The sequence below is a fragment of the Nerophis ophidion genome, linkage group LG08 (assembly GCF_033978795.1).
Source record: "Nerophis ophidion isolate RoL-2023_Sa linkage group LG08, RoL_Noph_v1.0, whole genome shotgun sequence".
Taxonomy (NCBI): Eukaryota; Metazoa; Chordata; class Actinopteri; order Syngnathiformes; family Syngnathidae; genus Nerophis; species Nerophis ophidion.
The window spans coordinates 44,410,562-44,527,460 of NC_084618.1; the positions used below are offsets into that span (position 1 = coordinate 44,410,562).

Consider the following 116,899-nt stretch of genomic DNA (forward strand, 5'->3'; position numbering starts at 1 on the left):
TAAAAAAGGTTGCAGACAGGAAGTTGGGTAGGCGCAAAGAAAAGTTGGTTTTGCTGAGCATTGAGCTGACGCTCCTTGTGTTACGTATATCAATGTAAAGCAGGGGTCTCAAACTCACTTCACCTGGGGGCCACTGGATGCAGAGTCTGGGTGAGGCTTGGCCGCGAGAAAATATTTCCTAAAAAAAATTCAGCATACCCCTCAGCATGGAATATATTTGTATTCAGCCGATGCAGGAAGAAACATTTTATTTTCGCAAAGTTATAGTAACACGGTAGTAGGCGGATAATAGCAGGCAAAGTACAATCTCAAGTTAACCTTTGGCAGAACAACTTTTTGATGGACTTCATCTTCAAGCCTGCCTTATCAATAACACATCTTTACATTGGTGAGCAATTTGTCATGATGCACGTTTTGGATCATGGCATATTCTGGTTTTGGTTCTGTTGATCACATTCTGTCTAGTATTTGTCTTCCTCAGTTCTTTGTGGCACTTCCTGGTTTTGTTTCCGTTGTCATAGTTACCCATTTAGTGTCACCTGTCTCTGCTTTGATCACGCGCACCTGCCCTTGATTATTTATCTCCCTATATATGCCCGCCTCTGTTTGACATTCAGTCTTGGACTCTTGCTTGCTACACGCAACAGCTGACGCCTCTCTTCCAACATTTTGTTAAATTTGTTTTTGTATACTTGTTAGCTTCTATGCTATTTTGTTTGTTTATGTCCCTAGCTTCCACGCTAGCGCCCTTTGTTCTTTCTAGCTCCCAAGCTAGTTCTGTTGGTTTTTGGTTAGTGCCTTTGTGCAAGTGTTTTTGTTCTTAGTTTGTTTTATTATATAAATAAATTCTTATCCCTAACCTCACGCTGTGATCCATCTCCAGCTGCACCCACGAGAGAACAACTCGTCACCACAATGCCACCGAGACATCACAGAAGAGTCCAAGCAAGTAAACGTTCTCTCGCAGCCGAAATAGAGGTATTTGATGAGTTCACGGGGCAGATAGCCCAAGCAATGGAGGCGGGGACTTTTCGGCACACGCCAGAGTGGATCTGGGAGCTCGGACGTCTCCAGGCTTCCCCCGACGCCTCTCGACTCAATGTTGTCCCGCCTCGCCCGGCTCGCACGCGTCTGCAAGGGCGGATGCCAAGAGGAAAGGCTTCGCCTAGTGACAGAGACGCGCTAACCCCGCCGTCACTACCTCATGGACACAGCCAGTTCCAACCCGTCCAGGACTCATCCTACACATATGGTAATCCTTTTTTTTGTCCCTCCTTTTACTCCTCCGGCGTGCCTTTCAGTAACGGGTACTACAGCCGTGACATCACTCCTCCGATGTCTCCTGAGGGGAGTGAAGATGAGGATTTTTTTTTTAAAGGATTCACTCCCGCTGTCGTCCACAAGGGACTGTAATTGTGCTATCAGACACTTTCAGGACATTTTTTTGCAGTTTCAAACAGACTCTCAGTTTTCTAAAATCCCGCCCCCTGTGACTATTGCTCCCACCCTGGTTACCTCTTTCTGTTCCTCCTCCCACCCACCCCTAGAGGTAGTTTTAGACCGTGGAGAGCGTGTCTGCCATCCGCTTTTGGAAGGGGGGCTCATGCTGGTAGCTGTGCTACCTCCGTAGCACAGCGGCGTTCAGCCAAGCTTCTTCCTTCAAAAAGACCTCCTCCACCGGTCTTTCGTCCCGCCAGACCGCAACCTCCTGTACGTCCTCCTCCACCGGTATTCCTGTTAGCTCCTCCTAGGCCGCCTTCACCGGAACCACGGCTGGCTGTAGTCAGCCCTGGCCCTAGTCCATGCCCAAGCCCTAGTATGACTGTTAGTCCTAGTCCTTGCCCAAGCCCTAGTATGACTGGTAGTCCTAGTCCTATCCCCGGTCCTAGCCCAAGTTCTAGCCCTGGTCCTAGTCTTAGTCATAGTTTTAGTTTTAGTCATAGTCTTGTTCTTAGTCTTTGTCCTAGTCATAGTCTTGTTCATAGTCTTAATCCTTGTCCTAGTCCTAGCCATAGTTCGAGTCCTGGTCCCTGTCCCAGTCATAGTCATAGTCCCAGTCCCAGTCTTAGTCATAGACTTAGTCCTAGTCACAGTCGTAGTCCTCGTCATAGTTCGAGTCCATGTCATACTTCTAGTTGAGGTCTGGATTCCATTCCAGCACCTGACTTCATGCTGGATCCCACTCCAGCACAGGACTTCATGCTGGATCCCACTCCAGCACAGGACGTCATGCTGGATCCCACTCCAGCACAGGACTTCATGCTGGATCCCACTCCAGCACGGGACTTCATGCTGGATCCCACTCCAGCACAGGACGTCATGCTGGATCCCACTCCAGCACGGGACTTCATGCTGGATCCCACTCCAGCACCTGCTCTTCAGCTGAGACCAGTGCCGGCTCCTCGGCTGAGACCAGTGCCGGCTCCTCGCCTGACTCGTCTGCTGCCGCGTCCACGCCTGTCTCCACGACAACGACGACTCCTGTCTCCACGACGACGACGACTCCTGTCTCCACGACGACGACGCCTGTCTCCACGAAGACGACTCCTGTCTCCACGACACCTGATTCGGCTGCAGCAACCGCCCCGTCTTCGCCTGCTGTTTTTGGGCCTGCTTTGGCAGCAGTCCCTGCACCCTCGTCTGCAGCTTCCAAGCCTGCCATGACGGCGCTGAAGCGCCCTCCTCCACGTCGGCCACGGGTGTGGCCTCTACGAGGGCGCCCCCCAAGACTTTCACGGCAGCGGCGTTCCATCCGCCGCCGCCACAGGGCTTGTCCTCGGTGGATTCGGGGACATGCAACCTGGCGACCCTCCACCGTGTCCTCCCTCCGCCCTCCCTTCATGTTTGGACTTTTTTGTGTGGAGGGGTTCATGTTAAAAATTTGGGACATCTGGTATCTGTCCCTAGAGGGGGGGCTTATGTCATGATCCACGTCTTGGCTCATGGCATATTCTGGTTTTGGTTCTGTTTATCACATTATGTCTAGTATTTGTCTTCCTCAGTTCTTTGTGGCACTTCCTGGTTTTGTTTCCGTTGTCATAGTCATATTTAGTGTCACATGTCTCTGCTTTGATCACGCGCACCTGCCCTTGATTATTTATCTCCCTATATATGCCCGCCTCTGTTTGACCTTCAGTCTTGGACTCTTGTTTGCTACACGCAACAGCTGACGCCTGTCTTCCAACATTGTGGTAAATCTGTTTTTGTATACTTGTTAGCTTCTATGCTATTTTGTTTGTTTGTGTCCATAGCTTCCACGCTACCGCCCTTTGTTCTTTCTAGCTCCCAAGCTAGTTCTGTTGGTTTTTGGTTAGTGCCTTTGTGCAAGTGTTTTTGTTCTTAGTTTGTTTTATTATATAAATACATTCTTATCCCTACCCTCACGCTGTGTTCCATCTCCTGCTGCACCCACGAGAGAACAACTCGTCACCACAATGCCACCAAGACGTCACACAATTGATGTCTAACGACATCAGTTGGGATTAACATCGGACATGCGGCGCAGACCTTGAGAGGGCTAACTGATACCGCTATAAACTATAAACTATTAGCAACTTTTTGATTGATTAATTGATTGATACTTGTATTAGTAGATTGCACAGTTCAGTACATCTTCCGTACAATTGACCACTGAATGGTAACACCCGAATAAGTTTTTCAACTTGTTTAAGTCAGGGTCCACGTTAATCAATTCATGGTACTGTCCAGTCAAAGTGGAGATTAACTATTTTGATACACTTAACCTTTGATATTATTAGCACAGCTTTGACGTGATTGATGTGGAAAGACAAACACGCTAAACTAACATGGAATGCTAACACAATGGTCTTAGCTAAGACTGTCAAGTTGACCAATATTGTGCAGAACAATTTCTGTCTATGGTTTCCACACTTAATGCCCTATCTGCTGTAACTTAGAGGAATTAACCAGGATGTGATAAAGAATTTCGACGTCATGGCTGAGTTGTAGTGGCTGGGTGATGACCATAGAAATCCCCTGGGCTACCGGTAAGTACACTTTGAACTCAAGGCTAAACTCAGCACAAACTCAAGGCTACTATATTGTGTGGAAAAGTGTAAAGGTGACTATAAAGTTGTTACACTCCATCCTTTCAAACAGTCCATTAGATGTTTTTTGGTTCCAGCCAACTTCCGGGTGCTGCGGTTCTGTTTATGTGATTTTGCTACACATTTGTTATAAGAACACCAAAAACATTTTACATAATTTCAAAATTATATCAACTTTTTTAGGAATACTTTCTAAAATAAATTCTTACACAAAACGTCTTATTGTTCAAATGCTCACATGATTTTAAGGTTGTGTGTTACATGTCATGGTTTTGAAGAAATCTTACACAAATCATCATTTTGACAAAAACAAAACAAAAAACTGGTAATGGAAAAATAATCTCATATCCTGGGTATTCAAATATAAAAAAACACTGTAAAAACTTTTCTCTACAGCCATCATAATTCAATGGGGTGGGTAGAACATTTTTATAGGAACCATGGGGATAGCAATCACTCTGGATGTGTGAGATTGCCTTAAGCGACATGCTATTTGTCAGGTTAGCCAAGTTCCAGGTGCATTTGCTGGTGGGTCTACGAGCGTCTGATAAAGCCATAATCCAAGATATTTTACTGTTCAGTTCAGTTTGGTTCATTTATTTTTAACATTCATCAAAAAAAGGGAGTATGGATAAAAATAAAACAATCACATAATGTTAAAGTAAATTATGAATGAAAAGGAGGCGAAATAAGGTAAAAATGTATATCTGCTCCCTATTTTCACAAATAACACAACAATTGACTTTCAATGTTGGCAACAACAAATCCATATTTTCATTTAACGAAAATTAAACCAATAATAAAGAAATACTTTTACTCAGTCACATCTTTTCATCATCCTGATTTTTGCATTTATTTTGAATACAGAAAGTTGTATTCCACTGTCACGTTTGCTCATTTAGCTAACACCTCTGATTAAAACACTTATTTCCATTGTGACCGTTCTAAAAGTAGATTTATTAAAGATCTGTTCACCTTGATGGCAAAACTAGGGGTGTCAATTTTTCAATGAATCGCAATTCTTATTTGTAACAATTCTTAATTGATAAAACAAAAATTTAAAAAGTATTTTTCATTGTTATTCTATCTGTCCCGTCCAGCCACTCAGGCAAATCATATTGTTGATATAGATCATGGGTGTCAAACTCTGGCCCGCGGGCCAAATTTGGCCCTCCGTGTAATTTCATTTGGCCCTTGAGGCAATATCAGATTAACATTAGAGCTGGCCCGCCGCTGTAACACGGCATTCACCACTAATACTCATACTCGTCAACCCTCCCGATTTTCCCTGGAGATTCCCGAAGTTCAGTGCCCCTTCTGAATTTCTCCCGATTTCCACCCGGACAATAATATTAGGGGCGGGCCATAAAAGCACTGCCTTTGGCGTTCTCTACATGTCGCCACGTCCGCTTTCCCTCCATACAAACAGAGTGCCGGCCCACTCACATAATATATGCGGCTCATACACACACACAAGTGTATGCAAGGCATACTTGGTCAACAGCCATACAGGTCTCACTGAGGATGGCCGTATAAACAACTTTAACACTGTTACAAATATACGCCACACTGTGAACCCACAGCAAACAAGAATGACAAACACATTTCGGGAGAACATCCGCACCGTAACACAACATAAACACATCATAAACTCAATATAAACACAACCAAACAAATACCCAGAACCCCTTGCATCACTAACTCTTCCGGGACGCTACGATATACACCCCCGCTACCACCAAACCCCGCCCCAACTCAAACTCGCCGCCGAAAAGAGGCATTCAATTTGTATTTTTATTCTATTTGATATGCCATTGATATTTTTCAATTATTATTATTTAAAACTCGATTTTGCATGTCACTATAAAGTTATATAAGCCTTGCTTGGTCAATATTCAATGCTAAACTTGTTCGGGTCCCTATTAAAGGATTAATTTGTTCAACCTCGGCCCACGGCTTCGTTCAGTTTTAAATTTTGGCCCACTCTGTATTTGAGTTTGACATCCCTGATGTAGATGATCATATGTACTGTCTAAATATACTTTAGAAAGGGGAAATGTTGAATACTTCTCTTGTTTCCTTATTTGTATTTGACTTTATTTTACTAAACAAAACTAGTTTTATTTTAAGTAATACAGAAATTATTTGGAGCTGTTGATGTATTTTATGGAGGAATGTAGTTAATCATAGAGCTGGCACCCAATGTTATTAAAAAAGTATGGACATTGAATCAACATTCGTTTTGAACCGAGAATCGATTCTGAATCAAATCGTTTCCCACATGAATCGTGTGTTGCCCAAAGTTTCAAAGTCGTAGGTAAAACAGCAAAATATTGCTGTAGAAGTCCCAAGTCCAGAGTACTGAGAAGCGGGGACTGTGGCGTCATCATTTAATCAAAGTAGCGTAATTGTTGTCCAAACAGAGACGTTCCAAAACCATTTTTTAATATTTCCACTCAAAGAGGAATTTTTTAAGAGTATAGCTTTCCAAATGCTTGGGCGGATTTGCCGATAATGTTGTTTTTTATCTGGGTGCTTTTTTAATTTGTGTTTACTTTCGCAAGTCTATACTGTTTTGCCCACTCCCCGCTCATCCCCTGGGGTGTCTTCAGGCTGAGAAAATTGCCATAACCAATGAGGTAAAGGCCGGCAATCCTTTTACACAGTTCCCAAGCATGTTAGCTGAGTCAACAACAACAGCTGGAGTTTATCCTATTACCCTCAATCACGACAGTTATAAACATGTCTAAACCAGCTCTTAGGTTGGAAAGGTGTGCTGAGACTGAGGTTAACACACTCTGAGAAATGGATGGGGAAAAAAAAGACAGCGTGAATTACATACGTACACATATTTAACTCCCTTCAAAATCCTAGAACAACATGTGATCACGACCAACTGAACGTCTCCAGGGTATTAAAAGCTAACATGACCATGGAGCTGTCAGTGCCCCTTTGTTTTTTCAGCTTCTCCGTCCTTAGTCATGGAATAAAGAGGTTTTTGTCTTATTAAAATAACTATCGCAGGAGAACAATAATCAAAAAGCTAATCCTTCTTGTTTGTTGAGGATGTTTCACCTTTAGCCCAAAAGGTTCCTTAAGTTCTAAAAGTGTCAGAACCAAATAAGCCTTTTGGATCAAAAGTGAAATGGCTTCCATTTACAAATATCAAGTCCAGTTTCCTTGATTAAACATCTGCAAATTATCATAAACTGGATGACTGAGTATCTACATGGACTTGAAAAACCGTTTTATCATGATGGAGAGCACGTCATTTTTTACTGACAACATCAAGTGTCGCTCGGTGGAGATAGCACATCCCAAATTTGAATTGGTAAAAATGAAATACAAGACTTCAGCGAGACGATGCGACACACATGCTCACACATGCAGAGAAATGGCCTTACACACAGAGACACATGGTACTATAAATAGGTATTTGGTACTGAAGGGTCAAGTGGAGTCCAGCCCCGCAGATATCAGCCCTGTACCCAGGGATCAGTCTGTAGCCTATGACAGCCTGCGGGTCTGTTCTCGATCTGTCAACCACTTCTAACGCTGTACCCAGACCAGATTGCATAGTATTGGAATTTCTGCAGGGATTTGAAAAATCTCAAAATTGACCTGTTTTCAGCGTCGAGAGAAAATCAGTATGTTTATGCCATTGAGAAAAGGAGAGCTTTTTTCGTGTTGTAGGGAGAACAGGATGTGGTCGTACGGTACAACAACACGGCTCCATTCTACCCTCATTGCGAGAAAGAATGTGTTGGCTGACAGTCCATTTCAGCAACACAACATGGCGAAATATTTGTACTGTTTGGTCTTTGTGCTGGCAAAACAGTGGGTGAGTGGTTTGCAGTCACAGCGAGAAGTTCTTTGGTTTGGGCTTTTACGTGTGGAGTTGACATAATCTTGTGTAAGAGTCATGTTTTATAAAATGAAAAGGTTTCTATTACGTAATGTGTACAATATGGATTTGTCTGCAGAATGCAAAAATTGTGTTGCCAACAATGCCTGACAAATGTGTTTTCACGACATACATGTCATTTGTGGGGTGTCACAAACATTTTTAAAATGATCACAAGCCGAATCGACACTCACATATAAAGTGTTTTTTAAACGACATTTGTGTTTATTTTACTTACACAATTGCTGCTATTGTACACTGCAAATTATGTGGCACTTGCCAAAATTAAAAATTGTCCATCCGTTTTTTACCACTTGTCCCTTTCGGGGTCGCGGGGGGTGCCCATCTCAGCTGCATTTGGGCGTAAGGCGGGGTACACACTGGAAAAGTCGCCATCTTATCACAGGGCCTACACAGATAGACAGACAACATTCACACTCACATTCACACACTAGGGAAAATTTAGAGTTGCCAATCAACTTATCCACAGGTGCATGTCTTTGGAGGTGGGAGGAAGCCGCAGTACCCGGAGGGAACCCACACAGTCACGGGGAGAACATCAAAACTCCACACAGAAAGATCCCGATCCCGGGATTGAAATTAGGACCTTCGTATCGGTGAGGCACATGATGTAACCCCTATCCCACCGTGCTGCCCAATTCAAAATTGTATTTCTAGAAATTTCTAGAGTTTTAGGAGCTGTTTACTTTTTGACTTTATGTCATATATTTTTTGTTTTTAGTGTATTTTTTCCTAAAACCTAGTCTTTTCGTCTCATATTTTGTCAGCTCTTTTCTGCAGTGAACTTAAAGGCCTACTGAAACCCACTACTACCGACCACGCAGTCTGATAGTTTATATATCAATGATGAAATATTAACATTGCAACACATGCCAATACGGCCGGTTTAGTTTAGTCAATTACAATTTTAAATTTCCAGCGGAATTTCTTTTTAAAAATGTCGCGGAATGATGACGCGTGCGCGTGACGTCCCGGGTTTTGGGGACATATTAGCGCAGCACCATTTGCGGCTAAAAGTCAGCTCTTTTCATTGCGCAATTACACAGTATTCTGGACATCTGTGTTGCTGAATCTTTTGCAATTTGTTCAATTAATAATGGAGAAGTCAAAGTAGAAAGATGGAGGTGGGAAGCTTCAGCCTTTAGCCACACAAACACACGATGATTGCTTGTTTAAAATTCCCGGAGGTGAAGTTTTACTATGGATCAGAACGGTCAAACGAACATGGTTCCCGACCACTTGTCAACCGGCAGGTTTCGGTGAGAAAATTGTGGTAAAAAGTCACCTCTTACCGGAGATCAGCTGAGCTTGCGTCGTCCATGCAGCTGCCGTCGACTTCCCTCAGAGACTAGCGTCAAGACACCCGTGGACACACCCCTCCGACTATCAGGTACTATTTAATCTCACTAAAACGCTAGCAACACAATAGAAAGATAAGGGATTTCCCAGAATTATCCTAGTAAATGTGTTTAAAAACATCTGAATCCGTCCCAATGCAATCGCCTTTTTTTTTTTACTTTATTATTATTATTGATTTTTTTTCTAGTCCTTCGCTATCAATATCATCCACAAATCTTTCATCCTCGCTCAAATTAATGGGGAAATTGTCGTTTTCTCAGTCCGACAAGCTCTTGCTGCTGGAGGCTCCCATTAAAAACAATGTGAGGACGAGAGGAGCCCTCACCCTTGTGACATCATCGTCTGCGTCTTCCGGTAAAGGCAAGACTTTTTTATTAGCGACCAAAAGTTGTGAACTTTATCGTGGATGTTCTCTACTAAATCCTTTCAGCAAAAATATGGCAATATCGCGAAATGACCAAGTATGACACATAGAATGGACCTGCTATCCCCGTTTAAATAAGAAAATCTCATTTCAGTAGGCCTTTAAGGAGCCACATAACTTTGTCATTAGCAGAACGAGCATCACATGCTACTCGTCCCTTCATCCCCCAGCCAGTCCTGTCCAGAGTGAGTTGGTGTCATTGCTCTGGTTTTACCTAATGACAGCTTTGCCGTCAACATGAAAGAATGATCGGTTTGAAAAAAAATCTCTTTTATTTTGACGTATCATATCTTCGATTTACTGTGGAGTGAGCACGCGTGCCGTGTTTTTGACTTGATGGATTTGTTAGAGTCTTTTCTATTCATTTTTATCAAGAAGGACCTCTGTAAACCTAAGAATTGCCACTGGAAATATCTTAACAGCACAACCAGACAATGCCAAGTCTATAATAAAGAAAAATATAATTTTAAAAGTTTCATTTCTCTTCTGTTGAGTTTCTTGGCTTTGTCATTGAGAAGGGCTGAACCCAAGAAGGTGAAGGTTGTAGTGGAGTGGCCCCAACCCTCTACCCATACCAAGTTACGTCGTTTTCTGGGCTTCGCTGGAATCTACAAACGATTTATCAAAGACTTCAGTAGGGTGGCCGCACCACTTCATGCACTCACTTCCACCAATGTACCTTTTCGGTGGAACCAGGAAGCAGGTATGGCATTCTGGTGCCTGAAGAAGAGCTTCATCTCTGCACCCATCCTGGTGTACCCTGATCAAGACTGCCCGTTCATAGGTAGATGCTTCTGAATCGGGAGTTGGCGCTGTGCTTTCGCAACGCTCCAAGCAGGACAACAAGATCCACCCCTGTGCATTTTTCTCGAGACGCTTATCTCCTGTGGAGCGCAATTATGATGCTGGTAATCGGGAGTTACTTGCTGTTTACGAGACTTTGAAGGAGTGGAGACATTGGTTGGAGGGTGCTAAATATCAATTTCAGGTTCTTACTGATCACCGTAATCTTCTCCATGTCCGAGCCGCTAAGAGGCTTTATGATCAACAGGCCCGTTGGTCCCAGTTTTTTGGTCGCTTCAACTATGTTCTCTCTTTTAGACCTGGATCTTGTAACACCAAGGCTGATGCGCTCTCTCGCCATTTCTCGGAAGAAACCATTGACAAGACACCAAAAGAAGAAACCATCCTTCCTCCTTCCAGGATTATCGGCATGGTCACTTGGAAAGTGGAGGGTCTTGTACAATACGCTTTGAGAAAGAAACCAGGGCCGCGTAGCCGACCTCCCAACAGACTTTTTGTCCATCGGGATCTACGTCCTCAAGTTTCAGAGTGGGGACATTCCAGTGTGTTCTCCTGTCATCCAGGATTTCAATGCACACTTTCTTTCATCCGCCGGCGATTCTGGTGGCCATCCATGGCCAAGGATACCCGTGAGTTTATCCCCGCATGCAATACTGGACGGAATAAAACGTCCCATATTGTAAAACAACATGGCATCCCAGTGGACATTGTATTGGGGCCACGGTCAGTCTTATTTTTGGCTATCATCCGCAGAACAATGGTCAGGCTGAGAGAGCTAACCAGAGTGTAGAAACCATGTTACGCTGCATTTCCGCACGACAACCATCATCATGGAGCAAGTTTCTGCCATGGGTGGAATTTGCCTATAACTCCATGAAGAGTTCAGCTACGGGATTATCACCATTTGAGTGCTCCATTGGTTACCAACCCCCTATGTTTAACCAACAGGAGATTGAAGCATCAGTGTCATCCTCTCGCAAACACATTAAGAAGTGCCATCAGGTATGGAAGACAGCCTGTGCCTCTACTTAAATCGTCGGAATGAATTTGCAACCGGAGACGCATTCCAGCCCCCGTTTACTCTCCTGGCCAGCAAGTACTACTTCGTACCAAGGACGTTCACCTTAAGGTACCATCCCGTAAACTCGCACTCCGTTTTGTAGGACCCTTCACCATTGAGACCATCATCAATCCTGTTGCAGTCAAATTATCTTTTCCACCGTCTGTTAAACGACACCCCGTAGTCCACGTTTCTCAGATTAAACCAGTTGCTAGTTCCCCACTTTTCACCCCCAACCCCATCCCTCCTCCTCATAGAAATTTTGGACAATGGGTATACTGTATGGACAGTCAAAGAGATCTTCGGGGTCCGTCGACAGGGGAGGGGTTTAGTTTATTTGGTAGACTGGGAGGGTTTTGGACTCAAGGATAGGTCTTGGGTTCCTGCTTCCCACCTTGCTGACCCCGAACTTCTAAAGGAGTTTTATCAGGCCAACCCTGGAGCCCTTTGGCGCTCGTCGGGGGCCTCGCATAAGGGGGGCTGGGTGGTACTGTTGTGACACACACACACTCCGTGCTTCCGTCTGCTGCGGGAGTGCGCAGAAGCTCAGCTGGGAACACCAGACACGCCCCCGTGCTCATCAGGCAGACCGCGCCCACTCCCCGCCACCGCCGGTGCAATCAACATCTGACACACCTGGCATTGATGAAGGACGGCAGTATAAAGACGGTCGACGCTGACTCATCGACGTCAGAACGTAAATCTACTATTCCGCTCGTGTCACCACTGCTGTTTCCCTCCTGTACCTGGTTTGCCTTCAACGATCCTTGACCCTGCTTTTGGACTTTAAGACTCTCTCTCCTGCCTTTGACCTCCGCTTGGACCCTGGACTTCCCCTGGCTTCTGCCCCCTCGGATTTGGACGCTGAACATCCAACACACACCTCAACAAACCTCACGGTATTCACATATGGTAATTCCACACATAGTCGTTCATGCAGACACATAGTAGCATACACACTACACGTAATCATCAAGTATTCAATAAACCAGTTGAACTTGGCATCCCATTGCTGTGCCGTCTCCTTCCCCAGTAAAACATAACCAAAAAAAATATATATATATATATATATATATATATATATATATACATATATATATATATATATATATATATATATACTTTTATTATTTTATTTAAATATATATAATTTTAATATTTTATTGTATTCATTTATTGTTTTTGTTTTTGTATTTTATCAATTAAGAATTGTTACAAATGGTAATCGCGACTCACTTGTAAATTTTTTTTTTTTTTTTATGCCCCAAGTAGTGGCAATACTGGGGAATAGTTTGTTTTTATTGACAGCAAAATCCAAAGAAAATAACCAGACCAGGAAAGAAGTACAAAAATAAGAATATATTTCCTGGGCAATAACAGGAAGGTTGACATATCTGCTTAAAATGAACAAAATACTGTTATGTAATCATAAATATACCTGTTACTAAATTCTATACATATTTACAGCATGTATATAATACGTTGTTGGATGTATTTTGATGTTTTTTGAAGAGGTTTATATCGCCGAAATGTGTAAATCCTGATTACCTGTATTGTTTTGTATATGGATTGTGGAGAATGGGCAAAATCCAAAAAGTGCAGTTCCCCTTTAAGGTTTCTGCCCGGACATTCAGCCAATTATGACATACCCTTTTTTTAAATCCGTCAAGTTAGCTTTAATTAGTTTATTTTCATAATTCATCAACCCTAATGGTGGAAATGATGAATTTCTAAATCTGATGCAAAGCTGGAAGAACATTTAGGTGTTTTGGAGTGAAGCTGCAATCCAGCCCACACTGCTGTGGCCCCCGGCCAGCCCCTGCCGACTCCATAGGCGTCAATTGCAAAATTCCAAACAACAAAAAACTTGACCCAGCATCTCCACACTCTGTGTTCTTTATATAATGGCAGACATACTATCTCCTTCACAGAGGTATTGCAGTGTTTGTGGATTCCATTTGGAACTGGCGGCAGACATACGCCGCTCTGGGCCACGGTTCCAGGCAAGTGAAGGTGACCGAGCCACAGCGGAGATAAAGACATCAGAAAGATTTAAGATGGGGGATGTTAGGGGAGGCTCCTGGCTAAGGCACGATTGGTTTGCTATCACTTTTTGGTTTGGCGTCCATGAAAGGTGTTTTGTGTTTGAAAGCCCAGGTCAGAGGACGAGGAACAACGTAGAACTTGGTGCGCTCAAATCCATCCCTTCCCATCATAGAATAAAAATATTGCTGTTCATGTCATTAGCCTCTTTTTTTTAACTATTCAATTTGTCTGCTTTCATAATTCCTACATTTTTCATTTTAAAAAAGCAGAGCCCAGATTGTGGGAAAGCCCCCCTCTATTTTCTGATAAGACTGATTGAGTGCTGAGAAATGACTCGACTTTGCTGCAGACAAATGCAACTTCCATCACTCAACTTCACATGGCTTTAAAAAGCAAAATATAGAACCGAATGACAAATGACGGTTTACAAAAATACGACTTCAAGTTTAATTTAACTGTAAATCAAACACACAGAGAAATTAATGTGCGGACTGTTCCCGGGGATTCATGTACGGAGTTGCGTGGATATCTTACTAAAAATGAACGTACGATCAAATCCAGAAAATTGTTTACGCGATTAAAAATGTAGATGTATGTAAGTGTTTGCATGCACAAATCCAAGCACATTGCAATCAACTTAAAAGACATATGCCACGCCCCCTTACAAATATGCAAATCATAGTCATGGGCTGGAGCTTGCCACGGTCTGACCAATCACAAGTCAGCAGGAGTTGCTTCTTTCTCGTGTTTGCATTGTGCAATTGTCAGCCGTCATCGCTGTGTCTCGGAGAACTGAACACGCGGGAATACAAAAAGAAATGGTCGTGTCAGAAAAAAGGTGAAGAAGATGTGCGTGGCCGAAACAGAATTTTTGTGTATACTCGGTTCGCAACTCTCTGATTGCGTCTTGTTTCAGTCACAGTTCTTCCGTGGGGGTGACACCAGACTTGTAATTCTCTTCCAAAACACTGGGAGGCAGTGTCTCCAGAAGGAGCAACTGCAGCTGTCATTGACAATAAACTGTGTAGAAGTGGCATGTGGGTAAAGTGGGTAAAGCGGCCATGCCACAAACCTGAGGGTTGAAACCATCCAAATCGCTGCTGGTGTGTCCTTGGGCAGGACACTTTACCCTTGCCCCAAGTGAGGGGACGTAGGCGCAAACTGGCAGCCACGCTCCCGTCAGTCTACCCCATGGCAGCTGTGGCTACAAAAGTAGCTTACCACCACCAGCTGTGAATGAATGATGGGTTCTCACTTCTCTGTGAAGCACTTTTGAGTATCTAAAAAAACACTATATGAATCTAATTCATTGTTAGTATTATTATTTACTTCCTATGAAGAGTGACAATGGACGACAACCACAACATCCACATATTTGTCTGCACTGGAACTAATCATCACTTTGCTTTTCAAGGACGTTATGTTCATAAACCAGACAAAAACACCTTTATGAAGATAGACGGTGCAACTTCTGAACAAGTTGTGGTAGAGGACGCTATGATTATTTGCAATGCAATTCGGCCGTTCAGGACATGGGACAAGAGAGAGCTATCATCCATCCATCCATTTTCTACTGCTTTTCCCTTTCGGGGTTTGCGGGGGTAGCTGGAGCCTGTCTCACCTGCATTTGGGCGGAAGGCAGTGTACACCCTGGGCAAGTAGCCACCTAATCATAGGGCCAACACAGAAAGACAGACAACATTCACACTCACATTCACACACTAGGGCCAATTTAGTGTTGCCAATCAACCTATCCCCAGGTGTATGTTTTTGGAGGTGGGAGGAAGCCGGAGTACCCGGGGGGAACCCATGCAGTCGCAGGGAGAACATGCAAACTCCACACAGAAAGATCCCAAGCCCAGGATGGAACCCAAGGCCTTCGTATTGTGAGGCACACGTACTATCATGTAATTGTAAATACATTTATTAAATATCAATCAATGTTTATTTATAATATCTAGCATAATATTTTGAAAGTCCAGTCCATAGTGGATCTAACATAATAGTGAGAGTCCAGTCCATAGTGGAGCCAGCAGGACACCATCCCGAGCGGATACCTATTGTAAATAAACAACATGCTGGTGTTAATCTGTATGTTCCTGAAAGATTATTGGCGGAGAATGATAAGTGTTTTGTGAGTAAAAGATGTGTGCATTACGGAAGAATTGGCAAGAAAAGTTGAAAAGAGCGTCGTACTTTGTGACTTATTCCGGACGCAACAACAACACAATAAGCTGAAAAACGACACATTCAGTAATTATTTTGTAAACCGCACCGTGGTATTAAGTACACAATATCAGTTTTCATCAGAAATATTTAATCTCTGTTTTATTTAATCTAATGATTTGTTCAATTTAAGCAGTCTGCTCGCCTGTGTTTAGGGATCCTCCTTGGCAAAAACTGACCAATTACAGCGCTGCGTTCTACGTCGCCAGCAACGCAAACCTAGGGTTTTGGAGATGCACGCTAGTCTTGCGGGAGGCTACGCGGGGCCGGGGGGATGGAGGAGGTGGCTGGTGGGTTGTGCGACGAGAGTAAATTACGGGGTTAACTCTGACATTTCACAAAATAATGTAATGTTTTCTTACAATTACGTGGATGTATAGCATGTGTTTGTTGATCCAAGTGTTGCGTAGTAGTTTCCACAGCCACATATCTGCCACCACGTTTCCCCCTGTACTGCGGTCCTGTGCTGTTACCAGAAATAGTATTTGCATGTGAAAATTAGTACAACGTTAAATCAATTGCCTGTATCAATTTAGCAGGTAAAAACCATGTCTGGAATGATTGTTAAAAATTTTTCCAAAACGCCGCTTGGTAGAGTTATCCAAAATTACATCGAAAATGGCCAAATACATACATTTTGGCATTGTTTAGCACTAGTATTCAACATTGCAAACACAAAATACTTCAAAGGTCCTATTAAAGCGAATATCGTAAGAATAGTGGAATTATAAGACTTGTCTAGGGTGTACGCCGCCTTCTGCCCGAATGCACCTGGGATAGGCTCCGGCGCCCCTGCGACCACAGGACGGACAAGTGGTACAAAATAGATGGATGTATAGAGTGAAATGATACAATTTGAAACACTATTAAAGCAGTGGAATTGTAAAGGACTTCAACATTAGCTTTAATAACAAAACAAACGTTTGTAAATGAGCTAGCTTTGTACTGTATAAACACATTTTGTTACAAAGTTACATCAATTATTTTGCATTGGGGTAATCGGAGTCACCCGAATCTTATAAAGTTTTATGTATCGTTGTAGCAACCATCTTTTTAAACGGGGTGCAGCACTAACCTACCGGAGTCATGCCTGGAAGTTTTGCCCAACATCCGGTATCTTACTCCCCAGCATTAGCTATTGTTGAGTTGAGTTGGGCTTCACGGTGGAAGAGGGGTTAGTGCGTCTGCCTCACAATACGAAGGTCCTGCAGTCCTGGGTACAAATCCAGGCTCGGGATCTTTCTGTGTGGAGTTTGCATGTTCTCCCCGTGAATGCGTGGGTTCCCTCCGGGTACTCCGGCTTCCTCCCACCTCCAAAGACATGCACCTGGGGATAGGTTGATTGGCAACACTAAATTAGCCGTAGTGTGTGAATGTGAGTGTGAATGTTGTCTGTCTATCTGTGTTGGCCTTGCGATGAGGGGGCGACTTGTCCAGGGTGTACCCCGCCTTCCGCCCGACTGTAGCTGAGCTAGGCGCTAGCGGCCCCCGCGACCCCAAAAGGGAATAAGCGGTGGGAAATGGATGGATGGATGGATGAGTTGAGTTGAGTTTGAGTTTGAGTTTATTTGGATAATGCATGCATACAACATGATACATTACAATTTCCAGTTCCTCTATTCAACATGTTTGAAAAGGAGTAGGATGAAGCAGAGTTTATTCAATCCTACCCTTTTTCCTTTACATAGCAGTTGCTAACACTTTTGTTCACTTCCTGTTCTCAATTTATTCAATATACCCCATAAGTAATAATACAATTAAATACATAAATAATATTTGGGGAAGTAAGTTACATGTCATATGGTGAGATGAGTGAGATTATCTTGAAAATGAATGGATGGATGAGGTAAATTCAGAATGTTTATCATGGTTCTTCTTCTTTGTACTTTCTAAACATTTTAAGTTTCAAGAGTTTCTTGAAGTGGATCATATTAGTACATTGTCTGATTTATTTGCTTAATCCATTCCATAATTTAATTCCACATACTGATATACTGAAGGTCTTAAGTATTGGACGTGCATACACATTTTTTAAATTAACTTTTTCTCTAAAAGTATATTTCTCCTCTTTTGTTGAGAAGAATTGTTGTATATTTTTTGGAAGCAAATTACAGTTTGCTTTGTACATACTTTTAGCTGTTTACAAATTCCTTATGTCATGGAATTTCAGTACTTTTGATTCAATAAAAAATATGTTCTCTACATCCAACTGTGGAGTGGGGGGCCGTGACCTGCGGACCTGCAGCGAAGCGGAGTGTGGCCAGTACCGGTTTTGAGATCCGCGACAGGTGCGTAGATGGCCCACCTGGGCCTGGTTATCTAATCACCTGTCACTCTGTTAAAAGGCAGCAGCCGGTAGAGCTGGAGCAAAAGCGATAGAGACAGACACAAAAATACAATTGCTGGAAAGCAACCCACTGAACTATTTGAAAAAAATAAAACAGTGTTTGGTGGTCCGAAGAACCCACTTGAGGGCAACCTCCACACCAACATTATGTATCATTCTAACTGATCTTTTTTGTAACACCGTTAATGGAGGAAGTGTACTTTTGTAGTTATTTCCCCATATTTCTACACAATAACTCTGATATGGTAACACTAGCGAGCAGTAGAGAATAAAAACTGTAATACTCGGCAGTCCCTTCTGAAAGCATTCAGAAAGGTGTGACAAAAAATAAATAAAAAGAACAAAGAAGCCATAGGCCGTCCGGTTTCCCTATTGTAGCTTATTACAGCCAAGTGACATTCCATGCAACTCAAGTGCATTAGAAAGAACATTTCTTCCTGAGACATTCCTGGCAGTGGGACCATTAGATGCCAGCTCCGACCAATGATATTTTTACTGATATTTAACTGGCAGCCTCTTTCAACGTAGACAAACACTCCACCATTTTAACATTTATTGCAAGTGATTGGAACAATGTGAACTCCAACAATCTAAAGTATGTATTTGGAATTCCTATGTTCAATCTGGACGTCATTTTAATGATATTATACGCAGTTTGGACATTTCGGCAAGTCACATCTGTGCTATCTAAAACACAAGAAATCACAGAAAACACAAAAAGTCATGATTTGATGGAGATGTCTGCGTAGTTGGCCAATAAACACGTGTTGACGGGGAATATGGAGTGTGTTTTTTCACATGCAAAAAGGCATGCATCAAACAAGTAGCAGCGCTACGAACGCCCGCTGCACACTTACATAATTGTATATGATATCCGTCTAATTGATTTATGAGAATCCTCAGTTCTATCACACACTTGCAGGCACACACGCATTGGTCCAGACAATTCAGATGAGACTTGTCACGTCTGTTGACATAGGGCCCAATTAAAGGGGAGGATTAAGCCAGGGCTGAGTGACCTCTTCAGGAATCCCCCCAAGACGTTGTGTGTATGCTGTCAAACTCACTGCACTTTAAGCACTTTCACCTGCTAATTAAGGTGCCCATGGGCGGCTGCCTTATGCGTTTGCATATGCGCTCATGCATGTGCATTATGTTTGTCTGAGTGTGTCTGTTTGTGTTTTCATTTACAGCCTATTTAAAGCACGGGTGTGCAAATTATGCCCCGTGGGCCCCAATGACTTCCAAAATTTAGCCGGGCGGCCGGGCCACAATAGATTGCGTGTTTGTGTGAACTAAATTACATTTCACAGGTATACTGTACATACTAATATTTTGGTAAATTATTTCGATACTTTTCGGTACTTTCGGGACCACAAAGAATTGCATAATTGGCCTCATTTTGACAAAAATGTTAAAGTTCTGTTAAGGGGGGAGGGGATCGCAGCTTACTGTGGGGTTCGTACCCCCGGGATGCAGACGGCCCACTCTGGACAAAGCGTGCAGGTAAGAACATGATTTAATCTTCAAAAACACGTACCAAAAACCGAAAAACAAGCAGAAGGGAAAATGTGCCGATTGAACGAGAAGCTAAGGTACAAACTAGCACAGGGAGCATAAATTAGGAGCCAAGAAATATCAACGTAGCTGTGGAGGGGAGCGTGGCCTGCGGACCTGCAGCGAGGCGGTGTGTGCCAGGACCGACTGCAAGATCAACGACAGGTGTGTAGATAGCCCACCTGGGCCTGCTTATCTAATCACCTGTCGCTCAGCAGCCCGGGAGGAGAGAGGTGGTGGAGGTGGAGATGGAGCGAGAGCGAGAGACAGAGACAGCCATACAAAGACAATTGTTGAAAAGCACTGGAGAGACAAAAATATTGCAAAATAAAACAGTGTTCTAAACCCTGAAACGGAACTGTCATGTCAGTGCTTGGTGGTCCGAAGAACCCGGAAGGGAGAAACCTCCACAGTAACCTGTTGCGTACAGCAAACAATGAGGCCAGGACGAGTGTGGCGAGAGCGGTGAATAAATAGCTCTCTGATTAGTGGTAAACAACAGGTGAGCGTGCCGACCACTAACCAGAGGCAGGTGAACCCAATGAATCCCCATGGAAACTAAAACAAACCCAGAGGTGCACAAACAGGAAGTAAGGGGGTCCAAAACTAACAGAAAATAACAAAAAATGATCCAGGCCACGGATCATGACAGGTACGTTAAATATGTTTCTTATTGCAATTTTGTCCTTGAATAAAATAGTGAACATACAAGACAACTTGTCTTTTAGTAGTAAGTAAGTAAGCAAACAAAGACTCCTAATTTAGTCTGCTGACATATGCAGTAACATATTGTGTCATTTATCTTTCTATTATTTTGTCAAAATTATTAAAGACAAGTGGTGAAAATGATTTATTAATCTACTTGTTCATGTACTGTTAATATCTGCTTACTTTCTCTTTTAACAGGTTCTATCTACACTTCTGTTAAAATGTAATAATCACTTATTATTCTGTTGTTTGATACTTTACATTAGTTTTGGATGATACCACAAATGTAGGTGTCAATCTAATACCAAGTTGGTACATGATCATACGTTGGTCATATTCAAAGTCCTCATGTGTCCAGGGACATATTTCCTGAGTTTATAAACATAATATACATTTTAAAAAACGAAAAGAGATGTTATGATGCCAAAAAATATCGACGTAATCATAGTGGCATCGACTAGATACGCTATTGTCCATGGTATCATTACAGTGGATGTTAGGTGTTTGTTAACATTTTGACGCCGGTGAGCTACGGTGAGTAGTGAAGCATGTTTAGCTAGTCTTCGTCCTGCAGGGATAATACTTCTACGAAACGTACTTTATTTGTCGCCATGTAGACCAGGATTAGTGATTTAGAACAGTGGTTCTCAACATTTTTTCAGTGATGTACACCCTGTGAACATTTTTTTAATTCAAGTACATCCTAATCAGAGCAAAGTTTTTATGGTTGGAAAAAAAGAGATAAAGAAGTAAAATAGAGCACTGTCATCAGTTTCTGATGTATTAAATTGTATAACAGTGCAAAATATTGCTAATCTAAAGTGGTCTTTCTTGAACTATTTGGAATTAAAGATATAAAAATAACTAAAACGTGTTGAAAAATAAACAAGTGATTCAATTATAAATAAAGATTTCTAAACATAAAAGTGATCATCAACTTAAAGTGCCCTCTTTGGGGATTGTAATAGAGATCCATCTGGATTCATGAACTTAGTTCTAAACATTTCTTCACAAAAAACATCAATATTTATGGAACATGTCCTCAAAAAATCTAGCTGGCAACACTGAATATTGCATTGTTGCATTTCTTTTCACAGTTTATGAACTTACATTCATATTTTGTTGAAGTATTATTCAATAAATATATTCATAAAGGATTTTTGAATTGTTGCTATTTTTAGAATCATTTAAAAAAATCTCACGTACCCCTTGAAATACCTTCAAGTACCCCCAGGGGTACGCGTACCATCATTTGAGAACCTCTGATTTAGAAGACCGGGGATGGACTTTAGCCACTAGCTAGCTAGCCAGGTCTTAAATCACTTCTTCCTGAGAGCGTTTCAGTGTTATAACTTAATCTTCATCGTCAGTTTTAAGCCAAAATGCGTCCGTTCTCCCTCTTTTGTCTACCACTGTGTCTGTCAGTGAGTACTCCATTATTATTCACAGCTGTACATGCTTGTCTGCTCGTAAACCAGCAATGACACAACGTGACAACGACTTTTAGTGTTTGCGTACACATAACCGTCAATTATTATGACTGTACAAAATAAATATTTACGTGTGTGCGGCGGAAGAATTTGTGATATTACATAGAGTAAGACAGTCGCTACAAGATTTTTTTTTTTTAAGTTAACTTTTTACCTTTAATTTTAATTATGTCTCCCAGGCACGAGGTAGACATTTTTGGTGGCAGAGTGTAAAAGACTAGGAATAATTAAAAAAAGTTCCAACAGGATGGAGAGACGAGTAGTGGGAATCCTTTGAAGAGATGCAGTGGTTGAACCACAATATTGTGTGCGACGTAGTTTTATCCCAGTATCAATTAGTAGGGGAGGCAAATATGACACATGTTTTTAATTTGCATAATCAGCTGGGTGTTGTTGATAAATGGCTTTCACTTTGCATAGTAGTAGTAGTAGTAGTAGTCATTTTATTTTAGACCCAGGGGGATCCATATCACAAACAAATAAACCATACAACAATAAAACGTAAATAAAAGAAAAACAAGCAGAAATAAACTAAACAAAAAACTTGAATAAAAAAACAAACAAACAAAAAACACTCCACAATATTCAATGTCCAGCATACAGGCTTACTCGCCAGGTAGATTAATAGTAGAGTTTTAGCTTGCACTTACAGATGCAGCGACAAACTGTAGTTACTGTTAGTGTTTTTTCTGAAGTGTTCCTGAGCCCATGTGGTGATATCCTTTACACACAATGTCGCTTTTTGATGCAGTACCGCCTGAGAGATCGAAGGTCCGTGATATCATCGCTTATGTGCAGTGATTTCTCCAGATTCACTGAACCCTTTGATGATATTACGGACTGTAGATGCTTAAATCCCTAAATTCCTTGCAATAACTCGTTGAGAAATATTGTTTTTAAACTGTTCGACAATTTTCTCACGCAATTGTTCACAAAGTGGTGACCCTCACCCCATTCTTGTTTGTGAATGACTCTGCATTTCATGGAAGTTAGTTGTATACCCAATCATGGCACCCACCTTTTCCCAATTAGCCTGTTCACCTTTAGGATGTTCCAAATAGGTGTTTGATGAGCATTCCTCAATTTACTCAGTCTTTTTTGCCACTTTTGCCAGCTTTTTTATTTTATTTTTTTTAGTACAGGTACCAAAATTGATATCATACTTTTCGATACTTTTCAAAATAAAGGTGATGAAAAATAATTTCATTTTAACAGAAAATCTTGTGATTAATAATATGTTTTTCTTATCGCACTCAAAGAACAATTGTACAACATTTGAATTACAATTAATAGGTATTAAACACACTCTTGTTGTACTCAAAGAACAATTTACAATTGTACATATTACACAGAGCCTGTCATAATCTAGGATTATGTTACAATAGAATAAAAAGCTTTATTGATATTGTATTAATTTCATAATTTATGGTTGCCACTCTTGGTCTGTGCTTTACAAAAAATACAATCATTGTATTAATTTCATAATTTATGGTTGCCACTCTTGGTCTGTGCTTTACAAAAAATACAATCATTAGTAAATACTAAAACAATGCGGCTGAAACTACACATAGGAGACATGTAGCAGGTAAAACACACATTGTTAAAGATAACACACAAATTGTAAGAATTGTAACAAAATTCAGTCATTTCACTTGCATTAATTTACGCCATGTGGGCAGTTTTTGCCAACCAGCTGTATACACATCTCTGAATCTGTGTATGTACAGCAGGAGAGCTGTTAACTACATGCCAGCCTTCAAACTCCATGCAGATCTGCATGTTTGTTATTTAAATATTTTACTTAAGTTTGAAGCAAAAGTGGCAATACTGTATTGTGCTTGTCGGGCGGCCCTTCCATGTTTATAGGGTCACTTTGTGGTTAGTTTTCAAGCCGAAATACTTCCATATTGTTCTTCGCGCACCCTCTTTATCAACCAGTAAAATTGCCATTTTTTGCCGTTCTTCCTCTCCACACTCCTTGTGTTTGTATGCGCTCTGTGGGTGCGTGGTGACACACTCAACATGCGACTCGGCTCAGCAAGGTCACTGCCGCACGGCAGAATGTGGATGAAAAAAAAGTACCGGTATTTTTCAAAAACAGTATAGTACCTTTTTTAATTCATTAGTTTCGGTGTCCAACCCTATAGTGCCACATTTCACTAATGTAATTGTGGCTATCCACAGGAAAGAAAAGTTCACTGTAAAGAATAAACCTACTATTGTACGCGCTACCTTAGTGCTGCAGTCAGAGGTGATTCACCAACCCCATAAAATACTTTATGCAGTGAATTAAGTTTTTCCAAGTCCTGTTTCGACAAAAAAACGTATCTTTAAACACAAAACACATCTCACGTTTCCAAAACTTCATTCACCACAAGGTGATGTGATTTGTCCCTATCAGAATGCCCATTGCGTATTGTAGGACACACTAAATTCATGTACCATATTTTTCGGACTTTAATTCGCAGTTTTTTTAATAGTTTGGCCGGGGGTGCGACTTACTGTATACTCAGGAGCGACTTATGTGTGAAATTATTAACACATTTCCGTAAAATATCAAATAATATTATTTAGCTCATTCACGTAAGAGACTAGACGTACAAGATTTAATGGGATTTAGCGATTAGGAGTGACAGATTGTTTGGTAAACTTGTAGCATTTTCTATATGTTATAGTTATTTGAATGACTTTTACCATAATATGTTACGTTAACATACCAGGCACCTTCTCAGTTGGTTATTTATGCGTCATATAACGTACACTTATTCAGCCTGTTGTTCACTATTCTTTATTTATTTTAAATTGCCTTTCAAATGTCTATTCTTGGTGTTGGGTTTTATCAAATAAATTCCCCCCAAAAATGCAACTTATACTCCAGTGCGACTTATATATGTTTTTTTCCTTCTTTATTATGCATTTTTGGCAGGTGCGACTTATACTCCGGAGCGACTTATACACTGAAAAATACGGTATATATTTTTGTATATATTGTTTTTCAAATCACCATGTATACTGTGTGTATGAACATAATGTATCCATTTTTTTAACATATTTTTTATTGAATGTATCAAATGGGATGAATACAATGGAAACAAGCTTTTTGGCTTTGTGTGCCACCCATTTGCCTTTTTAAAGCATTACATGGATTCAATTCTTTAAGATGTCAATAAACTTCTCAATCAAAATTAATGTTCATTATTTGGGGGTTTGTCTCATGCTGGCGCACAGCTGATCCCCCGTAGCGCCAAGTGTAATCACAGGTGTCACAGTGTCATTGCAGTGTATTGGATTAGCGGGCCTAAAAATAGTGTCAAACGTACTGTAGGTCCCCGCTGGCCAAAGTTGTGGATCACACTTTGTAACTGTGGAGAGACGCAGCCGACGGGCCGACAGCGGGCTGAGAGGAGCGGTCCTGACCAATATGGAGGCCAGGAGGCACGGCAGCGGCAATCCGAGTCAGGTGCGTACAACACACACCTGCTCACAATCTCTTCATCTGCGGCTGCAGCATAAAAAGAGCGAGGGAAGACCGATCGTGGCAGAAGACGGAGGAGGAACTGGAGCACACGACGATGACAAAAGCGACGAGACCGACCCGAGAAAAGATGAGCCCCCAGCGTAAGACGCAGCACCCGGCCACCGAAAGGCGTGTCAAGACGAGCAGCCAAGAAGGTCGAGCTAGAAAGTGGCGCTACCGACTGGGACACGACGCAGTTTATTGAAATAATAAATGAGTGTCAACCTTGCTACGAGGTGTCTTGGATCCATGGTCCTTGCAACCCACATGAGGACGGCAGGAAGTCCGTCACAGTAACCCTGTCTGATTTAAAATGAGGTATATCTGTTCCAATCTGGATTGATTTTCTGACATTTCACTCGCTTCTTAAGTTTCTCCGACAGACAGGAAGATATACAGTAGGGCAGGTGTCGCGATCAACCATTCGATCTTTGGAATTCTACCTGTCGATCGCTAAATTATTAGCAAATAAATATATTAATATGACATCAGTGCGTGAAACCTCCACTCGGGAAATGACCAGCAGACAGCAGCAAAAAGGCACACATTTTAACCTCTGAACATGCTCGTACACCTGCGCGTCTCTCTCTTCAGCTTCACATCCCGCGGCTCTCGACACCGCAACCCCACTCCCCCGAGTACAGTCGCCCACCACACCCACTTGGCTTGCAAACGTGCAATGCATGATGCGCTCAAAAATCATCGAGCTGCAACAATGCAATAAAGCTGATTGTTGCAACGCAGCAGACATCTTCTAGCATCCAACATGAAACAAGTCTTCCTTGAACCAAGACCATCATTGCTCGCCTACAATGCCGAATGCTAAAGCCCACGAACATTGCTCCAAAGTACAGATTTTGTGTTGATTTATTTTGAATACAAAACTAAACATTGAAATGTGCAAAGGCAGTAATATATGATGAAACAATGAGACAGCTAACCAACTTTCCCGTTTATCCTCTTTTTATAACAGAGGAAAAACCCGCCAGGTGAACAGCTGATTTTACTAATTCCGGCGCTGAATTTTGTCAGCTGGTACACTACAATAAAAGCGATGGTTTAGTCAGTCACCAAGCAGTTGAGAGGCAGGACTATCTTATCACCAGTATGATGCAAATGCTCCACTCTGTATTTAACAAGTCACCCCTTCCTACTCCCCCTACATACCAGCCAGACATTTGTCAGAGCAGAACTAAGCCGCTCTCCTTCGAAACATCCGTCAACAAGGGGACGTCTGCTCATGCCAAGGCCTTCTGGGTAACTGTTTATTCTGATGTCTCATTTAAGACTGCAATGTGATGCTTGAGAACGCAAAACTGGAGACAGAGAAACACTAAAATCATGAGACAAAAAGTTTTGTAAGTGATCATTTTCCACCACGATTTACTGTATTTCATACAAAATTGTCACTTTGTATGTTACGATAAGCTAAGCCACACTAAGACCCCAAAGCAATCATTAAAAAAGAGAACGTTTAATAACAAAAGGAGCACTCGAGGAGTAGAAAAAAATTACGAAAAGTGCACTCAGAAATAGGGGATGTATAGCTCGGTTGGTAGAGTGGCCGTGCCAGCAACTTGAGGGTTGCAGGTTCGATTCCCGCTTGTGCCATCCTAGTCACTGCCGTTGTGTCCTTGGGCAAGACACTTTACCCACCTGCTCCCAGTGCCACCCACACTGGTTTAAATGTAACTTAGATATTGGGTGTCACTATGTAAAGCGCTTTGAGTCACTTGAGAAAAGCGCTATATAAATATAATTCACTTCACTTCACTTCACTATACCGAGTACTGGTTCCTATTTACAAAGTTTGTAGGTCGGTCCATGAGGACCACGAAGATTCTGGACTAATAATACAACTATCAGTATTTTTTGTTCCAGCTGACCGACGTAATTATGACTCTCTGTCCCATTCAATTCAGCTGCCACTGCTACACATTAAAATCAACTTTGAATCGTGACAAATGGGGAAGCAACACCACACAAAAGTTTGCAACACAATATTTCCTCCTCAAAGTCACGCAGGCTGTGTCAGTTTGAAGTGAACGCACTTTAATCACGACGAGTCACGACCACGTTTTATCGATCCACTCATGAAAAATGTGGGTAATATAATAGGCCACACACACACACATACATCGGTAGCGCAACACTCAATATGGCTTCTGGCCCGTCACTTAAATATGTTTGTGTGCAACAGAAACACAAATAATTCCTAAGGTTACAAAATGCAGACCCACAAAACATGCTAATTGACGGTAGTGATGTATATGATATATTTGATATGATGTATCATGTAAAAGGTATGTGCTCTGCATATGCATGCCAAATGTAAATATTATTTCCAGTGAGTGTAACTGAAATGAATAGTTAAGTTAAATTAAGTTAAGTTAAAGTTAATTTGAAGTACCAGTGATTGTCACACACACACTAGGTGTGGTGAGATTTGTCCTCTGCATTTGACCCATTCTCTTGTTCACCAGACGCAACCAATAAGCAGCATGAGACACAACTTAAACTCTGATTTCACTCCGTAGTCATTTTATAGTCAATATCTAGATTGTGTGAAAACAGAGAGAAACAGACTTGCTGGTGGTTTTGGGTTTTGGCAGTGTACAACAGAGGTAAAAATAATGGCAGGAGTCAACTTTAACAGATCTACTTTCTCTTCAAAACTAGAAAGATGCTCGTTCACATGCTCCAATGCCCTCAAACCTTACTCTCTTCCAAGTAAAATCATTACCAGTAAGTTGAAAGTGGGGAAAAATAAACATTAATCTGAAAAACGCAAAATTGAACATTGAAAACATGTGACACTTTTTTTTTAAAAACGGTAACACTTTAGTATGGGGAATATATTCTAAGTAACACACTTCATTTAGAGTTATTTGGACACTAGGGGAACATATAAGGGTTAGGGTTAGGATCAGGGTTACTAATAAGCAATAATTCCGAGGTTATTGGTGGGCTGGTATAGCTCGGTTGGTAGAGTGGCCGTGCCAGCAACTTGCGGGTTCCAGGTTCGATCCCCGCTTCCGCCATCCTAGTCACTGCCGTTGTGTCCTTGGGCAAGACACTTTACCCACCTGCTCCCAGTGCCACCCACACTGGTTTGAATGTAACTTAGATACTGGGTTTCACTATGTAAAAGTGCTTTGAGTCCCTAGAGAAAAGTGCTATATAAATATAATTCACATAATTCAGTGTTGAGGGAAGACTCTTAGTTAATGGATAACTGGTTGTATAATAAGGCCATGCAGAATAAGGGATTAACAAATACTTAATAATAACTAATTAAGAGCCAATGTGTTACTAATTTGCCTGTTAATATGTTAGTAATAATATGTTAATAAGCAACTAATTAATGGTGAATGTTGTCTGTCTATCTGTGTTGGCCCTGTGATGAGGTGGCGACATGTCTAGATTGTAGCTGAGATAGGCACCAGTGACTCCAAAGGGAATAAGCGGTAGGAAATGGATGGATGGGTGGATGGATGTTCCCCATACTAAAGTGTTACACAAAAAAAACTAAGTATCAAAATTTTTCATTGAAAAACATTTAATGATGTGGAAAAAAAAATCCTGCGATGAGGTGATGACTTGTCCAGGGTGTACCCCACCTTCCGCCCGATTGTAGCTGAGATAGGCACCGGCGCCCCCCGCGACCCCAAAGGGGATAAGCGGTAGGAAATGGATGGATGAAAAAAAATGTGCGAATATTGTTGTTCTAATGTCTGCATTTTGTCTTTCTGCAGGGGCCCATCCATCCATCTATTTCTTAACGCTTGTCCCTCTCGGAGTAGCAGGGGGTTAAAACCTATCCCAGCTGCACTCGGGCGGAAGGCGGGCTACACCCTGAACAAGTCGCCACCTCATGGCAGGGTTGCATGAACCAGTGCATGTAACATGTCATTTAATGAACGGCAGAGGGCTTCAAGTGAAATTCCTCACCCTTACTGCTCTGTCAATGATAAGAAAATAAAAAATGTGTCTTATTGTTAGCGCTGGGCTGGTATTTTCACATACAAGGGTCAAATTCCGGTCAGGTTTGTGCCTGGAACATGTGCAGCTTTATGTTTTCTTTAGGTAAAATGTTGTTTTTTGCACAAAAAGCACAACTTCTTGAAAACATTTTTCCCATGAATTTGTTTTAGTACAAAACATTCATGCAACTAAATTCAAGTTTGAGTTTTTTTGAAAAAAAAAGGTCTGCTCAAAACTGCTTAGGGCCCCAATTTAGCCTGGGGCGGCCTTGCTGTACAGACAACGGGGGATGAAATACTTATTTTCCCCACTGTATACACGTCTAAAGCACTTGGAAGAATTCCGGTTCATCAACAGTGTCAACGAAAGTTTCCCGAGTCCCAGAGTTTGTCTATCTGACTCTCCACCACAATCACGCAGCAGGGCTGATAGGCAGATATATTTACACCGGTATCAAGGGAGGAAGAAGTCATCAGCCAAATCCCGTCCAGCCTTCGGGCTCCTACAGGCGGGACTATAGCGCAACCCCCTTGGCTGCAAGGCCCCTCCCCAAGCAGGGCATATCTGTGTGTGCTCCCCCTGACTCAGACCTCAGAGCTCTCAGCTTAGATGGGACCAAAGCCTCAGCCTGACTCACACACTTCCAAATCGACGGCACTACTCAGACCGACGTGCTCAAGTAAACACTGGCGGCTGTGGCCGACACAAGAGAGACTCTGTCTAGTGTGTCTTTTTCTTTAACGTTCTTCAAGAGCAGTCCTTGAGGTAGGCCCCAACTCATCCAAGCCAAGAGGGGCCCAGGTGTGCTCTACCTTGCAACTTTTGAACCCTGGAACTCTACTGTAGAGCAGTATGACTCTTCTAGGCTCTGAACACTCAATACTGATACGAAGCAAGTTCCGATCAGGTAAGAAAGGTTCCATGTTGATTTACCCCCGCATCTTGGTTGTGCCAAAGTCCAGCTTGGACTGGCAACCAGATTGGTCGTCCGTCAACAATTAGGTATAATTAGGGTGTCCAAAATGCACCCCACAGCTATTTTTTTTTTTTTTATTGGCCCTTGGCATATCCTGAAAATGCAATTCCAAAAGTTGGTATAGCAAAGGCGCAAAATAAATTAGATTTCTCAACATGGCTGATATGCCCTTTGACACTCAATGACTTGTGTTGACACTCAAGGGATGCTACATAGCTCCATTAGACCAGTGGTTCTCAAATCGGGTTACGCATACCCCTGAGGGTACTTGAAGGTATGCCAAAGGGTACGTGAGATTTTTTTTAAATATTCTAAAAATAGCAGCAATTCAAATATCCTTTATAAATATATTTATTGAAGAATAGCAACAATTAAAACAATCCTTTATAAATATACTTATTGAATATTACAAAATATGAATGTAAGTTTATAAACTGTGAAAAGAAATGCAACAACGCAACATTCAGTGTTGATGGTTAGATTTTTTGAGGACATGTTCCATAAATATTGATGTTAAAGATTTCTTTTATTGTAAAGAAATGTTTAGAATTAAGTTGATGAATCCAGATGGATCTCTATTACAATCCCCAAAGGGGGCACTTTAAGTTGATGATTACTTAAATGTGTAGAAATCTTTATTTATAATTTAATCTTTTGTTTATTTTTCAACACGTTTTTAGAAATTTTTATATCTTTTTTTTCAAATAGTTCAAGAAAGATGACTACAAATGAGCAATATTTTGCACTGTTATACAATTTAATAAATCAGAAACTGATGACATAGTGCTGTATTTTACTTCTTTATCTCTTTTTTCCAACCAGAAATGCTTTGCTCTGATTATGGGGTACTTGAATTAAAAAAATGTTCACAGGGGGTACATCACTGAAAAAAGGTTGAGAACCACTGCATTAGACCTAAACAGCATGCAGGGTTGCCAGGCAGGAGACAAATCAAAACCCTCCAAGAATTCACTGATTTGTTCTACGGTGTTGTTTTGTTGCTGCTGAGGGAAATGGGCAATATTGACACTTTGGGTTGAGGCATGCTGATAAGAGAGCTCAGACGTGGTTGTTAGGTGGAAGGTTATCTCGCTAAGGTCGATTTGGAAGCTAATGGGGCTTGTACTTGTCTGTGTACCTGGTCTTATCAAAAGCACTGGTTTGAATCCCCCTTTCACACACAGCAGTGACGGATGCCAAACCTTACCAGGCCTGCTTTTTTGGTATACATCAGTGGTGTCCAAAGTGCGGCCCGGGGTCCATTTGCAGCCGTAAAAAGTATAGTAGAACAAGAAAACTGAAAAACGTTATGCAAGAAAGAGCGGAAAGGTGTATTATGGGGAGAATAATAACAATAATATTTTTAATTTGATCTACACATGCACCTTGATCACATCTCAGCATATCCAAACAAGTTGCTTTTAGTTTAGTTTTTGTACTTAGCAAACCACGGAACTCCATCTAACTGGCTCCAATTTGAATGAACACATCAATCATCTGCATATCCTTAAAAGTATCTTTCATCGTTGTGCAATTATATTCTCTTATCCAAGGAAGAAACCGCAGTGATCACATTGCGTCCTGTCTGTCACACACACAGACAAACACACACACACGCATACTACGTAGCCCTTCTGAGCGTGTGTGTTTGAACAATGACTTCATTGCGCATGTGTGTGTGTGTGTGTGTGTGTGTGTGTGTGTGTGTGTGTGTGTGTGTGTGTGTGTGTGTGTGTGTGTGTCGTCTGACCAACACTGCCACCTCCCTGAGGAAAGTGTAACTGATGCTAGCAGAGACAGGAGCTCGAAAGCGGCGATTGTGTGTTTTGTCAAGTCGCTTTGCAAACTCGCCTCTCCAAATTGTCGCGGGTGGTGCGCGCAGAGTGCATCAGCGCTTCTCACTCACCGAGTCCTCCGGGCTGTAATGGCAGAGCAGGAGTGGCAGACGAAATGGGGCTTTTCCTTTTGAGTTGTTTAGAGTAGATTGTCAGGGTGGGAAATGACCCCGGTGCTCTAGGGAACGCGGGAGGGTTCAAGTGAAAAAGACTTGCTCTGGCTATGATTTAGGTCATGTCTACAACAACACGGATGTTTTCAAAAATGCACAGTTTCACACTTCAAAACACTGAAAAAAAAAAATCTCTCCCCACATAAACACACATTCACCGGCTGGCATGTTCATTTAGTCCAATCAGCAGAAAAAAAGGATAAAAATAAGAAGCTGTATAACACCTTTGTTAATACAGCTGGGCAGCACGGTGGAACAGGGGGTTAGTAAAAAGGTGCCTCAAAATGCAAAGGTCGTGGGTTCGATCCTGGGCTCGGGATCTTTCTGTGTGGAGTTTGCATGTTCTCCCCGTGACTGCGTGGGTTCCCTCCGGGTACTCCGGCTTCCTCCCACCCCTGGATCTTTCTTTGTTAACAGATAATTATGGAATAAATAAGCAAAGATATATAACAATGTACTAAAATGATCCAGTTTAAGAAAATGTTCAAACTCAAAGTGTTTACAGAGAACAAAGAGGAAGAATCTTGATCTTTCTTGAACCTTATTAAAAATGAGAAAATGTTATCCATCTCTTAAAAGATGAATAAGGACATTGATGACTTTTCTGTTTTGTTTGATCAGCCGTTTTACTGCACCGTTTGGAAACAATTGTGGAGTTCGCATGTTCTCCCCGTGACTGCGTGGGTTCCCTCCGGGTACTCCTTTCACCTCCAATGACATGCACCTGGGGATAGGTTGATTGGCAACACTAAATTGGCCCTAGTGTGTGAATGTGAGTGTGAATGTTGTCTGTCTATCTGTGTTGGCCCTGCGATGAGGTGGGGACTTGTCCAGGGTGTACACCGCCTACCGCCGAATGCAGCTGAGATAGGCTCCAGCACCCCTTGCAACGCTAAAAGGGACAAGCGGTAGAAAATGGATGGATAGATATAGTACATGCACAATAACATGTACATTATCTGTAAAATTTGCGCACATTTACACAAAGCCCAGGGAACATGAATGTTGTGCATCATTAAGTGAATCAACACTGATGTTCTGTCACATCTTTCTTGTGGCACAAGGAGCTCAGTTTAACACATCCTTACAGAAACGCAGAAGCCAGAGATTTCCTAAGCCAAAATTCTATTTTATGCGGACAGGAAGGCCAAAAGGCAAAGAAAAATATGTATTGTTTTTAAATATCGTTTTTTGTGTAGACATGAATCTTAGAACTGTGCGCTGGAGATGTTGTAGGCTACAGTGTAGCCACTAGAACACTTGTGGGTTTTTAAAGAGAGGAGGGGGGTAAGTGTGCTTTTTTTTTTTTAGAAATAGGAGTGTTTCTAGTTTAGTTTTAATTAGTTTATTTACAAAATGTAAAACTAATCAATATTTTGTAAACTGGGGCTATACCTAAAAGTTATCGACAGCTTATAAAAGGGCCAAAAGTCAAAAGAAATGCTACAAAATAGAATATGATGATGTATCAAGTAAGAAAACATGCATTTAATAAATATATAAATCAATAATCCTTGCCTAATAAAGTACCCCAAAATCTTGTAAGCAACCAAATATGAACTCATTGATAGAGTATAATACATCAGACACTATAGTATAATGATATCAATACATCCGACACCAGAGTAATTAATGACATCAATACATTAGACTTTTTTATTAGAAATAGCAACATATGAGGAGTTTTGCGTGCATGTGCAAGTACGAGCCGGTCTGCCCCACAAGAAAAGGTTAGAGGAAAAGAAGGAACTTATTTACTACAATTTCAGACTACAAAGTAGTAAAAATGGCAGACTCTGGACAATATATGGAGATATTGTTTGACGTAACTTAGGCAAAACACACCATAGAGTCTCAAATTCCAAATGGCTCGTTTGGAGACAGTTTAGAAGAAGGCAACATCATTTTCTAAATTTCTGCGCCACATTTCCATGGTTTGATTTCGCATTTTCAGGACTTATGGGGATCCTAAATACACAGAAACAAGTAGCAAGTATTCAGCGACCAAGTGACAAAAACAGACATTGTCACATTTTCAAACGCTATCTGTCGTTCTTCTAAATCAGGGATTTTCAAACGGTGGTACGTGTACCACTATTGGTACGCCAAAGAATCATTGGATAAAAGTAGTGTGTTTTATATTTTTATATATTTAAACAAAGTGGTACTATTCAAATGTTTTTTATGTCACAGTGGCCCAACTTTTAACATAAACTTTTTAAATAAAACATTTGCTTTGTTTTTAATGAATACTTAGACATATTATACTGTATTTTGATGTTGGTCATTATTGTTGTACTTACAGCCAAGTTTCTTCTGAGGTGGTACTTGGTGAAAAAAGTTTCTTAGGTTACACTAAACACTTTGTTCCTTGCCCCTTGTGAATACTTTTGGCTCTGTGATATTTCCATGGGAGGGTTAATGCTTTGAAATCACTTTACGAGTCTGTTATCGAGTTAAAATAATAGATTATGCTGAATACACGTTTTGTGGAAAGTGTGTTGATGAGGACATGGTCTTATTCTGAAAGATCACGCGCTGGGGTTGTTTTAATCCGTCACAGATGTTGAAGATGTTTTATCGCCATAAAGGTCAACTTAGTTGAAATCGTATTCATGTTCTAATGAAATAGGACTCATCTTCAGACTGAATTTATGAGTCAAATACTGTGCATAAGTGAAGCAAAGCTACTTGTAAATTTAACTGCTTATGACGGCTGCCGTCCAACGCCATCTGGTTGTTCAGCTTTACTTTTTTTTTTTTATTATTGTAATTGCTAATATTTCATTCAAAACCATGAACAATTTGTTATTTTACAACCCATTTGAACAGCCCTAGGAAGTGTTGCTGCATGGTTGAATTTAAAAGAAAAGATAAAGATCTCACTTAAGTGCTCCCCGCAGACTGGCAAATGTTTTATGTGTGTGTGTGTGTGTTTGTGTGTGTGTGTGCGTGCGTGCGTGCGTGCCTGCGTGTGTGTGTGTGCTGACTGGTCCACACATTGATTTCATTAACTACTTACAAAGCTGACTGGTATTAAGGAACAGTGTGTGACGGAGGTGTCAGAAAAAAACAATTAAATTGATCTTACAGGTGTTTGTGTCTACCAAACCCCACTTTAGAATTCACGATCACTTGCGGTCATGTTCTTTACCTCAGTTACTAGGCAGATTTGATCCTACCCTTGAGAAAAATTATAAAACTGCCAAAATACATTTAAAAAAAATGTTCAGTGTTAACGGCTTTGGGGAAGGGGTGTGACTTTCATGGACACAAATCGCCAAACACTAGTGCAACACTCCTTCACGACAGGTTTCAAGGTATACACATGCAATGTGTGTTTGTGTGTTGAGGAAGTTTGGGCTAATGAACACCGAGAAAAACATACACAGACAACACTTGTGCAGCATAGGCAGCAGCTTTATCCTCATTGATCTTCCAGTTACTTATCACAAACATAATACCAAAGACTCTAAAATAATCCACACAGTCAAAATTCAGTCATTGTATTACCGTCTTTGCGGGTTACGGTATTTAAGCCACACCTACCAAATATTAGAAGAAAATAAATGTTTTTCATATATTAGCCAGACCAGACTTTAAGCTGCAACTATTTACCGGTACAAAAAACTTTGTAAATGTTTGTTTACATACCTTAATTATTTCCAAACCAGGTAGTAAAACATAAATCTTAATGCAACTACTAGCTGCAGAAGTTAGCTCTCCAATCAGCTAAATAGACTCAATAACTTCATAGTTAAGTTTTGGTGAATTTACAAAACTGAAACAATCCAAAAAGAATAACATTGTAAATTAATAATACTAACACAGCAATTGTAAGCATGTAAGCATATTCTCTAATACTAACGATGCTAGCTTGATTACATTACGATAGCATGTACAAATATGCATGAAAACACCCTTTCAGGCATCACACATGGGACCGTTTATTAAGTATGAATTGTTTTAGTTGTTTTGTAAAACCTTCAAGCGATGCTTTGTGTGATGAATGAAGAACCCTTTTGAGCTGAAACGAATAGTAGACGAAACAGGACGTATACTTCCGGCTTAAGGCACAAAACCGGAAGTACATTTTCAACCCTTAGCACCTGCAGTGAACAAACTCGTCCAAAAAACAACAAACCTTTTCAGTGTCTGGCGGTGTTATAGGGAAACTATTTGTTGAATACAAAACATCATGGCTGTTAGCCAAGAAAAATCCAAAAAAAACTCAGTTTTTATTTTTAAAATGTATATAATATTCTATGTAATATATATATTTAGGTTCCTGTAGAAGTGTGTTGGTTGTGTTTACACTGGATTTCATAGTCCAGGTAGTTTATTCAAATCAGGCTGACATATGGAGGTATGTACTTTAGTATATTTCAATGCTGATACCATGTAAATAAGAAGACAATAATAGGTTACAGTTATTTTATTAAAATGTAAGAAAATGAAATACAAAGCATTAATACACAAAACAATATGATTCAAAAGATCAAGCGTACCGAATTGTTAAAAAAAAGTCAGGTTTTTGTCTGCATTGTCCAACAGTAAGAAAGTCGGCCTCTCCGGAAATGATGAATTTATGAAATCAAGCGGGTCTTTGTGGTCCAAATAACAATTTGTAAATAATAAATGCCAGAGTTTATCTGTAAATAACAATATATAAATAATAAATGTCAGTGTTTATCTGAAAATTACAATATGTAAATAATAAATGTCAGTGTGTATCTGTAAATAACAATACATAAATAGTAAATACCAGTGTCTATCTGTGAATAACAGTATATGAATAATACATGTCAGTGTTTATATGTAAATAACAATAAATAATTAATAATTGTCAGTGTTAATCTGTAAATAACAATATATAAATAATAACTCTCAGTGTTTATCTGTAAATAACAATACATCAATGATATTTGTCATAGTTTATCCTATGCTGACGACACGAACACATCGGCTTTAGCGTTAGCTTGTTAGCATTAGCATTTTGTTCACTGGGATTGAGGCTAAAAACTACACAAACGGAGTGTCATTGACTACTTTTACAACATGTAATAAAGTAAATAGGTAATATTTGATATTATTTACCTTTGTTCCACTTGTGTGCTGCCTCCTTTATTCCACATTTATCCAACAAAGTCAGATTAGTAAACAGTGGAGGTCTCAGTTTCGAGTCCTCCACAAATACGTTTAAAAGAGTCAGTCCACTTCTCGTAGTTTAGCGTAACAAAATTAAGTTTGTAAAAACTAATAAACAACAATAAACTGCATATAGTTTAAAGACGACAGCTGAGTAAAAACATTCCAATATACTTTCACTGATCAGTGTTCTTCACCCCAAAGATGCCCCACAAAAGTAGCTGTTAGTTGAAATAGAAATAAACAAGAAATAATAATAAAACATTCCAATTGCCGTCCTGTGTTTGAAAGAGAAGTTTTAAGAACGCCCCCAACTGTGTTCAACCAATCAGCGTTCAACAGCACAGCCTGCTCCCGAAAAGGTTCCGGGTAGCTTGGAAAAGTCCCACCGAGGTTGGAGGAACTTCGAACTGTTCCCAAAGGACCAAAAGTACCAAGGTAGTTTTTGGTGGAAACACAGGGCAACTTTATTTACCTGGTAAGAGGGATCGTTCATGTAAAAGTTCCTGCAGTGGAAAAGGGCCTATTGACAGTCACAGGTGAATGTACCTCATGCCAATGTCCTATAGCAGTACTTGTCTGCTCATTCCTTGACTCTGCAAGAAACTATTTCAGTCTTTAACAAATATGGCAAAGATTGGAAAAAGATGTGCAAGATAATTACCTGATGGAAATGCATTTTAGGCAACGGAATTAGTGCAAAATAAAGAGTGAGGCATTATTTAGGATACGTGTTGGTGAGAAGTTATACAATTGTGCTCGTACATCTCTCCTGAGCACATTCCTGTCTGTGCTTGAGGGGAAGTTCGGGGAATTGATGTAACAAATGCAACCTGGTCTCATTAGCAATTGGAGATCAAGCTGCAACTGAGGTATTATTCTTAGCCTTCTTTCGTTCTTGCACGCTGAATTTGGAGTGTTTTTGTAAATCACAGTATCACCTCAGCGCCATGTGTAGCAATCAACGCTTCGCTAGAGCCAACCGGGCGAGGCGACAAGTTATTTACCTCATAAATCTGACATCTTGTAAATATGGTGTTGCATTTGTATATCCTTTATTGTCAGGAAAGCCACACATGTCTTTTAGAGAAGACGCGGCGGCATATGTGGTGGGATGACGCCATCTGGCCAGGGTCCGCTCTCGAAAACAATAAGGACTTTGGGGCAGCTGGTGTTCTTCTAACTAAGAATTATGAACTTGGAGAGGAAGAGTTAAAATCATGAAGGGCTTTCAGACTGAAAACACCTGTTTTTTCTTTTTTCCGGGACTAAATGTGTGGCTTTTGGTGAAAGCAGGACAAATACCGATGGGAGTTATTTCCGTCGACATGTTTTTGGTCATCTTACATTCCACAACCGCATCCTCTCTGTGATGATGCCCCGCTCTATCCCCCGTCCCCCCCAACCCCTTACAGTAAGCCAAAGCAGATGTCAAATGAAGGCAGGCGCCTCGTGTTACATAACGGAGGTGTTTTACCACGAGGGCCCGGTGATGAACCACCCGAGTGTGAACGGACTTTAAACCTGGAAAGGACAAAAGGCTTGAATGGGGTCAAAGCTCATAAAGAGAGAAACATTTCATCGGCTAGGGTTACCAGGTCAATGTCGGCCATATGAAGCAGACAATCAGTTCGTGTCCCCGCACTAAATTAGTCTGATTTCTCAAATAGTTTGGCTCTAACTCATATGGAAACACCTTAATCCGATGGGGTTCAGTTTTTGAAAAGTCGGACTCAATCGATCCATCAATCAAAGTTTACTTATATAGCCCTAAATCACGAATGTCTGAAAGGGCTGCACAAGCCACAACGACATCCTCGGCTCAGATGCCACATCAGGGCAAGAAAAAAATTCAATCCAATGGGATAACAATGAGAAAGACTGGACGGGACAGTATCAGTCGGGGAACAAACGGTCTTTTCTTATTTTAAACTCCTTCCACAGAACCTTATGAATGACCTCCGAGACGTTCAAAAGTTGTGTTCAGATGATTCTCCGCCCATAAATTCCCACAAAAAAACTCTTGACCGCCGTTCTTTCTTTGCTTTGGACCTGCTTCAGCTCGGAGACATTCTTAGACTTAGACATAGACTTACACTTAGAAAAAACGTAATTGATCCACAAGGGAAATTGTTCCACACAGTAGCTCAGTTACAAAGGATGGAAAGGATAATGCAGGTATTAAGTAGAATAAAAATGTACATTAGTAACAGTAAAAAATATAACATGTGTGTAATTTTACATATTATATATATTGTATATAATATATACTTAAATATTATATTATTATATTAGATTATATTTGTATATAATATACGCCGCCTTCCGCCCAAATGCAGCTGAGATAGGTTCCAGCACCCCTGCGACTCCGAACGGGACAAGCGGTAGGAAATGGATGGATGGATATCAATTAGGGACGTAATATTTGTCAAATGTACCAATATTACACCGGACATCAGGTACAACAAGAACTAAGCTGTTTACTTGTATGGAGCCGCAAGTGCCGAGTGTGATGTCATAGGTCAACCAGAAAAACAAAACATTTATCCACGCTAAAAGGAAATAAATGCCCCCCAGTGTAGGGGAGGCACACAGTTTATGACCAATAGTCGCATTTGAGAAAGTGCATGGACACTTGGACTTAACATGTAGGTGTGAAAATTTTTAAAAATAGCAATTTGAGAAATCAGACTAATTTAGTGCATGGAAATATAGTGAGTGATGACCAATATGATTAGATTATTTTTTTGGGTCAAAAACAGAATACGAATGCAGGCGAACCTCAGACGTAAGCAGACCAACAGACATGGGGGAGTCTTGATGTTTATGACCTTACACTCCCACCTTGACTCTGCATGTCTGAATACACACACACATTGAGTGCGTGTACACACCCTGAGGACCACACACACACACACACACAAACACACATACACACAGATCTGTTTAAAGCCAGGAGCAGTGTTTATCACTGCTGACATCCTGCTCGCAGAAATATTTGTGACCAAACGGCTTTGCGATTTTTTTCTCCGATTTTGCGCAAGCATGTATATCATGCGTACTTGTGTTTACATTCCACCTCAATGAAAAAAGTGATATTCAATTCAGTTCATCAAAATTGATGCTTTGTGCTTTCAACTGTTCTGTGCTTCCTGATGTTTCTTATTTGCTGCCGTCCCTTTCTGTCCTTTGTACTACTCTTATTTTGGCTTTCTTCTTCCTCATCTTCGCTGTCTGTCTGCCTGACTCTGTCCCCCTCCTCCTCCCCCACCTATAGTGCTACAGTTAAGACTTCAGCAGAGGAGGACACGAGAGCAGCTGGCAGACCAAGGCATCATGCCTCGTGAGTAACAACCTCCAACAAGGAGCTGCAGCAACACACACTTTTGCTCCTTGCACTGTAGTCTTTTCAGATAAATGTGTTAAAAATTATGTTGTGAAATTATTGAGGATTCAGCAAACAGGAGATTTTATTTTTCAAGTACCCCTTAATAATCATTATATCACTAGAATCCCATGTATCCTAAACTCTTCCAGGCTACATTATAGACCCTCGCTAAACACCAAACCACGGGTAGTGAGGGTGTATAATGTAGCCCGGAAGAGTTAGGGATGCAAGGGAATCTGGGTATTTGTTCTGTTGTGTTTATGTTGTGTTACAGTGCAGAAGGTCTCCCGAAATGTGTTTGTCATTCTTGTTTGGTGTGTTTTCACAGTGTGGCACATATCAGTAAGAGTGTTAAAGTTGTTTATATCACAACCCTCAGTGTAACCTGTATGGCTGTTGAGCAAGTATGCCTTGCAGTCGCTTGCGCATTGAGTCAGCAGCCGCACTAGATGTGGCCGGCCGGTACTCAGATAGCATAGTATTAAAGCGGATGTGGCGATATGGTTAAGAGGACGTTTAAGGCATTGCCATCATGGCACGCCCTCAATATTATTGTCCAGGTGAAAATCTGAGAATGTTATCCCGTGGAGATTTCTGAGAGAGGCACTCAAATCCTTAAAACTTCCCGGAAAAATGGGGGGGTCGGCAAGTATGCAGCTGAGCCACGTCAGAGTGATCCAAGAGCCGCATGCGGCTCCGGACTCGCGGGTTGCCGACCCCTGCTCTAGATGATGTGAGTGTACTTATATAATCAACCTAAATAATTTAAACCTCTTTAATAGAAATAAGCTAATTTGAGTTATATATCTTAAAGCAGGGGTGGATCACGAAAGTATTAGAAAATAAATAATGTACTAATATGACATCAGTGACACCCTCACTCGGAGAGTGACCAACATTTTAAACCCTGAACACACCCGATACTTTTCTAAACTTTTCGTTACTTTTAAAAATAAAGGGGGCTACAAAAATAATTAATTATTAGTTTTCTTTTAACAAAAAATATAATGAATAATTAAACACATGTTTCGTAATGCGAACAAAGAAACATTTAGTAGTAAGTAAATGACAAAATGTGTTAATGCATATGTCAGCAGACAAATTAGGAGCCTTTGTTTGCTTACTTACTACTAAAAGACAAGTTGTTTAGTATGTTCATCATTTTATTTAAATCCAAAATTGTTCTTTGATTGCAATAAAAAACATATTTTTAATGTACCATAAGGTTTTTTGTTAAAATAAAGCATTGCTTTGAAAACTGGTCTTGGGTAAGACACTTAATTGCATCCAGGTGGAGTGTGGATGTCGGAGTTTGGGGCGGCCAGCGTATTTTAAGGCGAACTCAACTGTAATTGAGTCATCTGGCTTCTCACACTAACCAGATCCAGCACGTCTACACTCCCGCTTGTGTCGTTGGAGAAGGCAGGTGCCCAAAGAGCGTGGGTTTCAGGCTCGCAACCTGTGATCCACCCTAAAAAAAGCTATCTGTGGCAAAACAATGAGCCCCAATTTCCGTACCCCAAGTAAAAGTCCTGTGGCGATAGTATTTTGAACATTGGGGACAGGCCTGGTCAGCTTGAGGTCCTTAGTCTGGAACCACACATGTACGGCGCAAACATTGGTTACCACAAACCCCCCCGACTGGCAAACCACGGTCAGTGGGGGCCTACTCACACGGTCAAAATACAAAAAGAAAAACAAAACTGAACCATTTCACAGTGGGAGCATCGCATGTAAGGATCCTCGTTGACACTGACAACACAGACTGAACAGCTTGTCCTTCCCCGCTCACCACCCACACTTCCCTGTAATACGTGTTTTCTGCTGTGTCCTGGGCTTGAGCAGCCACATCAGACATCGTGAACCCACAAAGAGCAATCATTGACACTCAAATGATAAATGTTAAATGATTCCTATCACTCGGATACAAACAACTGCGTAGTAGAAACAGTTACAAGTAAATTCAATTTGATGAATTTTTACTGCCTCTTACTACTGAAATTTCTAAAATTATTGGCAAAATAGTGAACATTACAACTGTTTATTCATAAAGTCTTGGCTTTATGATTACTTTTGCAAGCACCTAAAGACACATGACGACATTTTGGCTTTTTGTCGTTGATCGCAATGAAACAATAGACGAAGCAAATTGGGAAATCTTGAGACAAAACTCAATCATTGGGTAGTTTTGCCATTTTAAAGTTGATGCCAGTACTAATAGGTACATATCTATGAATGTTTTCATTCATCCAGTCATTGTCATCTCAGAGCATTCAGTCGATCGCAACTGGACTGTTTGGTTTGTCTTAGAAGACGTTTTGCCTGTCATCCGAATAGGTTTCATCAGTTCATGCTCATAGACTTAGAGTGGTCAGATTTGATTGCGAACTGATTGGTCAGATCTGGACAATCTAGATCCATGAGCACAAACTGATGAAGCCTCAGTTGTAATAGACTTTTGTACCACTCAAACAAACAGAAAAGTTTTGAAGCTAAAGCTACTGAAAAGTTAAAAAACAAAACAAAAAGATTACTACAGTGGTGAAGCTCTATTTTCATATGCACTTTCATTTTATTGACAGTTAAATAAAGAAATATATTTATATTTATTAATTTTAGCACAACGTAATTTATTTGTCGTTAGTTATTTGTGAGATCCTTCTTATGCAGTATATTTAGTAAGTACTTATTTTTCTAATCAGCCTTATGTAAACCTAAGATTTATGTGTTGAATAAATAATAATCTTTGTGATTACACACATGCTTTCAAGGTTGTAAAGTGTAAGTAGGTTAGATATAGTTATTGAATATGATTAAAATCAACAGTAAGTTTATCAATTCAGTGTTAACATTTAAGTTCCTCTCTGCAGAGGAATAGTTGGGCCTCAAGGTCAAAAAGGTTAAGAACCCCTCTACTCCAGTATACCTGATACCATAACCAGTAGGATCCATGAATCCTTTTTAATCCGGCCTGTCCAACTTTACAAAAAAATTTCATTAAAACCTTTAACGCCAAAGCTAGAGCCAGCGACAAGATATGTAATGCTGTTTTAAAAGTATTTTTTGGGGCAATGGAAACATTTACAACTTTTTCTTAAATTGGAGGGTCTCTGTTTTTCCGTGATATCGATGTCAGTGCAGTACAGCAGAGCTGGGGGAGCTAAGAGGGTCGGAGAAGCAAGCTCTATGTCAGAAGTTTTGCAGAAAAGTGATATTTAATCTGACATTTGGGTGTTTCGCCTTGTCGTTTGTCACATTTTTGCCTTGGTTTTGTTTGATTGCAAACATGTGGAGGAGGTCGATACATGGCTGATTCAAGGACGGAAGGAATCTCCTGAATCCCAGTAAGTAGCAAATACTCCTCCAAAAACAAATAGTGGCCCAAAGTTTGTCTTCTCTCTGATGCGCAATGTTTTAAAGTTCATAGTTTTTACCCAAAATCGGTTATTTATGTACATTCTGGGTGTGTAAAAACCTGGATGATTATATTCAGTTTTTTTAGTTGGTCTGTCATCATACTTTAGTATAACACTTAAAGCATGCAGTAATACAAAACTGCCAGGTGTTAAAATACATAGTAGTCTTGAAAAAAAGGGACAAAAGCATGTTTGTTGACCTGCTCAATGGCCTTGTGATTAGAGTGTCTGCCCTGAGACTGGAAGGTCGTGAGTTCAAACCCCAGCCAAGTCATACCAAAGACTATAAAAATGGGACCCATTACCTCCCTGCTTGGCACTCAGCATCAAGGGTAGGAATTGGGGGTTAAATCACCAAATGATTCCTGAGCGTGGCCACCGCTGCTACTCACTACTCCCCTCACCTCCCAGGGGGTGAACATGGGGAGGGTAATTTCACCACACCTAGTGTGTGTGTGACTATCGTTGGGACTTCAACTTTATACTGTCCATATTTTATGAAAACAATAGACAGTAGATGCAAAAGATACAAAAGATGTCAACATTTTCACAGCTACTTATATATATAACCCACCCTCTTACGACTTAATTGGTTCTTAAACAGGGTTCGCCAACCGAAAAGTTACTAGAGTGAAGACGAGTTCCCCATAAAAGTCAATGTCAATGTGAAAAATTGGTTCTCGCCTTGACAAAACTCCCAAAAAAGTGCAAGGGGGTAATGGATCAACTATCTCTTTTTAATCTGAACAACACAACAACATTACTGCAAGACTAAATGTTAACACGCACTCACACACACACAAACGCATGTCTGGGTGGTGCTCTCCGAAACCGAAAAAATAGGAATAATTTTTTCTTTTGTCTAAGAATATTTGTGGCATTGTTGAATACTCTCGGAGCTTTGGCATAACAAACAAGCAATGGCTTCAAGTAGTCATTGCTAGTCCGAACACAAACTGGCAGTGAGATGTGAAAAAACTTGGGACTTCCCACGGGCCGGATTTTGGACGCCGTCGGGCGGTAATTTGGGGACCGCTGGGTTAAACGAACCGGTGGTGTTTTTGTTTTTGCTGCGAAAAATGTAACAGTGAGCAAGTTGCAGACATCCCCTTTAAGAGTGTTTTGAGATAAGAGCTGTTGCTCAGCTAATTGTTTTGGCCTCAAGTTGCGAGCTAAAAGTTGGGATACGAGCGTCCCCACCGTTAATTTTCGTAGCACATTTCAAAGTGAACCTTGTAAGATCCGTCGAAAACTTCCAGACACATCCAGGCACATCTTCGAGACAGACAAGCGGTAGGAAATGGATGGATGGATGGACTCTTTCAGTGAGGCATAGGGCCATTACGTTGTAATTTGTGCAGGAAGTGGGTTGAGAGGGTTTGATCCAAAAAGTGTCTTTCTCGTTCATAATGTCGGCATAGAGCAGGAAAATATGAAGTAGATGCAGCGAGACAACACAGCCAAACAAGAGTCGGTAAGCGACCGCCAAGGAATGCTTTCATGCTGAAAGACTCTCAGTTTCCTGGTGATAGGCCACATTTCTTTAGACAGTACCTGTTTACAACACTGCGTCTTAGGAGTGCTGTATGAATGCAGAGACATAGTGATGAGGACATGTAGACCTGAGTGAATTGAGAGTGCTCTTAAATCTTTGCCATCAACCAGATTAATTGTCTCTGCTGCTCTCAGGTCAGGGTTGTGCAGTAATACTTTGCAGATATCTTGTTTAACATTGACTGCCAGCACATTAAAGGCCACACGTGTCATACGATGCTGAATTATTCTTACGCACTATTTCTATAGCCATCCATCCATCTAGTCATCTATAACGCTGCAGGGGTTGACCACTTTTCACTTTGAATCTACATTTTTTAAAACTCTGGGCTGCAGTGTGCTGTAGGTTTTTCCTTATTTTGTTGTTTTTGTTTACTTGAGATAGGCTCCAGCGACCCCCCGCGACCCCTAACGGGACAAGCAGTAGAAAATGGATGGATGGATGTTTACTTTTATACAATATTTCACTTTAAAAACTGTTCACCTTCCTTTAGTTTCCACTTTTTTAGACAAAATTCACATGTGTGACAGTTTGCAAAAAAATACATAACTAAAAAATGAATAAAAATAAATGTAATATCTTTATTCATTTGTATTGTATACATCAGTGATACATTACAATACAATATTGTATCTACTTATATAAACTAATATAAAATAACCAAAAAATTTGCACAACTTGCGGAAATAACAAAGTTAAATACAGTGAAATACAATTATTTACTGCCAAGCATTTCATTTTCAATACCAATATAAGAAAGTACTGTATCTATTTTAAATATTTTGTCTCAACAAACTATTCATCAAACAAACCACTATAGTCAACCAAAATGACATGTTTTACTATCAGCAAGTAAGGCAGGTTAGCCTTTTCAATGAATTCACAAATAAGAATCTAATCAAATAATGATAATAACAACACTATTGAAAAACTCTGGAAATATGGCACAGACAAAAAAGTCATGTGCAATGTACAAAACCCAGGACTAATACAATCAGGGAAATTTTTTTTTTTTTAAGTGTCCAATCGAAATGGCAAAATTTCATTGTATTGTATTTCAGCAGGAGCGTCGTATATATATTTATATCCAGTGGTCTGATTGCTGCCATTTTGTCACCAACAAAAGTAACTCTGATATTAATTGTAATTCCGTGTGAAAAAAATACAGCATTTACTTATTTGACCCATTCCAAACAACCTTCCCTACGCACGGTGAAAAAAAAAAATCTACCTTTACAAATATTCAACAAACATGGTCAAACATTACACAACCAACTCATTGAACTTTGAGGACACTATAAAAACGTATAATCAACATTAAAAAAATGTTGATTACAAGGTATGAAAAAAAAATCACTCTCTTCACAGTAATCCTTGTTTGGCCTTAAGGGAGTTGTCACGGAATTAAACAAGGTAGGAGTTTAACTTTCACATAATCTTAATAGCCAATTATAACAATAAATAATTATATATTAATTGTATTAATATAATGATATGTATGTATGTATATATATACTATATATATATATATATATATATATATATATATATATATATATATATATATATATTGTATGTATATATATACTATATATATATATATAGATATATATATATATATATATATATATGTATATATATATATATATAAGTTTGGACACCCCTGGTATAGTTGGATAGTTGACAAAACCTGCATGTGTCTCGTATGCAGTGTTGTTTAACCATAGTGTCGCCAAAAAATATTTGTTCTTGAGCTGTGGTACGTAGACCTATGAGTCACAGTAGTACTCACTCTTCCACCATGTGAAAAGCTCAAACAAAAAGAACGAGTGTTGAGCTAAAGTCATTCTTGAGTGCAAAAATCATGACTAAAATGGTAAAGCTGTATTTTAATATGCAATTAAATTCTACTGACAGTTTATTTGTGAAACCTATATGTTATTTATAATTAATTTTGTTAAACTGTATTTATTTTAGCACTGCGTAATTGTATGTAAATTATGTTTTTCTTTAGTGATTATGAGTCGCTTCTTTTGGAGTATATTTCATTAATATTTATTTTTGGAATCAGTCTGACCTACGCCTTGATAATAATCTTTGTAATCAACACATTTTTTCATATCATTTGACAAAGTTTATCCAGTTAAAATACAGGTAGGTTAGATATAATTATTGAACAGGACTGAAATCAAGAGTAAGATTACATACTCCTTTGGAGTACAAAAGTTGGAGCCCCATGTCAGAAAGGTTAAGAACCCCTGCTTTAAAGGATTTAGGTGAGAAGAACTGAGGGAAGATGCGTAACTGCCACCTCACATACCTGTCACTTTACAGTCTTGGCAAATTGCATATTTGCATTTCAAAGACAACATTTAGAAATACAAACCCATTTTTCCATATGAGTTGGGAAATTGTGTTAGATGTAGATATAAACGGAATACATTGATTTGCAAATAATTTTCAACCCATATTCAGTTGAATATGGTACAAAGACAACATATTTGATGTTCAAACTGATAAACATTTTTATTTTGCTAATAATCATTAACTTTAGAATTTGATGCCAGCAACACGTGACGAAGAAGTTGGGAAAGGTGGCAATAAATACTAATAAAGTTGAGGAATGCTTAACAAACACTTATTTGGAACGACCCACAGGTGTGCAGGCTAATTGGGAACAGGTGGGTGCCATGATTGGGTATAAAAACAGTTTCTCAAAAAATGCTCAGTCTTTCACAAGAAAGGATGGAGTGAGGTACACCCCTTTGTCCACAACTGCGTAAGCAAATAATCAAACAGTTTAAGAACAACGTTTCTCAAAGTGCAATTGCAAGAAATGTAGGGATTTCAACATCTAAGGTCCACAATATCATCAAAAGGTTCAGAGAATGTGGAGAAATCACTCTATGTAAGCGGCATGGCCAGAAACTAACATTGAATGACCATGACCGTCGAACCCCCAGACGGCACTGTATCAAAAACCGACATCAATCTCTAAAGGAAATCACCACATGGGCTCAGGAACACTTCAGGAAAACCCTGTCAATAAATACAGTTGGTCGAGCCATTTGTAAGTGCAAGTTAAAGCTCTACTATGCAAAGTGAAAGTCATTTATCAACAACATCCAGAAACGCCGCCGGCTTCTCTGGGCACGAGATTATCAAAGATGGACTGATGCAAAGTGGAAAAGTGTTCTGTGGTCTGACGAGTCCACATTTCAAATTGTTTTTGGAAATATTCGACATCGTGTCACCCGGACCAAAGGGGAAGCGAACCATTCAGACTGTTATCGACGCTAAATTCAAAAGCCAGCATCTCAGATGGTATGGGGGTGAATTAGTGACCAAGGTATGGGTAACTTACACATCTGTGAAGGCACCATTAATGCTGAAAGGTACATACAGATTTTGGAACAACATACGCTGCCATCTAAGCGCCGTCTTTTTCATGGACCCAATTTTTTATTTCAGCAAGACAATGCCAAGCCACAATCAGCATGTGTTACAACAGCCTGGCTTCATAAAAAAAGAGTGCGGGTACTTTCCTGACTCGCCTGCAGTCCAGACCTGTCTCCCATCGAAAATGTGTGGCGCATTATGAAGCATAAAATACGACAGCGGAGACCCCGGACTGTTGAACGACTGAAGCTCTACATAAAACAAGAACGTGAAAGAATTCCACTTTCAAAGCTTCAACAACTAGTTTCCTCAGTTCCCAAAGGTTTATTGAGTGTTATTTAAAGAAAAGGTGATGTAACACAGTGGTGAACATGCCCTTTCCTAACTACTTTGGCAGTGTTGTAGCCATGAAATTCTAAGCTTTATTATTATTTGCAAATTTTAAAAAAAGTTTATGAGTTTGAACATCAAATATCTTGTCATTGTAGTGCATTCAACTGAATATGGGTTGAAAAGGATTTGCAAATCATTGTATTCCGTTTATATTTACATCTAACACAATTTCCTAACTCATATGGAAACGGTGTTTGTAGTTCCAAGCTGTGTTCATACTAGCTAACAAGTGTGTTGCTCTTTGTAGACCAACCCAGTGTGGTGAGATCATCACTTGGGCCAAAATCCAGGCTATAATGTGTCCAATATCATTATCACCAGAAAAAATTGATCCCAATGTGAGACGATATTTTTTAGGTTTTTTTTTATAATATTGATGTATTCATTTGTTAGGGAAATCATAGTACAGGTTATATAATTTTTAGTACAGGTACTAAAACAAAAATAAAATAAAATTTAAAAAAAATACAACAAAACAATAATATATATTTTTGTTTTAATCGCTTTATTTATTTGAATTACGACAGTACAAATTAGTCAATGTGTCAGCACAAACAGCTTCAACATAAATATGCAGGAATTAGCACAAAAGCTTAAATGCATCCATTGTCCTTCCCGCAAAAATTGCACATCCCTAAATATTACAAATGATTACAATTTTTTTTTTTAAACTTGCCATCTATTTGGGAAATCAATTTAATTTGCAATTGGGGTTGAATAGAATAAGAACAAAACAATAGAGACCAGTTGGTGATGAGTTCCGGATTGTAGGTGGTCACGAGGCTGCAGGGACAACAAGAGAACGACTTCAACAGCAGGCTTAGGGTTTGTTAAATGGTATCTATAGCACCGCTTGCTATTTCACACACTGAGTTCCCAGATAAACCAGCTGTAAGAAGTGTGCAAGGGAACAGAATCCAGAGGTCTGGCACAGTGCTATCAGGTTTTTAGGAGTCTGTCACAGATAAGACACCAGGCGGAAACAAAACTCATTCATATTGATTGTTTATCCATTGATTGTGGGAGAGTACCATTTTCAATGCTGAAGATTATTTATACTTGTTATTTTGCGCTAAAATTATTATATCATTAATAGTATTCTACCCCATGTGTGGCACTCAACTATTTCCACATTTCCCAAACCGTTCCAACACCAAAAATCTAACAGTGGTGTGCCGTCAAGGCCAGCAAGACCTTCTCTGGTGGCCTAACATAACCAGAAATCGTGATCATAATTAAAATTAAAAGTAATTTTTATTTTACTTTCCCTAAATATCTACAGGTATTCATATTCTCATCATGTATTATGCTCTTTCCAGCGCTGTTGTTTATAGGTTATAGAGGTTTTTTCCAATCATAATTCAGTTAGCTTATGTTGCCATGCTGTATGATATCTGCCCAGGGTCTTCAGGATCAACAATGTGGGCGTCCTTGCACTTTAAGTGAACGGACACAAACATTTGATAGACAGTTGCGATAGCTAATCAGAACACAAGTTGTTGTCAGTAAGGCCTTCTAGTTGGCCTAAGGCAGATATATATTGTGATGTTACTAGCTAGGTAACATAAAAACTCCATTACCCAGCATGCCACAGTAATGAAGAGCATGCGAAGTAGTCCCATTTAGCCATGCGAGATGTTTTTGATGAGCACGCTGTGGACTAAACTTTAAGAACTCAGCCAACACGTCTGCATCATTTATGATTAGACAAGACAGCAAATATATTTGCAAGGCCATTTTCAAGAAGGATATCCAAAAGAGAAACTGCATCTTGTGAGACAATGTCGAATGGTTTCTACTGATTGTGAGTCCAGATATCTCATTTCTTTATGTTTTCACGTTTAATATGTTTTTAGCAATTTTAATTTTGACAGTATCACATAAGAAATGTTTTAATTGCTGATGCGGGTTTATTGATTTTTAAATGCGCCAGAAAAAAAAATGTATGCACACTGTTGGTGGTGATTCAATGCCCAATAGCAGAGGTGGGTAGAGTAGCTAGAAATTGTACTCAAGTAAGAGTGCTGTTACTTTAGAGATGTATTACTCAAGTAAAAGTAAGGAGTAGCCACCCAAATATTTACTTGAGTAAAAGTAAAAAGTATGTTGTGAAAAAACTACTCAAGTACTGAGTAACTAATGAGTAACCTGTTCGTTTAATGATGACGGCAACAAGTAATGCACAAAAACATAAAAATAGTAATGAACTAATTCAGAGCCATGAGTATCTCTTAAGCAACTAAAACAATAATATATCCATCCATCCATTCATTTTTTACCGCTTATTCCCTTTGGGGTCGCGGGGAGCGCTGGTGCCTATCTTAAAAAATATATATAAGTGGTTTTACACTGTATTGAAAAAAAAATTGAAAATAAATTTTACCTTTGCCACCTCATTATACTATTGGCTAGGTTTTATATTCATAAATGTAAGTTTCTCAATACCCGACCTGTTTTTTGTGCCGTTAAAAAAGATTTAGAACTCTACATCAAAACACTCTGTACCTCTAACAACCAAAAAGCTGTGAAAACGATGATGCTGTGTTCCAAATTTAAGTTATTTATTGAGATTGAGTGAGCCTATGCACTTTGTTTACTTTATATATGTATACTTTTTGCATTCTATTTTAGTTACTTTGAATGTACAACCAATCCCCTGGCGCTGTTTTGTACGGTTTTTATACTGTTTTGTAGTGTTTTTGTACTTAATTTGATTTTTATTTTCAACTGTTTGTAAGTGTTGAAATTTATAAATAAAGGTTTATTAAAAAAAAAAAAAATGTGCAGTTAATCATGTGACCGCCTGGCTCTGTTTGATTGGTGAAACGGAGTCAAATGTCACCAGTGACTGCATTTGATTGGTGAAACGCAGGCATGCGATAGATCCTACTTTTAAGGTCTGTCTGACAAACCAAAACAAAGCGTGCATTAACAGCGAGTAGCGAGCTGAATTTAGATAAATGGAGCGGAGTAAAAGTAGCGTTTCTTCTCTATAAAAATACTCAAGTAAAAGTAAAAGTATGTTGCATTAAAACTACTCTTAGAAGTACAATTCATCCCAAAAGTTACTCAAATAGATGTAATGGAGTAAATGTAGCGCGTTACTACCCACCTCTGCCCAGTAGTGCGTAAATGTGTTCCTGTATTTTGTGTCTCCAGCAATGATCATGTGGTGACATAAATTATGGTATTTTGAGATGTAATCATTGAAGTCGGACATCACTGAAGGCCTCGGTGGGAAACGCGCGGCCGGCCACTGCTATTTATTGACCCAAAAATTCCTACATTGTCCGTAATGCCACATATTTCATGACAACAAATTGATCATTTCAATCAGTACAAGTTCCACAATTCTCAAGGGATTCAAACCAATCCAGCAAAGAAACATTCAAATCATTCAAAGAAATGGTCTACATTCCAAAATTGTCACAGATTTCAAATTTTTAAAATACCCCTTTGAGCCAAAACATCCCAACACCATAACTTTTATAATACTCAGACTACTGACACTACTTTTTTCCCACGCTTTGAACCCTGCGCTTTATACAATGCTGTGGCTAATTTATGGGTTTTTTACAGATTCACAAGCTTCACATGCTATCAATAAATTCAGCCTGGTTGCATCAGACTAATGAAATTGCTGAACGGGTCACGGTGGACTAATGTAATTGTTAACATTAAATCAAATGCACTCACACCATCAGAAATTTAGCAAATTATGGACTTACCCTCAATATAGAGAACACACAACGCACCCCAAAAGCTGAAGACGATCAACTTGGCCATCAAAAAAGGAAACAGCCCCTGCACAGAACGGAAATTCACCACTTCTAAAGGCGTTTGTAGTGACTCAAGCTCATGACCTGCGATTCTCTTTTAAAACAGTAGGGGGCAGTGTGTCCAGACGGAGCAACCGCAGCTGCCATTGAGTAGATAATGTACCTTCTTGAAAAGAGTGACGACAACCACAACATTGACTTCCCTTGTCTGCACTGGAACTCATCATTCAGACACATTAGTTTACTTTTAATGGACGTTTTCACAAACCAAAGGAAAATATGTTTGTGAAGCCGGACCGTGTAACCCCTGAACGAGTCGCCACAGAGGACAGGCAAATTTGCAACGCTATTTGGCCGTCTTGGGAAAAGAGAAAGCTGTGTAACTGAAAATGAACAAAACTGTTAAATAACTATTTTAATGACCTGCTGGTGTTAATGTTCATGTGTGTGGACGTTTCCCTCCTCCCCCCTCCCGTACCCGTCGGGTAGACTGGATCACCACCGGGTTTAGAGTTTCAATCAATCAATCAATCAATGTTTATTTATATAGCCCCAAATCACAAATGTCTCAAAGGGCTGCACAAATCATTACGACTACGACATCCTCGGAAGAACCCACAAAAGGGCAAGGAAAACTCACACCCAGTGGGCAGGGAGAATTCACATCCAGTGGGACGTCAGTGACAATGCTGACTATGAGAAACCTCGGAGAGGACCTCAGATGTGGGCAACCCCCCCCCCCCCCCCACCCCCCCTCTAGGGGACCGAAAGCAATGGATGTCGAGCGGGTCTAACATGATACTGTGAAAGTTCAATCCATAGTGGCTCCAACACAGCCGCGAGAGTTCAGTTCAAAGCGGATCCAAGACAGCAGCGAGAGTCCCGTCCACAGGAAACCATCCCAAGCGGAGGCGGATCAGCAGCATAGAGATGTCCCAAACCGATACACAGGCGAGCGGTCCATCCTGGGTTTCACACAGTTTTATGTTCCTCCTTTACACAACAGTTCGGCATCTGCTTTTCAGCTCCCACACAACCGGTCTCGTTCCTCTGAGCAGCTCTCCCCTCATGGTCTCCAGCACTGCCAAATAAAGGAACAGGTGATTAGATAACTCGTTCCAGCTGAGGTATCCACTCACCTGTTGCCGCTTCGTGGCCGGCCCCTGCACATACCCCGCCCGCAGGGAACGCGTGGGCCACGCCCCTCTCTACATGCCTCCACCGCCAGACTCAGGCCGGACTCTCCGTCCGGCCGCGCCCACTCCCCCCCCCATAGCAGGGCGAGAGAGAAAGTCAGCCACGGCCATCCGCGCGCCCGGCCTGTGGACCACCCGGAAGTTGTAGGGCTGCAATGCAAGGTACCACCGGGTGATCCGCGCATTGGCGTCCTTCATGCGGTGGAGCCACTGGAGAGGTTTGTGGTCCGAGCAGAGACCGAAGGCCCGCCCCAAAAGGTAGTAGCGGAGGGCCCCGACCACCCATTGGATGGCAAGGCACTCCCTCTCCACCGTGCTGTACCTTGCCTCCCGGTCCGACAGTTTCCTGCTGATGTACGACACCCCACACCTGCTGGGTCAACACTGCCCCCAGTCCCCGGCCCGACGCGTCTGCCTGCAGACAGAAAGGAATGTTGAAATTTGGCATGTGCAGTACCGGCTCCTCACAGAGAGCTTTCTTTACCTTCTCAAACACCTGCTGGCTCCGCTCCGTCCAATGGACCAGTTCCGGAGCACCCTTTCGGGTGAGATCAGTCAGTGGGCTGGTCAGGTCCGCAAACCGGGGAATAAATCGGCGGTAGTAGCCCGCCAGTCCCAAAAACTGTCTCACCTCTTTTTTCGTCTTGGGGGGTGGACAGGCCGCGATCGCCGCTGTCTTGTCGACTTGTGGCCACAGCCTCCCCCCACCCAAGTGGTACCCCAGATACTGTACCTCCCTCCGGCCAACCACGCACTTTGCCGGGTTGGCGGTGAGCCCCGCCCGCCTCAAGGACCCGAGCACCGCGCCCAGCTGTCACATCATCCAAGTAGGCAGCCGCATATGCAGCGTGGGGTCGCAGCACCCGGTCCATGAGGCGCTGGAACGTGGCAGGCGCACCAAACAAGCCAAACGGGAGTGTCACGAATTGGTACAAACCTTCCAGAGTGGAGAAGGCCGTTTTTTCCCGGGACTCTGGTGATAAGGGAATCTGCCAATAGCCCTTGGTTAAATCCAGTGTGGTAAAAAAACGCGCAGTGCCTAGCCGATCCAGGAGCTCGCCAACCCGGGGCATTGGGTACGCGTCAAAACGTGACACCTCATTCACCTTGTGGTAATCCACACAGAAGCGCACAGACCCGTCCTTCTTCCCTACAAGAACAATCGGGCTGCACCACGCACTGTGGGATTCTTCTATTACTCCCAGTTCCAGCATATTTTTTAATTCTTCCCGAACTACTTTGTGTTTGTGCTCGGGGAGCCTATATGGCCGAGACCGCACCGTAATTCCCGGGCTGGTCTCAATATGATGTCGGATGAGATCCGTGCGCCCGGGCCGCGAGGAGAACACATCCGCATTGCGCCGCTGTAACTCAGCCACCTCGGCTCTTTGTGTCAATGTGAGCTGGTCATCACAGGGAAGAGGAGGGGAAGAGGCGTAGCGCGGGATCCCGGGCCCCAACTCCTCCTCCTCTCTCACTACCGTCACCATGGAAACAGGCAACGCCTCCCTCCATGCTTTCAGCAGATTTATATGGTAAATTTGTAGGCCTCCGCCTCGGTCCGAGCGCCAAACTTCGTAATCCACATCATGAACTTGCCGTGTGACCAACTAAAGGTCCTTGCCACTTTGCTAATAATTTTGAGCTGGAAGTTGGAAGTAGTACAAGTACATTTTCTCCCGGTGAAAATTTTCTAAGCTGGGTTCCCTTGTTGTACGTGTACTGCTGCCGTTGCTGGGCATGGAGCAAATTTACTCGTGACAGGTGCCCCACCTTGTGGAGTTTTGCTCGCATGTCCAAAACATACTGAATTTCATTTTTACTGTGGCTTGGACCTTCCTCCCAGCTTTCTTTAATTAGGTCCAGTATGCCGCGCGGTCTCCTACCGTATAACAACTCGAATGGTGCAAAACCGGTAGAGGTCTGGGGTGCCTCCCGCATCAAAAACGTTAGGGGATCCAGCCATTTATCCCAATTAGGTTTGTCCTCGTGCATGAACTTACGGATCATGGTTTTTAGCGTTTTATTAAACCGTGCCACCAGCCCATCAGTTTGTGGGTGATACACGCTGGTGCGGATGGCTTTAATCCCCAATAACCCGTACAGTTCCTTTATCGTGCGTGACATTAAGGACGTGCCTTGGTCCGTCAAAATCTCTTTCGGGATTCCGACGCAGGAAATGACCGTGAAAAGTGCTTGCGCCACACTCTTGGCAGAGATGGAGCGCAGCAGCACTGCTTCGGGATACCGCGTTGCGTAATCCACCAGGACTAACACAAAGCGATATCCTCGTGTGCTCGGGTGAAATGGTCCGATGAGGTCCATTCCAATCCTTTCGAATGGGACCTCCATGAGTGGTAATGGTCGCAAAGGGGCCTTTGGGATGGCCGCTGGGTTCACCAGCTGGCACTCCGGACAGGCAGCACACCACCGGCGTACGTCTGCTCGGATGCCTGGCCAATAGAAGCGGACTATGACCCGATTAAGTGTTTTGTCGTACCCTAGGTGGCCAGCGAGGGGATTGCAATGCCCCGCCTGGAAAACCATTTCCCGGCAGGGTTTTGGCACCAACAACTGGGTGGACTCCTCACCTGTTTGAGTGTCACGGTTCACTCTGTACAACCTATCTCTAACAATTCCGTTTTCCCCGGGCGCACCAGCTGACCGTCTATAAAATCCACCTGGTCCCAGGCCGCGCGCAAGGTTTCATCACGGGACTGCTCGAAGGGAAAGTCCTCCGTGGGCTGCCAACGGGGGGGCCGGAGGGGCTTCCCGCGAAGCCACGGCCGGTTCCCGCTCGGCAGCGCCGGATGAATCCGCGTCGCCAGCGAGTACTGCGCGGATATTCCCCTGTCCTACTGTCCGTGAACGCATCCCCACACATTGTGCTACTAAATGGTTAAATCCCGGCCAATTTGTTCCCAGAATTATGGGGTGCGTAAGGCCCGCGCTTGCGGCAACCTGAACACTATGCTTTTGACCCCCGTACCAAATTTCCACTGGCACCATCGGGTATTCGTGCACATCCCCATGAATACATCTGATTTTACCCCGTGATGCTTTCCTCAACGCCCCGGGTCGAATCAGGTTTTGGTGAATCATGGACTGTTTACAGCCCGAATCCATCATCGCCCGATATGTACTCCCTTGTACCCTTACCGGGACGCAGTACGTCTCTCCTGGGTGGGGGGCGGGTGCTGGAGGCCCGACAACCTGCAACACCTGCCCTACCTCCATTAGGGGCACTCCCGGCGCATGTGCCCAGGTTGGCCGCACCCTCAGCACACCGGCCCTGGTATTTGAGGCGCCGTCTGTGAGGGAAGCCCTCTTTGCCCAGCGCTGGAACCCTGCAACAAACAATCAGAGGGAGCATTATATCCCCGAGTTTCCCCCCTTGTTGAGCGTGTCTGTGTAGATGAATGGGTGTGTGTACATGGGTGTGGATTGTTCGCGGAGGGGACCTGGTCGATGGTTCCGGGTTGACCAGCCGGGCGGTGGCACTGCTCCAGTGTGGTTCCATCTGGTGGCATGAGTCGTCGGCGGGGCGCTGGAGTGGGTCTTTCGGCCGGCTTTGTGATCGCGTCTCGGTGCACCGCCAGGTGGTCCTCAGCCAGTGTCACTGCTGTATTGATGTCGGCGGGGCGGTGGTACCTTACCCACGCGGCGGTCCTGGCCGGGATGGCGTCCAAAAACTGTTCGAGGATTATGTACTCTAGCATTCCCGGATCCTGCCCATTTGGCTGGAGCCATCGGGTCGCCGCATCCCGCAGATGCTGCGCCAGGAAATAGGGACGGTCTTCTGGGCCCAGTCTCATGCCGCGGAACTTACTCCGGTAGTCTTCCGAGCTGCTGCCGACCCGATCCAGGATGGTGTGGCGCAGGTTGGAGTATTGCATGCGGCCGGTCGCTGGGAGACTTAGCGCCGCCCGCTGCGCCCCCCCACCAGGAGCGGCAGCAGCCTCGCTCCCCACTCCTCCTCCTGCCATTCGCACGATCTCGCCGTGGCCTCAAACACATCCAGGAATGTGTGCGGGACTTCATTTTCAAGCATGCGTTGCATGGGTGCCATTGCCCTCGCCCCTGGCGAGTCTGATCTGTCCATCAAGGATTGTATCAGCTGAGTCTGCTGTTGGCTCGCCGCTGACACCTAAGCCAGCACTTGTCCCAGCGCCTCCAGAGGGGTTGTAGTAGACATTTTTAAATTTTTTATACACATATATTTTTACCTTACTTGGTTCTCTTAGTTGGGCGCCAATTGTGGACGTTTCCCTCCTCTCCCCTCTCGCACCCGTCGGGTAGACTGGATCACCACCGGGTTTAGAGTTTCACACAGTTTTATTTTCCTCCTTTACACAACAGTTCGGCGTCTGCTTTTCAGCTCCCACGCAACCGGTCTCGTTCCTCTGTGCAGCTCTCCCCTCATGGTCTCCAGCGCAGCCAAATAAAGGAACAGGTGATTAGATAACTCATTCCAGCTGAGGTATCCACTCACCTGTTGCCGCTTTGTGGCCGGCCCCTGCACATACCCCGCCCGCAGGGAACGCGTGCGCCACGCCCCTCTCCACAATGTGTTATTGATGTTCAGAGTGATTGACAGAGAGTGTGGAGGTGTTATGTGTGAGAGACAGAGTGTGTGCACAAAAAATAATATGTGTCGGAATTCACACGAGATTGAAAATAAAAGTTAAAAAGAATGTCGTACTTTCTGTGACTTTTTTGGGATGCAACAATAAGACAACAAGCTGAAAAATAACACTGTAAATGTCTCTGCACGTGGTGGGTTCTCCTGATGCCGACAGATCTTCGAGAGCCCGGTAGACAGGTTGAATCAAGTCTTTTATTGACATAAACACACAGGGATGGCTTCCAGCAGTCTCTGTCAAGGACTTTCCAGTCAGGTGTCTGTGCTTCCGCTCTCGGTCTCTTAGTATATGTTTCTCTGCTCCCACTCCAACTCCATCTCTCGTGTCTCGGTCCGGCTGCTGCTAATAAAGGCGACAGGTGATTAGATAACCAGTCCCAGCTGGGCAATCAACTCACCTGTCGCTGGCTTCGAGGCCCGCCTTACACACCCATTCCTGCAGGAGGCGTGCCAGCCATGCCCTCCTCCACAGACACATTCATGATTTTTTTTAGAGCACACCAAGTTATTAAGTACACATTATCAGTTTGCATGAAAATGTTCAGTCACTGTTACTTTATCTTAACAAAGTTCACCAAGTTGGCATGAAGCTAGAATTTTTGGGGGGTGCTTGTCAGGGAGTGGGAAAGGAGGAACATGGCGTCACTTGCAGAAGCTAAGTGACGTGAGAGGAGATTTAACGGGCCCCGAATGGCCTGACAGTCGCGCCCAGGAAGAGGAAAGGCTCCTGTATGTGGTGTAATGGGGACCGCCTTTTGTTACATTTGTGAGTGAACACATGCAGCCATAAAAACATTTCATGTTTAATGTGCACACACAGACTTGTGCGGCCAATATATGTATAAAATAAAATGTGTCCAACAATTAGGTAGATGTGGTTTATATTTAGGCGCACTCGGAAATTACGGTATCTGGTTTCAAACATTCACAATATTTTTCAGGAATTCTGCATTTTCCAGCCGAAAATTTCCCATTGAAAGGAATGTAATTTTTCCACATTTCCAATCCATTCCAATCAATTACAGCACCAAAACATCCAGCGAAACATTTTTCCACATCACAGTAATTCCCACATTTCCTCAAATTCCACATTTTCCGTACAGCACAGAACTACAATACACACAAAAAAATGCTGGGTTATTTTGATAACCCAATTTATGAGTTGCGAGTTTTGTGTTAAATTTTGGAGTTATTTTTATGAAGTGCATTCCATTTTTGGATTACAAGGGTGTTATTTTAACAACATTTCTGGGTTTTCAAAACTATGAACCATGTTTTTCAATGAGTAACTCATTTTTCGGTACAAAGCTTTTTTTTTTATTAGAAAAGTACTTTTTGCTTGAAGGGAATTTTATTAAGGATTAATCTCATTGATATTATTTACAATCACACATCTTATGTACATGAAAATATTATAGCATCCTGTATGGAACTACTATGACCCTACACGGCAATTCTTATTAAAAAAAATAAAAAATGTCACTCATATCTTGCTTTTGAGTATATTTTAAAGCAGGGGTCACCAACCTTTTTGAAACCAAAAGCTACTTCTTGGGTACTGATTAATGCGAAGACCTCCAAGTTTGATACACACTTAAATAAATTGCCAGAAATAGCCAATTTGCTCAATTTATTTTTTTTAAATATATCTATATATATAAAAAAGGGGTATTTCTGTCTGTCATCCCGTCATCCATTTTTTTTCCTTTTACGGAAGGTTTTGTGTAGAGAATAAATGGTGGAAAAAAACACTCAATTGAACGGTTTAAAAGAGGAGAAAACAGGAAAAAAATGAAAATTAAATTTTGAAACATAGTTCATCTTCAATTTCGACTCTTTAAAATTCAAAATTGAACCGAAAAAAAAAAGAAGTGAAAAACTATCTAATTTAAATATTTTTGAAAAAATTTAAAAAAGAATTTATGGAACATCATTAGTAATTTTTCTTGATTAAGATACATTTTTGAATTTTGATGAGATGTTTTAAATAGGTTAAAATCCAATCTGCATTTTGTTAGAATATATAACAAATTGGACCAAGCTATATTTCTAACAAAGACAAATCATTATTTCTTCTAGATTCTCCAGAACAAAAATTTTAAAAGAAATTCAAAATAATTTGAAATAAGATTTAAATTTGATTCTAAAGATTTTTTAGATTTGCCTGAATAATTTTTAGAATTTTAATCATAATAAGTTTGAAGAATTATTTCACAAATATTTTTTGTCGAAAAAACATTAGCTAAAATGAAGAATTAAATTAAAATGAATTTATTATTCTTTACACACAAAAAAAATTACCTGAACATTGATTTAAATTGTCAGGAAAGAAGAGGAAGGAATTTAAAAGGTAAAAAGGTATAAGTGTTTAAAAATCCTAAAATCATTTTTAAGGTTGTATTTTTTCTCTAAAATTGTCTTTTCTGAAAGTTATAAGAAGCAAAGTAAAAACATAAATGAATTTATTTAAACAAGTCTTTAAAATATTTTCTTGGAATTTCAAATTCTATTTGAGTTTTGTCTCTCAGAATTAAAAACGTCGAGCAAAGCGAGAACAGCTTGCTAGTAAATAAATAACATTTAAAAAATAGAGGCAGCTCACTGGTAAGTGCTGCTGTTTGAGCTATTTTTAGAACAGGCCAGCGGGCGACTCATCTGGTCCTTACGGGCTACCTGGTGCCCGCGGGCACCGCGTTGGTGACTACTGTTTTAAAGGAATGAAAATAATTTTCATCCTTAGTTGTAAAGGAGTCGGACAAACCAGCTGTAAAATAATTTTTAACCATCAAAGGGTCAAAGAGGGCTAAATTGTTGGGTCAAAGAGGGCTAAATTGCGCAACCCAGCTGCTGGGTATGGAATAACCCAACATTGTAGTGAGCATAACTCATCTTTTGTTTTGAATAAGTTCAACCCAATTGTTAGGTTATGAATTCATTGAGTGGGCATAACTCAACTTTTGGGTTGAATAATTCAACCCAGTAGTTTGGATGGGTATAACTCAACACTAAGTTTCCACAACTCAACTTTTTGGTTCAATAATTTAACGCAAAAGTTGAATTGAAAGAATTAACCCTAATTAACTCAAATAGGGGTTTGTCCTCTTCTGAACCAGCAGTTGGGTTAAAACTGTTTTTAACCCAACATTTTTAATTGTGTAGGCAAGTTTGGTACACTTCATCTACATTTGATCTCGATGGCTGTTTGATGTTCTTGCAGGTAGAAACACAAATGGGATCATTCATGCTTAAAGCACTACATGCACCTCCTAGTTTACATTAGACAAATTCAGTCAAAACGTTAGTTTCAAAGTGTGTCGTTGTGTGTTTTGATACGGCTGCAGAATGTTTGAAAGTGTGTAAGACAGCTTCAAACTCACTGGATCACGTTACGTTCTGCCTTTTTTTGCTGGTCTTGCCGTTGTACAACAGTTTGGTTACACAACTGAAACACTGTTGTAACTGTGTGATATTAAATCAGCCCAGGCGGAGACAGCAGAGGTGTTCGGGACAGCACTGCAGACTCCTGGCACAGTTGTGTTATAAACAGAGGATGATGTCATCTTTGAGGGTGGGCAGCAAATGGCTTTTCAACGTGACAACCTACCCTTGAAAAAGGAAGAGACTGAGAAAGAACTGGATAGTGTGCGCACGGCCATTGAAAATGTTTACATTTTAAACATGTTTATCACGTCATGAACACATTGGGAACGACTGGGCACAGTTGCCCAAAAGGAGTGCATTTTTCTACCACTCGACATGAAAACCAGGATTATTCTCCCGACGCAAACACGATCCCTACTAGTGTCAAGACTTTTCCAGTGTGTCCATAAAGTCTGGATGGTGGGTCCCCTCAGTACATCACTGACTTGTTATGCCTCTACTCTTCAGGGCGCAGCCTCGGGTCTTCAGGCCAGGGTCTTCTAAATATCCTAAAAGCTCGTTTTAAAACCCATGGAGACCTGGCCTGGCATTCCAGGTTATAGCTCCCAGACTCTGCAAAAATTTGTACCAGTCTCTTCGTGATCTTGACAGTGTTGAAACTTTTAAGAAACATTTGAAAACTTCTCTTTATAGTAAAGCTTTTAGTTAATGCACCTTTTAACTAACCTTTTTAATCCACTTTGTATCCTTTTTATGATGTTGCCCCTGTTATTTTAATTTATTGTTGTTTTATTTCAACAATGTTTCGGACAGCGATTTTATCTGTTAAAAGCGCTTCATAAAAAAAATCTACTTACATACTTTCTTACAAATAGTAAAAAATGTATGTATCATACAATATATTTGTTTGTTGACTTTGTTCTTTGTTTTCTTACTTGTATATGTTGTTACAATCTTGGATACTTGTGTTCAACAGTGCCAAAGCATCAAATCATACGTTCCATGCATTTGTACGTGAGTTTGCACGCATTTTTAAATGCTTCTGAACGCCATGCTTTTCAGTCTTTTTCCAACAGTGAGCACACCCGCCTGCTCTGATGTCTGTTAAAAAAAAATACTTCTGTGTTTATTTGTCCACAACATTTTACACTGGACTGTTTTTTTAACATGGGCCAGTACAAACTTAAAGTAAGCTCCTTACTGCTGTAGGACGGCACGACTCCGACATAATCAATCAATCAATCAATGTTTATTTATGTAGTCCTAAATCACAGGTGTCTCAAAGGGCTGCAGAAGCCACAAGGGCATCCTCGGTTCAGAGCCCACATTAGGGCAAGGAAAAACTCAAAACCCAGTGGGACGTGGATTATCACGAGGTTGTGTTGAAGAACCTCAAGAAAAGACTGTAAGTCAAATGATCAGTGTCCTAATTTTTGTTGTTGTTGAATTTTGGTAAAAAGTTGTCTCTGTATTATTAGTGTACATGAGGGAGATAATGTAAAGTTTTTAATCAAACTGGGTACTTGTCCTGGGTGTACCCCGCCTTCCGCCCGAATGCAGCTGAGATAGGCTCCAGTACCCTCCGCGTCCCCAAAATGGACAAATGGTAGAAAATGGATGGATGGATAGATGGGTTTAGCTTACCACAGAAAAATAGACGTGGATAAAGTATTCTTTTCATTCACCCATGGCATGCGCACAATAAGACCGATGTTCAACATGCAGGGAGATAAATATTTACGCTTTCAACATAAATAAGCTAGAGAAGGCGGGGTGTGGAGGGCTTCATTTTCCCCTCAAAACAGACCATTTGCAAAGTGAATGTGGAGCAAAATTTATGCAAAATGCACACCTAAGAATATCTTATAATTATTATTTAGACCACAAGGAAGTGTGTTACATGATACAAGTCAATGTGTTGTATGATGCAAGTAAATAAAATAAATATGTGTATTATTTTAATTTGTCTTTTTAATATGCATTTGTATTTATTTAATATGTCAATTAAAGTAATTATTTTCAAATACATTCCTATGTATTTCTTTAGTCTTATTTATTGATGTATTATTATTTAACTTGGACTTGACTGGTAATCTTTGGGTGTCCCACGATTCGATTCAAGCAGAGTAGTAGATTTTTGTAAAAAGCTCATATAATTGTAACGCACAATGTTTTATCAACTGATTGCAATAATGTAAATTTGTTTAAACCAATAAATGAACCAAAAATATGTGAAAATATTGGACACAGTGTGTTGTCAAGCTCATGAGATGCGATGCAAGCGTAAGCCACTGTGACACTATTGTTCTTTTTTATATATATATAAATGTCTAATGATAATGGCAGTGAGGGATTTTTAATCACTGCTATGCTGAAATTATAACTAATATTGATACTGTTGTTGATAATATTCATTTTTGTTTCATTACTTTTAGTTTGTTCTGTGTCGTGTTTGTGTCTCCTCTCAATTGCTCTGTTTATTGCAGTTCTGATTGTTGCTGGGTCGGGTTTGGTTTTGGAATTGGATTGCATTGTTATGGTATTGCTGTGTATTGCTTTGTTGCATTGATTAATTTAAAAAAAAAAATCTAAAAAAAAATAATAATAATTTTTTTAAATGAGAATCGATTCTGAATCGCCAAACGTGAGAATCAATTTTTTCCCACACCCCTAATGCACATGTCATGTTTATATTATACCTCCAGACTTTGTAGACACACAATACAATAACAGTATTGAACAAAAAAAAAAAATTGGGGTAAAGTTGCCAGGTCAATCAGTTTGAAAAGTACACTTTGGTGATGTTAAATCTCTTAAATCTTGCAAAAAGTATTTCTTCTAAGGAGGGTATGGATCTACTCCATCAGATTTTAATGAGATCTGGCTTGTACGCTCACATCTGCGCTGCCAACAGTAAACAAACAGTAGCCACATTGAAAGCCGCCTTAATGCACGGGCTTACAGCCAAGGGGCACCCACCCGATCAGTGGCTCTCGATTTTGATGGCAATGATTGGTATTCATAGCTGTCAATCACAAACAGCTCAGCTTTGTCTAGCGATTGTGTACTCGCTCTCTCTCTCTCAGCAGCATTGTTTTTTCTTATTGCTCCGAGTAGGGCTCGAACCCACATCGCCTGTGTTGTGTGAGAGACCAGCATACTACTGGGCTAAAAAATCACAAACAGTCTCCCGGATAGCCATCCCAATTGGCTTCTATTACGCTCACCTTTCGCAAGGAAAACCCCAAAAGGGACAAGCTGTAGCTTTGGCTAATACCAAAGCACGCCGATGTGTTAGTACACTTCAAAGAGTTCCTCAGTGTTCGCTGATACAATAACAATGTCGCTACAGCTTGGTTATTTTCCAGGTTACGGAAGTATTGTTGACAGTTTTTGAACGCATTTTTAAAGTGATTTAGAGGTAGGATTGATTGCTCCCATTCGCTGCATTGCTAGCCACCAAGAACGAGACAATTTGTACATGTTAGAATGCAAAAAAGGAAAAAAATGCCGTTCCTCTTGAATGACTGAATTTAAAGTTTGTCCTTCTTGTGAGAGCCTGAATTAAGGGGTGAGTAGCCTCTAGGTCACATGGTTGCAGACATATTTGCCAACCTTGAGATTTACGAATTCGGGAGATGGGGGTTGTGTTGGGGGGCGGGGTTTGGTGGTAGCGGTGGTGTATATTGTAGAGTGCCGGAAGAGTTAGTGCTTCAAGGGTTTTGGGTATTTGATCTGTTGTGTTTATGTTGTGTTACAGTGCAGATGTTCTCCCGAAATGTGTTTGTTATTCTTGTTTGGTTTGGGTTCACAGTCTGGCGCACATTTGTAACAGTGTTAATGTTGTTTATATGGCCACCCTCAGTGTGACCTGTATGGTTATTGACCATGTATGTCTTGCATTTGTGTGTATAAGAGCCGCATATGTTAGATATCCGGGCCGACACGCAGTTTGTATGGAGGAAAAGCGGACGTGGTGACAGGATGTAGACGACGCGCCCAATATTGTTGTCCGGCTGGAAATCGGGAGAAATTCGGGAAAATCCGGAGGGTTGGCAAGTATGGTTGCAACATGAAGGTGCTTTCAGAGCGATACCCTTAGTGGTAATTTTTTGTGTTTAAATCCATCCATTTTCTACAACTTGTCCCTTTTTGGGGTAGCGGGGGGTGCTGGAGCCTATCTTAGCTGCATTCGGGCGGTAGACAGGGTACACCCTGGACAAGTCGCCACCTCAATGCAGAGTGTTTAATTCATTGTATTAATTAGTTCAACTACTATTTCTTAGAGGCAGCACGGCGGTACAGGGGTTAGTGTGTTTGCCTCACAGTACCAAAGTCCTGGGTTCGATCCTGCGCTCAGGATCTTTCTGTGTGGAGTTTGTTCTCCCTGTGACTGCGTGGGTTCCCTCCGGGTACTCCGGCTTCCTCCCACCTCCAAAGACATGCACCTGGGGATAGGTTGATTGGCAACACAAAACGGTCCCTAGTGTGTGAATGTGAGTGTGAATATTGTCTGTCTATCTGTGTTGGCGCTGTGATGAGGTAGTGACTTGTCCAGGGTGTACCTCACCTTCCACCCGATTGTAGCTGAGAATAAACGGTAGAAAATGGATGGATGGACTATTTCTTAGATTATTGTTGCACTCTTCTACTTCGCCACCACCGGTGCCTAAAAACATTATGAAAATGTAAAAAAACCCAAGGATTTGAAAAAAATATCAAAATATGCAACAAATTTTGCAAGTATCTTGGCAAATATTTTGACATTTTAGGGGTCCTGGACACAACACTCCTACCCCGGCCCCCAATTAGGATTCTAAAAATAGTAAAGACATTATGCTAGTTGGCTCTTTTAGTTTGCAGGTGCTATGATTTGGGAATACTTGAAATTCCTAGTTTTTCCTTATTTTCTGTCTAAAGGTCTTATTTGATTTTATTTGCAGAATAATAAAAAAACAAGTTGCGGGCCGCACTTTGGACACTCCAGCATTATATGTGCACCACCTTAACACTGGGCTTGAAAAGTTTACTAAAAAAGACAAAATCAATCAAAACAATTATTAAAAGTAAATAATATACCTTGTTGGTTTCGACAGAAGCGAAAATGTACATCTTCGCAATGAAGCAAGGTTAAATGAAGCTAAGTTTGTTGCATCAGTTTTGTTTTATAAAGTCATTCCTGACACGTGTGTCTAACATTTGCCAGGTTAAAGTGCCTCCTGGTTTGAATTGTCTTCTGTTTTCCCAAAAATGTGTTTGGTTGAGTTTTAGCTGCCGTTCTTTTTTGTTATGTGTCTGTATAGCTTATGTGTATTAATAATGTTGCATAGCTGTTACCATAGTAACACAATTGCAACCGCACTGCTCCTTGTTGAGGATGTTTTCTCACTTTTGATGACAAGGTTTTCTTTGACTTTTGAGGCTTTGTGCTTTATAGAAAAATGTAGATAACTTCCAAATGATTTGGGGTGAAAGCAAAAGCGATTACATATGATACTGACGCAAATTTAATTTTGAGGTAGCTGAGATAGGCTCCAGCACCCACCGCAACCCCGAAAGAGACAAGCGGTAGAAAATGGATGGATGGATGGAAGGGAGTTCCCATTATGACAATAATGTGCTGCACTTTTCATCAGATATTAATACTCTTGCCTCAGTTGTCCAGCACAAACTTCAATATCCTCCATTTGTTTTTGACACCCAACCTATGTTCTCCACTCAGATGTCAAAAACAGACTCAATTTCAGTTTGACCAAATAAGTGCTGTATCACTTTCTGGCACTCAAGATAACCAAACTGATTGGCTGTGCTGGCCTCAGCGCAGGGTAATTGTTAATGCGTGCGCTGAAGGGCGATCCCCAGCCGGTTAGACAGGTCAGTCCTGGACGTGATTATTTGTACTGGATTTAACGGAGCGAGATTGTGGAAGGTGGAAAGTCTCACCTACTGCAGCCCTTTAATTACTGCCAGTTGGTTTATTTTCCTGGTGTCTGGCTGCACTCGGTGTTCTTGCACAGATGATGGCAGAGACACGTATCAAAAAAACAGGTCTTCCTTTTGGTCTTGATGCATTCTCACACTAATCCAACACATATGACTAAAATAATACATTACCATCTGCATGAGCTGTATCTTCTGTTAATATTTTTTGAAATCTGCAACAGTACTTGACAATTGGAACAAACTTATTTTTTCCCAAGTATTCATTCATTCTGTGATGTTATTGCACAGTCGTTGAAGTAAGAGAACACAAATATTATTCCAGATATTTTGACAAAACATATGACGCTCCAAAAGGGTTCCATAATGGTTTACCTATTTTGATTCTTGGAAGGCTTTTTATAACTCAAGAGTCCAGGGTAGGATTTTCCGTTTTACTGTTTGGTTAACTTTTATATTTCACTTTAAAAACATTTATTTTGCTTTGGTTTGTTTACACGTGTGGTTGTACATAGTTTGAAGTTTGACAAAGAGTATAAAAAAACTTGGGCCTAAAATCAACCTAACTACCTGAATTCCAGATAATTTTTAATGTATGTATTGAATGTCCAAGTCCATGTTTCTTGCACGTAAAAGGGTGGAGTGCCATCTTCGGGTTGGGGAGAAGATCTTGCCCTAAGTGGAGGAGTTCAAGTACCTTGCAGTCTTGTTCACAAGTGAGGGAAGAGTGGATTGTGAGATCGAAAGGGGGATCTGTGCGGCGTCTTCAATAAGGCGGACACTGAATCGATTTGTTGTGGTAATACACGTTGAATATAGTAATACACGTTGGCTCCAATGACGTTAGGATGAGACAATCAGAGATTACAAAGAGAAACATAGCCAGGGCTTGTAATCTCGCCAGAAAGATGTCCAGGCATCGAGTAATTGTCTCTGGCCCCCTGCCTGGGAGAGGCAATGATGAGAGATATAGCAAATTAGTCTCTCTTAACAAGTGGCTGGATAGCTTCTGCAGACAACAGGGATTTACGTTTATTGATAATTGGCCCTCTTTCTGGGGCAAACCTGGCTTGCTGAGGAGAGACGGCCTTCACCCTAACCAGGAAGGCGCTATCCTCTTGTCTCGGAACATAGACTTCGCATTGAGCCACATTTGACTAACTGCACTAGAGCAAGCCCGGTCACAGGCAATTACAGAGCCTGCTAGCCTGGGTATGGAGTCAGTTAAGCTAGAACTAGCCAGCGCCAGGCTGGACGATCCCTCTACACATAGCAATTTTCGTAGAATAATACACAACTCACAAAATGTTTTTTCTACTGTGTCTATGACTACGTCAGAGTTAGACATGCGTTCTACTGAGGTGGCAAATTTTGATGCGTTCAGTTTATCGCAGCGCCAAGTAGACAATCTGAAAATTCCCGGCATATCAATTCCTAGATATGGTCGTAATTATTTTAAGTACACCGCGCATAATAAACGCAACATTATTAATATTGCTACTACGGATAATTTTATCAACAACTCCTTAAAACAGCCCACTACCTATAATATGGGCTTTCTAAACATCAGATCTTTGTCTCCCAAAACGTTATTAGTCAATGAGGTCATTAGAAACAACAACCTTAACGTCATCGGTCTTAGCGAAACCTGGATTAAACCAGACGACTTTTTTGCGATAAATGAGGCATCCCCTCCTAACTATACGAATGCGCATATTGCCCGTCACCTCAAAAGGGGAGGGGGTGTCGCACTAATATACAACGAAAACTTTAACTTTAGTCCTAACTTAAATAATAAATATAAATCGTTTGAGGTGCTTTCTATGAAGTCTGCCACACCTCTGCCTCTGTGCCTGGCCGTTATCTACCGCCTCTAGCATTAAAAGATTACAGCTGGTACAAAATGCGGCTGCTAGACTTTTGACAAGAACAAGAAAGTTTGATCATATTACGCCTGTACTGGCTCACCTGCACTGGCTTCCTGTGCACTTAAGATGTGACTTTAAGGTTTTACTACTTACGTATAAAATACTACACGGTCTAGCTCCAGCCTATCTTGCCGATTGTATTGTACCGTATGTCCCGGCAAGAAATCTGCGTTTAAAAGACTCCGGCTTATTAGTGATTCCTAGAGCCCAAAAAAAGTCTGCGGGCTATAGAGCGTTTTCCGTTCGGGCTCCAGTACTCTGGAATGCCCTCCCGGTAACAGTTCGAGATGCTACCTCAGTAGAAGCATTTAAGTCTCACCTTAAAACTCATCTGTATACTCTAGCCTTTAAATACACCTCCTTTTTAGACCAGTTGATCTGCCGCTTCTTTTCTTTCTCCTATGTCCCCCCCTCCCTTGTGGAGGGGTCTGGTCCGATGACCATGGATGAAGTACTGGCTGTCCAGAGTCGAGACCCAGGATGGACCGCTCGTCGGGACCCAGGATGGACCGCTCGCCTGTATCGGTTGGGGACATCTCTACGCTGCTGATCCGCTTGAGATGGTTTCCTGTGGACGGGACTCTCGCTGCTGTCTGGGATTCGCTTGAACTGAACTCTCGCGGCTGTGTTGGAGCCACTATGGATTGAACTTTCACAGTATCATGTTAGACCCGCTCGACATCCATTGCTTTCGGTCCCCTAGAGAGGGGGGGTTGCCCACATCTGAGGTCCTCTCCAAGGTTTCTCATAGTCAGCATTGTCACTGGCGTCCCACTGGATGTGAATTCTCTCTGCCCACTGGGTGTGAGTTTTCCTTGCCCTTTTGTGGGTTCTTCCGAGGATGTTGTAGTCGTAATGATTTGTGCAGTCCTTTGAGACATTTGTGATTTGGGGCTATATAAATAAACATTGATTGATTGATTGATTGGTAAAGAAGGAGCTGACCTGGAAGGCAAAGCTCTCACTTTACTGGTCGATCTACATCCCCATCCTCACCTATGGTCATGAGTTTTGGATTATGACCTAAAGGATAAGACCACGGGTACATGCGGCCAAAATGAGATTCCTCCGTCGGGTGGCGGGGCTCTCTGTCAAGTTCTGTCATTCGGGAGGAGCTAAAAGTAAAACCACTGCTACTCTACATTAAGAGGAGCCAGCTAAGATGGTTCGGGCATCTGGTCAGGATGCCACCACTGACGGCTCCTTGGGGAGGTGTTTAGGACACGTCTGACGGAGAAAACCCAGGACATGTTGGCAAGACTATATCTTCCAGCTGGCCTGGGAACGCCTCGGGATCCCACTGGAAGAGCTGGACGAAGTGGCTGGGAAGAGGGAAGTCTGGGCTTCTCTGCTTAGGCTGCTGCGTCCGCAACCCGACCTCGGATAAGCGAAAAACGATCGATGGACGAATGCTGTTGAATCTACTTCTAATTCAAAATAAAATGTATTATTCAAAGTGTATAAAACAATGAAGGTAAATACAGTGAAATACAATTTTTTATCCCAACATAACAAATGTGTCCTTTTCAAAAAACATTGATGGATATCAACATTAACGTGTTAAAAAATGTTTGCGTTATCATAACTGAATGAAGATTAATCACACTGTTTGTTATGACTGCACGCAAACCCGGATATCGGCACACGGCCAAAGCGAAGATGAGCAATGAGGTGCCCAAGGTTGTTTATGAGAGTGTTTACTATATTATCGTTTTTGCTACATTATTGCAAATACTTTCAAAAAGTGTACATGAATCTTATTATACTGTAACAAAGTTTTGAGCAGATCTATGACTTTCAGTAACTAAAACGTTTAAAAACGTCCCTGAATGACATTCTAACAACACAATTGCATTTGTGTCCAAATATTTGGATATTTTCTTAGGCAAATTTTAACTATGTAAGCGAGTAACAACCTGTGATTATTCATGATTAATGACAATTCAAAAGTGTAATTAATCAGATTTTTTTTTAAATCAATTAACACCCCTAATATATATATATATATATATATATATATATATATATATATATATATATATGTATATATAGGTGTGGGAAAAAATCACAAGACTACTTCATCTCTACAGAACTGTTTCATGAGGGGTTCTCTCAATCATCAGGAGATTTTAATGGAAGCATTCACATACAATGGTTTATATATGCGCTCTACCACGGTATCGAGCACTATTCTCTGGATAATCCAATCAAGACATATATATGTATATATATATCTTCTTCTGCTTTTCCGAAGTAGGGTCGTAGGGGCAGCAGCCCAAGCAGACTTCCCTCTCCCCAGCTCTTCCCAAGGGATTCTGAGGTGTTATTACTACTTACTAGTTTCCCAAACCACCTCATCTGGCTCCTCTTGATGTGAAGGAGCATCGGCTTTACTCTGATGTCCTCCCAAATGACAGAACATCTGTCAGGGAAAGCCCCGCTACCTGACGGAGGAAACTCATTTTCGTCCATTGTACCCGTGATCTTGTCCTTTCGGTCATAACCCAAAACTCATGGCCCTAGGTGAGGATAGGATTGTAGATCGACAGGTAATTGAGAGTTTTGCCTTCAGGCTCAGCTACTGTTTCACCACGATGGACCGATGTAGGGTCTGTATTACTGACGACGCTCGACCGATCCGCCTGTCGATCTTACGAGCCATTCTTCCCTCACTTGTGAACAAGACCCAGAGGTACTTGAACAAACTCCTCCACTTGGAAGAGGATCTCCTCCCCACCCGGAAGACGGCACTCCACCCTTTTATTGGCGGGGAACCATGGACATGGACTTGGAGGTGCTGATTTTTATCCCAGTCGCTTCACACTCGGATGCGAACCGATACAGTAAGAGATGAAGATCCTGGCCAGATAAAGCCAGCAGGACAACATCATCTGCAAAAAACAGGGACCTAATACTGTAGCCACCAAACTGGATCCCCACAACGTCCTGACTGCGCATAGAAATTTTGTACACAAAGGTTGTAAACAGAATCAGTGACAAAGGGCAGCCCTGGGGGAGTCCAACCCTCACTGGAAACGGGTCCAATGAGTGTTGGACCAAGCTCTGACACTGATCATACAGGAAGCCGACTGCCAAAATCAGGCGGTCCGATATTCCATACTCTCTGAGCCCAATTCACAGGACTCCCCTAGGGACACAGTTGAATGCCTTCTCCAAGTCCACAAAACACATGTAGACTGGCTGGGCAAACTCCAATGCACCCTCAAGGATTCTGCTGACAGTATAGAGCTGGTCAACGACCAGGACAAAAAACTAAACTGGTCCTCCTGAATCCCAGGTTCATCTATCCGGTGTAGGCTTCTCTTCAGTACACCTGATAGACCTTACCGGGGAGGCTGAGGAGGGTGATCCCACGATAGTTGGAACACATCCTCTGATTCCCCTACATTAAGAGAGGAACCCCCAACCCAATCCAAGCTTTAAATACTTAGGATATACGTTTACAAAGACATACAAATACAATACTATTAAATACAATACTTACAAAAGAATGCACAATGTTGATATACAGTATCTGAGTGTTCCTCCTAAAATCCACCGACTGCATTTGCATTCCGTCTGTGTTGCGTTTGCCTCCAACACTCTCAGCCATCAAAGAAAATAATACCAACGTTTTGAATGTCGTAGAAAATCGTATTATATAATTTTTGTGGTATGCGGAAAAAACAAACTATTTTCCTTGTGTCACAGAGCAGTTAAGTTGTTTTAGGGCAAAATTCACTTCCAAATTTTCTGGCCATTACTGAACTTTATGTCTTTTTGTGTCCAGACTTTAAAGCATCATACCTTTGATCCCAGTGAGAGAAATGAGGAATAAAGATTTCAATGGGGGGGTTAGGATGAGGCTACAATTCACTGTATAAACCAAGCAGATCTATTTTGATCTCCTTAGTCGTTCTTCTTTTTCATGTTTCCTCTAACGAGTGTTTTTTGGCTACAGGACCAATCCTTTTTTTTTTTTTTTTTATGTTCCCTCTAACAACAAGTGTTTTTGGCTACAAGACTAATCGTTGTTTATTAGGGAGGGTTCAAGTGTTTGGGGAGCCCTCTTGATACAGCTCCACTATTTGACTCCAGGAAATGTATCTCGGACTGTCTTGATTTAGCATAGTGCTTTGTGTCGCACCTAAGACTGTTTCTCTTCTAATCCCTTAGATGTGTTTGCTCTCTGTATATCATTCCTGACACTGTTTTGGTGCTGGTTGGTTCTGTTTGCCTGTTTACATCCCATATACATGTTGCGCAAAGAAAGATGCAGTCAGCTGGTTTACACTATCCCTGCAAAAGGATGCAACGGCTTTATTGGGATGAACAGCAGCTGTATTTAGCCCCACTCTCGTTCTTTAGAAGTGTTTTTGCAAGCACGTGTGTGTGTGTGCGGGCGGGCTTACCAATGTGTATGTTTGTACCTATCTCCCTGCTTTAACGGGCCCGTGTGGCTCCAGCAAGCCACCTACAACGTTTTCTGACAGGACTAGGCTGCTGCTGGCCCGCAGCATTAACCCCTCACCGTCTCCTTAACCTTGAGCACAATCCTCCCAACCTGTCATGGTCAGACGTTGTTTATTTCCCACATGCTTCACGAGTTACATTCAGGAGCATTACACAATTGCACAATTCAACATGTCTGAAAAGGAGCAAGTTGAAGCGGAATCTATTTGACCCTAACCCTAATCAAATCGTTTCACAACGTATATACCGTATTTTTCGGAGTATAAATCGCTCCAAAGTATAAGTCACACCTGCCAAAAATGCATAATTAAGGAGAAAAAAAACATATATAAGTCGCACTGGAGTATAAGTCGCATTATTGGGGGAAATTTATTTGATAAAACCCAACACCAAGAATAGACATTTGAAAAGCAATTTAAAATAAATAAAGAATAGTGAACATGTCACGTGGGTGGCGCAAAGTGATGCGCGTTTTGTCCACCCCAGGATGCAATGGACCAGTCGGACGAGACTTGCAGGTAAGGGCTTGATTTAGTACAAAAAATGATAACACTGGTACAAAAACAGACAAAAATCAACAAAAGAAAAGCGTGCCGAACGCACGGGAAGCTAAAGCTGACGCTTAGCACTGAGTCGAGAGTCCAAAAAAAAGGTGCCGAGTGCACGGGAAGCTAAGGGGATATTTAGCACAGACCAGAATAGGGAAAATGTCCACGTGAAAGTTGCTTACCGCAAACAAAGGATCAAGAATGAACGGAGGGAGAAGGCAGGTTTAAATACAGAAGTAATCAATAAACACAGGTGCGCGTCAGGAAACAAGTAACAGGTGGAACAAATCAGAAACTATGGTAACGGAGCAAACAAGGAATTGCACAAACAAACTCAAAAATCCACAAAACATATGATCGGGTAGCGGATCATGACACAACAGGCAGAATAAGTGTACGTTATATGACGCATGAATAACCAATTGAGAAGGTGCCTGGTATGTTAACGTAACATATTATGGTAAGAGTCATTCAAATAACTATAACATATATACGTTTACCAAACAATCTGTCACTCCTAATTGCTAAATCCGATGAAATCTTATACGTCTAGTCTCTTACGTGAATGAGCTAAATAATATTATTTGATATTTTACGGTAATGTGTTAATAATTTCACACATAAGTCGCTTCTGAGTATAAGTTGCACCCCTGGCCAAACTATGAAAAAAACTGAGACTTGTAGTCCGAAAAATACGGTACAGTCGCGATTAAAAGTGTACATACACTTTTAATGGCTGTCTTGAATTTCCAAGAATTTCTACAACTCTTATTTTATCGTGATACACCAGTGGTTCTTAACCTTGTTGAAGGTACCGAACCACACCAGTTTCATATGCGCATTCACCGAATCCTTCTTTTTAGTGAAAAATAATAATAAAACATTCTTAATTTAATCGTAATTTATAAATATTACTCATGAAATGTTGTCATTATATTAAAGAAATACTAATAAAGTTATCTTTTACAAACAGAAAGTTACAGGAATGTAAACATGATCCCATGTGTAGATCTCATTGTGCAACATGTGAAAGTTTTAGTGGGAACTAAGTGCGATATCTGAAAGGGGTACAAATCATTTCCAAAGCAGGAACCCCACCCAGGTATACAATAATAGTACACAGCTCATGAAAAACAATATTTTGTGTTATTGTCATTGTAAGTGGGCCAAAACATTTACATTAGAAAATAATCTCATGGAAATGGCTGCTGTCATTTAATAATAATACACTGAACTTTTTATTTAGTCAGGTTTGGTACAGGTGCGCTGCTGGTGTGGCCACAGTGTATGTGCACGTCTGACGTCGCTCACATGTGTTCCACTGAATGCTCAAAGAGTTTTTGCGTAGCTCACGCATATGGAAAATTAGAGGGAACATTGTTTAGGGGTATCCATAATACGCCGATAGGGAGAAGTTTTTATCTATACGATGAGTCGGGTGTGTCTTGACCTCCGTGGCGGAGGCTCCGGCGAACCCCTGAGGCCGACTCACAAAAAACCCCTAAGGTTCAATCGAACCCAGGTTAAGAAACACTGTGATAGACTGATTGGAGCACATACTTGTTGGTCACCAAAAACATTCATGAAGTTTGGTTCTTTTATGAATTTATTATGGGTCTACTGAAAATGTGACCAAATCTGCTGTGTCAAAAGTATACATACAGCAATGTTAATATTTTGGTTACATGTCCCTTGGGAAGTTTCACTGCATTAACGTGCTTTTGGTAGTCATCTACAAGCTTCTGGTGGAATATTTAACCACTCTTCTTGACAAAATTGGCGCAGTTCAGCTAAATTTGTTGGTTTCCTGACATGGACTTGTTTCTTCAGCATTGGCCACACGTTTAAGTCAGGACTTTGGGAAGGCCATACGAAAACCTTAATTCTAGCCTGATTTACCCATCCCTTTACCATGTTTGTCATGTTTTTGGGGTCACTGTCCTGTTGGAACACCCAACTGTGCCCAAGACCCAATCTCCGGTCTGATGATTTTAGGTTGTCCTGAAGAATTTGGAGTTAATCCTCCTTTTTCATTGTCCCATTTACTCTCTGTAAAGCACCAGTTCCATAGGCAGCAAAACCAACCCAGAGCATAATATTACCACCACCATGATTGACAGTAGGGTTGGTGTTCCTGGGATTAAAGGCCTCACCTTTTCTCCTTCAAACATATTGCTAGGTATTGTGGTCAAACAGGTAATTTTTTTGGTTTCATCTGACCACAGAACTTTCCTCCAGAAGGTCTTATCTTTGTCAATGTATTTTATAATACAAGCATTAATACATAACTTATTACAGTACTATGATTAATGACTAAAATATATTCAATTTGGTTGAACATGCTTCTGTCGTTGAAATAATCATTGTTTTCATGTTCATGTTCATCTTTTGTTCAGCATCTTTGCTATTGTAGTTTTGCTCTTGTCGTCAGGTGACCTGCCACACTTGTGTCAGTTTGTTTGCCCGTGTGTGCGTGTGCATCTGCGTGTGTGTGTGTGTGTGTGTGTGTGTGTGTGTGTGTGTGTGTGTGTGTGTGTGTGTGTGTGTGTGTGTGTGCGTGTGTGTGTGTGTGTGTGTGTGTGTGTGCACGCGCAGTGCAGGTCAATGGGTTTCATGAGTCCGGTGCTTTGATTGAAACCAGGGCTCTGTTCTCGGCTGTCACATGTTTGAATGCAAAAAGACAATCTTACAACCTTCTCCACACACACACCTCCAACCACAGCCGAGGCTGGTATCATCCTGGCCAATCAGGACGCACACGGCTATGTCCACAGTGAGTGGACGTGTAGCAGGTGTCAGTGAGATGTCCAAGTTACAGGTCACACTTTTTATGAACAACATTGATTCTGTCACCCTTAAACACACGATGGTAGAAAATGGATGGATGGGATGAACATATGTTTGAAAATAAGACATGCAAATAAAGACACACACATACAGCATTGCCAAAAGTCTTAGGTCCACTTGCTGGTTAAATAGTACACCAAGTGTCGGATCTGGTAAAGGTTTGCGTGTATTAAAACACATGCAAACCTATCTCCTAAACTCGTGCACACTCTCAAAGGTGCAAAGTAGGAAGGGCAATTATTTCAGAGTGTCTGTCCTCATGAATGCAGAATATATGCAGATTATATGATGATCATCGGAACACCCACAATACTGTCAGGATAAAATACTATTTTAGTTATTTAGCACACGCAGTGTGATTTATCAAGACTAAAACTGTCTATATTCAAGTAAGGTCTGGAAAGGACGAGTGAATTGGCATTTGCACTGAAATGGTTGTGAGTAGATGCAGCTCCATCCGACTTCGGCTTGTCAACATGTATGGACTGTCAAAAATACCAACATTTTACATTCTGTCAATCAGAAATATCATTTTATAGTTTTATAGCTGTTGGATGACATAAGGGACTGATTAAGACAAATTTCATTGATGCGTTTTTTGAATGCCGTATGTTTTTTCATATGTACTCTGCAAAAAAGAGCTGTCAAAATATAAAATATATATATATAAAATTACTAATAACTAGTGAAATGAACTAGCTGCTTGGACAAATAATTTTACTTAATAAGACATACTAATTTGAGATTTGCATATCTAGAATTTAGCAGCATTTTTTAAGATAGAAACAAGCATTTTATTCTGAAAACATGCATTCTTTAACTTGCAATTCTTACATTAAACATCCTCGAGATGTTGCAGAACCTTTAAACAAGATTTTATATGTAGGGGAAAAACTAAATATTTTATTTGAATAGTTGTTTTTTTAATTTTAACATTTTTACATGGGAACAGAAAAAGTTCGTCATCTTAAAATTTAAATTTGTCCATCCATTCGTTTTCTACTGCTTGTCCCTTTGTCAAACATGGACTTGGATTTGTATTGTTGCTTCGTCGCAGAGGGAATTTGGGAAGAGCCAGGCGTGAATTAAGGTACATTTTGATTTATCAATACTATAACTCAAAAAAGGCAAACAAAGGGCGCTCACAAGGAGGTACAAACACTTAACTATGAAAAAAAAAAAAGACTAGCATAAATGCTGCAAACTACAAACATAAAAAGAAAACATTTGCACTGTGACATAAAAACACAAAACTAGCACTATGGCATGACTATTGACATGAAACAAAAACTTACACTTAGGCATAAATAACAAAACTTACGTGGCATGAGCGGAAGGGAAACTAGGCATGGCATGAAATGGAGGAATAGCAGGAATATGTGAAGTTGCCAGACTGAACACTTTGCAACTACCGGTTTATATAACACCAATGCTAATGATTAACAGGTGTGAGAACTGAGGATCGGGGCGTGACTTGGAGCCAAGGTGGAAACTAATTAGTAGCCATGGTGACATAGAAAACAAGGAAGTGCAAAACAGGAAACAAGTGTCCAAAAAACAAACATAACATGACCAAAACAAAACTTGATCCAAAGGCGTGACACCCTTTTGGGGTTGCGGGGTGTACTGGAGCTTATCTCAGCTGCATTCGGGCGGAAGGCGGTGTACACTGTGGACAAGTTAGTCATTGTTCAAATATATGTAAATAGCTCTTAAATTTTGAGATTTTTTAGAAATAAAATCCATCCATCCATCTTCTTCCGCTTATCCGAGGTCGGGTCGCGGGGGCAACAGCCTAAGCAGGGAAACCCAGACTTCCCTTTCCCCAGCCACTTCGTCTAGCTCTTCCCGGGGGATCCCGAGGCGTTCCCAGGCCAGCCGGGAGACATAGTCTTCCCAGCGTGTCCTGGGTCTTTCCCGTGGCCTCCTACCGATTGGACGTGCCCTAAACACCTCCCTAGGGAGGCGTTCGGGTGGCATCCTGACCAGATGCCCGAACCACCTCATCTGGCTCCTCTCGATGTGGAGGAGCAGCGGCTTTACTTTGAGCTCCTCCCGGATGCCTCCCGGATGGCAGAGCTTCTCACCCTATCTCTAAGGGAGAGCCCCGCCACACGGCGGAGGAAACTCATTTCGGCCGCTTGTACCCGTGATCTTATCCTTTCGGTCATGACCCAAAGCTCATGACCATAGGTGAGGGTGGGAACGTAGATCGACCGGTAAATTGAGAGCTTTGCCTTCCGGCTCAGCTCCTTCTTCACCGCAACGGATCGGTACAACGTCCGCATTACTGAAGACGCCGCACCGATCTGCCTGTCGATCTCACGATCCACTCTTCCCTCACTCGTGAACAAGACTCCTAGGTACTTGAACTCCTCCACTTGGGGAAGGGTCTCCTCCCCAACCCGGAGATGGCACTCTACCCTTTTCCGGGCGAGAACCTTGGACTCGGACTTGGACGTGCTGATTCTCATTCCGGTCGCTTCACACTCGGCTGCAAACCGATCCAGTGAGAGCTGAAGATCCCGGTCAGATGAAGCCATCAGGACCACATCATCTGCAAAAACCAGAGACCTAATCCTGCGGTCACCAAACCGGAACCCCTCAACGCCTTGACTACGCCTAGAAATGCTGTCCATAAAAGTTATGAACAGAATCGGTGACAAAGGACAGCCTTGGTGGAGTCCAACCCTCACTGGAAATGTGTTCGACTTACTGCCAGCAATGCGGACCAAGCTCTGGCACTGATCATACAGGGAACGGACCGCCACAATAAGACAGTCCGATACCCCATACTCTCTGAGCACTCCCCACAGGACTTCCCGAGGAACACGGTCGAATGCCTTCTCCAAGTCCACAAAGCACATGTAGACTGGTTGGGCAAACTCCCATGCACCCTCAAGAACCCTGCCGAGAGTATAGAGCTGGTCCACAGTTCCACGACCAGGACGGAAACCACACTGTTCCTCAAAATCCGAGGTTTGACTATCCGGCGTAGCCTCCTCTCCAGTACACCTGAATAAACCTTACCGGGAAGGCTGAGCAGTGTGATCCCACGATAGTTGGAACACACCCTTCGGTCCCCCTTCTTAAAGAGAGGAACCACCACCCCGGTCTGCCAATCCAGAGGTACCGCCCCTGATGTCCACGCGATGCTGCAGAGTCTTGTCAAGAAATAAAATAGAAATTTAAAAAAAATAAATAAATAAAATGAATAAAATAGAATAAAAAAATAGATTTAAATGATTTGCAGTGTATGAATTAAAATTTCTTACAATATACTTTTTCTTAGGTCTGGATCATTTCAGCGCATGCTTGCAGTTAGTGCCAATATCTCCCAGACACACGTTCAGTGTACCAAAAAAAAGTAGGCTCCATGTAGATGTACTGCAGGACTGAACCTGCTGCCCCCGCGACCCGACCTCGGATAAGCGGAAAAAGATGGATGGATGGATTTATTAGATTTATTTATATTATCATTTGGTGCAGCCGGGACAGAGCAGGAGGAGATAGAAAGAGAAAAAAAGGAAGACAGAGGGGGAAATTGTGGGGACAAGAGATACAAAAACAACAACAGCAAACACAACAATAACAACAAAAACAACAACAAGAATAGAACAACACCAGCGCATACGATATGTACAAATGATGGTAAAAGTGATAGAAAACAGAATCAGAATGCGGAAAGTCGTTTAAGTTGTCGTAATGTGACTGACATGTTGTGACAGAGAGGAAAAGGGTAAATCATGTTTTTGCGGAGCCGTGCACTTGACAAACACCTCCGCTCCGCTTCCTTCTCGCGCCATCTATGTGCCTGCCTCCTTGACACGTGGCCACCTTAAACTACAGAACTCATTTCAAAATACAGAGCCATAAAGTTCCTAACTGACTTTTACATGTCAGGTGATGTGCTTCTTTTGCAAAGTTGATGACCACTTTTTCACATCAAACTGTGTGAAAAACACATGCTACTACTGCCAAGGCTAGCCAGTTGGGGACGCCACCACCTATCTCCTTTGGTAAGTTCATGGTAACTCGGCAGATTCTAATACAATAGTTGAACTAATAACTGATGCATCTTTGTGAGTGCTTTATTGCCGGGGATGGCGTGGTGCGGTTGGGAGAGTGGCCATGCCAGCAACCTGAGGGCTCCTGGTTCAATCCCCAGCTTCTACCAACCTAGTCACATCCGTTGTGTCCTTGAGCAAGACACTTCACCTTTGCTCCTGATGGGTCGTAGTTAGGGCCTTGCATGGCAGCTCCCTCCATCAGTGTGTGAATGTGTGAGTGAATATGGAAATAGTGTCAAAGCACTTTGAGTACCATGAAGGTAGAAAAGCACTACACAAGTATAACCCATTTACCATTTTATTTTGCTTGGAAACATGTACAATCACATTTATTGGTACATTGTTATGTTATTGTACTTTTTGTTTTTAAATTGACTTATTTATTTATTTAGAATGTTAAACTAATCCCTAGTTTATTAGTTTTTTTAATACAGATGCTTTAAAACTGGCAGGTTAAAAACAATGTAAAAAATGGTGATATTCATTGAGATGGGATGATTTTTATTATTTTTGTTCGATGTATCGCCAAGCCCTAGCATCTGATAATCAATTTTGGAATAATCACAACTATCCATCCATCCATCCATTCTCTACCGCTCATTCCTTCTGGGGTCACGGGGGGCGCCGGTGCCCATCTCAGCTACAATCGGGCAGAAGGCGGGTACACCCTGGACAAGTCGCTACCTCATCGCAGGGCCAACACAGATAGACAGACAACATTCACACTCACATTTACACACTAGGGACCATTTAGTGTTGTCAATCAACCTATCCCCAGGTGTATGTCTTTGGAAGTAAGGAAGCAATAATATATATCGGTATCGTTAAAATCCTAACAATAGTCTTGTCTAGTCTTAGGACACTGGACCACCTCCTTCCTCAGTCAGGGTTCTAGAGGAAGCATGGGAGAAACCGGTCCACCCGAGTTTGGTGGACTTGAAAAATACATTTGTCCCTTGCAGTGTCCTGTAGGGGCTGTTCCCGTATTACAGGTTTCATGACATGCTAGTTCGTTCCATCTGGTCCTTGTAAAACAGGTGCAGGAGTCTGGTTCGAATTGCCAGCGGCAAGTCGAGCCTGCTCACTGTAAACCTCGGCACGCGCTGTGTCAAGGCTGATCTTGCAAGGCCTTGATGGACTCCAGTTTGGGGACCTTAGAAGCGTATACATGCCGACTGTCGATGATGTGATCCTGATGGCCTCATCAAGCTGTTTTTTTGAGGCGATTGGCAGCTGAATGTGACGCTTCTGGGATGAGACTCAGCACCTCCGAATCTGAGGACCTGGTTGTCAGACAGAAAAGGGTGGATTGGACCCGTTAGTTTGGGAGTGGAGTTTGCCGCAGGTAGTGGAGTTTCAGTATCTCGGGATCAGATTTTTGTGGCCCTCAACAAGATGTTGTTTGTGACCCCATTTTGGTCTTTAATATTACTTATTTGTTATTTTTTAACTCTTGATGGGCCTCCACCCCACCCTAAACCTAATCTCAATGTTCCACAATTTATTGACCTAATTTGATTGGAAATATGTTTTTAAAAGACATGTAAAAGCTTTTTTAGGTTTTTGATCTTTTAAAATGGGATTAACATAATTAGATTATGTGAAGAGGCTCCGGCCCCGCCACAACTATATATATATATATATATATATATATATATATATATATATATATATATATATATATATTGTCCAGGTTTTCTGTGGTTTATCCGTACAGTGCTCAATACCGAGGTAGAGCATAATATACATTAGGTCAGGAAAAAATACTGAGGCTACATCAGGGGTGTCAAACTCATTTTAGATCGGGGGACACATAGAGAAAAATCTACTCCCATGTGGGCCAGACTGGGAAAATTACGGCACGATATCTTGAAAATATAGACAAACAAATACGGCCAATTTCTTGCAATATACATTTTCTTGCATCTGCATGACGCGTACAATCGCAGAGCGCACATTTTATGTGCTAAAATGGTTTCTGTAGTCTGGATCATGATTCTATATTGCTCAGAAAAAGTGGCACAGATTTTTTTTGTGTGCTACATCATGTTACGTACAGAGGTGGGTAGTAACGTGCTGCATTTACTCCGTTACATATACTTGAGTAACTTTTGGGATGAATTGTACTTCTAAGAGTAGTTTGAATGCAACATACCTTTACTTTTACTTGAGTACATTTATAGAGAAGAAACGCTACATTTACTCCGCTCCATATATCTACATTCAGCTTGCTACTCGCTACTGATATTTATCGATCTGTTAATGCACGCTTTGTTTGTTTTGTCAGACAGACCTTCAAAGTAGGATCTATCACATGCCTGCGTTTCACCGTGCAAATGCAGTCACTGGTGACGTTTGACTCCGTTTCACCAATCAAACAGAGCCAGGCGGTCACATGATTAAACAGCACACTTTTTTTTATAAACTTTATTGATAAATTTCAACATTTGCAAACAGTTGAAAGTAATACTCAAAGTACAAAAACAGTACAAAACAGTAAAAAAAAACGTACAAAACAGCGCCAGGGGGTTGTAAATTCAAAGTAACTCAAATAGAATGCAAAAAATATATAAAATACATTAATAAAATAAACAACGTGCAAAGCCATAGGCTCACTCAATCTCAGTAAATAACTTACATTTGTAATACAACATCATCGTTTTCACAGCTTTTTGGTTGTTAGAGGTAAAGTGTTTTAACATAGGGTTCTAAATATTTTTTAAAGGCACAAAAAACAGGTCGGGTATTGATAAACTTACGTTTATGAATATAAAACTTAGCCAATAGTATAATGAGGTTGCAAAGGTAAAATTCATTTTCAAATTTTTTTTCAATACATCCATCCATCCATCCATCTTCTTCCGCTTATCCGAGGTCGGGTCGCGGGGGCAGCAGCCTAAGCAGCGAAACCCAGACTTCCCTCTCCCCAGCCACTTCGTCTAGCTCTTCCCGGGGGATCCCGAGGCGTTCCCAGGCCAGCCGGGAGACATACTCTTCCCAACGTGTCCTGGGTCTTCCCCGTGGCCTCCTACCGGTTGGACGTGCCCTAAACACCTCCCTGGGGAGGCGTTCGAGTGGCATCCTGACCAGATGCCCGAACCACCTCATCTGGCTCCTCTCGATGTGAAGGAGCAGCAGCTTTACTTTGAGTTCCTCCCGGATGGCAGAGCTTCTCACCCTATCTCTAAGGGAAAGCCCCGCCACACGGCGGAGGAAACTCATTTTGGCCGCTTGTACCCGTGATCTTATCCTTTTGGTCATGACCCAAAGCTCATGACCATAGGTGAGGATGGGAACGTAGATCGACCGGTAAATTGAGAGCTTTGCCTTCCGGCTCAGCTCCTTCTTCACCGCAACGGATCGGTACAACGTCCGCATTACTGAAGACGCCGCACCGATATTATTGTTTTAGTTTCTCAAGAGATATTCCTGGCTCTGAATTTGGTCATTGCTATTTTTATGTTTTTGTGCATTACTTGTTGCCGTCCTCATTAAACTAACAGCTTACTCATCAGTTACTCAGTACTTGAGTAGTTTTTTCACAACATACAAACCCTGTTTCCATATGAGTTGGGAAATTGTGTTAGATGTAAGTATAAACAGAATACAATGATTTGCAAATCATTTTCAACCCATATTCAGTTGAATGCACTACAAAGACAAGATATTTGATGTTGAAACTCATAAACTTTTTTTTTTTTGCAAATAATAATAAACTTAAAATTCCATGGCTGCAACACGTGCCAAAGTAGTTGGGAAAGGGCATGTTCACCATTGTGTTACATCACCTTTTCTTTTAACAACACTGCATAAACCTTTGGGAACTGAGGAAACTAATTATTGAAGCTTTGAAAGTGGAATTCTTTTACATTCTTGTTTTATGTAGAGCTTCAGTTCAACAGTCCGGGGTCTTGTTGTCGTATTTTATGGTTCATAATGCGCCACACATTTTTGATGGCAGACAGGTCTGGACTGCAGACAGGCCAGGAAAGTACCCGCACTCTTTTACTACGAAACCACGCCGTTGTAACATGTGGCTTGGCATTGTTTTGCTGAAATAAGCATGGGCGTCCATGATAACGTTGCTTGGATGACAACATATGTTGCTCCAAAACCTGTATGGACCATTCAGCATTAATGGTGCCTTCACAGATGTGTAAGTTACCCATGCTTTGGGCACTAATACACCCCCATACCATCACAGATGCTGGCTTTTCAACTTTTCGCCTATAACAATCCGGATGGTTATTTTCCTCTTTGATCCGGAGGACACCACGTCCTCTGTTTCCAAATATAATTTGAAATGTGGACTCGTTAGACCACAGAACACTTTTCCACTTTGCATCAGTCCATCTTAGATGAGCTCGGACCCAGTGAAGCCGGCGGCGTTTCTGGGTGTTGTTGATGAATGGCTTTCGCTTTGCATAGTAGAGTTTTAACTTGCACGTACAGATGTAGCGACCAACAGTGGTTTTATGAAGTGTTCCTGAGCCTATGTGGTGTGATATCCTTTACACACTGATGTCGGTTTTTGATGCAGTACCGCCTGAGGGATCAAAGGTCCGTAATTTCAATGCTTACATGCAGTGATTTCTCCAGATTCTCTGAATTTTTTGATGATTTTACGGACCGTAGATGGTAAAATCCCTTAATTCCTTGCAATAGCTTGTTGAGAAATGTTGTTCTAAAACTGTTCGACAATTTGCTTACAAATTGGTGACCCTCGCCCCATCCTTATTTGTGAATTACTTAGCATTTTATGGAAGCCGCTTTTATACCCAATCATGGCACCCACATGTTCCCAATTAGCCTGCATACCTGTGGGATGTTCCAAATAAATGTTTGATGAGCATTTCTCAACTTTATCAGTATTTATTGCCACCTTTCCCAACTTCTTTTTCATGTGTTGCTGGCATCAAATTCTAAAGTAAATGATTATTTGCACACAAAAAAAAAGTTTTGCAGTCTTAACATCAAATATGTTGTCTTCGTTGCATATTCAACTGAATATGGATTGAAAATGATTTGAAAATCATTGTATTCTGTTTATAGTTACATCCAACACAATTTCCCAACTCATTTGGAAACGGGGTTTGTACTTTTTACTTTTACTCAAGTAAATATTTGGGTGACTACTCCTTACTTTTACTTGAGTAATACATCTCTAAAGTAACAGTACTCTTACTTGAGTACAATATATGGCTACTCTACCCACCTCTGGTTACGTATTAAGTGCAGTAAATGACTGTCTCTATGGTTACAGCCGGTAGTAAATGCAAATTTCTCATTTTAAATAGGGCAATGTGTTCCACTTTTGCGCGTGTTATCAATTGTCCACGCAGTCTTGGTAGATCACACTCAATATCCCCACTAATAGTATTCACAATTTTATAGTTTGCACACAACGTTTAAATCAGGCCCTTAGTGTTGTTCATCTTTAGGCAATATAGAAACCAATGTGACTCCTGTTTGGCAGTAAATCATGGCAAGTTCCCCAAGCAAGAGGACTCGTACGCATTTGAGGAGGACAGCAGCAGTGAGAGTTTGTCTCCAGATCAGCACCACAGTGATGACTCTCAGGGCTCTGCCTGTCCTTCATCCGAGGTTGTCAGCAGCACAGCCTCCTCTTCCTCACCTGGGCTCACCAGCACACAACAGGTATACACACCCTCATAGGCATGTTATTTATTTGATAAGCCAAACACTAAAATGTTCTGAAAACAATTACAATTATCTGAAAAATGTTCAATGTATCATGTAAACCTAATGATGTATAACCATTAATAAATACAATCAAAAGTACAAACACATATATACATATATATATATACATATATATACATATATATATATATGTATATATATATATATATATATATATATATATATATATATATATATATATATATATATACATACATACATATATATATATATGTGTATGTATATATATGTATATACATACATATATATGTATGTATATGTATATATATATACATATATGTATATATATATATATATACATATATATGTATATATATATATATACATATATATATATATATATATATATATATATATATATATATATATATATATATATATATATATATATATATATATACTGTATGTATATATACACATTTCTAAATTATATTTTGAATTATTTTTGCATTATACTGTACAGACTTTATCTCTTAAGTCACAATTGTTGTCCCATAAGTCCGGAAACATTTTACAATCATATCAAAAAATATGTTTTTAGATATTTCATGATATGAATTGAATTATTATTATATTATTATTGTTATTATTATTATTTTTATTATTATTATCATTATTATTATTATTGATGTTTGTATTATTAATAATAGTATTATTATTATTATTGGTATTATTATTATTATTATTATTATTATTATTGGTATTATTATTATTATTATTTGTATTATTATTAGTATTATTATTATTATTATATTAAGCTAATCTTTTTGGGTTAACTGTATGTCTTTTGTGTTAAGTGGGTGTGCAGACCTATTATATTATAACCGGGACTGTTTTGCCCCCTTGTGGCGCAAGTGTGCTCTACACCAGGTTGCAGGTGTTCCATTGGGCAAGAACATTCCTGGACTTGCTTGTTCCCTTTCTGTTTTACTTTATTTTAATATTTTTGGATTATACATTTGAAATAAGTCGTTTGACAAGTGAACAATATGGATCCGTTTGGGAAGATTGACGCAAGTAAAAATGTTTTTGAATAAATAACACACAAGATATATTTGAGACATTTAGTAAGCAAAACAAAAATATGTTGTGTTTATGACAATCTTGGTTTAATAGCAGTTATTTATATTATGCATAGGTTTCATAAGTTTGTCTCAAAACAAATCACTAAAGGGGCGGTATAGCTGGGTTGGTAGAGTGGCCGTGCCAGCAACTTGAGGGTTGTAGGTTCGATTCCCGCTTCAGCCATCCTAGTCACTGCCGTTGTGTCCTTGGGCAAGACACTTTACCCACCTGCTCCCAGTGCCACCTACAATGGTTTAAATGTAACTTAGATATTGGGTGTCACTATGTAAAGTGCTTTGAGTCACTTGAGAAAAGCGCTATATAAATATAATTCACACATTCACTAAAGAGCTTGCTGGTTGGCAAGGGAACAAAGACTTATTTCACTTAATCAAATCAAAATAATGTATTACTAGTCTATAACTATTAATAGTTTTTTGGGTTGAAGTTTTTTTTGCATTCTATTCTTCTGTTCATATCTCTGTAAAGATTCAAGAAACTGTATTGTCATACAAGCACAAATCTACACATGAGTGGGGTCCCACATATTAAAGCCGTTTAGTAGCAAACAGAGACAAACTGTATATAGTTCATAAAATATACATCAATATGATATACAAAGAAAAATGGAATACATAGAACATGATTCTGTAAACAGATTTGTAATCTAACTAAACAAAAAGGGATATTTAACTACACAGGAGGATAAAATGAGCAATAGATCAAATCCAGTATTTGTATGTGAACAGGAGGGCACAACCAGAGACCCACCTGACCAAAGCCAAGATGAAGGACTGTCTGCAGCAGGCACCAACCAGGCTACTCCTCCAATACCAGTTCCTGCTATTGTCAAGGTTGGTACAAGTTGTGCTGTGGTGTTTCTCAGCTGACACCAACACTGTCACCTTCTGACAGTCCAAGACCGCAGACAAGAGCCGCCATAAGAAGCCCAAAGATGTGAAGCCAAAAGTGAAGAAGCTGAAATACCACCAGTACATTCCCCCTGACCAAAAGGCTGACAAGTCGCCGCCACCGATGGACTCGGCCTATGCTCGACTCCTCCAGCAGCAGCAGCTCTTCCTGCAGCTACAGATCCTCAGCCAGCAGAAACACGCTCACACTCATTCGCAGTCGCAGCAGCAGCACGCTGCCTTGATGATGCAGGACCAGGCTCAGCAGAGACAACCTGCCTTTACTTACCAGCCTCACCCGCAGGCACACCTGCACAAGTAAGTCAGCCTGCAAAGTTGAAGGAACAATGGTGTCATTGGACCAAGGCTTTCACTAAATCGTCTGTGATTTTCCAAGTGATGAGTATAAATTAATTTGCGATATATTACAATAACTCTACTCTCACAAAAGCAGCAACTTGATCATCGGACCCTCTCTATATAATTCAATCTTCCTAAAGCACAACAAATCCTAACCTGATCTGAGTACATTTGACAGGTGAACAGATGCACAATTGCATTACAAAATATTAATAATACTGTACATTTTGAATTGAATATATGATATAGATAATACACTATAGATATATAATGAGGTTGTTTTTTTTATGTTTTCATATTGATACAACAGGATACGTTTTTTTTTATTTTATTTTGTATTTAAATGTGTTTTATTGTTTTGTTTTGTTTTTCCTTTTAACTAATCAATTAGTATATTTAGTAAGGGTGCTAAGAAAAAATCACATCCAAATCGTAAATCTTATTCATTCCTATCCGACATCAATTCATCATTCACAAAAATCGATTTTTCGATTGTAGCTGAGATAGGCACCAGCGCCCCCCGCAACCCCAGAGGGAATAAGCAGCAGAAAATGGATGGATGGATGGATTAAAAAAATATATATTTAAAATACACTGCGATGAGGTGGCGACTTGTCCAGGTTGTACTCCGCCTTCCGCCCGATTGTAGCTGAGATAGGCACCAGCGCCCGCCACGACCCCAAAGGGAATAAGCAGCAGAAAATGGATGGATTCTTATTTTTATTTTTATTTAAATACACTGCGATGAGGTGGCGACTTGTCCAGGTTGTACCCCGCCTTCCGCCCGATTGTAGCTGAGATAGGCACCAGCACCCCCCGCGACCCCAAAGGGAATAAGTGGTAGGAAAATGGATGGATGGCATTTTTTAGGCCATCACAGCGCATATACATTGTACGACAGCAGCAAAGAGGACCTTGTGTAACATGTGTGATGTTTTAAAAAGGTTTTATTCACATTTTAAAACCAAAAAAGACCTGAGAATTTATTCTGAATTGAATCATCGCCTCAAAAACAATCGTGAGTTGTTGTAAGATTGACATTCCTAATATTTTGTATTTATTATTAATTTGTTAGAAATGGAATACCTTTGTTTTATATACAGTATGTATAATACAATTTTAACTAATTTCCAAACTCTTAGCTGTTGCCATGAAAGCTAATCCTAAAAGCCTACTAAAATGAGATGCTCTTATTCAAACGAGCATAGCAGGTCCATTCTATGTGTCATATTTGATCATTTTGCGATATTGCCATATTTTAGCTGAAAGGATTTAGTAGAGAACATTGACGATAAAGTTCGCAACTTTTGGTCGCTAATAAAAAAGCCTTGCCTGTACTAGAAGTAGCAGACAATGTGCGCGTGACGTCACGGGTTGTAGGGCTCCTCACATCCTCACATTGTTTACAATCATAGCCAGCAGCAGCTAGAGCTATTCGGACCGAGAAAGCGACGAGTTCCCCATTAATTTGAGCGAGGATGGAAGATTCGTGGATGAGGAAAGTTAGAGTGAAGCACAAAAAAAAAACGGCGACGGCTCCAGGCAATGGCAGTGTGAGCGATTCAGATGTTATTAGACACATTTACTAGGATAATTCTGGAAAATCCCTTATCTTCTTATTGTGTTAATAGTGTTTTAGTGAGATTATAAAGTCATACCTGAAAGTCGGAGGGCTGTGGTGAACGCCAGTGTCTCTCAGAGAAGCCAATGGAAGAGCCAAGATTACAGCTGCCTTTTTGACAGCTACAGGAGGAGGTAGCATTATCCACTCAAGTCTCCGGTAAAAGCCAATTTAATATCACAATTTTCCCATCCAAAAACTTGCTGGTTGACATGTGGTAGAGAAACATGTTCGCTTGACCGCTCTGTGTTAAAGCTTCACAACAAAGAAACACCGGCTGTGTTTCGGTGTTAAAGGCAGCTGCAATCCACCGTTTTCCACCAACAGCATTCTTCTTTATAGTCTCCATTTTTAATTGAACAAATTGCAAAAGATTCAGCAACACAGATGTCCAAAATACTGTGTAATTGCACGATGAAAAAAGACGACTTTTAGCCGTAAGTGGTGCTGGGCTAAAAAGTCCCCTCCAACCAATAACGTCACAAACACGCGTCATCATAAGTGTCATCTTTCCACGACGTTTTCAACAGGAAACTCAGCGGGAATTTTAAAATTGTAATTTAGTAAACTAAACTGGTTGTATTGGCATTTGTTGCAATGTTAAGATTTCATCTTTGATATATAAACTATCAGACAGCGTGGTCGGTAGTAGTGGGTTTCAGTAGGCCTTTAATTCCATTAAAATATTCATACTTGATTCTGGTGTCAAAATTTGCATTTCTACTGGTCTTATTACGTATGTTTTTGAAATACATTTACAGTATTTTACAAGCTATAAGGCGCACCAACTAAATTTTAGACGGTTTGTCACAGTTTGTGCAGAAATTCTTTGGTTATGCAAACCAATTACTGCAGCAGCTGTTTGGGTGGCTGGTCTCAGACGATAATGGAGGTGCACCTGCTTGATGTGGAGGTTCTGAGCTGATTTGGTTACGCGTGGTCTGCGGTCGTGAGGCCGGTTGGATGTCCTGCCAAATTCTTTGAAACGCCTTTGGAGACGGCATATGGTAGAGAAATGAACATTCAATTCATGGGCAACAGCTCTGGTGGACATTTCTGGAGTCAGCGTGCCAACTGCATTCTCCCTCAAAACTTGCAACATCTGTGGCATTGTGCTGCATAATAAAACTGCACATTTCAGAGTGGCCTTTTATTGTTGGCAGCCTAAGGTACACTTGTGCAATAATCATGCTGTTTAATCAGCATCTTGAAATGGCACACCTGCATCATGGGATGGATTAACTGGCAAAGACGAAATGCTCACTAACACAGCTTTTGCCAGATTTGTGAGCAATATTTGAGAGGAATAGGTGTTTTCTGTTTTACACCTTTGAGTTCAACTCGTGAAATATGGGAGCAAAAACAAAAGTTTTACGTTTATATTTTTCTTTTGTGTACAAGGAAAGATTTCAAAAAGTTTTTTTACATACCCTAATTGTTTCCAAACGGTGCATCTTAACACGGCAGTAAAACGGCTGATCAAACAAAACAGAAAAATCATCGATGTCTTTATTCATATTTTAAGAGATTAATAAAATGTTGTCCTTTTTAATAAAGTTCAAGACATTAATCAAAATTCTTCTTCTTTGTACATTGTAAACACTTTGAGTTTGAACATGTTCTTAAAGTGGATTATGTTAGTACATTGTTTTATCGATTTGCTTAATTTATTCCATAATTATCTGTTAGCAAAGAAAAATCCATAGATTAGACACACCTTTGTATGAGCCGCAGGATTCAAAGCTTGGGCAAAAAGAAGCGGCTCATAGTCTGGAAAAAAACAAGTGTATAAAACGAGCTATGAAAACATCAGGTTTTGGGGTTTTAGCCTTAAAATTATCAAGAAAGCATATTTTTGAAATGCTAATAAGACATCCAATAAATGTAACTGTTTCAACGCTTTTTTTAATGGTTATGTTCTTTGCTTCCACTCAAAATACATGTGGTAGAAAAAAAAGTGTCAAGTTGTGTTATTTTCAAATAAGGATTATATTTATTGTGAACAATGTAACATATCTGTAACGTCACACATATTTGACATTAATTAGTTGTATTTCGGAAATAACATAACAAATGTTTTCTATGTACTGTATTTAACTTGCTCCGTGATGTTTCCGCCACCATTCTACTCAAAATGTCTGGATTGTCATGGGTTGAATACTACACACATTTATATCAAGCACCTAAAAAATGTCATCTGATGTGATACAATAACAGCATGAGTCACTTGTAGAGTGGAATATTACAAATACTGTTCTGCAATGTTGTTATTTACTGATATGTTTTAATTCCCCAATTCTAGGGGGACGTGTGACCAGCTGCCAGCTTGTACCCCCAATGGTCCATCCAACCCAGGAGACAGCAACCCGTCCTCACCTGTCAAGACGCCATATCCCAGCCAAAACAACATCTCTCCCGTCAAACCTGGGCCCCTGCCAGCCAATCTCGATGACCTTAAAGTAGGTGCTGCGGATTATTACCAATGTGACCACCTGACGTTGTTTTTAGTGGACTAAGTAAGTGTGTTACTTTGCAAGGTATCTGAGCTAAGGCAGCATCTTCGTATCCGTGGCTTGCCAGTCTCTGGCACCAAGACGGCTCTCATCGAGCGACTCAGGCCCTTCAGGGATTCCAACACTGGATCCTCCCCTTCTGGGTCCTCCGATATCACCACAGTGACCTTCCCCGTCACTCCAATGGGGTCACTGTCCTCTTACCAGTCTCCATCCTCCTCCAGTACCCTGTCCCGGGGAGGCTATTACCCTTATCCCAGCAACTCCTCTACACCTCCAATCTCACCAGCATCCTCTGAGCTCTCTCTAAGCGGCTCACTCCCAGACAGCTTCAGCGATGTCCCCATGTCCTCTCCATCACAGTTCGCTCCAAGGCAGTCATCCCCTGGCCAACTCAGCATGGATGACGGGCTTGGCGGCTCGCGGTTAGGGGAGGGTGGAGGGATGGATGGCATGGAGGCAGCGAAAGACAAAATGCTGGTTGAAAAGCAGAAGGTGATTGAAGAGCTGACATGGAAGCTTCACCAGGAACAAAGACAGGTGAGTGGCATCAAGTCTAGAACACTATCCAATGCGAAGCCCGAGTTTTAAGTAACGATACGTGTCCATGTCTGCCCCTTGACAACACAAACTCTCGGCAGCATAGTCAGATGGGGTCGGTGGAGTTTTTTTCTGGAACATTTCATCTGAAAGAATTTCATTTCAGTTAAGTTCAGGTTCAGTTTATTTCGATCATGCATACAATAATAATATTTTCAGTTGTTTTTATTACAGGAAAAGGAGTAGGAAGAATCTGAGTTTATTCAATCCCACCCCTTTTCATACCATAGCAATTGTATCCCATTTCCTTGTTCTCTGTAACAGAACAGTGAATAAATAAAGAATAAATAAATAATATATCATAGTAAGTAAACACATATTAAATACATAAATAATCTTAAACTGAATCATATTGGTGCTTTGTTTGATTTTTTTTGGTTAATCCATTCCATAATTTAATTCCACACACTGATATGCTAAAGTGTTGTACGCGCATACAAATGTTTTAAATTGGAATTTCCTCCAAGATTATATTTCTCCTTTTTTGTTGAGGGGAATTGTTGTACATTCTTGGGTGGCAGGTTATAGTTTGCTTTGTGCATAATTTTAGCTGTTTGCAAATGCACCAAATTGTTGAATTTCAATATTTGTAATTCAATAAATAAAGGTTTTTAGTGTTCTCTATATTAGCCTTAGACTTAGACTTAGATTTCCTGTTTATTGTCATTCAAATTTGAACTTTACAGTACAAATAAGAACAACATTCCTAACAAAAAGCTATTTGTAGTGCAGGATAAAAAAAAAGCAATAAGGTGCAGATATACATAAATAGATTACTGTACAGATAAATACATTGCACTTTTTCACCTGCGTCCATGTTTATGGATGTATGTTATATTGTCTTTTTTATTCCAGCAAGTTAATCCATTTTGGGGGGAGTTGAGGGGATAATTTAATTATGATGAATTCAAGAGTCTAACGGCCTCAGGGAAGAAGCAGTTACAGAACCTGGAGGTTCTGCTACAGAGGCTGCAGAACTTCTTCCTAGAGTAATTGATCTTTTTTGTAACATCAATAGTGAATAAAGTTTACTTTTGTAGTCATTTCCCCATATTTCTACACAATAACTATATGGGAAGATATGGTAACACTAGCTTGAACTAAAAAATATGGAGTGATTGTTGGTCTACAACATATTTTGCTTTATTCATTATTGACGTGTTTCTTGCTACATTATGTTGTATATTTTTTACATGAGATTTCCAGTTAATTTTATCATCTATTATTACACTCAAAAATATGTTTTATTTTACTCTTTTCAGTGTCTACTCTGTATATTTGTAATTGTGTTTGACTTTCTGTTCTACTGCTACCAAATAGCATTATTTTAGTTTTTCTGAGAATTCAGCTCTGTATTTGTTTGGGATGGGCCTCGGTTATATTTTAACAAATCATTAAAACTAAAACTCCTGTTATTTGTTGGAAGCCGTTTTGGGCTGGTAGCGATCGTTCTGCCACACATTACCTAAATGCTAACAAGGGTAAATTAAACTTCAACAACTGTCGTTGCCATTGACAGTAGTATCGCTCTTTTGCAAACCCTACAGTTGTTTTTTTCTCACAAGACTATGGAATAATTATCTCCTGCCCAGGCACACCCTCCTGGTGTTGGAATATAAATATTTGGGGTTTTGGCACCACCCACTGAACTAGATCTGACCAATCAAAGTCTATGATTACATCTGACCAATCAAAGCCTATGAGCATGAACTGATGAAGCCTACTTGGATCAGTGGCCTAGTGGTCTTAGTGTCCGCCTTGAGATCGGTAGGTTGTGAGTTCAAACCCTGGCCGAGTCATACCAAAGACTAGAAAAAAATGGGACCAATTGCCTCCCTGCTTGGTACTCAGCATCAAGGGTTGGAATTGGGGGTTAAATCACCATAAATGATTCCTGGGCGCGGCACCGCTGCTGCCCACTGCTCTCCTCACTTCCCAGGGGGTGATCAAGAGGATGGGTCAAATGCAGAGGACAAATTTCACCACACTTAGTGTGTGTGTGACAATCATTGCTACTTTAACTTTAACTTTAAACGTCTTCTAAGACAAACCAAACAGTCCAGTTCCGATCGATTGAATGCCATGAGAAAACAATGACTGGATGAATGAAAACATATTAATAAATAAACGGATGATTACTAAAATGTACGTTTTGTGATCATGCTTGTTAGGTTGAAGAGTTGAAGATGCAGCTTCACAAGAGGAAGCGCTGTTATGGAGCCACTGCAGGCACCGTTACTACATCTCACAATCCCTCCATGCACCATCAGACCATGATGGGCCAGCATTCCTTTGAGGTGAACGTCAAACAAGAACCAATGTCACTCTCCTCGAGCTGCCCACTTTCCTCTCCCAAACATATCAAGAGCTCTTCGGGGAACTGCTTGGAGGACATGAGACACTGCAGCACCGTGCTCCACAATATGGGGGGGCATTGTGGACCCCAATGTATGGACTCGGACCCATCCTCAGGCAGCCCGTCCACCTTGACTGCTTTCCTTAGTCCACAGGGCTCGCCGCAAGACTCTTCTATCGGAAAAACAATCGGAAGCCCCCAGCCTTCGTCTCCGAACAACCCCTACATGCTGTCACCTCTTGTGGGGAGGGAAGGCTGCAATCAGCCCAACTCCCACTGCAGTGCCAGAGCATCCAGTTTGCAGGTATGACGCATTTATGATGAGAAGCATAATACTTACATTTCCCTTTGCAAACTGCAATAGTGGTTGACCTCTACTCTGTTTGGCTTGTAAAACATATGTTCCCATAAGAATAACTAAATGAGTAATGTGGTCATATTTTTAAATAACCCATTAGAATCCAGAGTCATTTAAAGTAAAATTAAGGAGGATATATCACAGAGGATGCTACGCATTTATAATGTATTTTCAAAAATACGACTATCGTATTTTTCAGACCATTGGGCGCACTGCCGATTCAAGTCTCTTTTCATACAAAAGGCACACTGAATCGTAAGGGACATTAAAGGGGTCTTATTATGATTTTTTTTATCATTTAAAACACTTCCTTGTGGTCTACATAACATGTAATGGTGGTTCTTTGGTCAAAATTTGCATAGATGATGTTTTACAGATCATCTTTAAGTCGTTTTCTGACAGTTTATTTACGTGGTTCACCTTCGACACCATCTTCTCCCTGTCATCTTTGTTGTAGCGGTGTAGCATGCAAGGACGGTAGTCAAAGAAGCATCAAAAGATGGAGCTAACTGTTTTATGACATTCAAGACTTTACTTAAATCAACAACGAAGCAGCATCTTCTCACCTGTGGCTAACTTGTGCAACAACAACGCCGGAAACATGTCCCGTGAAAGACCGTCCGACCGGAACTCTTAAATAACTAAAGTTCCGTGGGTGAATAATGTAAACAACCCAGGTAGTTTTTAGCGCTTCCATAGCGAGTCTACTGACGGATATAAGTTAGAACTTTATGCTACTTTACATTAGAAATGGTAACAGCGGAGGATGATTGCCCCATCACAAGATGATAGAGAAAAAAGAAGAAGCTTATCGATTACGGCATCGGCATGGACAACAATGTCGGGCGTGTGCACATTTTCAGGATTTATGCAGATCCCAAATACACATTAGCAGGAACCAATAGGTAAGAAAAGTTGATTTTGCATTAGAGGTCGAAACAAAACGCCAAATTATATTTCGGCTAATAAGTGCCATTTTAAAGTCCTTATACACACACCATAATAATACCCGTATGTTGAAGCATAGGACGTCTGACTGGGGTAGCTGTAATGCGGTGCGGCTTCGTATCTTTCCAAAGTCATACTAAAACATTTTGACAGATTTTTGAGTGCTGTGTGTAATGTTCTATATACTCAATGGAACATTTAAAGTTGTTTACTGCCGTCATTTTGGAGTCTACACGTACCTAATACAGCTTTCTACTGGCCACACTTATCATTACACCATGTACCAAATAAAATAGCTTCAAGGCCGGTAAGCACAACCCGAGTTACTCCGTACATTAGGCACACTGTAAATATGTCCACATGAAACTGCTCCATGGTGCAAAAAATGGTCAAATGGCCTCGGCAATCTCAATCCATTTCATACTTGAAGCAGTGCTGCATTTCTAATCCCTGCTAAATGTATCTTTCATTTCAGGTACCTCACAAGAGTGCTCAGCCCATCAACTGCTCTTATCCTTCTGAACAAAGAGGCCTCCAAGGACTTTATTACAACACAGCTGATTATGGGCTCAGTCAGAATGGCTTAGTTAAACCTGGCAACCCAACTATTCAACCAAAGGTAAACAATATTTTTGTACTTGTGACTCTTTAAGGCTGGGGTGTCAAACTCATTTTAGATGGGGGGCCACATGGAGAAAAATCTACTTCCAAGTGGGCGAGACTGGTAAAATCACGGCACGATAACTTAAAAATTAAGACAACTTCAGATTATTTTCTTTGTTTAAAAATAGAACGAGCGCATTCTGAAATTGTAAAAATCACAATGTCAACATGTTCTGGTTAATAGTATTCTATCTTTATTTGTCGTTATTTATATTTTCTGAAACAATTATATGATAATGTTCATCAATAACTCATTGGTGTTCATTTTCAATCTATCAAGATAACATTTTTTTTATCGAAATCAAATTACAGGATGTGATTTATGTACTTTGATCATTTTCCTCGACTGGTGCAATGACATCATGTGGTTAATTTTGTACATATGTATCATCATCTACAAAAGATACAAAAAATTGTTATTGCGACATCCAGTGGACACATTTAGAACAGCTGTTTCTTTCATTCAAAAATTTAAAGTTAATTTTTGTACTCAGCAAACTCATCCCGTGGGCCGGATCTAAGGGTTTGTTTAGTCACTTCTTGGCTTGTTGGTCAGAGGAGCATCAAAGTGGCCCCTGATTCCTTTTCATTTTTCTGTATGTGGCACTCTGTGTGAAAAGAGTGCTGTATCCTGACAGCAATGTTCACGGATGTAATATTGTTCCATGCAATGTGTGTTTGGTACAGCAGCTGACCAGAAGCCAGCAGATGGATGAACTTTTGGATGTTCTCATAGAAAGTGGAGGTAAACTGAAAAATAAATATTACTCAACCGTTGATGTAAATGACTCTTGTCAAATGAACAACTGACGGCCAATTGACCACGACACATTATGTCGGGGCCCATTTGCATCCCACAGCTCGAATTTTATTGGACGGCAGCATATTGTTGGGGAAAAAAATCAAAGAAAAGAACAAGTAAAAATGTAAAAAGACGTGATGTAATGAGAAATGGTAAACATTCGATGATATTCTATATAATATCTGTATTTAGCCTTTTTTTTTTTTTTACAAAATAAAATATCAAAATGGGCCCCGATCGTTTGCAAAACGTTTGAACACCCCTGTGACAAATGTTGTGTGAAGCTATTTGTGGTTCATTGCAAACATTTAAAAACCTCAAACAACATTTGAATTTTGAGTGCAACTGTAAATTGACTCCAAATAACTCAACAAAATACATGAAAGGGTACACCTGCACAACGAATATGCTTTTCAAAGACATTTCATTTAACGTGTTTGTTATGGTAGTTGTACTTTCATGTGCTATAAAATTGTATCAAACAAAGCAGTATGGCACAGGTGCCAAACTCAAGAACAAGAACTGGGAGCCAGATCTGCCCTGCCAAGTAACTTTATGTGATCTGCCACATTATTTTACATGGCCATCATTTGACAGCCCTAATATATATGTATGTGTATATATATATATATATATATATATATATATATATATATATATATATATATATATATATATATATATATATATATATATATATATATATATATATATATATGTGTATATGTCATGTCTGTTATCATGTTTTGTTTAAGTCATGTTCTGTTTGGTTTTTGGACACTCAGTTCCTGCTTTTTCACTGTCTTGTTTTGTCACCATAGCAACCATTAGTTTCACCTGTTTCATATTTTGAGTCACGCACCTGTTTTCACTAATCATGTCACTATTATTTAAACCGATAGTTGCCAGGAAGTCAGCCTGACGACATTACCTCTGCTCACTTCATGCCATGCTCCTTCTGATACTCATGCATGTTCATATTTGTGCTTCTTGCCATGCCACGTAAGTTTTGTTTTTCCATGTCCCAGTTAACAAGTTTTGTTTCATGTTCATAGTTTCTGCCTTTGTGCAAGTTTTTGTGTCATTGACCAAGTTTTTGTACTTCCGCCTTGTGCGCGCCTTTTGTTCCTTTTTTGTAGTAATAAATAAATATGTCCTTACCTTCACGCCTTGCCCGCTCCAACTTTCCTTTGCATTCCGGGAAAACAAACCCCAAAGTCCACGTATTGACAATATACCTATAAATATACCCCAAGTGCATCAGATTTCGGTAACAAAAAACGTCCACTTTTTGTAATCTTCCATCATTTCTTCTCTCTCTTCAAGAGATGACAACTAACGTAAGCAAAGAGAAGGACCAGTCCTCAGTAACCAAAGCCCTGCCTCACATTACTGTCTTCCCAGGGTACCCCAGCCTGCTCCTTCCGAGGTTCCACCGCCACTACGAGCACCAGGCACCCACACCGCTTCATTACGACCACCTGGAGACTTTGCTGGGTCCGATGAGCAGGGGCGGGGAAGGCGCCGCTCTTAAAACGGCCACAGACGGCGGGCAGCAAGAAGATGGCGGCAACAGAGACAGCCAAGATTACAGCGGCCCTCATGACTACCAATGTCACTCTCACCATCCCCAGCAGGACAAGGTTGGGACAAACAGAGATCCGGTGGACACACCTCTCTCGCCCCTCAGCAAGGTGTCTGCTCTCCCTGAGGTGCAGGGGATGGTCAGTATGGCATTCAGTGAGACGCCGTGGGAGACGATGGAGTGGCTGGACCTCACTCAGCCCACTTCAAACCCGGCCTTGAATGTTCCAACGCCAAGTATGCCCAGCATTTTCAACACAGAGTTCCTGGATGTCAGCGATATTAACTTGAACTCCGCTATGGACCTTCACCTGGAGCACTGGTGAATGCAGAAACAATGCAATGTTGTTAACTATCCAAAGCTTACACATCAGCTTTTTACCTTTTCAACCCCAAACACCCCTGCAACCAGGCCCTGGCTGTATTGCTGCAATATTAGTCAAAATAACAATAGTTAATAGAATATTTTAATCTCTTCTTATTACGGGATTTTTTCCCCCCTGAAACTACCCAGAAGGGGGAAGCACGGTGGCAGAGGGGTTGGTGCGTCTGCCTCACAATACGAAGATCCTGAGTAGTCCTGGGTTCAATCCCGGGCTCGGGATATTTCTGTGTGGAGTTTGCATGTTCTCCCCGTGACTGCGTAGGTTCCCTCCGAGTACTCCGGCTTCCTCCCACCTCCAAAGACATGCACCTGGGGATAGGTTGATTGGCACTACACTTTGGTCCCTAGTGTGTGAATGTGAGTGTGAATGTTGTCTGTCTATCTGTGTTGGCCCTGCGATGAGGTGGCGACTGGTCCAGGGTGTACCCCGCCTTCCGCCCGATTGTAGCTGAGATAGGCACCAGCTCCCCCCGCGACCCCAAAGGGAATAAGCAGTAGAAAATGGATGGATGGACTACCCAGAAGCAGACGTGTTTATCTAAGAACGTGTCTAAGTTCTACGTGTGAATGGACTGAAACAGGTGTCAATAATTTAGGACATAGTTTGAGTCCTAACAATTCAATTTTGAATTAAATATTTTGAGCAAGTTTTCCCAATGTTAAGATTTGCAATTTGAAAGATGTGCATGGAAACGTGCATACACAGGTTAATTTGCTTTTTGACACTATCGAGTCTTTAAAGACCGTTTTGTCGTTGTCACTTCCCGATTTATTCAACTGCCCAATTTGACTTTCTTTTTTTTAAACAACGGTTCACCAAAGTATCTACTGATAACCTAAAATAATCAAAAACCACACTTTAAAAATTTAAATTACTTTTATCCATCCACATCTCTAATTATAAAAATTTGAAGCTTCCCTTTTCTTCTTAGCTCTGAATCCGGGTGACATCATTGGTGGTTACTTGCCATAACTAAATAAGCTTGCTTTTCATGCTTACAATTGAAGTATTGTATTTTTCGGACCATAGGGCGCACCGGATTAGAAGACGCACTGCCGATAAGCGAGTCTATTCAGATGTATTTTCTTGTGGTCTACATAACATGTAATGGTAGTTCTTTGGTCAAAATGTTGCATAGATTATGTTTTACATAGCGGCTACTTTGTCGTTCCAAAAAGGGTTCGAAAAAATAAAAATAAAGATTGCAGAGTAGCCTTGAGGAGGAAGTTTATGACGCACTAAATTCCTAATAAGCACTCGCGGAGATACATCCAGATTCAAAATGTTGATCATTTATTTTCAAAAAACAAAAAATAATCACCGTGGTTGACTTTATATATAATACAAATAAACTTATTTAGTGGTAAACAAACAATATCACTCCTCACTCCTTCAATATGACAGACAGACAAAGGCAGCGCCCAGCTCTGCTGTCTTCCTAATTATAGGAGGAGGACGTTGCCCACCAGGAGGAGCGTGAGCAGCTGAAAACATTCAGTCAATATAATTTATCTGAAAAATCCAATAATCCATCAATATCATCATTGGCATGATTCGATTCCATTGTCAAAACAATTATTGAATAAATAATATAAATAGGCTCCAACAGACCATCTTCAAGTTGTCTTTCTGACCGTCGCTTCAGGATGCGCCGTTTTGCGGGCGGTCTTATTTACTTGGCTCCACTTCGACAGCGTCTTCTCCCCGTCATCTTTGTTGTAGCGGTAGTTTTTAGAGCTTTCATAGAGGGTCCACTGACAGATATGAGTTAGAACTGTATGGTACTTTATATTAAAAAATGGCAACATCAGAGTATTAATGCCCCACAAAAAGAAGATAGAGGACAAAGAAGGAGCTTGTTGACAATGGACTATAGTGACAGACGCACGCTATTTTTCAGGACTTATGCGGATCCCAAATACACATTAGCAGGAACCAATAAGTAAGAAAAGTTGGATATGCATACCATGCAAACCAAAACGCCAGATAGTATGTCTCCTAATAGGTCCAATTTTGCAGTCCCTATACACACACACCATAATACCCTTATGTTGAAGCAGAGTACGTCTGACTAGGGAAACCGTAATGCTCCGACAATCCATCAATGGTGCGGTTTCGTAGCTTACCAAAGTTGTACTACAACATTTTGACTGATTTTTGAGCGCTGTGTGTAACGTTCTATACAACATTAAAGTTTTGGTTTCTCTTACTTGCCTTTACTTGCTAGCGTCAACCCATGTATCTCTTATGTGTGACATCCACCTACTGGTCACACTTATCATTACACCATGTACCGAATAAAATTCGTTCAGGTCTTGTAAGCACAACCAGAATTAATACATAGGTCGTTTTTTGGGAAAATGAAAAGATTTCAAGTGCGCCTTATAATCCGAAAAATATGGTACTCTGTTTTGTTTTGTTTTGTTTTTTCATATAATTTCGCTTTCCAAACACTTTAAATACACATATGTTGGTATTTTTGTAATATTTTGTACACAAATACAGTCGTATTATTTTGGGGGCCACATTGCCATAAAGCTAGACCAGGCCAAATGATGAAAAAGACAGGACCTAAAATGGAAACTTGAGGAACACCACTAGTACAACTGAAGAAGTACAACAAATGACTACTAACTGCATCTGAAGTAAAACAAATCACAGCAACAATTTAATTGCCTGAATCACATGACAAAACTTACAAAAATTAACTGCCAAAAGAAGTGCCTCAGTCCTGTAAATCACAAGTTCGGACTGTAGTGTTCTGTGTGTGGTAGCAAGGTTAAAAGGTCAATGTAAGGAACTGCAAATGTCTTTACAGTGGTCCAAGTTCTCTCGTGTTTTTAGGAATTTGCTGCAAAAAAGGTTTGTTTCCAAGTTTTGAACGGAAAAGTCCCGCTTAGCAGCACAGCAGGAATTTGCAACACATGCACTGACAATTGGGCAGTTCTATAAATCGGTTAGTGAGAGTCAGAATGGTTCCTTGTTTCTTTAACAAAAGTCTACCAATCAACCAGCCGATTTAGTGTTGTCACACTTTAATTGGCTGTTCAATCCGTCAATCATCCACAGGATTAGATGTAATCGGCCCAATATACGTACGTTAATATAGCCAGAGCCTGGTTAGTGGGATACTTAGGGGCTAAAAGGTCAATTTACAAAACAAACCACATGAATTCACTGAAGCTTTACCAAAAAACAGACAGAAAGGTACTCAATGGAACACAGACTGACGCCAACACTACAACAATCCTGATTTGAATCGCCACAACTTTATCGTTAGCCAGCTTCTGTTTATTTTCTGGTATTTATGAAAAATGCTTCCTGCATTCAAAACTACTTTTTTTGCTCGACAATAATCATCATCTTTTTACTTTAACGGAGAACTATAATTTTTGGGGAAGTTCACAATCATTATGAAAGACATAACGACGGATGTATTTTTTTTTAATGTATTCTAAATATTAAATAAACATACAAACCCTGTTTCCATATGAGTTGGGAAATTGTGTTCGATGTAAATATAAAAGGAATACAATGAGTTACAAATCATTTTCAACCCATATTCAGTTGAATATGCTACAAAGACAACATATTTGATGTTCAAACTGATAAACTTTATTTTTTTTTTTTTTTGCAAATAATCATTAACTTTAGAATTTGATTCCAGTAACACATGACAAAGAAGTTGGGAAAGGTGGCAATAAATTCTGATAAAGTTGAAAAATGCTCATCAAAAACTTATTTGGAACATCCTACAGGTGTGCAGGCTAATTGGGAACAGGTGGATGCTATGATTGGGTATAAAAGCAGCTTCCATGAAATGCTAAGTAATTCACAAACAAGGATGGGGCGAGGGTCACCACTTTGTAAGCAAATTGTCGAACAGCTATTGCAAGGAATTTAGGGATTTTACCATCCACGGTCCGTAAAATCATCAAAAGGTTCAGAGAATCTGGACAAATCACTGCACGTAAACGATGATATTACAGACCTTTGATCCCTCAAGCGGTACTGCATCAAAAACCAACATGAGTGTGTAAAGGATATCACCACATGGGCTCAGGAGCACTTCATAAAACCACTGACAGTAACTACAGTTGGTCGCTACATCTGTAAGTGCAAGTTAAAACTCTACTATGCAAAGCCAAACCCATTCATCAGCAGCACCCAGAAACGCCGCCCGCTTCGCTGGGCCTGAGCTCATCTAAGATGGACTGATGCAAAGTGAAAAAGTGTCCTGTGGTCTGACGAGTCCACATTTCCAATTATATTTGGAAACTGTGGACGTGGAGTCCTCCGGAACAAAGAGGAAAATAACCATCCAGATTGTTATAGACGCAAAGTTCAAGAGCCAGCATCTGTGATGGTATGGGGGTGTGTTAGTTATTTAAAAAAAAGAGTGCGGGTACTTTCCTGGCCCGCCTGCAGTCCAGAACTGTCTCCCATCGAAAACGTGTGGCGCATTATGAAGCGTAAAAATACGACAGCGGAGACCCCAGACTGTTGAACGACTGAAGCTCGACATAAAACAAGAATGGGAAAGAATTCCACTTTCAAAGCTTCAACAATTAGTTTCCTCAGTTCCCAGTTTATTGAGTGTTGTTAAAAAAAAAGGTGATGTAACACAGTGATGAACTCGCCCTTTCCCAACTACTTTGCAGCCATGAAATTCAAAGTTAACTATTATTTGCAAAAATCAAATATCTTGTCTTTGTAGTGCATTCAACTGAATATGGGTTGAAAATGATTTGCAAATCATTGTATTCCGTTTACATTTACATCTAACACAATTTCCCAACTCATAAGGAAACAGGATTTGTAAATGAAAGCCAATGGGAGCTCCATTATTTCGTCCATAAAATCCAATAAATAACCATTCAAAAAGTGCCAACAATACTCCATTTACATGTGTGACTTGAACATTAACCAGGTTTTAGTGATATTGTTATTATAAGAGCTAACGCAGATGAACTATATATAGCAGCAACGTGATCACTTCTGTGTGTCCCTATGTTTACATCATACAGTGGTCTGCTGTTTCCTCGCTTCCCTACTTCCTGTAAGTTTATTCTAGATCATAAAGCGTGCCTTTCACTTGAAAAGTAGATGGCTGAGGATATAATCTGACAAATTGGGGCACTTTGACAGCCATATAAGACCTGGAACTGGGAAGAACCACACAAAGGGCGCTTGGTCCCTTTCCCATTTCTTTGTGAGGATTCTTCGTCATTTTTCATCTAAATTGGAATATAGGAGCATCTTAGCATCCGGCATTCTAATGACAGAAGATACTGTACAGTAAGTGATGTTGTGTTATGTTTGTTGGCTCTCATAAAGTCTGCAGTGAGTCAGTCACAAAGAAAAAAAAAGCAAACATGGTGCGTTTTTAAAATGAAGTGTGCTTAAAATGATCACAATAGGTAAATATTAAATCTTATTATAAATGTGCCTTTTACTACATTACATATATACTTACATCCTGTATATTTAAACCCTAATGGAGGTGTTTAGGTGTTTTTAGGGTCTCTATAGGCAAAATTTAACAGCTTTTGTTTGCCTTTATTTAATATTTAGAATGCATTAAAAGAAAATCTATCCGTCGTCATGTCTTTCATAAAGATTGTGAACAATAAGCAAAATTCCCCCAAAAAGTGTAGTTCCCCTTGAAGTGCAATCTCTGAACTGTTATTGGACAAAACACTCTTGGGCAATACAGTACACACTTCCACCTGAATAAAATACACTGAATATTCTTCAGACAATAAAACATGTACAGTCGTACCTCAATTTATGAGCTCAATATGTTCTATGACCAAGCTCGCATCTCAAATCAACAGAACTCATTGAAATGAATTAAAAATAAATTTGCCTGGTGTTCTCTCCCCCCAAAACAGCACACTTTAACATGAAAAACACACTTTTAAAAAATGAAATACTGTATATAAAAACAATACAATACAATGTACTACAAACAACTAGTTTTATGAGAGTTTGGTACGCCAAAGCTCTTCACTTTTGCCCGTAACATAACAATCAGCTGGTAATTATCTTAAGTGGAGGTACCGTTGTATGCTTTGCAATACCATTTTTATAAAATGGTGACAATCATTTAAAAGTGTTGGAGTTGGTTTGCGTTGCTGGAAAAAACAATTACAAAATACATTTGACTGCTTAATGCTGTACATAAGTCCATTTTGGTTTGTTTCCTGACTATATATATCTGCACTGGGATCAAACAAAAAGTTCAAGTTGTCAGTATTGTGTGAAAACAGAAATGGTGTAGAAGATGACTTCATCTTTGAATGTCAGTACAAAACTCACCGTGCACCTCTTGCCTAACCGATGCAGTATTTGTCACATGATGCTTTTGGGTTGTAGAATATGTGCGTGAAAATGGCTGGCATTCTTTGGAGGGACCTTTTTTAGTGACTCTCTCTGATATTTTGGACATTTAACCATGGAGTGGCATTATTTAAAATGTATGAAAGAGTGGCCATCTTTCAATTGGCAGAAATTGTAAACAACCTACTTTTTTTTCTTCTTTTTTTGTTAATGCATGTACCCCGCGACTCCAAGAGGGACAAGCGGTAGAAAAAATGGATGGATGAAATATATGCACGTACAAGATTCTCCTTTCAACGTGCCTGTATGTAGCTATTTACACGCATAAATCATACAAGCATGGATCAAATCATTATTTCCCCCACGGTAATGTCATCTCTATTTTTCTAACAAATACTTTTTTTCCTAAAAAAAATTGTCACCTTTTATATCTCCTAGCCAACTTCAATTATTTATTTGGTGTAATACTCTTTGTACTGTTTCATGTATTTTTACGACATTCCTTTCTAGACTTGGAGATTGGGGCTTCTTATGGACCGAAAAGGAAACTCCAGTTCTACAAATTGACCACAGACATTTTTTGTCAGACATTTGAAAATATCCTGCAAACTGAAATACTGTAACCACTTTTGAAATGAAACCTTAAACCCTTCTCCTTCCTGAAATGTCCAGTACCAGCACTTGTGAATAATAAATGTAATATATGAATATATTCAGATTATGACTGTCAATACTGATTAGCAGTTCATATCTGTTAGATGCAAGCCTACATTCATTAGCTCGTGATGATTTTTTTGCTGAACCATTTTCCAGAGTTCTGCCTTCTCCTAATATTCAAAGGATGGAGGTTCACATGTCTCTGACGGGCACATCAATCACCCCGCGGAGTAAAAGTTGGCATATCTTCTAATGTGACCTGTTTCTGTGTGTAGCTAAAGTGTCCACAGCCTGTAGAAATGTGCGCACGGCAGCTATGGAGTTGTCGTGAGGCAACACACATTTCCACGTCAACGTCAGTTTTGATACATCTCGACTTTGCTCTGAAAACGTGCGTACGTCAGGTTTTTGTACATACATGAGGGCCTTTGTTTTGGCTTGTCATGACTGTCTTGAGTTTCCAATAATTTCTACAATTCTTTTTTTGGTGTGATAGAGTGATTGGAGCACATACTTGTTGGTCGCAAAAAAGATTCATGAAGTTTGGTTCTTTTATGGATTTATTATGGGTCTACTGAAAATGTGACCAAATCTGCTGGGTCAAAAGTATTCATACAGCAATGTTAATATTTGGTTAAATGTCCCTTGGCAAGTTTCACTGCAATAAGGTGCTTTTGGTAGCCATTTACAAGCTTCTGGTTGAATTTTTGACCACTCCTTTTGACAAAATTGGTGCAGTTCAGCTAAATTTGTTGGTTTTCTGATATGGACTTGTTTCTTCAGCATTATCCACACGTTTAAGTCAGGACTTTGGGAAGGCCATTCTAAAACCTTAATTCTCGTCTGATTTAGCCATTCCTTTACCACTTTTGGCGTGTGTTTGAGGTCATTGTCCTGTTGGAACACCCAACTGCGCCCAAGACCCAACATCTTCTCCCCGACATCTTTGTTGTAGCGGTGTAGCGTGCAAGGACGGTAGTCAAAGAAGCGTCAAAAGATGGAGCTAACTGTTTTATGACATTCAAGACTTTACCTAAATCAACAACGAAGCAGCATCTTCTCACCTGTGGCTAACTTGTGCAACAACAACGCCGGAAACATGTACCGTGAAAGACCGTCCGACAGGAACTCTTAAATAACTAAAGTTCCGTGGGTGAATAATGTAAACAACCTAGGTAGTTTTTAGCGCTTCCATAGCGAGTCTACTGACGGATATAAGTTAGAACTGTATGCTACTTTACATTAGAAATGGTAACCGCGGAGGATGATTGCCCCATGACAAGATGATAGAGAAAAAGAAGAAGCTTATCGATTACGGCATCGGCATGGACAACAATGGGTGTGTGCATATTTTCAGGATTTATGCAGATCCCAAATACACATTAGCAGGAACCAATAGGTAAGAAAAGTTGATTTTGCATAAGAGGTCGAAACAAAATGCCAGATTATATTTCTGCTAATAAGTGCCATTTTAAAGTCCTTATACACACACCATAATAATACCCGTATGTTGAAGCATAGGACGTCTGACTGGAGTAGCCGTAATGCGGTGCGGCTTCGAATCTTACCAAAGTCATACTAAAAAATGTTGACAGATTTTTGAGTGCCGTGTGTAATGTTCTGTATACTCAATGGAACATTTAAAGTTGTTTACTGCCGTCATTTTGGAGTCTATGCGTACCTAATACAGCCATCTACTAGTCACACTTACCATATCAAGGTCGGTAAGCACAACCCGAGTTATTCCGTACATTAGGCACACCGTAAATATGTCCACATGAAACTGCTCTTTTGGCATGTGTTTGAGGTCATTGTCCTGTTGGAACACCCAACTGCGCCCAAAACCCAACCTCCGGGCTGACGATTTTAGTTTCTCCTGAAAAATTTAGAGGTAATCCTTCTTTTTCATAGTCCCGTTTACTCTCTATAAAGCACCAGTTCCATTGGCAGCAAAACAGGCCTAGAGCATTATATGACCACCACCATGCTTGACGGTAGGCCTGATGTTCCTGGGATTAAAGGCCTCACATTTTCTCCTTCAAACATATTGCTGAACATATTGATTGAAAATAAAAATACAGGCATCTAAATTCAAAAAAAGAAAAACAAGTGGAATAGTTACGTTTTGCTTACAGATAAATAAATAATAACTATAGTTAATATGCGTGTGATGTGAATTTAATGAGTCACATTGTCTGCAACATGGCTGATATGATAATAATATTTTACTTGAATCTTATGTGTCATAAAAAAAAAACACCAAATGTTTTCAATTAAAAAAAACCTCCATTATTCATAACATCCCTCAGACTTAATATCCACTTCTAGTTCATCTTCAAATTTTAACTTTAAATACAATGTACACTTACAGTTTGGTTTGTATGCACTCGACATCACATCAATGACTAAATGTATTGTTTTGTGTATTTTGCATCTCTTCTATAACTTCTATTTCAAGTTAACCAACATGTACTCGTTCTTTTTGGCAGCATTGCACAAGCCCAAAGAGATCATGACTAATTTAACAAGCCTTTGAACCCATCATTGTGACAGATTTAGAGCAGCACTTTTAAAAGGACCGTACCAATTAAGTTTTTATTGTAGCCAAATATTTTCACTATAGATATAATATCTAAATAACATTTAATTTTTTTAAGTTTTTTTTTTTTTCAATTACTGACGAAAGCGATGTAGCAGTTTTGAATTGGCATCATTGAGCTATTGAACACTTTTCTTTCCCCCTCTGACATATATAATTTATTTTGTACATTTTCATATCAACTTTGGACTGATTGATTGATTGATTGATTGATACTTTTATTAGTAGATTGCACAGTACAGTACATATTCCGTACAATTGACCACTAAATGGTAACACCCGAAAAAGTTTTTCAACTTGTTTAAGTCGGGGTCCACGTTAATCAATTCATGGACATTACCTGACATATAAACACATGGCCACTGAATATATTGGTAGTGATGTGCGGATAGATACAAAATGAGGCTGCTAGACTTTTGACAAGAACAAGAAAGTTTGATCATATTACGCCTGTACTGGCTCACCTGCACTGGCTTCCTGTGCACTTAAGATTTGACTTTAAGGTTTTACTACTTACGTATAAAATACTACACGGTCTAGCTCCATCCTATCTTGCCGATTGTATTGTACCATATGTCACGGCAAGAAATCTGCGTTCAAAAGACTCCGGCTTATTAGTGATTCCTAGAGCCCCAAAAAAGTCTGCGGGCTATAGAGCGTTTTCCGTTCGGGCTCCAGTACTCTGGAATGCCCTCCCGGTAACAGTTCGAGATGCTACCTCAGTAGAAGCATTTAAGTCTCACCTTAAAACTCATCTGTATACTCTAGCCTTTAAATAGACCTCCTTTTTAGACCAGTTGATCTGCCGCTTCTTTTCTTTTTTCTCCTATGTCCCCCCCTCCCTTGTGGAGGGGGTCCGGTCCGATGACCATGGATGAAGTACTGGCTGTCCAGAGTCGAGACCCAGGATGGACCGCTCGTCGGGACCCAGGATGGACCGCTCGCCTGTGTATCGGTTGGGGACATCTCTACGCTGCTGATCCGCCTCCGCTTGGGATGGTTTCCTGTGGACGGGACTCTCGCTGCTGTCTTGGATCCGCCTTGAACTGAACTCCCGCGGCTGCGTTGCAGCCACTATGGATTGAACTTTCACAGTATCATGTTAGACCCGCTCGACATCCATTGCTTTCGGTCCCCTAGAAGGGGGGGGGGGGTTGCCCACATCTGAGGTCCTCTCCAAGGTTTCTCATAGTCAGCATTGTCACTGGCGTCCCACTGGATGTGAATTCTCCCTGCCCACTGGGTGTGAGTTTTCCTTGCCCCTTTGTGGGTTCTTCCGAGGATGTCGTAGTCGTAATGATTTGTGCAGTCCTTTGAGACATTAAACATTGATTGATTGATTGAAATATTGATACCGCCGATACCAAATCTGTCCTCTCTAATATCAACACTTTTGATACTTTAATTACTATTAGAGATAATGTATATCATTAAGACAGTGTTAAGTAACTAAACTATTGAGAACTTGTCCAAATGAAAAGTGATTGGTGGGAAAACAATTACTATTTAATGTATACAGTATATGACACCACATTAATCTCACACAAGCAAAAAAAAAAAAAGCATAGATTTATTCAGGTAAAAGTTCCTGAATAATTCATAATCCAGGTGTCATTGAACTACGGTAGACATAGCAATTACAATAAAACAGCCATTGCAAAGGGTATTTGTTTATTTAAGAAAACGAGTCATTCAATATTATAAAGCAGCACTATATCCTAGGAGGGCTTCACGGTGGCAGAAGGGGTTAGTGCGTCTGCCTCACAATACGAAGGTCCTGCAGTCCTGGGTTCAAATCCAGGCTAAGGATCTTTCTGTGTGGAGTTTGCATGTTCTCCCCGTGAATGCGTGGGTTCCCGCCGGGTACTCCGGCTTCCTCCCACTTCCAAAGACATGCACCTGGGGATAGGTTGATTGGCAACACTAAATTGGCCCTAGTGTGTGAATGTGAATGTGAATGTTGTCTGTCTATCTGTGTTGGCCCTGCGATGAGGTGGCGACTTGTCCAGGGTGTACCCTGCCTTCCGCCCGATTGTAGATGAGATAGGCGCCAGCGACCCCAAAAAGGGAATAAGCGGTAGAAAATGGATGGATGGATATATCCTAGGATTTTTTGGAGACACTATATACACAGTTTAATATAAATAAGTATGTATCCTTTTATTGTAGGCTAATTTTAACACTACATACAGAGTTGAATACTAATAGGATAACACACTCAGTATGGAATAACGCCATCGTTTGTTTTGCCCTGTGATTATATATCGTTTAAAAATGATTCCACGAGAGCAGCAATATTTAAAATACAAATTTTTATTTTACCAAACATATTAGTTTTATTTGCACAAGTTATCGATATTGGATCGGTAATACTGATACCAGCATGAATTTTACTCAGATCAGAAAGAAAATCAGTGGTATCGCACATCACTACATATTGGATTGGTCTGAATTATAGTATTTAATCCAACTTTTTTTATTGACTTTTTCACATATACAGAAAAAAGGTGCAAGTCGAAACAGTACAATTTTAGAGTCAGTGAATTCTCTGAATTATAGTATTTAGTCAAATGGTTTATTAGTCATACGCGATTATTTATAAAAAAAAATATAACACAACTAAAATATTTCATTATTTCTTAACATATAATGAAAAACATACTTTAATTGCATTTAGTTTGGTTGTGTATTTTTTATCGCTTTTTGTTTATCGCTGGTATTGGTCCCAGACCTGGCCATGTAAATGAATTTCGTCAAAATAGGACTTATTCATTATAAATTTATTATTTTCATTGCTATAGCATAAAAACACTTTTTATGACTTTCTAAAAACATTTTTAACATTAAGAAAGCCTTGGAGACATGAAATAACACATATGACCAGTTTGGTTTCATGTCACCTTTACAAGCCGCACACTTGGAAGCACGATGTGGCGAGGGAAGACTATTAAAATATAGCCTCTTGCTTGTTCCACAAGTTATATTGAAGACTGAAATGGGGCCACAAACAAAATCTTGTTTCGGGCCACAAAAGCTAAGCGCTATGGGTGAGTTGCAGTCAAAATAAAAAACAAATAAAATGTCATGCTCCCGCTGGGCCACTTGGTTGGAGCTCACCTGGCATGTGCATTTTTTGAGGGACAAGGACTTCACTTATTATTGTTGTGGTAGTGTTTATATGCGTGAAAGCAGACTCCAGAGACTTCATGTAGACTTCACACAGCTTCCTTTACTTGTTCTTCTTCATCCCCTTAATCCCCACAATACACTCAACGGCGCCCCCTCTGGACGCTATGTGAGATTGTACTGAACATCTGTACATCCCCCCCTTTTAGCTTGTAAACCTCTTTTCTTTATTTTAAACATAGAACTGTTTCAAAATGAAATAATTCCAAAATGATAGTTACTTCTATCGTATTCACCAGGTCTTAATAACTGAGCATATTCAAGTCCCATTCAATAGCATTAATGCCCAACATATCACACATGTTTTTAGGAACAACAAACAAGACCAGGGAAAACTCTCTGGTCAATTAGCATGTTCATAAATCCAGTCTATCTGGAGGACGGGAAACTCTTCCTGACCTGGTCACTGTTTCACTTGAATCTGTCTGCCTTTGGACAGTCTCTGACTCATCTGGGCAGGATAGACCTCTTTCTGGGAGCACTGTCAGGTGAGCCCTGTTTCATCTTAAGCTCCCTTGGTATGTTTCCACATTATACGACCTTGGTGTTGAAGCCGGTCCTTGGACAGTAGCTGTTGTCTGCGCTGTTTTAATCCACACTCTCTGTCCTGGAACCAGAACTGGTAAGTCCTTAGTCCTGTGTCTCAAGTTGAATGACTCTCTCTGCTTCTCTTTTAGTTCTTTGTCTTTTTTTCCTGAAAGCTCTGAGGTTTGGCCAGGCTGGTTTCAATGCTTGAGGAGCGGTAGGAACTGTTGATCTTATCCTCCTCCCCATCAACAGCTGCGCTGGGCTCAGCCCGTGAGCCAGTGGTGTAGCTCTGTAAGCCAAAAGAGCTTTCTGAGGGTCTGGACTTTTGTTGAGCAGCTGTTTGACCGTATGGACAGCTCTCTCTGCTTCTCCGTTGCTCTGAGGATAGCGAGGGCTGCTGGTCGTGTGGTTGAAACCATAGTCCTGGGCAAAAGTGGCAAAGTCTGTGGAAGAAAACTGTGGCCCGTTGTCAGTCACCAAGATTTCAGGCACTCCAAATCTTGCAAAGATTACCTTGAGTCGCTCCACAGTTGTAGATTTTGTCAGGGTCAGGAGGTTTGCTACTTCAATGTATCGGGAGTAGTAGTCCACCACCACGATATAATGTCCATTCTTCCACTGAAAGATATCAGCCGCCACTTTTTCCCATGGTCGTGCTGGTAGGAGCGTGGTCATTAACGGTTCTGTCTTTGTCTGTGAATATTGGCAACAGATTTCACACCTTTCCACCATCTCTTTAATCTGTCTTGTTATCCCTGGCCACCATAGGGATCCTTGTGCCCTTGCCACACACTTAGTCAAGCCCTGATGGCCTTCATGCAACCTTTCCATAATTTCCTGTTGCATGCATGCAGGGATGAGAATCCTCGTTCCCTTAAGAAGCAAGCCCTCTGCCATGTTGATATCGTTCCTCTCCGACCAGAATGGCAGAAGATGCTCAGGAACGCTTCTCCTGTGAGAGGGCCAGCCTTTTTGCGTCAATGTTTTCAGCTGCCTGCAAACACTGTCTGTGCTCTGAGCTTCTTTGATGCACGCTAGTTTACTGTCAGTGGCAGGGAGATAGTGTAAAATGTGATCAATGTATGCACAGCATTC

At 40.7% G+C, this 116,899-nt stretch overlaps 1 protein-coding gene across 2 annotated transcripts; it reads left to right on the plus strand.

Annotated features, from left to right (window-relative positions):
- The first annotated feature begins 30,114 nt into the window (after window positions 1-30,114).
- myocd (myocardin) lies at window positions 30,115-109,534 on the plus strand. 2 transcript variants are annotated; one of them, XM_061908640.1, is made up of 11 exons: window positions 30,115-30,421; window positions 40,924-40,989; window positions 88,078-88,259; window positions 90,140-90,244; window positions 90,306-90,619; window positions 94,585-94,741; window positions 94,820-95,335; window positions 97,567-98,055; window positions 99,533-99,676; window positions 100,408-100,465; window positions 101,927-109,534. In XM_061908640.1, exons 1-11 carry the CDS (start codon window positions 30,367-30,369, stop codon window positions 102,430-102,432), a joined length of 2,592 nt encoding a protein of 863 aa, XP_061764624.1. In that variant the 5' UTR covers window positions 30,115-30,366; the 3' UTR covers window positions 102,433-109,534. The 2 variants fall into 2 exon arrangements, with proteins under 2 accessions (XP_061764624.1, XP_061764625.1); XM_061908641.1 differs by lacking the exon at window positions 40,924-40,989.
- The last annotated feature ends 7,365 nt before the right edge of the window (window positions 109,535-116,899 follow it).

Excerpts from the sequence above, each read along its gene's own strand:
- myocd (XM_061908640.1), top strand. The coding sequence starts at position 30,367 with ATGACTCTTCTAGGCTCTGAACACTCAATACTGATACGAAGCAAGTTC. Across the intron at positions 90,620-94,584 it reads CCGCAGGCACACCTGCACAA|GGGGACGTGTGACCAGCTGC; the intron begins GTAAGTCAGCCT and ends CCCCAATTCTAG. Across the intron at positions 99,677-100,407 it reads ACCCAACTATTCAACCAAAG|CAGCTGACCAGAAGCCAGCA; the intron begins GTAAACAATATT and ends TGTTTGGTACAG.